Here is a 144,179-nt window from a genome sequence, read left to right as displayed (position 1 = left end):
GGCTGACCAGCAGATGTCCAGTTGGTGATCGCTGTTGCAGTCCCCCCTCTGGTGTGGTCGACCCGGGAAAGGGTGTCTGCAAATTAAGAAGTCCGCTTCATGGCTCGGCAGCGGATGTCCAGATTGGGAGCGCCGTTGCGGTACCCCCCTCTGGTGTGGTCGACCCGGGTAGGGTGTCTGCAAAAGAAGAAGTCCGCTCCATGGCTGGGCAGCGGATGTCCGGATTGGGATCGCCATTCCGGACCCGTCATCTGGTCGTCCAGACTGGAAGATCTGGGTAGTAACTTAGGCAGATGTTAACAACGCACACACACTCATGAAATATATCATTACATTTACTCCCAAATGAGCGGCGTTGTGGCACTAACTGATGGTTGTATGGGGAAGTTGTTTATGGCTGTATCACTTTAAACGTGCCGAAGAAAACAAAACCAAATATAGTTATGCCCCCTTTATCATCTAATTGGACTGTATTATATCTACGTCCATGGTCTTGGCAAAATGACCCTATCATGGCATTGTCTATGTCATATCTAGGGCTTTCCTAATTTGCGGGGTGTTGCTTAGGGTACTATCCTAAATTGATAACTATATGATAAGTCAACAGCTGTAAGGCACTAGTTTTGGGCAGTCTACAGGGATGACCTACGGACTTCTGAGAAGAAAACTGGTGAGTGCTGTAGCTGTAGAGTTAAAGGCCTCAAAATAAATGTTCAACTTTACTAAGGCTGGTAATTTTGCTCGGACCCTTCAGTGATCCTAGCATAAATCCTAATTGGATGTTCCATTTTGCATGTGAGTTTATGCTTACGCAAGCACACATGTCAAGGGAAGGAAACCAAGCATCCTGGCAGATTACAACTTGTTCAGAATGAGTCTGACGTAGTCAGGTAATTTTCAGGTCAATGCCTGGAGGTCAGTCAAAATTGGTGTCGAGAGAGCCTGTAGTGGTTTTACTAACAGCCACTGTCTTCCACTATTGTAGTGGCGGTAGGTATGAAGAAGTGTACTTCATAGCTATGTTATCCACGGAGGCGCTAAACTCATGACGGAACTACTCTTTAAGTATTAGACCAGTCGTACGTGGTGTGATCGTGGTTCATGACTCTTCTCCTGAACGAAGGGTTCTATTTATTAGTGTGTAACCATTGGAAGAGTGCAATGGAGATTCCCTTCCCAGTGTTAAACTCTGAATGACTCCTATGTTGCTATTATCAATAGCAATTTAACTTGTGAGGTTACTAATCCTCTTACTGAGTGTTGCTGGACTGACTGTGGTATTGGTACTGGTCCTCAAGGGGTCCAGTTGTTCTACCAATTTATTCGGAAATGTTATCCTACAGGAATACTTGATTAGAGCATTTTACTAGTTGCCTTGTAGTGACTACTACACATGGCAAGGAATGATTATTGTTGCCATTTGTTTTGGAGGTGGACAAGTCCACTGGACCTCCTTTACGACCAGTGTGGTCCACCTCAGTACTATCTTAGATGTGTTCTAAGATAATCCCCGTCTAGGAGCCTGTCTGCTCCTCACTGTTCTCAAAGGGGAGTTTACAACAAGATTTGATTTATGCTCTGGCGGCCTTGTACGGTGTTGTCCATAGTCTCGACCCCCCCCCCCCCCACTGGCCTCGATAAGGCTCATCATGGGTCTGGGCTACTATTCCCTCCCTTTGTCTCTCGGAACACCCCCACCAGCAGGTGGTGTTGGTTTCCGAGGCGCAAACGAAAAGTTTGGACCCTATGTACAAGTTGTCAGTGGTCGCGTTATTATGAGAGTGGCTGTAACTTTTCAACCAAAGCTCCTGGTGTTTGTGCTTCAACACCCTCAGTGGCTGTCGAGGTCTGTCAGTCACCACCGTGTCCGCGTGTGGCAACCTCTTCAGTACCTGCAAACTGTGACGAGGATATCGGTCTGCGATATCGCAAAGTGTTTCACCAGTGGGAATCATCGGGTCAGTTGCTGGACTGACGCCATTAGTGTCATTGTACGGGTTGACTGTCCCCCATAAAGTGGATGGTGTATCATCGGAAGCAGAGTATACTCTAAGCATCAATGTTTTTCTTGCTGAGACGGCCGCAGTGCTTGCGGAAGTGTCCGAAGGGCAAGAGAAGTTCATCTCAACTACAGTATTGCATGACTGCAAGGAGTGACATACACAGGGTGGACGAGCGATACGTCCTTGAAGTGTAGTTTCAGCATCACTCTCAATGTGAGAGGCGAGGTAGTCTGAGTGACCCCTCGGAGTGTAGTTTCGCATCGTTCCACATTTAACCAACGTTTAGTTGGCTTTTTTAGTCCTCCAGGACTGTTTCCAGGTATGGTTGTTTCTATTTGTGTTTAGTGGACATATTCCCCACAAAGTGGAGTGGTCATTCGCAACGACGTGATGTGTCAATTCTGTTCAAGGTGGAAGCAGATTGACTTTTCAGATTTTGAGTGGGCTTGGCTTAAATGAAGTGTTTCACCTTTTTCTTCGCAACCTTTGTATCAGAGTCTATAGACAAAGCCCGTGGGCTTGTTTCTTGATCAAGCGGGCCCTGGATAGGGTCTCGAGTGAGAGCGGGAGAGATTTGAATTTTAACGTCCTTGCTATGGGTGTTAATTCCTGCGGACCTGGTGTCCGGTAATTCCCCGTCCAGTCCTTGTGACTTATCTTTTACCCTTTTCTCAAATGTTTCTCGCTTTAGTTCTTCACGTAGTGAAACTTCTGGAGAACATTGGTATACGTTTTGATCATTCTTCAATCCTTTGTTACCCTTGTGCTCTGACACTTTGTGTGGGTTGGGTGCAGGAGCGTATTGAACAGGTCGATTGTAGCGGTAGTCGTATTGATGGCGACGCACTTTACAGTGTTTTCGACCGCTGAGGTTATTGGAATCATGGTTTCATGGTAGAAACTGTTGTTGTGTGTCATCTCTTAATGCTCCAATACCTGATAATGCACCCTCTAATTGGAGTGAGTGCTGCTGATCAAACTTCAAAACCGAGTGGTCAGGGCTCTTAGCTTTGCGAGGTTGATGCCTCAAGAGCTGTGCTTGCGATGCCTCAAAAGCTGTGCTTGCAAGCTCTCTGAGTTGTAAGATTTTTTTTATTTGTAATTTTTTAATTTCACCTTTATTTAACCAGGTAGGCAAGTTGAGAACAAGTTCTCATTTACAAAAGATAAAGCAAAACAGTTCGACACATACAACGACACAGAGTTAAACATGGAGTAAAACAAACATACAGTCAATAATACAGTATAGGCCTCCCGGGTGGCGCAGTGGTTAAGGGCGCTGTACTGCAGCGCCAGCTGTGCCATCAGAGTCCCTGGGTTCGCGCCCAAGCTCTGGGGCGACGCACAATTGGCCTAGCGTCGTCCGGGTTAGGGAGGGCTTGGTTGGTAGGGATCTCCTTGTCTCATCGCGCACCAGCGACTCCTGTGGCGGGCCAGGCGCAGTGCGCGCTAACCAAGGGTGCACGGTGTAGCCTCCGACACATTGGTGCGGCTAGCTTCCGGGTTGGATGCGCGCTGTGTTAAGAAGCAGTGCGGCTGGTTGGGTTGTGTATCGGAGGACACATGTCTTTCAACCTTCGTCTCTCCCGAGCCCGTACGGGAGTTGTAGCGATGAGACAAGATAGTAGATACTACAACAATTGGATACCACAAAATTGGGGAGAAAAAGGGGTAAAAAAATATATAAATAAAAAAAATACAGTATAAACAAGTCTATATACAATGTGAGCAAATGAGGTGAGATAAGGGAGGTAAAGGCCATGGTGGCAAAGTAGAAATACAAATAATGGGGTGCAAAGAAGCAAAATAAATAAATAAATAAAATAAATACAGTAGGGAAAGAGGTAGTTGTTTGATAGGCAAGATAGGCTAGCCAGCGTGGGCGGCAGGGCCCAAGTAGATAATGAGGGTAAGATACATGTTCGACAGGAACATTTGTTTAAATGGTAACTCACTCACTGAAACATGCCTGTTTCAGTGAGTAGGCCAAAGGAAGCTGAAGCCTATGAAAGTGAGCTTGTTTGACAGTGTTAGCCAGTGAGCTATTGTGTTTGCGAGTCGCAGAATCGCTGAATTCTAATTTCCAAGCTGTGGCAAGTTTAGCGTAGTCATTTGGCACGTGTTTCTGAACCTTGTCACGTGTCTATTCGACGGTCGCTTCAACAGGTGAACCCTGTCAGAACCCGTAGCGTTCGGGTAGCCATCCAACGCGCCCCCTATGTCAGAGGACTCGGTTTGGCAATGGGCGTGACTAAATGGGCGTGTTCAAGCAGATCACTTTTGTCAAGTCAGTGACCATCATTGGTTTGTTGCGTTCTGGAGACAACATTTGTCGGCTACATGCCTGCATGAACTGCAGTTGACTACAAGTTTTGACTGCAGTCAACTACAAGTTTCTACAGTTGATCTTCCACCTGCAGCCATCCCCTACATTGTGGGAGGCTCTATTGTCAACCAATCATTAGGGTGATTTTTTTGACCCACTCAAACGTAACCAAAGACATGACTGAAACAGGAAGCAATTTGCGTGATTTATGTGTTCATTGGATATACTCTGTGTACAAAACATTATGAACACCTGATTTTTCCATGACATAGGCTGCATTCCAAACACTTAAAAGACACACACGATCCCCTCAAATTAAGTGGACACTTCTAATAACGTCTGAAGAGTATACACTTGCAGGAGGAAGGAAGGATTTCTAAATGGACCACCCTTGCCTGGAAATTCCTCACTCGTTCATCAGCCACCGGTAGCTTGTGGATGCTTTATATGCGCTACAGTCAATTATGATTGCATGTCTACTTATATTAGCTATATAATTATTAATATATGCCTACTCCATGATAGCTAACAAATTAATTAGCTAACTAACGTAGCCTGCCTAGCTACTTCTGAAGAAGGAAAATGTTTTATTTCTACAATTTCCAAAAGCTAACCAAACAAAAACATCATTACTTTTATGAGACGTGTTTGTGCATTAGTAGCACCATTTCTAACTTATTTACATTTGTTTTTACTTACACTTGTATGTTGACTCCATATTGACGTTGAGGTTTTAAGTTTTGGCAGATTTTTCTCAGCAGATGTACAATCATTGCGAATTGAATTATGGGGCATTTCAGGCCCCGAAGTGAACATAATTGTACACTAGCAAACTGAGGGGCTTACATTGCAAACTTCCCTTGCTTGGCTAATCATTTGGACCGACGACAAATATAACCACGGGGATTTCCCCAAGGGCTGAGGGTTTAGGGCCGAGGGCTGAGGGCTGTCTACTTTGAGTTAGAAACACAGCCATTGACTAACCAGGTGAACCCAGGTGAAAGCTGTGATCCCTAATTGATGTCACTTGTTACATTCACTTTAATCAGTGTAGATTAATCAAATCAAATCATCAAATCAAATTTTATTTGTCACATACACATGGTTAGCAGATGTTAATGCGAGTGTAGCGAAATGCTTGTGCTTCTAGTTCCGACAATGCAGTAATAACCAACAAGTAATCTAGCTAACAATTCCAAAACGACTACCTTATAGACACAAGTGTAAGGGGATAAAGAATATGTACATAAAGATATATGAATGAGTGATGGTACAGAGCGGCATAGGCAAGATACAGTAGATGGTATTGAGTGCAGTATATACATATGAGATGAGTATGTAAACAAAGTGGCATAGTTAAAGTGGCTAGTGATACATGTATTACATAAAGATGCAGTAGATGATATAGAGTACAGTATATACATATACATATGAGATGAATAATGTAGGGTATGTAAACATTATATTAGGTAGCATTGTTTAAAGTGGCTAGTGATATATTTTACATCATTTCCCATCAATTCCCATTATTAAAGTGGCTGGAGTTAAGTCAGTGTGTTGGCAGCAGCCACTCAATGTTAGTGGTGGCTGTTTAACAGTCTGATGGCCTTGAGATAGAAGCTGTTTTTCAGTCTCTCGGTCCCAGCTTTGATGCACCTGTACTGACCTCGCCTTCAGGATGATAGCGGGGTGAACAGGCAGTGGCTCGGGTGGTTGTTGTCCTTGATGATCTTTATGGCCTTCCTGTGACATCGGGTGGTGTAGGTGTCCTGGAGGGCAGGTAGTTTGCCCCCGGTGATGCGTTGTGCAGACCTCACTACCCTCTGGAGAGCCTTACGGTTGTGGGCGGAGCAGTTGCCGTACCAGGCGGTGATACAGCCCGACAGGATGCTCTCAATTGTGCATCTGTAGAAGTTTGTGAGTGCTTTTGGTGACAAGCCGAATTTCTTCAGCCTCCTGAGGTTGAAGAGGCGCTGCTGCGCCTTCTTCACGATGCTGTCTGTGTGGGTGGACCAATTCAGTTTGTCTGTGATGTGTACGCCGAGGAACTTAAAACTTACTACCCTCTCCACTACTGTTCCATCGATGTGGATAGGGGGGTGTTCCCTCTGCTGTCCACAATCATCTCCTTAGTTTTGTTGACGTTGAGTGTGAGGTTATTTTCCTGACACCACACTCCGAGGGCCCTCACCTCCTCCCTGTAGGCCGTCTCGTCGTTGTTGGTAATCAAGCCTACCACTGTTGTGTCGTCCGCAAACTTGATGATTGAGTTGGAGGCGTGCGTGGCCACGCAGTCGTGGGTGAACAGGGAGTACAGGAGAGGGCTCAGAACGCACCCTTGTGGGGCCCCAGTGTTGAGGATCAGCGGGGTGGAGATGCTGTTGCCTACCCTCACCACCTGGGGGCGGCCCGTCAGGAAGTCCAGTACCCAGTTGCACAGGTCGGGGTCGAGACCCAGGGTCTCGAGCTTGATGACGAGCTTGGAGGGCACTATGGTGTTAAATGCCGAGCTGTAGTCGATGAACAGCATTCTCACATAGGTATTCCTCTTGTCCAGATGGGTTAGGGCAGTGTGCAGTGTTGTTGAGATTGCATCGTCTGTGGACCTATTTGGGCGGTAAGCAAATTGGAGTGGGTCTAGGGTGTCAGGTAGGGTGGAGGCGATATGGTCCTTGACTAGTCTCTCAAAGCACTTCATGATGACGGAAGTGAGTGCTACGGGGCGGTAGTCGTTTAGCTCAGTTACCTTAGCTTTCTGGGGAAGGGGAATAGACAGGGTAAAAAAGGATTTTTAAGCATTAAGACAATTGAGACATGGATTGTGTATGTGTGCCATTCAGAGGGTGAGTGGGCAAGACAAAATATTTAAGTGTCTTTGAATGGGGTATGCTAGTAGGTGCCAGGCGCACCGGTTTGTGTCAAGAACTGCAACTCTACTGGGTTTTTCCACGCTCAACAGTTTCCCGTGTGTATCAACAATAGTCCACCACCCATGCAACTGTAACGTCTGCTTCCAACTCGCACTCTCAAACACCTAGATCCCCTGAACGCAGCTCACTTTCTATATCCCAATCACCTGAATTCTAATCATCTGTTTACACACCTGTATGTCATTATCACACACTATTCAGTTCAGTTCTTTGCACCCCATCTGTATAGGTATTCTTTGTTTTGTGACACATGTCTTTCGGGCCACTGGGTTTCCCGTGAATGATAGTTTTTGCCTGCCTCACTAACAACACCTTTTGCCTATTCCCTGCCTGTACTTAACTCTATCATGTTTCCTGTTATCTACCTATTGCCTGACCTCCCGGGCTATGTTACTAGCCTTTTCCCTGCCTGTACTGTTGCCCTTTTGGACCCCCTGTGTATGACCTTCTGCCTGCCCGTGGACCCAGCTACCTGCCTCCTCCTGTGGTCCATTACAATAAACACCTGCTGCGCCCTGCACTTGAAACCAGCTCTTTTTCTCCCCTCGTGTTCATTACAGCAACTCAATATTAAGATGTGGTCCCGTAGCTACCACATTGTAGCAGCGTGAAGTTTTGCACATTTAGTGTATACAAATAAATTTGATATTTGAGGCTTTCTCTCACCAATTGATTGTATAATGTGTACACAAATAATATTATATTGGGATTTTAATTTGTGAGTGTGTGATATGTGGGTAAGATACATGTTTATTTCAACATTATAAAGAAAACATTTAATAGACAATGATAACCCTGTCATGTTGATCTGAGCCTTTAGTGTCCTTTTTTCGGCTGTCGAAGATGCACCTCGCCCGACTTCACTCCTCGACTTTTGTCTACAGTCGGTTGCTTTAGCCTTACCTCTCAAATGTGCCTAATATCTGCAGTGCTGCTCATGGTAATGTCATGAGTCTACCTTTAAATTATAAAGTTAATCTCAATGGGAGCCACCAGATTCAGAAACTTGAAAGCCCCAGTAGAAAAAAGCTTGAAAAACCCATTGAAAACCCCATTGAATTTTTGCTGTCATCCCCCCAAAACTAAAACTGAACATAATTCATGATGGTTTTATTTTACTTCGTTTTGGAGTCAAAGATGGTTCCAGCACAGTTTTTTTTTCCAAACAGATTTGTTAATAATTTTATTTCAGTTTACTAAAACATTTTTTCATTATTAGTTTTGTTTCAGTTTTTGTTTACTATAATAACCTTGCCAACTTCATAATATTTTCAGTTTAACAGACTGACAGCTTTTTACCACTGATTGTGTGTCTGCCCAAGCTCATGTTAAATGTGGTCTACCCTTGAACCACCAGTGTAGATTTGATACGTTTTAAAGCTAGAATCCCGCTACATCCATTTTTGGATTTACAGTATAAATTCATGATATGTACCAATTGATTCTTGAAGAATATTAGGGGAGTTCATTTGTCTCATGTGCCGAATACAATAGGTGTAGACCTTACCATCAAATTGGGGCCCCCGAGTGGCACAGCGGTCTAAGACACTGTGCTTGAGGTGTCACTACAGTCACTCTGGTTCGAATCCAGTCTGTGTCACAACCGGCCGTAATTGATAGCCCCATAGGGCGGCGCACAATTGGCCCAGTGTATTCCAGGTTTGGCTGGTGTAGGCTGTCATTGTAATAAGAGTTTATTCTTAACTGACTTACCTAGTTAAGTAAAATATATATATATATTAAACATTCATGAACATACAAGTGTCTAACATAATTTAAAAGCTTAACTTCTTGTTAATCCGACCGCGTTGTCAGATTTCAAAAAGGCTTTACGGCAATTATCTGAGCACAGCGCCCCACATCAAAATAATTTTTCAACCAGCACCGGCTTGGCTTCACAAAAATCACAAATTGCGATAAAATAAATCACTTCCCTTTGAACATCTCCCTCTGTTTGCAATACCAAGGGTCCCAGCTACACAATGAAAGTGTGTTTTGTCCTTCTTTATATCCAAAAAGTCTGTTTAGTTGGTGCCATTGATTTCAGTAAGCCACTCCTTCAACATGCATACAAAGGAATCCAAAAAGCTACCAGTAAACTTCATCCAAACAAGTCAAACAATGTTTCTAATCAATCCTCAGGTACCCTAATATGGAAATAAATTATACTATTTCAGACGGAAAGAACAGTGTTCAATAGAAAAGGAAAATAACAAAGAGCTCGCCCTGGTTCACGTGACAAAAGTCTGCCTGTCCTGATGAGAACACCTTGGATAAACTACAACTACTTGTTTGTTTTTCAAGAAACAAACCGAAAACCCTGTCTAAAGACTGTTGACGTCGAGTGGAAGCCATTGGAACTGCAATCTGGGAGCTATTTTTGGCCTGTGATCTGAAAAAAAGATTGGGTTTTCGCCTGCCATATCAGTTCTGTTATACTCACAGTCATTAGTTTAACAGTGGTAGACACTGAGTGTTTTCTATCCAATGTTACCAGCATCTTCACAAGGTCCTTTGCTGTTGTTCTGTGATTGATTTGCACTTTTCGCACCAAAGTATGTTCATCTCTAGGAGACAGAACGCATCACCTTTCTTAGCGGTATGATGGCTGCGTGGTCCCATGGTGTTTATACTTGCCTACTATTGTTTGTACAGATGAAAGTGGTACCTTCAGAACGTTTGGAAATTGCTCTCAAGGATGAACCAGACTTGTGGAGGTCTACAATTTTTTTTCTGAGGTCTTGGCTGATTTCTTTTGATTTTCCCATGATGTCAAGCCTAGCGGCACTGAGTTTGAAGGTAGACCTTTGAATACATCCACAGGTACAACTCCAATTGACTCAAATGATGTCAATTAGCCTATCGGAAGCTTCTAAAGCCATGACATCATTTTCTGGAATTTTCCAAGCTGTTTAAAGGCACAGTCAACTTAATGTATGTAAACTTCTGACCCTTGCGCTCGCGCCTTGTGCCTTTAGAATAGTGAACTAAACGTGCGAACAAAACGGAGGTATTTCGACATAAATATGGACGTAATCGAACAAAACTAACATTTGGAATTGTGATACAGTGAATTATAAGTGCAATAATCTGTCTGTAAACAATTGTTGGAAAAATTACTTGTGTCATGCACAAACTAGATGTCCTAACCGACTTGCCAAAACTATAGTTTGTTAACAAGAAATTTGTGGAGTGGTTGAAAAACTAGTTTTAATGACTCCAACCTAAGTGTATGTAAACTTCCAACTTCAATTGTAGGTCGTGGATGTCAGTGATGTATTGGCCCGTATGCACTACCCTCATTAGTGCCTTACGGTCAGATTCTGAGCAGTTGCCATACCATCCGGTGATGCAACCAGTCAGGTTGCTCTCGATGGTGCAGCTGTAAACCTTTTTGAGGAACTGGAGACAGAAGCCACATCTTTTCAGTCTCCTGAGGGAGAAAAGGTGTTGTCGTGCCCGCTTTACAACTTGTCTTGGTGTGTTTGGACCATGATAGTTTGTTGGTGATGTGGATACCAAGAAACTTGAAACTCTTGACCTGCTCCACTTCAGCCCCGTTGATGTTAATGGGGTCCTGTTCGGTCCTGCTTTTCCTATAGTCCACAATCAGCTTCTTTGTCTTGCTCACATTGAGGGAGAGGTTGTTGTCCTGGCACCACACCGCCAGGTCTCTGAACTCCTCCCTATAGGCTGTCTCATCATTGTTGGTGATCAGGCCTACTGTTGTGTCGTCAGCAGTCGTGGGTAAACAAGGAGTACAGGAGGGGACTAAGCATGCACCCCTGAGGGGCCCCTGTGTTGAGGATCAGCGTGGCAAATGTGTTGTTGCCTACCCTTACCACCTGTGGGCGGCCCGTCAGGATGTCCAGGATCCAGTTGCAGAGGGAGGTGTTTAGTCCCAGGGTCCTTAGCTTAGTGGTGAGCTTTGTGGGCACTATGGTGATGAACACTAAGCTGTAGTCAATGAACAGTATTCTCACATAGGTGTTCCTTTTATCCAGGTGTGAAAGGGCAGTGTGGAGTGCGTTTGAGATTGCATCATCTGTGGGTCTTTTGGGGTGGTATGCAAATTGGAGTGGGTCAAGGGTTTCTGGCATGATGGTGTTGATGTGAGCCATAACCAGACTTTCAAAGCACTTCAAGGCTACCGACATGAGTGTTACGGGGCGGTAATCACTTGGGCAGGTTGCCTTCGCTTTCTTGGGCACAGGGACAATAGTGAATGAGAGATTTTTAAAGCAGTTTTTAAAGCACTTCTGATTCTCTTAAAAAAAGATGACATCAATTACAAAAGACAAAACATTTTTAAAACACTTCTGATTCTTTCCAATTGTCCCGGTCCCCCCGTTTCTCTTTTTCTTGCATTCTCTCTCTCTCTTCCTACCTCTCTCATTCTCTTTTTTTCACACACACAGACACAGCAAACAAATAAAATGTTTGGTCAGGCTAACAAAAAGAAAATGGAAACAGTTTGCAATGCCCCCTCCTACTCAAATCTTACACCTAATGTCATGTGCTCATAATCCACATTGTTTGAGGCTTTGTCTATACAAAAGTGTATTGAAAATAAACAACCATATTTTTTTTGTGCATTCATACAGCATAATAAATTACACCATGGCTCTTGAATAATCTGTGGATGAGACGGTTGGGTGTAGTTGCTAGATTGCCACTCTTACCCTTGTCAGGATATGATGATCATCTGTGCTGCAGGGTACTAACACAGAGATAATGGCAGAGCAGCTTTAAATAACCACCCCTATTGTAAGTTGTTGTATGCAGAGGGATGGGGGTGGGATTTTTATTTTCCAATGCAAGAATGACAATGGCAGTTAAAACACTTTATCTAAGAAAGAACATAAAAAAATTGGACTGCAAATAATTTTCTTTAATTCCATGGTTCCATTCTATTGCAAGGGTACTAATGGATATGTAAGTGGCCAAATAGCACCGTTATGTAAGAGGTAAGAGGTCCTCTGGCAAAGACCATTACAACAATTACCCAATTGGCCTCAATTTACAAGTCATTTTAATTCAAATAAAACCTTAAACTGTTCTATAATAGGAAAGACTGTGATTTCTTTCCATTCCAGTTTGAAATGAGAGTTTATTTGCATGAAATAGAAAAAACAAAACACCATGAGAACTGTTGGACACATGTAAAGAACAGGAAGGCCTGTTGATGCTCCTAATTCACCTCTTTATTGACTACTTTTCGATCCAAAATGGATGTTCATCAGGTCAAACAGACTGTGTGCTCACATCCCAAAATGTACACATTTCACCTCATTTGACCATTACGCCCATGACACATGGTGTGTGTGTAAACAATTCAATTAACTTTTGCGCATAGCCAATCAGAATTAATTACAGAGGTACGGTCATAAAGGATTATACACATACAAATGGGTCCAAGTTAAAACCTAGGCAACAGTAAAAAAAATGTTAGAATACCTGCCCATATGACCATTACGCGCCAGACACGGTGGCCGTAGATGGCCGTAGATTTAATTACAGTGACCTATATCAAAAACAACTTTTGTACTTCTAATGATTTGATATCAATGAGATGGGCACATGTAGTAGTTACAAAAAATCTAATATATGTGCAAAATGACCAAGTTGGACACAACCATGGAAACAGTGTGAAACGTGATGGTGATCCTCAATATCAGTCAAATTGTGTAAACACATTTGAATATATATATATCTATATATCCTCATAAATACTCTTTATATACTGTACATATAAAATGTATTTCTGCCAATGTGTTGCAATCTTCGGAAGCTATGATTGGGCCAAGAAGAGTCTATTGATACAGCATGTACACATTTGGTACCACTTTACTTGACACCCAGCATCATAACACATTATTATACAGTCCTAATGATGTCATAATATGTCATAACAGCTGACATAACTTGTCATAACCTGTTATAATATGGTCATAACACTATCATGACACATATTTAGAGCTGTTGTGACATGCAGTACCAGTCAAAGTTTTGGACACACCTACTCAAGGTTTTTCTTTAGTTTGACTATTATCAGTTTCACCAAGAATGCTTCTCCAACAATCTTGAAGGAGTTCGCACAAATGCTGAGCACTTTTTGGCTGCTTTTACTTCACTCTGCGGTCCATCTCATCCCAAACCATCTCAACTGGGTTGAGGTCGGCGGATTGTGGAGGCCAGGTCATCTGTTGCAGCACTCCATCACTCTCCTTCTTGCTAAAATAGCCCTTACACAGCCTGGAGGTGTGTTGTGGGTCATTGTCAAATTGAAAAACAAATGATAATGGACTAGGAAAATCAAGAATTAGCTGGAAGTGGTGTTCAGGGGTCAGCAGAGGAGAACCCATAGTCTTGGGTTGGTGTCTTTGAGAAAGAAGTCAAATCGATAAAGCAACATTCCCTTGAAATAATTAACAAATGTGCTTTATCTGAAAAAATAATCTCTCTCTTATTTTTCTCTTCATAAGTCCATCTCCCTCTCAGACCCACCCGCTCTCTCTTAATTAAACACAGATAAACACTTGTAATATGTTCTTAGAATCAACTGGGAAGCTCTTATCCTATGGTACAGTACTCTGTCTTTTGACACCCATTGCCAGCCAATTTCCTAACAGTGTATTTATATTACACAAAGGGTCACAATACATTAGTAAGGAATTAGGAACTAGCATTCCACATGTGGACAGCTTGGAATAAATATTGTCTAATTTTTGTGTAAATTAATAAGTTCCTAGCCTGGTTTGAAATATCATGAAAAGGAATAACGCAAGGAGGTTGAGATTAATTTATTCCATGCTCGAAAGAATCCAAAAAGTGAAAGTGCAAGATGCTATATATTTAAAATGAAAGGAACGTCTTCATCAGTTCTGTACAAACAAATTGAGAAAACTGCTGTGCGTAACAGGCGCAACAATATCCAGAATGTATGTACAGCACTTAACTTTTTAGTGTATTTAGTGTCTGAACTGTCTATTCACTGTCATTTCATTCAAGTACTGATCTCAGTAGAAACATACGAATGCATATTCAAATCAAATTTTATTTGTCACGTGTCAAATACTACAGGTACCTTACAGTGAAACGCTTTCTTATGAGCCCTTGACCAACAATGCAGTTTTAAGAAAATAAAATAAAAAATAATAATAAGTAAAAGTAACAAATAATAAAAGAGCAGCAGTAAATAACAATAGCGAGGCCATATACAGGGGGGTACCGGTAAAGAGTTCATGTGTGGGGGCACCGGTTAGTCGAGGTAATTGAGGTAATATGTACATGTAGGTAGAGTTATTGAAGTGACTATGCATACACAATAACAGAGTAGCAGCAGCATAAAAGAGGGAGGCGGGGTAATGCAAATAGTCTGGGTAGCCATATGATTAGATTTTCAGGAGTCTTATGGCTTGGGGGTAGAAGCTGTTTAGAAGCCTTTTGGACCTAGACTTGACACTCAGGTACCGCTACCGTGTGGTAGCAGAGAGAACAGTCTATGACTAGGGTGGCTGGAGTCCTTGACAACCTTTAGGGCCTTCCTCTGACACCGCCTGGTAGGCCACAATCATCTCCTTTGTCTTGATCACGTTGAGGTAGAGGTTGTTGCCCTTGCACCACACGGTCAGGTCAGTGACCTCCTCCTTATAGGCTGTCTCATTGTTGTGGGTGATCAGGCCTACCACTGTTGTGTCATAAGCGAACTTAATGATGCTATTGGAGTTGTGCCTGGCAGTGCAGTCATGAGTGAACCGGGAGTACAGGAGGGGACTGAGCATACACCCCTGAGGGGCCCCTGTGTTGAGGATCAGAGTGGCGGATGTGTTGTTACCCTTACCACCAGGGGGCGGTCCGTCAGGAAGACCAGGATCCAGTTGCAGAGGGAGGTGTTTAGTCCCAGGGTCCTTAGCTTAGTGATGAGCTTTGATGGCACTATGGTGTTGAACGCTGAGCTGTAGTCAATGAACAGCATTCTCACATACAGTAGGTGTTTGTTTTGGCCAGGTGTGAAAGGGAAATGTGGAGTGCAATAGAGATTGCATCACCTGTGGATCTGTTGGGGCGGTATGCAAATTGGAGTGGGTCTAGGGTTTCCGGGATAATGCTGTTGATGTGAGCCATGACCAGCCTTTCAAAGCACTTCATGGCTACAGACTACGGGTCGGTAGTCATTTTACCTTAGTGTTCTTGGGCACAGGGACTATGGTGGTCTGCTTGAAACATGTTGGTATTACAGACTCAGTGAAGACACTTGCCAGTTGGTCAGTGCATGCTCAGACTACACGTTGTGGTAATCTGTCTGGCCCTGCGGCCTTGTGAATGTTGACCTGTTTAACTTTTTATGGCTGCAGGGGCAGTATTGAGTAGCTTTGATGAAAAGGTGCCCATTGTAAATGGCCAGCTCCTCAGTCTCAGTTGCTAATATATGCATATTATTATTATTAGTATTGGATAGAAAACACTCTAAAGTTTCCAAAACTGTCAAAATATTGTCTGTGAGTATAACAGAACTGATATTGCAGGCGAGGTGAGGAAAATCAAAACAGGAAGTGGCTTCTATTTTGAAAACTCCATGTTCCATAGCCTCCCTTTGCTGTATTTAAAGGGATATGAACAAGATTCCTTTTCGCTTCCTCAAGGTGTCAACAGTCTTCAGACATCGTTTCAGGCTTTTATTTTGAAAAATGAGCCAGAACGATAACATCGCGTCAAGTGGTCACATGAGTTTTTCTCGCACAACAGTTTGGATAGGTATTGCTTTTCCCTCTCCTACTGTGAAAGACATTTGCGGTTGATATATTATCGATTATATATTTTAAAAACAACCTGAGGATTGATTATAAAAAACGTTTGACATGTTTCTGTGGACATTATGGAAACTATTTGGAATTTTCATCTGCGTTGTCGTGACCGCTCTTTCCTGTGGATTTCTGAACATAACGCGACAAACAAACTGAGGTATTTTGGATATAAAAATAGCATTATAGAACAAAAGGAACATTTGTTGTGTAACTGGGAGTCTTGTGAGTGAAAACATCCGAAGATCATCAAAGGTAAACGATTAATTTGATTGCTTTTCTGATTTTCGTGACCAAAATTCCTGATGCTAAGTGTACTTAATGTTTCTTTGTGCGATCGATAAACTTACACAAACGCTTGGATTGCTTTCGCTGTAAAGCATAATTTCAAAATCTGACACGACAGGTGGATTAACAAAAGGCTAAGCTGTGTTTTCCTATATTGCACTTGTGATTTCATGAATATAAATACTTGTAGTAATATTTATTGAATGTAGCGCAATTCTATTCAGTGGTTGTTGATGACACTTATCCCGTTAGTGGGATTGCAGCCATAACAAGTTAAAGGTCTTACACATATCGGCTGCGGAGAGCATGATTACACAGTTGTCCGGATCAGCTGATGCTCTCATGCATGTTTCAGTGTTACTTGCCTCGAAGCGAGTATAGAAGTAATTTATCTCGTTTGGTAGGCTTGTGTCACTTGGCAGCTCTTGACTGTGCTTCCCTTTGTAGTTTGTAATAGTTTGCAAGCTCTGCCACATCCGACAAGCGACGAGTGTGATTCGATCTTACTCCTGTATTGACGCTTTGCCTGTTTGATGCTTCGGAGGGCATAGCGGGATTTGTTATAAGCTTCCGGGTTCGAATCTCATTCCTCGAAAGCGGCAGCTCTACCCTTTAACTCAGGGCGTATGTTGCCTGTAATCCATGATTCCTGGTTGGGGTATGTATGTACAGTCACTGTGGGGACGACATCATTGATGCACTTACTGATGAAGCCAGTGACTGATGTGGTATATTCTTCAATGCCATCGGAAGAATCACGGAGCATATTCCAATCTGTGCTAGCAAAACCGTCCTATAGCTTAGCATCTGCCTCATCTGACCACTTTTTTACTGACCGTGTCTGCTTTAATTTTTGCTTGTAAGCAGGAATCAGGAGGATAGAATTATGGTCACATTTGCCAAATGGAGGGTGAGGGAGAGCTTTGTACATGTCTCTGTGTGTGGAGTAAAAGTAGTATTGAGTTTTTTTCCCCTGGATGCACATTTAACATGCTGGCAGACATTAGGTAAAGCGGATTTAAGATTCCATGGTCCCTGGCGACTAGGAGCTGCCGATACAGTGTATAACCCGCCAGCTGTATATTATTCATGTCGTGGTTCAGCCACGACTCGGTAAAACATAAGATATTACAGTTTTTAATGTCCCGTTGGTAGTGTCATGACGTTGGCCTGAGGGTAGGTTGGAGATCGTCATCAATACCTCTTCCCCCCTTTTTCCTCTCTCTACCCTACTGATGTTACATTTGCAAACCCCTTGGTTAACATAGAGATTCTGTGAACATCAGAAGGTGGGGGGAAATGAACTATATTCTGGTAATCCGTCCAATTGAACATACTGTATCCGGTGGTACTTAATGAATATGATGTCAGTTCGGTTGTCATCTGAGACATTCTCATCAACGATAAGAAGACATAAACTCTACAGTGGAAAGTCTACACATCAGAGTTATCGGATTCACATGGAATTGTTGTTCAATTTAAATGTTTGAATATGAAATTATTCTCAATGGGATGAAATGTGATTTTAGCTTTTGAAATGTGAGAATTGGGTTTTCATAAGGTTAGGGCTCTGCTCAGTCAGTGGCCCACCCCTATGAAGGGTCATGGGTTATAAAACTTTTCAGACACACCCTTCTCGCTCCACTATATAAAGCCTTGACGAAAATGTAACCTCCTGTTCCGAGGATGTGAGGACGACGGTCCGATGTCAGAATGGTTCAGCTAATAACTACAGAACAAAGCCAACATCAGCGTGAGCTTTGGTGGCGAATTGTATGAACTTTGAACTCTTATTCACTACAGAAGTGATACCTCGTAGCCATTGAGTTAGCAACAGCAGCTGCAAATGAGGGTTAGGAAGGCACAGATAGAGTATCCCGTCTATCACACAACGACGTTACTACAACGTATCCAATTGACCACCAGAGACATTCTTCAAAGGACTCGGATTGGCAACACGGCCTTCCATCTACCACCAACCTACTGAACCGCAGCTCAGAGTAAATATTTATTGCATTTTCCTTTTCCAAATGGGCGGTAATTTAGAATGCATAAGATACTGTATTTACGATAGCACAGCTTCTTCCTTTGTTACTCAGTCTTCCTGCTCTTTCACTCAAACCCAGCCCCTTTTCTTTTGTGTCACAAGCTGTCATATCTGTTCCGCCCGCTAGGGAAAGTTTTCCTTTATGACGTAATTTGTCATCAAATTATGATTAATTATGTGTATGTGTAATTCTGTGTGATTAGTTAGGTATTTAGTAAATAATTAAACCCAATTTTTCATTGCTGATTCAACTTGTTAACCAGGGTTTATAAAGATAACCAAGAATTTACAACTTTCAGATGAGACTGAATTAAGGTGACGATTAATATTGACTGCTATTGATGTAAAATATTACTAGGTCTTTAAGAGTTTATTCGGAAGATAACAGCTCTATAAATATTATTTTGTGGTGCCCAGACTCTAGTTAATTACATTTACATGATTAGCTCAATCAGGTAATATTAATTACGGAGAGATTATTTTATAGAATAGCATGCCATATCACTTAATCCGGCATAGCCAAAGACACGACAGTAGGATATATCCAAGCATGTCTAAAATATACACTGAGTGTACAAAACATTAGCAATACCTTTCTACACTCAACAACAATCTAAACACAACATGTCAAGTGTTGGTTTCATTAGCTGAAATAAAATATCCCTGAAATGTTCCATACACACAAAATGCTTATGTTTCTCAAATGTTGTGCACAAATTTGTTTACATCCCTGTTAGTGAGCATTTTTCATTTGCCAAGATAATCCAGCCACCTGACAGGTGTGGCATATCAAGAAGCCACAATTCGTCGGCGCACGGACTAAAAGGTAATAAAAACGTTCCAAAGAGACAATAGCCCATGTTGACTTCAATGCTTCCCACCACTGTGTCAAGTTGGCTAGATGTGATGGACCATTCTGGATACACACAGGAAACTGTTGAGCGTGAAAAACCCAGTTGCTTGATTACTCAACCCGATGCGACTGCCACCTCAATCAAAAGCACTTCAATCGTTTGGCTTGCCCATTCATCCTCTGAATGGCTCACAAACACAATCCAAGTCTCAATTGTCTCAAGATGTAAAAATCCTTCTTTAACCTTCTTCTTCTTCTTCTGTGGGTTTTATGGTGGACTACAACTGTGAACGCTGTATTGCTGCCACCAATTGGATGGGTTGAAAAAACAAAAACAAGGTCAAAAGAAAGTCCATACGTAATAGGGAATGGCTTGATACGGCTTGTGATAATATTCCATATAACTTCTCCGCCGAGAATTTCTTTCAGTCCCAGGAACCGCTGCACCGCATCCACAATGATATCTTCCGGGACCTTCTCTCCACCTTGGTAGTGCCATTAATCACCATAGCTATAAAGGCCACAAAGTCCATATTCTTAACCTTTAAATTGTCAGGATCTTGCTGTTGAAAGACAACCCCTGCAGTGAAGGCATATCCACCACCATGGACTCTTCAGGTGCACCATTCAAACTCTCAACCCTTTTAACAGCTGCTGCATATGAAATGCTCTGGACAGCCCTGACTTTGGCCACCTCATTCTCTTTCACCCTGATGGGGCATTCCAAAAAATTGGCTTCATGGTTCCCACCACAATTGCAACATGTCACATTTTCATCACTTTTAAAACACATCACATGATCTTTTCCACAACTAGGACATCTCGGCTTCTCCCTTCTGCAAACACTTGAAACATTACCAAAAGCTTTACAGTGATCTCACTGCATTGGTCTTGGTATAAATGCTCTGACTCTGTAGTTGATATACCCCAACTGCACATGAGTAGGGAGAGACTCCATATCCAAAAACTAAATAGCAGATAGACTCTTCACTTTCTCTAAATTCACAACACGATTCATCCGATGTGCATCACTCCAGGAATCTTTTTAAATCTCTTCAACATCGACTTCCCATGAGACGCCAGATATAAACACCTTGAGGGGTGCCCTGTTCCCGAAGAGAGACACATGACACTTCAAACTTATCAAATCGGGTGAGACGCAACACACATTCCTTCTGATCCACAGAAGCACAAAAAATCAAAACAAAGCCCATCTCTCGTGATCCTCACAGCCTTCACTTTACCCAGCACTCTCTCCACCAGTTTGGATATCTCAAATTGATTCTTCAAGATTGGTAATAACGATCAGCTACTCTTCATTACCAAACTGTACTCCTACAAGATACGAAGGGACATTCTCATCACTGTACACTACTTTTCTCAGTTTTCCAATCTTTTGGACAATATTTCAATTCTCTTTGATTCTACCTGCATTAGATTCAGAATCGACTTCATCGTTCACTTCCACCATCTTTCCTCGAATGGCAAACACGCCGACACTCACCTCGGGCCTTGGTTGCCACTGTGTACTTCCCGTCTTTAACCTGTCTCCACCCCTTCATCTACACTGATTGATGTGGATTTAACAGGTGACATCAATAAGGGATCAGAGCTTTTACCTAGATTCACCTGGTCAGTCTATGTCATGGAAAGAGTATGTGTTCCTAATTGTTTGAACACTCAGTGTATATTACTTTTGGGGTTACTGATACCCAGATCACCATATCTATTCATAATGTATACTGCATTTTTTATTATGTATGCCTTGGGCTTTTCACTGTGTAATACGACGGTCAACTGTGGTTATTTTACCCAATCCTGTTGGTCTTTGCTCTAAGAAATGTGTTAAAGATCAATATGCAATATATGTTCAATAAATAAAAACTGCAGATCTGTAGCACTTGAAGACACTATAAGGTGTTGTGTACAGGCATGTCATGTCTGTATGTCTTGTGCATGTGTGTGTACACGTGAAATTGATGTTGAAGCCTTCATGGATAGATGCATGTGTAAATAAGGCATGCAGTTGAAATGATTGCAGACCTGAAGAGGGCTTGGAAATATAAGTGGATAGGCGCCTGTTAGCCCCTGCTGCTTCGCTGTTTGAGGTTTCAGCAGGAGAGACACCAAAGTGAGGTGATCCACATTAATGTGAACATGCTGCAGGGGTGGCAGTGGGGAGTCTGCCCGAGGAAAGACTCATGTGTCAGCTTCATTATTAAACTATGAAAGAATGAGTCTATTAATAGATGGGTGAATTAAGCGATTTTCAGATTAGCTCTTTTTTTTGTAACAGTAACAACTATTTTGTAAAGTTTGGCTGTTTAAACCAATCTATCATAATTAATGTGGAATGTGAACAAATTTAATTATTCCCAGTTTTGGTACATAGATGTGTGCAAGAAGACAGAGAAGATTAGTAAAAATATGCAGGAGTTTCACTTCAGGCTTTTCATTGTGATAATGAATCAGGCTAGCTGACACACACTAATCCATCCATTATTCTACTAACTATGACTGAGTGTGAGACATGTTGTGCCTAATGTACGTATCATATATATACATTTGAACAAAGAACACCATCACAAATAGTGTTTCACCATTTATTAAGTACGGAAACAGCAAAGGTGTCTCAGGTATTATTTTCCGTATTTAAATATGGTGTAACCTACCAATCAATGTACAGTATTTCAAGGGTCGTGGAGGGCACAATCTTACAATGTTGCAGCCCAGAATTGTGAGCTTTACCATCTATGCCAAAAGCTTGGGCCTCTGATGGAGACTGTAGAACTGTCATTAACGCATGCTTCAGTATCCCCCCTTCTTTCTAGGCGCATTTGTGCGCCCAGGTCCCATAGGCGCATAGAAAAGGATCCCACCCTGGTCACCGGTGTAGCTGACCAAAGTAGGGAGAGAGACAAGTGCCTTTGCAGAATGCAGTCTAAAGCGTGTGTGGTCCAGAGATGAGAACTCTACCATCTATGGCAAAAGGCTGGGCTCCTGACAGGCACAATACAATTCTCCCCACTGCATGTTACAATAGCACAATTATCTGTTTGTCAGCTGTTAACACACTTTTGACTGCTAATTAATTTTATGTATTTATTACTCTGCCATTTTTTAAGTAATGCCGCCGATAATTGCCTCGAAACTGAACCTAAGCTATACCGAAACTAATTTCACACATATGACAACAGAATAAATAAATAAAGTTAAGAATGATGAGGAGAAAGGGGGAGAATGGGTGAGTTGATGAGGTAGAAGAAGCAAATTATGCATAATTATGTAATTACCAATTGTGAATGTTGAACAGGGTGGGCCATTATATTGTATTGATCCATTCTAATTAAAATTTTACAATGGTATGTACCCTATATCAGTCTACTGAATCAAAACAGTCTTTTCACTCTACTCTGGCCGTCTTGGACCAGGCTACACATTGAGAGCGTCCATAATTGTACATGCTGAACGACATTCAATATCTGGAAAAATATCCACATCGGGCAGCAGGTGAGCGAGTGTCGGAGATCTTCCTTTTGCAAGGGGAGAAATGTCACCATGGACAATTTCTTAACTTCACTGTCATTGGCGAACAATTTGCTTGCAAAGAAAACAAGTCTGGCCGGCACCATGAACAAAGTGAAACAGGAGGTCCCTCCTTCTGAGCAAAATAAGGCATCTGCACAGCTGTTGTACTCCACAAACCAAACAAAGGTATGTCAAAGTGTGTCAAGCAAGTGAAAGTTATGTAAATTGTGTCAACTGTAAGGACAAGACATAGCAGCTAAATAAAATCCAACTGATGCCATTGCGTGAATATTCACACAATATAAGCAATAGCTGGCAATAATTGACTATTTTTGATTCATGTCATATCGACACATATTCATTATAATGCCATTATTGCTTTTGTGCCGAGTTTCACTATTTATCAAGGCCATTTGGTGCTTATAATGAAGGCTACTGATCTCATAATTTGACCGTGCATCTTTTGACTGTACTTATTGGTGGTTAGGGTATTTTTATTACGTCAATATAAAAATACGTTGTGATCGTGTTCCAACAAATATGCTTTCTGTGGCACTCCAAAAAGAGAATTTATTGTACACCTTAATTTATGCATATTTTGTGTTTTTTTTGTTTTAACACACAGCCTGCAATAAATAACATAAGCTAATGAAAATGCAATTGTGTTATTTGAAATAAACAAAACATCATATTCTAATGTCACCCCAGGCCTTCATAAACACAACCAAATGGTTATTTTTGCAATAGCATATATTAAATATATTAAGTACACTGTTAGAATGTTGCAGTCAGAATGACTGCTCATTAGCTTGAAGGGGGATCCATCGAGGCCCAGCTGTTCTAGTATTAAACTGATTCTACATTTAATTTAGTCTTTGAGATGCTCAAACAAGCACGTGTATCTGAAGTTGGTGTTCTTCATCTCTAAAATGCACTAGACTTTGTAAGATAAAACTCACAAAGAAAAGACAACAGGCAAATCAATATGTGGTCCCAATGTCTAAATAGTGATGGCAGGGCTAGTTCAAACTGATGGTTCTCCTCACAAGTGACTGAATCAGCCAATGCTTGGTGAATTGCACTTGGTTGATCTTTGGGAACAGAACACAGGAGACCTGAATAGATCATGTGAGACAAAAGTGAGAGAAAATAATTGATAAAATAAATAATCACAGCAAATGAATGTAATTTGTGAGCTAGAAAAGGAATGAAGTCTAAGGCCCGGAGCTCTGCAATCATCCTACTACAACTATTTAATGGGATAATGTGGCATTTCTTATTTGTCAGTGTGAATGTAATTAGTGGGTCCTGCCTTGATGACTATTAGATTTACACTACTTTTCCACTACATGAGAGTGCCTTGAGTACTTCTGGAAGTTTGTTTGCATAAAAGCTTTTCTGGTGTTGTTTACTATCCAGCATCAACTTGTTTTTGTTCTATAGAATTTAATCTAATGATCATAGAGCACCTCATTGATTAACTATAAAGCAGAGAAGCGCTCCTCTCATATGTCGCTACTAAGGTTGCTGTGTTCTAAGTTGGGAATGATTCTACAGCTTGCATTGATCGTATCACGCTTCTATAACTAAATAGTTAGAATACTAATAAAAAATGTATACTTTACCTGTGTCGTGTCTTTACGATCATTAACTGAAGACTGATAGTTTTTTAACAAAGATTCTCTGTAATTAGTTATTACGCGATTAGACTGATTTGTCATGTAACTACTAGGTCAGGGCACCAAGGAAAAATATTCAGATTACAAAGCTATATTTCCTAAAATAACATTTCAGATATTTTATCTGATCAATTAGTCTTTGAATTAATTAATTATTTACTTTACCTCACGTTAGTCTCATTCCAAACGTCGTAAATTGTTGGTTATCTGCACAAACCCAGTCTTCACTATGAGTCATCCAAGTTTGTTTATTTTGTAGAATTGTCCGTCTCTCTCCCTCTCTCTCTCGGTTGTGGTTGGAGGGGATAGTTCAGAGTGACATTCTTATAGAATGTTTGTTTCGGCGGTTGCCATTCGTCGCGTTCAATGATACCGAATTCCTAGCTGCAGACTAGTAATTAATATCAAAGACTTGTTCTTAATCTGACGGTATTAATAGCCTAAGAGTTTAACCACGTAGTATGGTTAAAAGATTCAGCAATGGTCTGCAACCTTTAGCCATCCCCTTAATTGACGTAAGCTCGGTCTGCTGATCGAAAACCCAAGTGGGGGTTTTATTCGGGATGGCAGAAAAGTGCTGTCCCAGGATGTCTGACCCTAACTGGGCTCAGGGGCGGTCCTCTGATTTAGTTGAAATCCAATTCCCTTTTTGAGTTATCCTTCATTAACAGTCCAAAATCACAATGTAAAATTGTGTAAACAGTATCATACTCATTCATCTTATACAACAATTAGATGTCAACCTCATATCTGAGGCTATTATATAAACAGCGTTATGGTAATGTGGCCACACAATCTCCCACGAGCTTCCCCAAGTTGTGACAAACGGACCAGTTCGTAGCTGGATTCTTCACCGATCTTTTACACTGTCTCCGGAACATGAAATTTGTTTGTACCTCAAGTTCTGTGAGGTGGAAGGATTTCCTTTGTTCCTCATGAAAATCTACTCTCTTTATACTGTGTGGCCATGTGGCAGGGTCTTCTCAGGAATTTACGACCTCTCTGACCACAGCAACCTAGTTGAAGGGGTTAAGGGGGAGGCAGGGAGAGGGGGATGGGGCTTGCTATAGGATGGGCCATGGGTGTCCGGATTTGGGGTCGTCGTTCCGGACCAGTAGTCTGGTCGTCGTCCAGACTGGAAGACCTGGGCAGTAACTTAGGCAGATGTTAGCAACGCACGCACGCACGCACACACACTCATGAAATATATATAATTACATTCATTCCCCAATGAGCGGCGCTGTGGCACTAAGTGATGGTTGTATGGGGACTTTGTTTATGGCTCTATCACTTCCTAAGTGTCAAAGGAACTGAACCGAAAAAGGAATGAAAGCATAAACAAAAGATAGTTCTCACACAAAAATCTAATTGGACTGTATTCTATGTACTGTTCGTCCAATGTTCTGGCAAAAGGACTATCATGGCATTGTCTCTAATGCCATATCTGGAGTTTTTCTACTTTGTGTGTTGCTTAGGCACTATCCTAAGTTGATAACTATATGATAGGTTTACAGCTGTAAGGCACTAGTTTTGGGCAGTCTACAGGGATGATCTATGGACTTCTGGGAAGAAAACTGGTGAGTGCTGTAGAGTCAAAGGCCTAGTAGTAAATGTTCAACTTTACTAAGGCTGGTATTTTTCTTGGACCCTTAAGTGATCCTAGCATAAATCCTAATTGCATGTTCCGTTGTGCATGTGCGTTTATGCTTACACAAGCGTGCATGTCAAGGGAAGAAAACCAAGTCTCCTGGCAGATTACAACTTGTTCAAAATGAGTCAGGTATGTCAGGTAATATGAGTCAGAATGAGTCAGGTAATTTTCAGGTCAATGCCTGGAGGTCAGTCAGAATTGGTGTCAAGGGAGTCTGTAGTAGTTTTTACTACAAGTCACTGTGTCTTCCACTATTGTAGTGGTGATAGGTATGAAGTCTATTTCATAGCTATGTTATCCACGGAGGAGCTAACCTCACGAGGGAAGTACTCTAAGTATTAGACCAGTCGTACTTGGTGTGACCGTGGTTAATGATTCTAATAATTTTCCTCCTGAATGGAGGATTATATTTATTAGTGACATGTGTGTTAACCTTTGGCAGAGTGCACTGGAGATTCCCTTCCACGTGTTGCACTCTGCGTGACTCCTATGTCGCTATTGTCAAGGATAATTTGATTGGTTAGGTCTCTAACCTTCTTACTGATTGTAGCTAGACTGACTGTCGCTGGTATTGGTACTGGTGCTCGAAGGGACCAGTTATCCTACCTATTTATTCTGAAATATTATACTACCGGAACACATGATTGGAGCATTTTACTAGTTGTATTGTAGTGACTACTACACATGGCAAGGAATGATTATGGTTGCAATTTGTTTTGGAGGTGGACAACTGGACTTCCTTTACGACCAGTGTGGTACACCTCAGTACTATCTTAGATGTGTTCTAAGATCATCCCCGTCTAGGGGCCTGTCTGCTCCTTACTGTTCTCAAAGGGGAGTTTACAACTAGATTTGGTTTATGCTCTGGCGGCCTCGTACGGTGTTGTCCGTAGTCTCGACACCACCACCGGCCTCGATGAGGTTCCTCATGGGTCTGGGCTACTATTCCCCCCCTTTGTGTCTCCGGACCACCCCACCAGCAGGTGGTGTTGGTGTCCGAGGCGCAAACGAAAAGGTCGGACCCTATGTACAAGTTGTCAGTGGCCGCTTTGTTTTTGAGAATGGCTGTATCCTTTCAACCAAATCTCCTAGTATTTGTGCTTCAACACCCTCAGTGGCTATCGAGGTCTGTCAGTCACCACTGTGTCCGCGTGTGGCATCCTCTTCAGTACCTGCGAACTGAGACGAGGATATCGGTCTGTGATATCGCAAAGTGTTTCACCAGTGGGAGTCATCGGGTCAGTTGCTGGACTGACACCATTAGTGTCATTGTAAGGGGTGACAGTCCCCAACAAGCGGAAGGTGTATCATCGGAAGCGGAGTGTACTCTGCGAATCGATTTTTTGCTTGCGGAAGAGTCTGAAGGGCAAGAGAAGTTCATATCAACTACCGTATTGCACGACTGCAAGGAGGAGGGAAGTTGCGTATTCACAGAGATAGCTGTCTCAAAATCATGAAAAGAATGGTCAATCAAGTTGGCTGATGGAATGTGTTGAGATATCGTAATATCTCCTTGGATCGGATTCTGCCCCAAGAGGTTTTTAAACATATTTTTCCCAAGTGGTGCTTTTGACAGATACCCCTCGTGAATGACTGCGTTGCAGCTAGCATTAGGGGAAGACAGTGTGGTCAGTGGAGAAGGCACGGTGGCCTGTGACCATACCTGGTTGGTTTTCCAATCCATCAATGGGAGTAACCGATTCATCAAGTCTGTGCCAAGTAGCAGGGTTACAGTTTCGAGGCTGGTAACATACATAGGGTGAACGAGCGATACGTCCTTGAAGTGTAGTTTCAGCATGACTCTCAATGTGAGAGGCGAGGTAGTCTGAGTGACCCCTGGAAGTGTAGTGTCGCATTGTTCCACTTTTAACCTCTAGCGACGAGCAATCCCGTATCCGGGATCGTAATTATAGCCTCAAGCTCATTAGCATAACGCAACGTTAACTATTCATGAAAATCGCAAATGAAATGAAATAAATATATTGGCTCTCAAGCTTAGCCTTTTGATAATAACACTGTCACAAGCATTTGTGTAAGAGTATTGATAGCTAGCATAGCATTAAGCCTAGCATTCAGCAGGCAACATTTTCACAAAAACAAGAAAAGCATTCAAATAAAATCATTTACCTTTGAAGAACTTCGGATGTTTTCAATGAGGAGACTCTCAGATAGCAAATGTTCAGTTTTTCCAAAAATATTATTTGTGTAGGAGAAATCGCTCCTTTTTGTTCATCACGTTTGGCTAAGAAAAAATAACGAAAATTCAGTCATTATAACGCCAAACTTTTTTCCAAATTAACTCCATAATATCGACAGAAACATGGCAAACGTTGTTTAGAATCAATCCTCAAGGTGTTTTTCACATATCTATTTGATGATATATCATTTGTGGAAGTTTGGTTTCTCCTCTGAACCACATGGAAAAACACATGCAGCTGGAGATTACGCAATAATTTTGACGGGGGACACCAAGCGGACACCTGGTAAATGTAGTCTCTTATGGTCAATCTTCCAATGATATGCCTACAAATACGTCACAATGCTGCAGACACCTTGGGGAAACGACAGAAAGTGTAGGCTCATTCCTTGCGTATTCACAGACATATAAGGAGACATTGGAACAAAGCGCATTCAAAATCTGGGGCATTTCCTGTTTGAAATGTCATCTTGGTTTCGCCTGTAGCATCAGTTCTGTGGCACTCACAGATAATATCTTTGCAGATTTGGAAACGTCAGTGTTTTCTTTCCAAAGCTGTTATATGCATAGTCGAGCATCTTTTCGTGACAAAGTATCTTGTTTAAAACGGGAACGTTTTTCATCCAAACATTTTAATAGCGCCCCCTAATGCATAACTGGTTAACCAAAAAGCCATTTTGAGATCATCAAACAATGTTTGAGAGATGAGTAATATTGTCGCATCCGAATCAATTATCAATCAATTAAGCAGTCCTCCAGGACTGTTTCCAGGTATGGCCGTTTAGATTCGTGGTTAGTGGACATATTCCCCACAAAGTGGAGTGGTCGTTCGCAACGATGTGATGTGCCATTTCTGTTCAAGGTGGAAGCAGATTGACTTTTCCGATTTTGAGTTGGCTTGGCTTTATTAACGAAGCGTATGACCTTTTTCTTCGCAACATTTGTATCAGAGTCTATAGACAAAGCCTGTGGGCTTGTTTCTTGACCAAGCGGGCCCTGGATAGGGTCTTGAATGAGAGCGGGAGAAATTCGAACTTTAAGGACCTTGCTATGGGTGTTCATTCCTGCGGACCTGGTGTCCGGTAATTCCTCGTCTAGTCCTTGTGACTTATCTTTTACCCTTTTCTCGAATTGTTCTCGCTTTAGTTCTTCCCATAGTCGAACTTCTGGAGAACATTTGTCTACGTTTTGATCGTCCTTCAACCCTTTGTTACCCATGTGCTCTGACACTTTGTGTGGGTTGGGTGCAGGAACATAGCGAACAGGTCGATTGTAGCGGTAGTCATGTTGATGGCGACGTACTTTACAGTTATTTCGACCGCGGAGGTTATTGGAATCATGGTTTCGTGGTAGAAACTGTTGTTGTGCGTCATCTCTCAACAGTCCAATACCTGATAATGCACCCTCTAACTGGAGTGAGTGCTCCTGGTCAAACTTCAAAACCGAGTGGTCAGGGCTCTTAGCGTTGTGAACTTTTGATGCCTCAAAAGTTGGTCTTGCAAGCTCTCTGAGTTGTAAGATAGACAAGCCAATGTGGGCGGCAGGGCCCAAGTAGATAATGAAGGTAGAATACATGTTCGACAGGAACATTTGTTTAAAAGGTAACAGGTCTTCCATGCCTGTTTCAGTGAGTAGGCCAAAGTAAGCTGAACGAAGCCTATGATAGTAAGCTTGTGGGTGTTCGTTCCAAACTTGTTTGACAGTGTTAGCCAGTGAGCTATCGTGTTTGCGAGTCGCAGAACCACTGAATTCTAATTTCCAAGCTGTGGCAAGTTTAGCGTAGTCATTTAGCACGTGTTGCTGTTGTAGGCAAATGAACCTTGTCACATGTCTATTCGATATTCGTTTCAACAGGTAAACCCTGTCATAACCCATAGCGTTCGGGTAGCCATCCAACGCGTCCTCTGTGTCAGCTAGGAACATCTCAGGATCGTTTGGCTGACGTGGAAGGCGGTCAAAGGTGGGGAAATTCTTGATGAGTTTGTCAAGGTATTCCGCGCTAAGCGGGCGGAGAGGGTTGGCTTCATCCTGTGGAGAGATTGGGGCCGAAAGGCCAAGAAGAGAAGCCAAGCCTTGTTGTTGTTGGCCAAGAGGCGCAATATTACTCAGTGCCGAATGGCCAAGAGGAGAAGACTGAGGGACACATGAGGGAGGCAAGGTCTGAAACCTATCGTCTTTACTCCTGTGAGTACAGGGCTCCAGTTGCTTGGATTGGTAGTCACGCTGTGGACTTCCTCCAGATGGTACCTTAGGGTGGTATTCTGCTGCATTGCAGAGTCCACATTTTGGACATGTGAGTGTCATACTTGCTCCTTTCAGTCTCAAACTTATCTGTCATGGTTTGCAGATAGAGGTCTCGAGTACGGAGTGAGAGATTTAGTGATAAGATTTCCTCCGCTTGCTTAGAAATCAAAATGTCCATCTTCATCACCTGAGTTCTCTCATCATTCATTTGGTCAGCAACTTCAATGAGTTCTGCTGATTTGTCATCTAACTTTGTCATTGTGTTCATTGACTGATCATCTTTGGTCTGCAGCGTTTTGAGTAGAGCCGTGTAACTTTGAGTAACGTTCAACAAAACTGCATGCATGTTATCAAGTTGACGCTCCTGTATGTAGATAGCTCTTCAGATTTATCTAGTTTGGCGTGAACATCATCGTATTTAGTTTTGGATAAATCGAGTTGTTCCTATAGCATATGATTTTGTTCCTGTAGAAGACGATTTTGTTGAAGAGCTTGTGCTTGTTCATCGTCATGTGTTTTGGCAATTACATTTAATTGTTTCAGTTTTCAAGCGCAGTTCAATAGCTAGCAGAATTTTTCCATGTTCTGCATTTGTCATTGGTTTCCCAGTTCTCTCCACCTGTCCCTTTATGTCTACCCTTACCTGCTCCTGCTTCAGCTGTGCACTGCGGTATTGGACAGATGCCAATCTCGGGTGGCAAAACATCAGGGCTAGACTGGAGAGAATCTTTAAGAGGCCTGCGCTCGATGGTTGATTTTGGAAAGCGTTGTTGTCTGCTTTTCCACTAATGGCATAATTAGGGTTGGTATCGCTGCTGAGGTCAGAGATCAATCCATTTGCTGGTGGAGCTTCACTAATTAGCGGGCGAGTGGGGACTACCCCCTCTAATATTTTGCACATTATAAAAACATTTTGAAAGGAAAAAAATATTTTTCCTAATTTTCCAAAGTTTGGTTTTGGAATATATTGGGAGCTGAAAAGACGATTTTAATCTATTTTTAGATGTTAATGAACCATCAGTACCGGACAGTACTGTGGAAGTTGAACTTGAATTTATTTGCAAAAGCAAATTGAATTAATCAATGATAATGATTAATCAAACCTGGATAGGCTATCTGGGAATTAAACTTCAAATTCACCTGGGAAGTCGGTTAATCTTGGTCACTATTGAAAACCGTAATTACTAGGAAGTCGGGGCACCAAGGAAAAATATTCAGATTACAAAGTAATCATTTCCTAAAATAACTTTTCAGATATTTTATCTGATCAATTAGTCTTCGAATTAATTCATTATTTACTTTACCTCATGTTAGTCTCATTCCAAACGTCGTAAATTGTTGGTTATCTGCACGAACCCATTCTTCACTATGAGTCATCCATACATCAATTGTCTTAAATAATTTATTTATTACTAACTAAGGAATTCACAGAAATGCATAAACAAACAAGGTAAATGTGGTTACATGAAATGATAGAATGTTCCCTAGTGGGCTAAACCGGCATGGCAGCTTGTTAGACAAAAGGGGAAGTGGGGCTTGACTAAGAAGTCACTACAGAGTGATAATTATAACAATTGAAATGCTAATCCTTTGCACATGAAGTCATTCGGGAACAATTGTCACGGGCGTCCTCCTCTTCATCCTTCATCTGAAGAGGAGAGGCGAGTAGGATCGGAGGACAAAAATGCGGTGTGGTATGTGTTCATGATGAATATTTAATTAAAGAAAACAATGAATATAAACTATACAAAAACAACAAACAAATAACGACCGTGCCGCTAATGAGAACTGTGCTGACACAAGCAATCAACATAGACAATCACCCACAAAACTAAACACAAAACAGGCTACCTAAATATGGTTCCCAATCAGAGACAATGACTAACACCTGCCTCTGATTGAGAACCATATCAGGCCCAAACACAGAAACAGACAAACTAGACATCAACATAGAATGCCCACTCAGATCACACCCTGACCAAACAAAACATAGAAACATACAAAGCAAACTATGGTCAGGGTGTGACAACAATTAATTAATTATTTACTTTACCTCATGTTAGTCTCGTCTTGATCGCTGGTGGAAAGTTTGTTTATTTTGTAGAATTGTCCGTCTCTCCCCCTCTCTCTCTCGGTTGTGGTTAGAGGGTATAGTTCAGAGTGACATTCGTTATAGAATGGATGTTTCGGGGGTTGTCGTTCTTCGCATTCAATGATACCGAATTCCTAGCTGCAGACTAGTAATTAATATCAAAAACTTGTTCTTATTCTGTCGGTATCGATAGTCTTTGAGTTTAACCACGTGGTATGGTTAAAAGATTCAGCAATGGTCTACAACCTTTGTACTCCCGTGATTGAGAGAAACATGGCCTGCAACCTTTAGCCATCTCGTAATTGAGGTAAGCTCGGTCTGCTGATTTTTTTACCTTTATTTAACTAGGCAAGTAGGTTAAGAACAAATTATTGTTTTCAATGACGGCCTAGGAACAGTGGGTTAACTGCCTGTTTAGGGGCAGAACGACAGATTTGTACCTTGTCAGCTCGGGGGGTTTGAACTTGCAACCTTCCGGTTACTAGTCCAAAGCTCTAACCCTACACTGATCGAAAACCAGAGTGGGGTTTTTATTCAGAATGGGAGAAAAGGGCTGTCCCAGGATGTCTGACCCTAACTGGGCTCAGGGGCGGTGCACTGATTTAGTTCAAATCCAATTCCCTTTGAGTTTTCCTTCGTTAAACAGTCCAAAATCACATTGTAAAATTGTGTATCATACTGAACAGTATCATACTCACTCATTCATCTTATACAACAATTAGATGTCAACCTCGTATCTGAGGCTATTATATAAACAGCGTTATGGTAATGTAGCCACACCGTCTCCCATGAGCTTCCCCAAATTGTGACAAACGGACCAGTTCGGAGCTGGATTCTTCACCGATCTTTTATACTTTCTCCGGAACATGAAATTTGTTCATACCTCAAGTTCTGTGAGGGTGAAGGATTTCCTTTGTTCTCCATGAAAATCTACTCTCTCTATACTGTGTGGCCATGTGGCAGGGTCTTCACAGGAATTTACGACCTCTCTGACCACAGCAACCTAGTTGAAGGAGGCAAGGGGGAGGCAGGGAGAGGGGGAAGGGGCTTGCTATACCCAAAGAGGCCAACGTCATGACACCTGATAGCAGTTTGACAGATGGAAATCTCTCTCAAAACGTCACCAGCTGTCTACTACCTTAGATACAGATAACGTGATTGGCAGAAGTGATTAGCAGAGATAGTACACAAGTTTTGATTGGTTTACAGCCACGTTCTTCAAGTTTTTACTAGTGAAACGTCCAAACCGCATCTGCATGTTTATCTTTTGATCTCCATCCTTTCATGTGAATATGCATTTAGAGCTTCTTCAATTACTTTTTCATTACCAAATTAGAGAAGATGGTGTAAACTTCTTGATGCAACCGATCCCGTTAGCCGGTTCATTTTTATCAACAACCGCTGAATTGCAGAACGCCACATTCAAAAGAAATTACTAAAAATATGTGCAATATAGCAAATCACAGCTTAGCTTTTTGTTAATCCACCTGTCGTGTCAGATTTATATGCTTTACAGCGAAAGCAATCAAAGCTTTGTGTAAGTTTATCGATCACTAGACAAAATATTATGAACACCTAGCATCAAAGTAGCTTGGTCACTAAAATCAGAAAAGCAATAAAATGAATCGCTTACCTTTGATTATCTTCGGATGTTTTCACTCACGAGACTCCCAGTTACACAATAAATGTTCCTTTTGTTCCATAAAGATTATTTTTATTTCCAAAATACCTCTGTTTGTTTGGCTCGTTATGTTCAGAAATCCACAGGCTCGAGCGGTCACGACAATGCAGACGAAAATTCCAAATAGTATCCGTAATGTCCACAGTAACATGTCAAACGTTTTTTATAGTCAATCCCCAGGTTGTTTTTACAATATATAATCGATAATATATCAACCGCGACGGTCTCTTTTTCAATAGGAGAGGGAGAGACAATGGCTGCCCCACTCTGTTGCACAAGCAAACCTCATGCGAACACCCAGCTATCCACTGACGCGATGTTATCTTTCTCGCTCATTTTTCAAAATAAAAGCCTGAAACTATGTCTAAAGACTGTTGACACCTTGAGGAAGCGATAGGAAAAGGAATCTGGTTGATATCCCTTTAAATGGAGCGAAGGCAGGCTATGGAACATGGATATTTCAAAATATAAGCCACTTTCTGGTTTGATTTTCCTCAGGTTTTCGCCTGCAATAACAGTTCTGTTATACTCACAGACAATATTTGGACAGTTTTGGAAACTATCCTGTGTTTTCTATCATAATCTGTCAATTATATGCATATTATAGCATCTGGGCCTGAGAAATAGGCCGTTTACTTTGGGAAAGTTATTTTTCCAAACAATAAAATAGTGCCCCCTAGCTGAAAGAGGTTAACAAACTAAATAGCCTTCCTGTATTTAGTTTCAATCCAAACACATTCTGCCTAGTGGCGAAGGGAGACTTTTAAAGTCCAGGTAGCAGATAATGGACCCTAACATATATGTATGTAGTTGGTGCTGTATATTAAATAATAAATCAAATCAAATTTTATTTGTCACATACACATGGTTAGCAGATGTTAATGCGAGTGTAGCGAAATGCTTGTGCTTCTAGTTCCGACAATGCAGTAATAACAAGTAATCTAACTAACAATTCCAAAACTACTGTCTTGTACACAGTGTAAGGGGATAAAGAATATGTACATAAGGATATATGAATGAGTGATGGTACAGAGCAGCATAGGCAAGATACAGTAGATGGTATCGAGTACAGTATGTACAAATGAGATGAGTGTGTAAACAAAGTGGCATAGTTTAAAGTGGCTAGTGATACATGTATTACATAAGGATACAATCGATGATATAGAGTACAGTATATACGTATGCATATGAGATGAATAATGTAGGGTAAGTAACATTATATAAGGTAGCATTGTTTAAAGTGGCTAGTGATATATTTACATCATTTCCCATCAATTCCCATTATTAAAGTGGCTGGAGTTGAGTCAGTGTCAGTGTGTTGGCAGCAGCCACTCAGTGTTAGTGGTGGCTGTTTAACAGTCTGATGGCCTTGAGATAGAAGCTGTTTTTCAGTCTCTCGGTCCCAGCTTTGATGCACCTGTACTGACCTCGCCTTCTGGATGATAGCGGGGTGAACAGGCAGTGGCTCGGGTGGTTGATGTCCTTGATGATCTTTATGGCCTTCCTGTGACATCGGGTGGTGTAGGTGTCCTGGAGGGCAGGTAGTTTGCCCCCGGTGATGCGTTGTGCAGACCTCACTACCCTCTGGAGAGCCTTACGGTTGAGGGCGGTGCAGTTGCCATACCAGGCGGTGATACAGCCCGCCAGGATGCTCTCGATTGTGCATCTGTAGAAGTTTGTGAGTGCTTTTGGTGACAAGCCGAATTTCTTCAGCCTCCTGAGGTTGAAGAGGCGCTGCTGCGCCTTCTTCACGATGCTGTCTGTGTGAGTGGACCAATTCAGTTTGTCTGTGATGTGTATGCCGAGGAACTTAAAACTTGCTACCCTCTCCACTACTGTTCCATCAATGTGGATAGGGGGGTGTTCCCTCTGCTGTTTCCTGAAGTCCACAATCATCTCCTTAGTTTTGTTGACGTTGAGTGTGAGGTTATTTTCCTGACACCACACTCCGAGGGCCCTCACCTCCTCCCTGTAGGCCGTCTCGTCGTTGTTGGTAATCAAGCCTACCACTGTTGTGTCGTCCGCAAACTTGATGATTGAGTTGGAGACGTGCGTGGCCACGCAGTCGTGGGTGAACAGGGAGTACAGGAGAGGGCTCAGAACGCACCCTTGTGGGGCCCCAGTGTTGAGGATCAGCGGGGAGGAGATGTTGTTGCCTACCCTCACCACCTGGGGGCGGCCCGTCAGGAAGTCCAGTACCCAGTTGCACAGGGCGGGGTCGAGACCCAGGGTCTCGAGCTTGATGACGAGCTTGGAGGGTACTATGGTGTTGAATGCCGAGCTGTAGTCGATGAACAGCATTCTCACATAGGTATTCCTCTTGTCCAGATGGGTTAGGGCAGTGTGCAGTGTGGTTGAGATTGCATCGTCTGTGGACCTATTTGGGCGGTAAGCAAATTGGAGTGGGTCTAGGGTGTCAGGTAGGGTGGAGGTGATATGGTCCTTGACTAGTCTCTCAAAGCACTTCATGATGACGGATGTGAGTGCTACGGGGCGGTAGTCGTTTAGCTCAGTTACCTTAGCTTTCTTGGGAACAGGAACAATGGTGGCCCTCTTGAAGCATGTGGGAACAGCAGACTGGTATAGGGATTGATTGAATATGTCCGTAAACACACCGGCCAGCTGGTCTGCGCATGCTCTGAGGGCGCGGCTGGGGATGCCGTCTGGGCCTGCAGCCTTGCGAGGGTTAACACGTTTAAATGTCTTACTCACCTCGGCTGCAGTGAAGGAGAGACCGCATGTTTTCGTTGCAGGCCGTGTCAGTGGCACTGTATTGTCCTCAAAGCGGGCAAAAAAGTTATTTAGTCTGCCTGGGAGCAAGACATCCTGGTCCGTGACTGGGCTGGATTTCTTCCTGTAGTCCGTGATTGACTGTAGACCCTGCCACATGCCTCTTGTGTCTGAGCCGTTGAATTGAGATTCTACTTTGTCTCTGTACTGGCGCTTAGCTTGTTTGATAGCCTTGCGGAGGGAATAGCTGCACTGTTTGTATTCGGTCATGTTACCAGACACCTTGCCCTGATTAAAAGCAGTGGTTCGCGCTTTCAGTTTCACAGGAATGCTGCCATCAATCCACGGTTTCTGGTTAGGGAATGTTTTAATCGTTGCTATGGGAACGACATCTTCAACGCACGTTCTAATGAACTCGCACACCGAATCAGCGTATTCGTCAATGTTGTTATCTGACGCAATACGAAACATCTCCCAGTCCACGTGATGGAAGCAGTCTTGGAGTGTGGAGTCAGCTTGGTCGGACCAGCGTTGGACAGACCTCAGCGTGGGAGCCTCTTGTTTTAGTTTCTGTCTGTAGGCAGGGATCAACAAAATGGAGTCGTGGTCAGCTTTTCCGAAAGGGGGGCGGGGCAGGGCCTTATATGCGTTGCGGAAGTTAGAGTAACAATGATCCAAGGTCTTTCCTCCCCTGGTTGCGCAATCAATATGCTGATAAAATTTGGGGAGTCTTGTTTTCAGATTAGCCTTGTTAAAATCCCCAGCTACAATGAATGCAGCCTCCGGATAAATCGTTTCCAGTTTGCAGAGAGTTAAATAAAGTTTGTTCAGAGCCATCGATGTGTCTGCTTGGGGGGGGATATATACGGCTGTGATTATAATCGAAGAGAATTCTCTTGGTAGATAATGCGGTCTACATTTGATTGTGAGGAATTCTAAATCAGGTGAACAGAAGGATTTGAGTTCCTGTATGTTTCTTTCATCACACCATGTCACGTTGGCCATGAGGCATACGCCCCCGCCCCTCTTCTTACCAGAAAGATGTTTGTTTCTGTCAGCGCGATGAATGGAGAAACCCGTTGGCTGCACCGCTTCGGATAGAGTCTCTCCAGTGAGCCATGTTTCAGTGAAGCAAAGGACGTTACAGTCTCTGATGTCCCTCTGGAATGCTACCCTTGCTCGGATTTCATCAACCTTGTTGTCAAGAGACTGGACATTGGCAAGAAGAATGCTAGGGAGTGGTGCGCGCTGTGCCCGTCTCCGGAGTCTGACCAGAAGACCGCCTCGTTTCCCTCTCTTTCGGAGTCGTTTTTTTGGGTCGCTGCATAGGATCCACTCCGTTGTCCTGTTTGTAAGGCAGAACACAGGGTCCGCGTCGCGAAAAACATATTCTTGGTCGTACTGATGGTGAGTTGACGCTGATCTTATATTCAGTAGTTCTTCTCGACTGTATGTAATGAAACCTAAGATGACCTGGGGTACTAATGTAAGAAATAACGTAAAAAAACAAAAAACTGCATAGTTTCCTAGGAACGCGAAGCGAGGCGGCCATCTCTGTCGGCGCCGGAAGAACATATACATGGGTTCTAACTGAATATATACAGTTGAAGTCAGAAGTTTACATACACTTAGGTTGGAGTCATTAAAACTCATTTTCAACCACTCCACAAATTTCTTGTTAACCTACTATAGTTTTGGCAAGTCGGTTAGGACATCTACTTTGTGCATGACACAAGTATCTTTTCCTAAAATTGTTTACAGACAGACTATTTCACTTATAATTCAATGTTTTACAATTCCAGTGGGTCAGAAGTTTACATGCACTAAGTTGACTGTGCCTTTAAACAGCTTGGAAAATTCCAGAAAATGATATCATGGCTTTAGAAGCTTATGATAGGATAATTTACATAATGTGAGTCAATTGGAGGTGTACCTGTGGATGTATTTCAAGGCCTACCTTCAAACTCAGTGCCTCTTCGCTTGACATCATGGGAAAATCAAATCAGCCAATACCTCAGAAAAAAATTATAGACCTCCACAAGTCTGGTTCATCCTTGGGAGCAATTTCCAAATGCCTGAAGGTACCACGTTCATCTGTACAAACAATAGTGCGCAAGTATAAACACCATGGGACCACGCAACCGTAAAACAGCTCAGGAAGGAGACGCGTTCTGTCGCTACTTTGGTGCGAAAAGTGCAAATCAATCCGAGAACAACAGCAAAGGACCTTGTGAAGATGCTGGAGAAAACAGGTACAAAAGTACAGTGGCTTGCAAAAGTATTCGGCCCCCTTGAACTTTGCGACCTTTTGCCACATTTCAGGCTTCAAACAGAAAGATATAAAACTGTATTTTTTTGTGAAGAATCAACAACAAGTGGGACACAAATCATGAAGTGGAACGACATTTATTGGATATTTCAAACTTTTTTAACAAATCAAAAACTGAAAAATTGGGCGTGCAAAATTATTCAGCCCCTTTACTTTCAGTGCAGCAAACTTTCTCTAGAAGTTCAGTGAGGATCTCTGAATGATCCAATGTTGACCTAAATGACTAATCATGATAAATACAATCCACCTGTGTGTAATCAAGTCTCCGTATAAATTCACCTGCACTGTGATAGTCTCAGAGGTTCGTTAAAAGCGCAGAGAGCATCATGAAGAACAAGGAACACACCAGGCAGGTCCGAGATACTGTTGTGAAGAAGTTTAAAGCCGGATTTGGATACAAAAATATTTCCCAAGCTTTAAACATCCCAAGGAGCACTGTGCAAGCGATAATATTGAAATGGAAGGAGTATCAGACCACTGCAAATCTACCAAGACCTGGCCGTCCCTCTAAACTTTCAGCTCATACAAGGAGAAGACTGATCAGAGATGCAGCCAAGAGGCCCATGATCACTCTGGATGAACTGCAGAGATCTACAGCTGAGGTGGGAGACTCTGTCCATAGGACAACAATCAGTCATATATTGCACAAATCTGGCCTTTATGGAAGAGTGGCAAGAAGAAAGACATTTCTTAAAGATATCCATAAAAAGTGTCGTTTAAAGTTTGCCACAAGCCACCTGGGAGACACACCAAACATGTGGAAGAAGGTGCTCTGGTCAGATGAAACCAAAATTGAACTTTTTGGCAACAATGCAAAACGTTATGTTTGGCGTAAAAGCAACACAGCTGAACACACCATCCCCACTGTCAAACATGGTGGTGGCAGCATCATGGTTTGGGCCTGCTTTTCTTCAGCAGGGACAGGGAAGATTGTTAAAATTGATGGGAAGATGGATGGAGCCAAATACAGGACCATTCTGGAAGAAAATCTGATGGAGTCTGCAAAAGACCTGAGACTGGGACGGAGATTTGTCTTCCAACAAGACAATGATCCAAAACATAAAGCAAAATCTACAATGGAATGGTTCAAAAATAAACATACCCAGGTGTTAGAATGGCCAAGTCAAAGTCTAGACCTGAATCCAATCGAGAATCTGTGGAAAGAACTGAAAACTGCTGTTCACAAATAAAACCTCACTGAGCTCGAGCTGTTTTGCAAGGAGGAATGGGAAAAAATTTCAGTCTCTCGGTGTGCAAAACTGATAGAGACATACCCCAAGCGACTTACAGCTGTAATCGCAGCAAAAGGTGGCGCTACAAAGTATTAACTTAAGGGGGCTGAATAATCTTGCACGCCCAATTTTTCAGTTTTTGATTTGTTAAAAAAGTTTGAAATATCCAATAAATGTCGTTCCACTTCATGATTGTGTCCCACTTGTTGTTGATTCTTCACAAAAAAAATACAGTTTTATATCTTTATGTTTGAAGCCTGAAATGTGGCAAAAGGTCGGAAAGTTCAAGGGGGCCGGATACTTTCGCAAGGCACTGTATCTGTTATCCACAGTAAAATGAGTCCTATATCGACATAACCTGAAAGGCCGCTCAGCAAGAAAGAAGCCACTGCTCCAAAACCGCCACAAAAAAATTCAGACTACGGTTTGCAACTGCACATGGGGACAAAGATCGTACTTTTAGGAGAAATGTCTTCTGGTCTGATGAATTTAAAAAAATAACTGTTTGGCCATAATAACCATCATTTAGTTTGGAGGAAAAAGGGGGATGCTTGCAGACTGAAGAACACCATCCCAGCCGTGAAGCACGGGGGTGGCAGCATCATGTTATGGGGGTGCTTTGTTGCAGGAGGGACTAGTGCACTTCACAAAATAGATGGCATCATGAGGTAGGAAAATTGTATGAATATATTGAAGCAACATCTCAAGACATCAGTCAGGAAGTTAAAGCTTGGTCGCAAATGGGTTTTCCAAATGGACAATGACCCCAAGCATACTTCCAAAGTTTTGTCAAAATGGCTTAAGGACAACAAAGTCAAGGCATTGGAACGGCCGTCACAAAGCTGACCTCAATCCCATAGAACCTCTGTGGACAGAACTGAAAAAGTGTGTGCGGGCAAGGATCCTACAAACCTGTCTCAGTTAAACCAGCTCTGTCAGGAGGAATGGGCCAAAATTCACCCAACTTATTGTGGGAAGCTTGTAGAAGGCTACCCAAAACATTTGACCCAAGTTAAAAAATGTTAAGGCAATGCTACCAAATACTAATTGAGTCTTCTGACCCAATGGGAATGTGATGAAAGAAATTAAAGCTGAAATAAATCACTCTCTACTATTATTCTGACATTTCACATTCTTAAAATGTGATCCTAACTGACCTAAGACAGGGAATATTTATTAGGATTAAATGTCAGGAATTGTGAAAAACTGAGTTTAAATGTATTTGGCTAAGGTGTATGTACACTTCCGACTTCAACTCTATATATTTTTTGTTTACAATTGTCGAATGTATACCCCCCTATATATAAAATCCACAAAGACTACCTCAAGATTGTAATTTCTATGACTCACACGGTGGACCAATATATCGCCTGTAGACACTTTTTAGCATGGACAATGGTTGTGAAGATTTTTCAAAATATTCACAACAGACACAATTACAATTTTTATAGAATACAAATTGAATTTCATAAATGAATGTGGAACATAAATGTGGAAATACATATTTGAGTGAACAGTACCAAGCCAGTAACAAAAAGTGAATTCTCTCCTCCCTCTCTCCCTGGTTGTAGCTTGCCATCTAGTTGGCTAGGTTTAGGATATTTACTAGCCCATACCAGTGAAGAAAGTAGCTATGTTATCGACATATGGCAGTAGACAAACCAAATCTAGCTCACAAATGTTGCTAGCTAGAAAGAAATAGCCACAAATGTATTCAGAAACAGAGGAAGATGATATCTATCTAGAGCAAGCTAACATTAGCAGCTGCACCAACATTGACAAAAATAAACTTTCTCCATGGAGCAAAATCTACAAACCAATCCAATCTCTGATATTCCAACCAGTACCATGATCGGATCCATGGCCGAAGCATCGCATTTCAGTTAAGCCAGCACTCGGCAGGCTGTATAGAAAACTCCCCCAAAAACACAGAACAGGCAAATTACCGCAACACACAGCCCCACCAATGCCTTGAAAACTTTCTCTATATGGTAAGTGACCTCCTTCACGGCCAAAATGACTCTTTCCCGTAGGCTACTTTTAAACTCAGACAAAGCAGAGATGCTATTTCTAGGTCCCAAGAAACAAAGAGGTCCGCTGTTTAATTTGACAATAAATCTTGATGGTTGTACAGTCGTCTCAAATAAAACTGTGAAGGACCTCAACGTTACTCTGGACCCTGATCTCTTTTGATGAACATATCAAGAATATTTCAAGGGAAGCTTTTTTCCATCTTCATAACATTGCAAAAATATGATACTTTTTGTCCAGAAATACAGAAATGCTAATCCATGCTTTTGTCACTTATAGATTTGACTACTGCAATGCTCTACCCTCTGGCTAACTGGATAAAATGCTAAATAAACTTGAGTTTGTGCTAAATACGTCTGCTAGAATCTTGACTAAAACTAGCCTGTCTATGCTGGCTTCATGTTACGGCTATGGCTGATTTCAATGTTTACTGCTAATCTATAAAGCATGACATGGACTTGCTCCTACCTATCTCTCCAATTTGGTCCTGTCGTACGTGTCTACACATACGGTCACAAGACGCAGGCCTCATTATTGTCCCTAGAATTTCTAAGCATCCAGCTGAAGCCAGTGGATTTTCTCCTATCCATGTGAGAGTTGCAGACTCCATTTCGATCTTTAGGTCTTTACTGAAGACTCATCTCTTCAGTGGGTCCTATGATTGAGTGTAGTCAGGTTCAAGGGTGTGAAGGTGAACAGCAAGTCACTAGAATGACGAACCCCCTTGCTGTCTCTGCCTGGCCAGCTCCCCTCTTCTCTCCCCTGGGATTCTCTTCCTCTGACCATATTACGGGGGCTGAGTCACTGGCTTACTAGTGCTCTTCCATGCCATCCCTAGCAATGCCGGTCAGTGTCATTTAAGATGATAAAAAAATGATCATGAGCATGGCCTTATTTCTATTACAGCATATCAAATCAAATCAAAATGTACAGTGCCTTGCGAAAGTATTCGGCCCCCTTGAACTTTGCGACCTTTTGCCACATTTCAGGCTTCAAACATAAAGATATAAAACTGTATTTTTTTTTGTGAAGAATCAACAACAAGTGGGACACAATCATGAAGTGGAACGACATTTATTGGATATTTCAAACTTTTTTAACAAATCAAAAACGGAAAAATTGGGCGTGCAAAATTATTCAGCCCCCTTAAGTTAATACTTTGTAGCGCCACCTTTTGCTGCGATTACAGCTGTAAGTCGCTTGGGGTATGTCTCTATCAGTTTTGCACATCGAGAGACTTTTTTCCCATTCCTCCTTGCAAAACAGCTCGAGCTCAGTGAGGTTGGATGGAGAGCATTTGAACAGCAGTTTTCAGTTCTTTCCACAGATTCTCGATTGGATTCAGGTCTAGACTTTGACTTGGCCATTCTAACACCTGGATATGTTTATTTTTGAACCATTCCATTGTAGATTTTGCTTTATGTTTTGGATCATTGTCTTGTTGGAAGACAAATCTCCGTCCAAGTCTCAGGTCTTTTGCAGACTCCATCAGGTTCTCTTCCAGAATGGTCCTGTATTTGGCTCCATCCATCTTCCCATCAATTTTAACCATCTTCCCTGTCCCTGCTGAAGAAAAGCAGGCCCAAACCATGATGCTGCCACCACCATGTTTGACAGTGGGGATGGTGTGTTCAGCTGTGTTGCTTTTACGCCAAACATAACGTTTTGCATTGTTGCCAAAAAGTTCAATTTTGGTTTCATCTGACCAGAGCACCTTCTTCCACATGTTTGGTGTCTCCCCCAGGTGGCTTGTGGCAAACTTTAAGCAACACTTTTTATGGATATCTTTAAGAAATGGCTTTCTTCTTGCCACTCTTCCATAAAGGACAGATTTGTGCAATATACGACTGATTGTTGTCCTATGGACAGAGTCTCCCACCTCAGCTGTAGATCTTGGGCCTCTTGGCTGCATCTCTGATCAGTCTTCTCCTTGTATGAGCTGAAAGTTTAGAGGGACGGCCAGGTCTTGGTAGATTTGCAGTGGTCTGATACTCCTTCCATTTCAATATTATCGCTTGCACAGTGCTCCTTGGGATGTTTAAAGCTTGGGAAATATTTTTGTATCCAAATCCGGCTTTAAACTTCTTCACAACAGTATCTCGGACCTGCCTGGTGTGTTCCTTGCTCTTCATGATGCTCTCTGCGCTTTTAACGGACCTCTGAGACTATCACAGTGCAGGTGCATTTATACGGAGACTTGATTACACACAGGTGGATTGTATTTATCATCATTAGTCATTTAGGTCAACATTGGATCATTCAGAGATCCTCACTGAACTTCTGGAGAGAGTTTGCTGCACTGAAAGTAAAGGGGCTGAATAATTTTGCACGCCCAATTTTTCAGTTTTTGATTTGTTAAAAAAGTTTGAAATATCCAATATCGTTCCACTTCATGATTGTGTCCCACTTGTTGTTGATTCTCCACAAAAAAATACAGTTTTATATCTTTATGTTTGAAGCCTGAAATGTAGCAAAAGGTCGCAAAGTTCAAGGGGGCCGAATACTTTCGCAAGGCACTGTATTTGTCACTTGCCGAATACAACAGGTGTGCTTACTTACAGGCTCTAACCAACAGTGCAATTCTTAAGTAAAAAATAGGTATTAGGTGAACAATAGATGAGTAAATAAAAAAAATAACAGTAAAAATACTGTTAAAAATTACAGTAGGGAGGCTATTTATTCTACATGATACTTAAATTTTCCCTATACCCATCATGAGGTTGCTTCAACCTAGCCTATGAATGAAAGTTTACAATATTGGTGCACACAAGTTGAAAGACACATTTGAGGTGACAGACAGTGACACACGAACAGACAGTGACATTTAATATCACCTTGCACTCTCTTGCCTGCATCTATCTGATATAGGGTTTAATCATTAGTCCAGTTGCAAACAAGGTTTTTTCAACAGAATTGGAAAAATTAGTACACCCCTAATCATGGGTAAAACACTGTTCACTTTCATAGCAGCCACGCTGTATTCCTTCTCGCATCTATGTGCTCTCCTCCTCTCACCTCTTCACCTCGCTTGTGACTTCAATGCAAACACATCAGCTGTAAGTGACCAGACCCCAAAAAAATCCAAGCCAAACCGCTGCACACAGCCTACATCATTGTCATCATATTAGCTAAAATAACGTCATAGTCAGTATAGCTAATAGAACTAAAGAGTGGGTAAACTTGCTACAATCATGCAGTAACGTTAGTGTATAGTCAGTAAGCAGTTACACCGGTGGGCCCCGGTGGCAAGACATATGTAATACCAAAAGCTTACCTTGACTTGGAAGAGTTCCAGTGTTGTGTTGGAAAGTCATAGCTAGCTAACATAGGTATGCTATGTTTGAGCAGGGTTTCAGTAGGCTAAACTAGTAAGTGAAACTGAAACTGAAAAAAATGAAGAATTCTCTTTCTCTCTTGCTTCTCCTTCATTTTGGAAGAAATGTATTTGTTCAATACTGTTCACCCATAGTCTTTCTCTCTCTTTGAGTCAACTACTCATCCTTTTTTTACACTGCAGTGCTAGCTAGCTGCAGCTTATGCTTTCAGTACTAGATTTATTCTCTGACCCTTTAATTGGGTGGACAACATGTCAGTTCATGCTGCAAGAGCTCTGATAGGCTGGAGGACATCCTCCGGAAGTTGTCATAATTACTGTGTAAGTCTATGGAAGGGGTGAGAACCATGAGCCACCTAGGTTTTGTATTGAACTCGGTACACTATCTAAGGGGTTTATCCTAGACACCGTGCTTCCACATCTGCATTGCTTGCTGCTTGCTGTTTGGGGTTTTAGGCTGGGTTTCTGTATAAGCACTTTGTGACATCTGCTGATAGAAAAATGGCTCTATGAATACATTTGTTTGATTGCTTGTACTATCTATAGTATGACAGCATCAGCAGTTAGCTACAAACAGCTGGTAGACAAGTTTACATTTGGTTCGTTTTATCGGTGTTATTTAGATGGAAGACTTGAGCTAAATGCATAATAGCAAGCTAGCTCTTTCACTTACCCAGTTGATCTCCATGCTCACTGAAGCCCATGAAAATGCTCAGTCTGCTGGTGGTGCTGGCTGTTTGAGATGCTTTACAAGCCACATTGATGGTAGGGACAGTATTCACTTTGAGAAGCAACTTCTTGCTGAAGACTCCTTCCATTGTTGATAGCCATAGAAGTTCTCAGGGATGAAATGTGACTTTCAGATTGACTAATAGACACCCAATTTGCCAGATTTCAAGTAATTACCACAGCCAAAGTCAGAATTGTCTGTATCGTAAAAATTCATGAAGAGAAAAATTTGCTTAATTTAAGGTTATGGTTAGGCCAAAGGTAAGCAGTGTGGTTAAGGGATCCATTTTTCTGCCTCATTCTCAAAACTTCGTAAAAGTTGAATGAATTTTTCATTCACCATGTGACACTGACTGCAGGGCGTTGTGGGATTTTGTCTGAAGTTAGAGCTGATTTGGAGAAAACCTCAAAACCAACTTTGAGAACAACATTATAATATATCAATGGATTTATGAGTTTGTAATTTGGGAATGTTCTCTTGGGGTGCTCTAAGTTACGATTTTATGCGTTTCTGGGCATTGGAGAAAAAGAAGTGCTACACTCCCTTTAAAACGGGATTGAGCGAAGTATCAGCAAATATATTCAATAAGCAACTAACGAGTGTCACGCCCTGACCTTAGTTATCTTTGTTTTCTTTACTATTTTGGTTAGATCAGGGTGTGACGAGGGTGGATTGTTTAGTTTTTGTATTGTCTAGGGGTTTTGTATGTCTAGGGGTTTTTGTAAGTCTAGGTGTTTATATGTCTATGGTTGCCTAGATTGATTCTCAATCAGAGGCAGCTGTTTATCGTTGTCTCTGATTGGGGACCATATTTAGGTAGCCATATTCCTTGGATATTTTGTGGGTTCTTATTCTATGTTTAGTTGCCTGTTTGCATATTAACGTCACGGTTCGTTTTGAAAGTTAGTTCTTTAATTAAAGAAAGAACACTGAACAATGTACGCTTACAACGCTGCACCTTGGTCTCCTCTTTATGACAACAATGAGCATGGAGAGCCTCACAAGTTTGACAAAATTAACTTGTATCTTTTAGTATAATATGGCTATTTACTTACTTTAGTAGCTCTTCGTTGGAAGCACGCTTTTTGTAAGTAGTTAGGCCTCTCCAGGTTTACAGACCTTTCCAAGTTTAGCTGGAATTGAACCTGAAACGATTTAAAAAATGCGATTGCCTGACGATAGCTGTATGCCATGGGAGGGCATAGGCCCACTCTTCAGTTTCATCAGCTGTTTTGGGAGCCAGGCCTAGCCAATCAGAATTAGTTTTTCCCCACAAAAGGGCTTTATTACAGACAGAAATACTCTTCAGTTTCATCAGCTGTCCGGGTGGCTGGTCTCAGACGATCCCGCAGGTGAAGAAGCCGGATGTGGAGGTCCTCGGCTGGCATGGTTACATGTGGTTTGCAGTTGTGAGGCACACTGACAAATTCTCTAAAACGACATTGTATGTGGCTTATGGTAGAGAAATTAACATTACATTTATCTGGCAACAGCTCTGGTGGACATTCCTGCAGTCAGGAAGCAACTTGAGACATTATTTGAATAGCAGAACACTGTAAAGTCCATTATCCCTCAGAGTATGAATTGGGCTGTTTTAAAAGGTTTGAATCCTAAGCAACCTGCCTACACATAGCTTGAAGTACAACACCAACATAGCTACTGTAGTTGGTCAAAGCTGTGTGCTGAAAAACCTTGATAGAGCATGGATGGAATAGGCATTGTGGTACTCGTGATTTTTCTTAATTCTTCAGCTTCAGACCATTGCCTATTCTCACTTAAAACATATTTTTTGTTTTTAATTTCCATGGTTTTTACACCGGAAGGTGATTATGCAAAATTATTATACAACATTATACCCTGGGGGGGGGGGTATATGGCCGATAAACCATGGCTAAGGGCTGTTCAATGTCCTGAACTTGTTTAGCATTATCTAGTCCAAATATGGCATGATTCCACTATTTGTATCAGTTTGAATCACTTTCAATATGGGACTTTTATTTTGAAGGTGAACCAAAGAAATTCCACTATTGTGGCTATCTTCACACAGGTATCCAACACATGGCAGAGTTGTTAGTTTAGTGGCACTGTTGATCAGCCCGCATGTGCATTAAAATGTCAAGGAGATTGAAGGAGATAACTGGAATGTATTATGGATGTTAAACTGATTCGTTTTCTGATGCTAGCAGGCATGTATTTCAAATCAAAATCAAATCAAATGTTCTGTCACATACACATGGTTAGCTGATGTTAATGCGAGTGTAGCAAAATGTTTGTGCTTCTAGTTCAGACAGTGCAGTAATATCTAACAAGTAATCTAACAAATTCACAACAACTGCCTTATACACACAAATGTAAAGGGATGAATAAGAATATGTACATACAAATATATGGATGAGCGATGGCCATGCGGCATAGGCAAGATGCAGTAAATGGTACGAAGTACAGTATATACATATGTAGGATACGTAAACATGACTAAAGTGGCGTTATTTAAAGTGACTAGTGATACCTTTATTAAATCAATTTATTAAAGTGGCCAGTGATTTGGGTATGTATGTTGGCAGCAGCCTCTATGTTAGTTATGGCTGTTTAACAGTCTGATGGCCTTGCGATAGAAGCTGTTTTTTAGACTCTCAGTGCAAGCTTTGATGCACGTTAACTGACCTCGCCTTCTGGATGATAGCGGGGTGAACAGGCAGTGGCTCGGGTGGTTGTTGTCCTTGATGATCCTTTTGGCCTTCCTGTGACATCGGGTGGCTTTATGAGTAAATGAGACTGGCTTTATGAGTCTGCCAACTCTGGACCTAGTTACAGCGGGGCCAGGGGTATTAGACTCTTCTTCGTCAACAGGTCCCATCTCTGACCTTGCTTTGTTCTGTTTCTGGACTGGTTCTTGTCCATCATCTGACATTTCAACAAGTTCCGATATTCTTCATATTCGGGCAGTACGGTTTCCTGTTCTTCACTTGATATTCCTTCTATTTCTATATGGTCTCTGAGCGAGCTTGTCTCCAGGTCATCCAATCCATTCTGAGAGAGTTCCTCATCCTGGCGATCACCATCCGGGGAACATACATCAGCTTCAGAGTCCTCCTTGTCAGAACTTGCTGCATCCTCAGAATAATATTTGGAATCATCAGCATCTTCCCCAGACATCACTCTCAGGGCTTCACCGTCATCTTCTGACTCACAGGACAGGGGCAGGAAGTTGACACAGTGCAGGAGATTGCGATGAACTACTTTCAACTGTCCAGTCTCAGGGTTCCCGTTCTTGTAGATGTGAGTCTGTGATTTGCAGTCCACCACAATGTAGACACTCTCCATTTGTCTGCAACCTTCCGATAACTACGCTCTCCCTTCTTAGCCATGAGCACCTTGTCACCGGTCTTGATCCTGGATCCTTTTGCTCTCTTATTATTCACATCTGCCTGATGTTTCTGCTCTCTAATGGTGTGAGCTTCAGTGAAGGCGATCACTTTCCTCAGGTCCTTCTGGAGAGATTCTATGTGCTTTGGGTAAGTCACTTCTCCTATTTCCATCAGGACACTCTTGAAAACCACATCAACAGGAATGCAGGGCAGGGAACTTTGCCAAACATAAAGTAGAATGGTGGAAAGCCGGTTGTTTCGTGGGCAGTGCAGTTATACATGAAGATAAGCATGTGAAGCATCTGGGATCAGTTCTGTTTTGGGCTGGGTGGGAGGGCTTTAATCATGTTGTCCAACGTCTGATTAAAGTGCCCAGTGCAGCCGTCCCATAGGATGAAATGGTGTCATATGGGACTTATTCAAGCCTGACATATCGAGCATATGGCTGATAAGGCCAACATTTTTATTTCTGTTTTTAGAGGGAGAGAAACCAAAAGCCCACCATGCCTATTTTTTTGGACAAGGACATCCTGGATGGCCAAACCATCCCCTAACCCAAACGACGCTGGGCCAATGTGCACCACCCTATGGGACGCCCAATCACGGTCAGATGTGATACAGCCTGGATTAAAACCAGGGACTGTAGTGATGCCTCTTGCATTGAGCTGCAGTGCCTTAGACCACTGCGCCACATGGGAGCCATGACCAATATGACCAATATATATTGTCCTGCTACAGTGGTTCTTCCTTTAAAAGTTGAGCTTATGCCACGACCGTTTGTGGTAGATGGTGGCAGATTATGGTAAATTGTGTAATTCTGGGAACAATGGCTGACACTTAAACAACGTGCCATAGAATTCTGTAGTCCCCCGCAAGCTGTGCTGCAGAACGCCACAACTTTTAAAGGAAGAACTACTGTAATAGCCCATTTTTTGTTTAGATAAACAGCTCGTTTTGAATGGTAACTGTGTTAAGGGTGGAGTTTGGGGCGGGATGAGGAGTACTGGAAAGGTGTGACTTTCAGGTTACAATAGGCCATAAGTATACAGCAGATCGCCGATTGTCCTCACTTTGAATATGCTGAAACAACATACTGTAGCACCATGACCAGGATCTCCATTCATTTAAGTGAGGAGATTAGTGCTTTCAGGAGGAATGGAAAATCTACTGGAGACATTTCAAAAATACTGGTGGACTTAGGGATCTTGGTCACGGGACAGTGCTATTTGAAAACACAATCATCAGATTCCTGTGTTACGCCGAAAGTGAAACCTCGGGAAAATTAACAGGTACAGTAGGCTACAACAATACTGTAAAGTAGGCCTAAAAATGCTAAACATATTGCTTAAATAAATTGACTGCTGGTATTTACTGCTGCACAGTTTTACATTGTATTCCGTTTCCAGTGAACGACTCACTAATGGATGAAGATGACGAGCGCTCGGCAAAGGCCATCTGTAATCTACGGGGCATCACGGCACAACATCTACATCGCTCTAATCACAGTCAGAAGACAGTTGAAGAAAGTTGTGTGGACTTATTTAAAGGCTCGGTAAGACATGATATATTATATATATATATATATATATATATATATATATATATATATATATATACACACACACACATACATACACTACCGGTCAAAGGTTTTAGAACACCTACTCATTCAAGGATTTTTAATTTTTTATAATTTTTTACATTTAGAATAATAGTGAAGACATCAAAACTATGAAAGAACACATGGAATCATGTAGTAACCAAAAAAAGTGTTAAACAAATCAAAATATATTTCAAATATCCACCCTTTGCCTTGATGACAGCTTTCCACACTCTTGGCATTCTCTCAACCAGCTTCATGACATAGTCATCTGGAATGCATTTAAATTACCAGGTGTGCCTTTTTAAAAGTTAAGTTGTGGAATTTCTTTCCTTCTAAATGCGTTTGAGCAAATCAGTTGTGTTGTGAAAAGGGAGTCGGGTATACAGAAGATAGCCCTATTTGGTAAAAGACCAAGTCCATATTATGGCAAGAACAGCTCAAATAAGCAAAGAGAAATGACAGTCCATCATTACTTTAAGACATGAAGGTCAGTCAAGAAATTTGAAAGTTTCTTCAAGTGCAGTTGCAAACCATTGCAAACCATCAAGAGCTATGATGAAACTGGCTCTCATTAGGGCTACCACAGGAATGGAAGACCCAAAGTTACCTCTGCTGCAGAGGATAAGTTCATTAGAGTTACCAGCCTCATAAATCGCAGCCCAAATAAATACTTCAGAGTTCAAGTAACAGACACATCTCAACATCAACTGTTCAGAGGAGACTGTGTAAATCAGGCCTTCGTGGTCAAATTGCTGCAAAGAAACCACTGCTAAAGGACACCAATAAGAAGAGACTTTCCTGGGCCAAAGAAACATGAGCAATGGACATTAGACAGGTAGAAATTTGTCCTTTGGTCTGATGAGTCCAAATTGGAAATTTTTGGTTCTAACGGCTGTGTCTTTGTGAGAAGCGGTGTGGGTGAATGAATGATCTCCGCATGTGTATTTCCCACCGTAAAGCATGGAGGTAGTGTGATGGTGTGCTTTGCTGGTGACACTGTCTGTGATTTATTTAGAATTCAAGGTGCACTTAACCAGCATGGCTACCACAGCATTCTGTATCAATACGCTACACCATCCCATCTGTTTTGGGCTTAGTGGGACTATAATTTGTTTTTCAACAGGACAGTGACCCAACACACCTCCAGGCTGTGTAAGGACTATTTTACCAAGTGGGAGAGTGATGGAGTGCTGCATCAGATGACCTGGCTTGCACAATCCCCCGACCTCAACCCAATTGAGATGTTTAGGGATGAGTCGGACCACAAAGTGAAGGAAAAGCAGCCAACAAGTGCTCAGCATATGTGAGAACTCCTTCAAGACTTTGGAAAAGCATTCCAGGTGAAGCTGGGTGACATAATGTCAAGAGTGTGCAAAGCTGTCATCAAGGCAAAGGGTGGCTATTTGAAGAATCTCAAATAAAATATATTTTTATTTGTTTAACACCTTTTTGGTTACTATATGATTACTATCCATGTGTTATTTCATAGTTTTGATGTCTCCACTATTATTCTACAATGTAGAAAATAGTAAAATAAAGAAAAACCCTTGAATGAGTAGGTATTCTAACTTTTTTTACTTGTACAGCATATACAGTATATATATTTATTTTATCAGAACAATAACCATGTGTGTTCTCTCGTTTTGTACTGTTCTGTAGTTTTGACCCAATGATTTGTCTGACAAACAAAGAACTTCATGTTATGCAGGCCCACGCATGGATCAAAGCTAGCGAGACATTCAATGACACCATCTTCACATACGAATCAACCTTGCCCCTTGAGCAATTTGCTCAAAATTGCTACAGAAAAAAGGAAGTAGATCAAGCAAGCCGAGTCCCTAGCATCCGCTCAAACTCCATGTGTGGGTGACAATTTCTCTCCAGGGACCAGGCCCATATTTGATTTTTGATGGTATGTTTAGCTATTTACAAAGCAAAAGGTACATAAAATATTGTAGCCTACACCTCACAGACTGCTATGTGTTCAACACTAATTCACTGTTGCCTCCTTTTTCAGGTATCATGGCTCGAGATTTCTTTGAGGAAGAAATCATCAAGAGACATTCCGGACCCTATGTCAGAGAGGTGTTTCTGGGACCACATCGTAGGTAGGATTATAGCAATATTTTGTTATGTTTAGGCCTATTTCCATGTACATTTCTAGTTTTTGATTTTGATTAGATTTATTGAACCTAATGTTAGCTTTTAGGCTAAATGTATTTTTTTCTTCTCCAAATGCAGACAATGACCCAAACCAAATTGGGGGATTTTCATAGCCCGGCTACTGTAGGTGTGAAGAGTCTATTGTCCTGCTAATAGGAACTGTTGTTTTCATGATGGGCTACACCTGCTACAGTACACTTGTGAAAACCTGTTTTCAAAATGCCTCCAGCTGTCCATCACTACTGTAAATAAAAACAGAGCACAGCAATGACCAAAACAGTCGTGAAGAAGGCACGACAAAGCCCATTTCCCCACAGGAAACAAAAACGATTTGGCATGGGTCCTCAGATCCTCAGAAGGTTCTACAGCTGCAACATCAAGAGTATGGCTGCATCACTGCCTGGTACTGCAACTGCTCAGCCTCCAACCGCAAGGCACTACAGAGGGTAGTGCGTACAGCCCAGTACATCACTGGGGCAAAGCTGCCTGCCATCCAGGACCTCTACACCAGGTGGTGTCAGAGGAAGGCCCTAAAAATTGTCAAAGACCCCAACCACCCCCAGTCATAGACTTCTCTCTACTATCGCATGGTAAGCGGTACCGGAGTGCCTAGGACAAGTCTAGGACAAAAAGGCTTCCCAACAGTTTTTACCCCCAAAGCCATAAAATCAAATCAAATTCATTTATATAGCCCTTCGTACATTAGCTGATATCTCAAAGTGCTGTACAGAAACCCAGCCTAAAACCCCAAACAGCAAGTAATGCCCCTATTTTTACGCTACTGATACTCTCTGTTCATCATATAGGCATAGTCACTTTAACCATACCTACATGTACATACTACCTCGATAAGCCTGACTAACCGGTGTCTGTATATAGCCTTGCTATTGTTATTTTCAAATGTATTTTTACTGTTGTTTTATTTCTTTACTTACCTACGCACACACACACACACACACACCTTTTTTCCGCACTATTGGTGTCACGATCGTCGTATGGAGTAGACCAAAGTGCAGCGTGGTTAGAATACATTCTTCTTTATTAATAAAGGAAGAACACAAAGAACACTTAAACAAAACGATAAGACGAACGTGACTGCTAATGAAACAATGTGCTAACGTATAACATAGACAATAACACACAAAATACCCAAAGAAGATGGCTGCCTAAATATGGTTCCCAATCAGAGACAACGACACCTGCCTCTAATTGAGAACCAATCTAGGCAACCATAGACCTACATAAACACCTAGATGGAAACAACCCCATAAATCTACAAAACCCCTAGACAGTACAAAAACCTAGATGAGAAAAAATACACACATACCACCCTCGTCACACCCTGACCTAACCAACATATATTTAAAAAACAAAGAATACTCAGGTCAGGGCGTGACAATTGGTTAGAGCCTGTAAGTAAGCATTTCACTGTAAGGTTGTATTCGGCGCATGTGACAAATACACTTTGATTTGATTTGATTTGAAGATGCTGGAGGAAACAGGTACAAAAGTATCTATATCCACAGTAAATTGAGTCCTATATTGACATACCTGAAAGGCCCCTCAGCAAGGAAGAAGCCATTGCTCCAAAACCGCCATAAAAAAAAGCCAGACTACGGTTTGCAACTGTACATGTGGACAAAGTTGGAGAAATGTCCTCTGGTCTGATGAAACAAAAATAGAACTGTTTGGCCATAATGACCATAGTTATGTTTGGAGGAAAAAGGGGGACGCTTGCAAGCCAAAGAACACCATCCCAACTGTGAAGCACGAGGGTGGCAGCATCATGCTGTGGGTGTGCTTTGCTGCAGGAAGGACTGGTGCACTTCACAAAATAGATGGCATCATGAGGTAGGAAAATTATGTGGATATATTGAAGCAACATCTCAGGACATCAGTCAGGAAGTTAAAGCTTGGTCGCAAATGGGTCTTCCAAATGGACAACGACCCCATGTGTACTTCCAACGTTTTGGCAAAATGGCTTAAGGACAACAAAGTCAAGGTATTGGAGTGGCCATCATAAAGCCCTGACCTCAATCCTATAGAAGATTTGTGGGCAGAACTGAAAAGCGTGTTCGAGTAAGGAGGCCTACAAACCTGACTCAGTTACACCAGCTCTGTCATGAGGAATGGGTCAAAATTCACCCAACTTATTGTGGGAAGCTTGTGGAAGGCTACCTGAAACGTTTGACCCAAGTTAAACAATTTAAAGGCAATGCTACCAAATACTAATTAAGTGCATGTCAACTTCTGACCCAATGGGAATGTGATGAAAGAAATACAAGCTGAAATAAATAATTATCTCTACTATTATTCTGACATTTCACATTCTTAAAATAAAGTGGTGATCCTAACTGACATAAGAAAGGGAATTTTTCCTAGGATTATATGTCAGGAATTGCGAAAAACTGAGTTGAAATGTATTTGGCTAAGGTGTATGTAAGCTTCCGACTTCAACTGTACTTCTGAGCATTCTCTGAAGCAACACATTACTCGCACTAACATAAATTGATATCAATGACATCCAAGAAACACCTCAAGTTATACAGTATATTGTTTAGTAGACAAAGAAGCTTGTCTTAGTTTATACCAATTGAAACGTTGTTCTGGATGGGATGACTGCCTCCCAAACAAGTGGCATAAGATTTTTACTCTACATAGTTGAGGTTGTAATGCTTTAAATTAAGCATTCTCAATTCATTTCAGAATCTGTGGAGGGGTGTTTTGCATCACGTAGTCAGTTAACACAAATGGGCCTTTTGCTCCTCCAGCATGACAATCTGGAGGAGAACCGCAACAAAGATTGGATGCAGCAGGGATCTTCGGCGTATCAGGCACTGACCCAAATTGTCTTGAATGCATGTTGGCTGAAAATTATCAGTGCCTCAACTTTAGGTGATAAAGAGTTATTAATTCTGCCGAATATCTTCCTTTTCCAATGATCCAAAGAAGACTTACTAAACTGAATATATTTGCCCTGGAAATCAAAGACTAATGGTCATTAAAGGCAAGTCTGTCACAACCATCACAACCATCGGCCGTCCATGGAGAATGTGGAGGGCAAGAAGATGTATGTCTTTGTTATTGTCTCACTTGTGAAAAATATTTGCATGATGTAGAAAACAAAAATATGTCCATTATAAGAACTCAATACAATACAATATATTTTGATAGATAATATTCACTGATATTAATGATATTCTATAGACAAAATATTAACCACATATTAATCTATCTTTCAGCTACAGGAAACTCTACACTAGTAGAGTGCCAAGGTCAGTCATTGTAAATCAGCATTCTAGAAAGTCTGGAGATAGTCCGTCCCTGCCATCTGGAGATAGTTCATTCATTTGTACAAAGGAACAGACCGTCATTGTTACTAAACTCCTGACTATATTATATACAATTGGGAATGGGGGCAAGAGAGAAAATGTATATATGTACAGTACATAATGGCATTTGGACTAGTCAGTCCTGATTGAAATGTATACATAATTAGTCATCATTGATAACAAATTCCCTTAACAATGTCCCGGGCAGGCACCCACACCCGCTTCTCAGCGCTGTAGCCCTCCCAGTCCACCAGGTACTGCAGGGTGCCTCAGACCCGACGAGCCTCCAACAGACACCGGACAGTGTAGGCCAGGCAACCAACAACAAGTCGAGGGGCAGGTGTGGGGGGAGAGAAGGGACTGGTCCTCACCAGATTGAGACGGTAGACATGGAAGGATGGATAGACCCTCATAGACCTGGGAAGCTGGAGACGATAGGTGACCGGGTTGATGCGATTCAGGATCTTGAATGGTCCTATGTAGCGTGGAGCGAGCTTCCACGAGTCCACCTTTAAGGGAAGATCACGGGTGGACAGCCACACTCGTTGACCCGGCCGGAGGAGCAGAAGAGGCCTTCAGTGCCGGTTTGTCTGGTGTTGGTGTCAGGCAGATGAGCGGAGCAAGGAGGATTTGCGCTCTGATCCAGTTAGTGCGATATCGACGAATGAACGCCTCGGCTGATGGCACCCCCGAACAGGCCGAATCCGAACTGACACTTGAACGGCGACAGAGTTTGGCAGTGTGTTGTGAGCATACTCCACCCAGACGAGGAACTTGCTCCAGTTGCTGGCCTGGTTGGAGACGAATAGCAGAGGAACTTCTCCAGCTCCTGGTTGGCCTGCTCCATTTTCCCATTTTTCTGTGGTTGGAACCCAGAGCAGAGACTGACCATTGCCCCCAACAGGGAGCAGAAGGCTTTCCAATACCGTGCGGCGAACTGGGGCCCACGATCGATGACAATGTCCTGGGGAAGTCTGTGTAGTTGAAAGACATGGGTAATCATGAGATCAGCAGTCTCCTTCGCTGAGGGAAACCTGGGTAAGGCAATGAAATGGACTGCCTTGGAGAATCGATCAACGACCACCAGGATAGTGGTAAACCCTTGGGATGTAGGTAACCCTGTGATAAAGACTAATGGTCTTCTCCCAGTTCCTGAGAGGCCAGTTCATCCTTGACAGAGTTAAACAACCCCTGGTGGAAAGCGTTGACCAGTGGAAAAGCTTTGACCAGTGCCTGTGTATTCCACCCACTCTCGGCGGCGAGGGAGTGCGGAACTCAATGGCAAAGTCAGTCACTGGTCTGGCCCCTTGGCAGATGTTGAACAGTCGGCTGGCCGCTTCTCTTCCGCCAACTAGGTAGTTGTATCGTCGCAGTGAAGGCTAATATGGAGCTGCAGGATGGTGGCTGCTGTTCCCACACTGCTGTTGCCCATGCCATGGCCTTGCCTGAGAGTAGAGAGATTATGTAGGCGATCTTGGCCTGATCGGTGTGGAAGGAGGAGGACTGTAGCTCGAACATTAGAGAGCACTGAGTGAGGAACCCCTTGCATCCTCCCGGGGGCCTGTCATACCGCTCAGGGGGCTGGGATGATTCCCTGTGCAGGTTCCCTTGAGGATCTACGGTGACGCCTGTAGCACTGGGTGATGAGACTTGGGCATTGGCTCCTCCTGGGTTGGGGTTGGACTGTGGTTAGAGGGAGTCGGTAAGTGCCCAGAGTGTTTCTGATATCTGGAAGAGTTGTTCTTGCTGCCGTGAGCAGTGCTCCTTGGTGGGTTACAACATTCTTGATCTGGGTGATCTCTGCTGGGTCCATGTTGATGGGCTGAAGCTTGCTGTGACATGGTGAGGTTGGGACCCAGGTGCAGAGAAGAGACCAGACGAGGAATCAGCGTTTAAGGATAAACATAAACATTTATTGAGACACAGTAAAGGAAGGATCACAGTAACACTGGGAAAACAACAAACACTAAGTCTCGAAAACTCCCTCAGAAGACAAACACACACAGCACATAATTCAAGTTGGTTTCAGCAAAGGACAACATAAACACACCTCTTTGAACAGGCAAAACATAATGAGTACATACAGTGCCTTGCGAAAGTATTCGGCCCCCTTGAACTTTGCGACCTTTTGCCACATTTCAGGCTTCAAACATAAAGATATAAAACTGTATTTTTTTGTGAAGAATCAACAACAAGTAGGACACAATCATGAAGTGGAACGACATTTATTGGATATTTCAAACTTTTTTAACAAATCAAAAACTGAAAAATTGGGCGTGCAACTGAGTGTCATTAATGTCTTTAGGACGGTATCTGCCACTCTCTGGAGACAGGTGGAACCATGGCAAAAGGAGGATTTGTGGCAGGGTAAAAAAAAACGTCCCATCTGGGCTGGCACCAAGGTAAGGAGCATCTGGGTGTATCACAAAGCCGCAAGATGACACACTGACATTATAACCTCTGGCTCTACATCCCCTTTTCAGTTGACTGGTTTGCCGTACCCCCTTAATCTCATTTACCCAGAAGTGTGCAGGCCATTGAGTTGGTATCCAACATGGCATTGACTGTGATCTGACTGTTAATTTTGACTGGCGTGTAAAAGAGGCTATATGAGCTATCAACACGCTGTGTGTTCTGGAGACTACTTTGGGAGACTCTTGGGAAATTTCATTAAGTGATGAATAAACTGACTCGTAATCAGGTACTTCACTGAGGGATTTTTAACTGTTACCTTCACTTCTCTCCGAATGCAGGCAACCTAGTTTCCTGAGCTGGTGGATTCTGGCTGGCTCGTCACTCGGGCAGCCAGGGTCTTAGATGCGGCTATATGGCAGTCTCTCTAACATGACCTATGGAATGACATCTGAAACATAGTCGACTAGACTGACAGTGGGAGAATGTGGTGTGTGCTGTATCTTTACACACATGGCATGCCTGTTCAGGGGCACTGTCGTTGTTTACACAAAAATATTTTTGCCATTTAGCAGATACTGTTATCCAGAGCAAGGGTTAAGTGCCTTGCTCAAGGACACCAACAGATTTTTCACATAGTCAACTCAGGGATTTGATCCAGCAACCTTTCAGTTACTGGCCCAATGCTCTTAACTACTAGGCTACCTGCTGGTATAGTGCTGCTTCAGAATGCCTTAGCCTACTCATCTTCTTCTCTGACTGGCTGGTTAATGGGACACTCCTTCTCTTCACGTCAATCCCCATCACATCAACCCATTCCAGAAAGTCACACTTGTCTGACCCATCCCCCTGAAGACTGGTGTATCCTTGGCATTAGATTTCAGGATTACATTCAACTGAGATAGATCTAGGTTTGTACCCTGTGGGCTGGAGTTGGCTGAGCCACTGTGACATCTGGAGGGCTGCGTTGTTTTCCCACATTCACCCTCAAATAGTAGTCTGGCTGTCACTGAGTCTCCTATGTGCTCGCCTAACTTCTCCATCAACACACCTAACTCTGTAGCTGGGTCACTAGAGGGCCTGGTGTTGAAGTGTACGGTGTCATATTCACAGTAGTTTCCAAGATCTGGTAAATCAAGGACTGAGCTAGGGTCAGCAAAGTGCACTAAGACTTTGGGCCTAGTGCCACCATAACCTTTACCTGGTCTGGTTCTATCAATACCTTCTGCCATGGTATTAATAGTAAAATATCCCAAAAGTCAAATAAAATGTGTAAAATAATTGTTTTATTCAATGCTGGGTGAGAGACTGTTTAAAAATACGACTCAAATGACTGAGAAATGTACTCTGAAAATAACAAATAGAGAAATTCAGAGAATTCAGAGAGAACTCCCTATAATACGAAAGGTACCAAAATGAAATGAAATCCACTTGTGATGCACTGGATACACGGCACTGCTGAAGATGTCCCTAGGCAATCGGCTGATCCGATTGTAACCAATTGTAACCTTTTGGTTCTGACTCCATTCCAAGGCAACTAATCAGCATGCACGGACACGATGGTACTGGAGCCTATAAAATTATTTTATTCTGGGACAGACAACACGCAGTGTTAGTTGAATTATTGCTTCTTTCACACTCCATACACTCCAACAGCACTTAACAGTCCGTTATGGTATTCTTGTTTTGATCAAATAGTATATTTCATTTTTCTTTCATAATGCCTGTGCTCCATGTAAAAAAATACAATAAAAATAGCCAACAATAATTACATAGAACAATTACAAATTCTCCATAGACAACACATTCAACAGCTGAAAAAAGGGGTCACGTGATTTGTGACATTGCTGGATGCAGGCCTCACTCTGCTCTGTTGTCAGCGAATGCATGATTCACAAATCTGCAAATACATTGTTTTATTGAAATGAGCTGTTTTTGTCTAAAAATACTTTTTTGAGTCACAAAATGTTGACTTTTCCTCATTAAATATTTGCGATAATTACATGTTTTATTTTAGGTAGCTGACTGACACTGAAGTGGAGATGGGTAAAATCTGTGCATGAGCGCCCTCATGGGGGAAACCCTTCTATTTAGAAATGTCACGATATGTCACGATATGCCCTTATATGGAGCTTGATTTCCAGCTTGATTTGGGGGGGTTGGAAGTAGTGAGGATACTGAAGACAGCTCCATATATTGGCATATAATGAGTAGGGTTTTCCCTATGAGGGCTACATAAAATAATGATAGAAAATAATCACAAATCTGGTTGAAAAGTACCAAATGTACTTTTGACAAAAATAGCAAATTTGGCCGTACGAATTCAATAAAACAATGATTTTGCCAACAGTTTGCAGATTTGTAAATCATGCATTCACTGACAACGGAGAGGAGCGAGGACTGCATCCAGGAATGTCACGAGTCACATGACCTGTTTTTGCAGCTGTCTCAGTTCTGCAATCCAGGGAGAGAGAGGGGAACTCCACTGAAATAGTTTCAAGGTTTGGAACCACTTGGGAGATTCTGGATTTTGGGTAGACTTCTCCTTTAAGTGGGCGTGATGAGCAGGATTTTTCCCCAGGTTGTGTCTGTATAGTTATTCTGTTCCTCACCAAATTAAATGTGCCACGGTCTTCAGCGGGACTCAACACTAGACGGTTAGTTTCTATTCATATTACATTTGATTTAAAAAAAATTGCTGGTTTACTTCTGTAGTAGTAGCCTAATAATATATTCAATATAAAATGTTTCTACAAGTCAATATGCTGGTAGTAGTTCCAAACTTGCTTCAGGTGCAACAATGATTCATCATTATGTCATTCACATAGGCCTAGTTGATCAGTCATAATGGCTCCAGAGAAAACAGCATCCACCAAAGCCCAGGAAAAGGTAAGGTTTCCAAACAGTTTACATGTTCATGCACTGATAACATAATTCCACTACAGTACAATATCCTAACCCTCATCTGTAAATCTCTGACAGACTATAATAACAGTTATGTATATATGTAGCCTACTACAGTATGTATGCACATTGACAGAGTTGAGCATTTCTGTCTCAGCTTGAGGAGTGAATTGTTGTTCCATGTCTCTCAGGACAATGTGTTTGTCAGACTCCTAAGCCTACCTGCAGTGAGCTCTACCTATGAGGTTATTGAGAGGACCTACACTAGCACCAAGCAGACCCACCCGCTCCTCTGCTCTGTGTGTGGGGTGTATGAGAGGGGGGCCAGGACTGCCAGCAGTCTGGCAGTGTGGAGCATCCAGCCTGCCATCGACCGACTGGAGACCCAGCGTGAGCACACTGATTCCCTGCCTTAGTGCTAACTGTCATCAATTGCTGCACTGCAAAAATTGTTAAGTCACCCTGCCACCAGTCCAGACAAATAGATAGGCTATGTAATCAGTTCATTAACCGTATGTTCAGCTACTACAGTACAGTAGTCTATACTGCTTCACACTGCAGTACCATTACCTGATTGTGATGTCCATCTACTACAGTAACCTGAACATGCAGTACCTCAAAAGTAATCCTTCAATACATGTTGATGCTGTGAAGTGCAATACATGAAAAGGAGTAAATGAGCTCATTCTCACTGAGAGTGTTTGCTGTTTGTTTGATTATCTGTAGTGACAACAAATCCGTTGTGCTGTTGAGTCTGGGAACTTGTGTGTAATGTTCAGTGGAAGTACTGAAATGTGTCCTGCCGTACGCCTGGGCTAGGGCCAGCTCTTAGTAGAGCCAGGTTTAGTAGACTGAGCCAGGTCTACAAGACTTGGTTTGACTGTTTCTATGTTCTACTTGTTGATGGGGAGAACACACAGTTGTCATGAAACTCTCTCTGGGGATGTTACATTTCCTGGTTGTGAAATGTAATTTATATTGGATGAACTCTGTGTCCTGAACTCACATTCACAAATTGCAAAACTGTTCTCTGGTGATAAGTAGACTTTGAGATTTCATGATAAATTGGGCAATTTAAATATTTCATTGTCTCACGTTCTAGCTTACTTCACAGACATTTTAATGAAGGAAAGTTTTGAATCTGGAAATGCACTACAGCTTTGCTCACAACCCATTGGCAAGTGAGGAAAAAGGATCTGTTGTAATGAGTGCAATATAATGAAAGTACCAAGGCAGATTGCAGCTTGCATGTCACTAAGGTGTGCCACAGATATTCTGTCTCAGAGAGCAATGCCAAAATGACTGATCTCATCTGCATTTTTGCTATCTAGCTCCTGGAGATGTTTAATAACGTATTATTTGTGATTAAATAATTTCACAGAGTAGAGAACATCTTTCAATGTCTTCAATACTCAGAGGTTATCGGCAGTGTAAAACACATAATGACCTTCTCTAAACTCAATATATTGTCTCTAGTTGTTGCTGCCAACAATCTGGCCTGTAAAGGGCTGGATCATCTGGAGGAAAAGATCCCAGCTCTGCAGTATCCCCCTGAGAAGGCAAGGAAGCTATTTTCTGAGTCAATTTAAAATGCTTGTTACACAGCATGACTTTTGCCCCTAAAACCTGTCTTTTTCCTCTGTTTCACACAGCTGGCGTCTGGCATAGTGGATGCAGTCACATCTACAGTGCAGACAGCTAAGGAGGGCATCGCCAGCCCCATCGCTGGCACCTCAGACAAGGTGCTCAGCATGGCATCCAGTTGGCTCCAGTTGACCAGGAGTGCCTTCAGTGATGGATTTAGCTACGTCCTGAACAGCAAGCCTGTCCACCTTGCAGGGGAGGGAGCAGACACTGCACTGACCCTGGCTGAGAGTCTGGTCAACTATGTTCTGCCTGGATCCTCTGAGGAGAATGGTATACTTCAAACGTAATCTTTTTTCTTCTTAATGTGTTGAGTTAGTTCAGATAAGGATATGGCATGGGAGTATGACAGCTAAACATTTACAAGGGTCGTTGCTATCCGTTGAGGGACGTCCCAAAGATCCCGGATCGCACTGACCCATTTTAAACAGTATACTGTAGCCATTTCAACTTTCACCACAAGGTGGCAACCTACAATTGAGAAACAAAACAGTGGAGCGCTATAGTTTCATGGTTACAGCAGGCCAGCTGTAGTAGATGACTGGTGATGGGAGATGTTTTGTTTTAGGACACAGAAAGAACATAACAGCATGATTTAGACAAGTGAGATAAAGTGATAACATCTCTAAGCAATGCCTGAATATGAGATGTTCTCTAGCACTTGCACTAGACACAACCTCTTCACCCTCCACATGATGACTCATACATGAGTCAGTCTGTTACAATCTAAGGGAAATATATTATATTCAACTAAATTAGCCAAATACATACTTGGCTTGCCAAATGGAACCCTATCTGGATGTTAGAGAAGGTGCCAGACCATAAGGAAATCTATAAAGAATCCCCATACCATACCTGTAGAACCGGGGTGTCAAACTAATTTCTCCTGCGGGTAGCATTCTGTCTTCCCCGAGGTCTGGAGGGAAGCAATTAAAATGTATTATATTTCTTTCGCAGTCAATGTGTCGAAAATTGTCCCATATCCATCGCTTTTGGAATTTGATCAGTGTTAGCATTTTACATTATTTGTCAGACACTCTTATCCAGTGACACTTACAGTACATAAACATATTAGTTTTTTATACTGGTCTCCCATAGGAATTGAACTCACAACACTGCCATTGCAAGGGTCATGCTCTACCAACTGAGCCAAACGGAACCTTCAGCAAGCTGGACAGAGTGAAGAGACTATAAATGTAGAACCATTATCATTTCTACAGTTTCAATTTGGTTTTAGTCATTTCAATGTCAATTGAGATTATTCTAATAATATTTTACTCAAACCCCCTGCCTGCCAGATTGAATAGGCTCTTGAGTTTGACTCGGGCTGTTGAACAATCTATTATTTGCTTTTATACTGTGCGAGGGGGCACAATGTATAGGCACTTCTGCCGGTCCGCAAGTGTCATTATTTAGTCAATGAACCCCATTTTATATAAGTGGTATTATCGGTTCCACCTGTGGCCCTGTCTGGCCAGACAAGTCACTCGGGTGTTCTCCAGACTAATCCTCCTGCTCTGGGAGTACAGGTGATCCCGTCCTCAGATAGTCAGGCAGAATAAGCAGTTGGCCCTGTCTGACCTAAGTTAATCAACCCTCACTACATCCATCCCACGCCCACCACTCACACAGTGTGTGGTATATAGGCTCTCTGAGCTGAGCCATCTCTTAGATGCTCTGTACAGAGAACATGCTGTGCTGCTCTGATGATTAGAAGGCTGGTGTTAAGAAACAATTCTTATTTGGGAATTTCAGTACTTCCACTGAACATTACACACAAGTTCCCACCTGGTTCTCTTAACCTCTTCCATGTAAATTTCCCTGTTTCGGGGACCTGCGAGCTTATTGTACTGGTTGCCCACTAAAATTTTTGCTTATAAATCGATCTTTGAACACCGTAGATCAAAATAGCTTGCATTGAGCAGTAGCCCTGTGTCATGCCCTGACCTTAGATTCTCTGTTTTTCTATATATTTTGGTCAGGTCACGGTGTGCCTCGGGTGGGTACTCTAGTTGTTTTATGTCTAGGGTTTTTGTATGTCTATGTTGGCCTGATATGGTTCCCAATCAGAGACAGCTGTTTATCGTTGTCTCTGATTGGGGATCATATTTAGGTAGCCATTTCCTCGTTGTGGGATCTTGTCTATGTTTAGTTGCCTGTCAGCACTAGTTTGTATAGCTTCACGTTTTGTTTGTTTGTTGTTTTTGTTCATTCAATAAAAAGAGAATGTACGCATACCACGCTGCGCCTTGGTCCGATACTTATGACGAATGTGACAGAAGATCCCACCACCAAAAATGGCCCAAACAGCGTGTTCAAGAGGAGCAGGGATCCTGGGCCCGGGAGAAAAGTGAGTGGAGGACATCCTGGACCTGGGAAGAGGTAATGGCAGGGGACAAGATCCTGCCATGGATGCAGGCGGAGGCAGAGAAAGAGGAACGGCGACGATAGGGGGACACGGCTAGCACGAAAGCCCAAGAGACAGCTCCCAAAAAGCAGTTGTTGGGGCACTCCTGGAGATTGGCAGAGGTAGGGTTTAGACCTGAGCCAACTCCCCGTGCATACCATGGGGAGCATGTGCCTGGTCAGGCACCGTGTTATGCAGTGACGCGCACAATCTCTCCAGTGCGCATTCATAGCCGTACACCTCTTCGGCCCAGGATACCCTGCGCCGGCTCTACGTACTGTATCGCCAGTACGTTTTCACAGCCCAGTGCGTCCTGTGCCAGCGCCCCGCACGTATTAAGCTAAAGTGAGCATCCAGCCAGGACGCATTGTGCCACTACGCTCCAGGTCTCCAGTGCACCTCCACAGTCCAGTATGTCCTGTGCCTCCTCCCCGCACTCGCCCTGATGTGCTTGTCATCAGTCCGGTTCCACCTATTCCTGTCCCACGCATCAGGTCTCCAGTGCACCTCCCCAGTCCGGCGACGGTCCCCAGTCCGGGGCCTCCGGCGTCGATCCACGGTCCGGTTCCACAAAAGCCGTGGGATCAGCGTAAGGAGGGGTGGCTGCGTCCAGAACCGGAGCCGCCACAGAGGGTAGATGCCCACCCGGACCCTCCCTATTGGTTCAGGTTTGCGGCCGGGAGTCTGCACCTTTCGAGAGGGTACTGTCACGCCCTGACCTTACATTCTCTGTTTTTCTATATATTTTGGTTAGGTCAGGGTGTGACTAAGGTGGGTACTTTAGTTGTTATATGTCTAGGGTTATATGTCTAGGGTTTTTGTATGTCTGTTGGCCTGATATGGTTCCCAATCAGAGAAGGCTGTTTATCGTTGTCTCTGATTGGGGGGTATCATATTTAGGTAGCCAGTTTCCCCATTGTTAGTTGTGGGATCTTGTCCATGTTGAGTTGCCTGTAAGCACTAGTTTGTATACTTCACGTTTTGTTTGGTTGTTTTTGTTCATTAATTAAAAAGAGAATGTATACATACCACGAATGCGCCTTGGTCCGATCCTTATGACGAGCATGACACCCTGACTCTCATGGGCACAGGAGTATGTCTCATCTGCCTTTTATAAAGGCACTAACAAAACATATGGCTGTAATCCTTACATTGTAACGCAGCAGGGGAGAGTGGTTTTTCTCACTGTAGCAAATTTTTTGAGAAATTTTATAGCTAATCTAAAATAATTTTAAACCTTTCTGTTTGTCATAGACGGACAAGATTGATATGAGATGAAAGGCGAGTTCCTATTGAGTTCTGGAAGACAAGCTAGTGCTCTAAGCCGTTCACAGCGGGGGGGGGGGGGGGGGGGGGGGGACACAAACGTTTTGATCAGGAAAGACCTTTAGGAAATATGTAAATTTTCTCTAACACTAAATGTACAGATATGCATTTTAGAGTTTTATAAGGAAGGTGAAATCTTATTGTATAAATTGACTATACAATATTTTGAAAAAAAAGTAATTTCAAGCCTAATTTACACAATTTTGTTGACTAGGAAATACATTATGATAAAAATGTAACATTTTATACATTTGTATTGTATACTTAAGCTTGTCCTCAAAAGAAAGTGACTACACCAGAAAGATTAGATGGTAACCTTTTCTTGGAGTGTGCAGCATTACTAGTTATTGTTTTTGTCCCCCTCATGACAAATAATTACTTTTGGGGATTACGAAGATTACATTTAGATACCTTTGAGTTCTAAAGCTTCTTCAGGCTAGGGTCTTTTTTTCTCCACTTCCTGTCTGACTGACGCGCCCAAAGTAAAGTGCCTGTTACTCAGGCACAGAAGCCATGATATGCATATAATTGGTACCATTGGATAGAAAACACTGAAGATTGTAGAAATGTTAAAATATTGTATGAGACTATAACACAATAGATATGGTCGGAGAAATTCTAAAGAAAAAACAAACGGAATTGGGGTTTTTTGAGAGCCCATGCTCTTCCAATGGAATGTATAGGGTCATATCCAAATCCAGCTCCCAGATTGCAATTCCTATGGCTTCCACTAGATGTCAACAGTCTTTGTTCAAGGTTTCAGTCTTGTTTCTTCCCAAACGAGGAAGAATTTTGAGTTTTAGTACTGGGAGTCAGAGTTGGAAATCAGTCTGTGTGCGTGCGATGAAGAGGACACGCATCTGCTAATTTTGCTTTCCTGTTGAACATATTTCTCTCCGCATGAGAAATGATAGTTTAATTACATTTTAGGGTACCTAAGCATTAAATAGAAACATATTTTTGACTTTTCAACACAAGTTTAGAGGTAGCCTTTTGGATTTCTTTCTCTGCATGTTGAACAAGTGGATAACTCAAATCGATGACGCCAACTAAATAGACTTTTGGGATATAAAGAAGGATTTTATCTAAAAAAACGGCCATGCATGTTGTAGCTGGGATCCTTTGGATTGCAAATCAGAAGATTTTCAAAAAGTGAATATTTTAATCACCATTTGTGATTTTTGTGAAATCTGTGCTGATTGAAATATATGTTGATGTGGGGCGCCATCCTCAAACAATCGCATGGCATGCTTTCGCTGTAAAGCCTATTATAAATGGGACAATGCAGTTAGATGAAAAAGACTTTAAGCTTTTAACCGACATATACGACACTTGTATGTACCTAAATGTTTAATATCCACAATTTGTATGATTATTTATTTGAAATGAGCGCCCTCCAATTTCACCGGAAGTTGACGACAGGTGTGCCCTATTAAGCAATGTTTTCAGAACGTTCAGAGACTGTATAATAACTATTTTGTCAGTTATTGGAAATATTCAGAATTTTTGTATTGTGCACAGTAACATCAATAAGCTCTAAATTCTCAAACTTTCCATAAAAAAACGCAGGAACTTTAGGAAAGCTCAGAGAACATTCTAAGAATGTAATTTTAAAATAAGGTGTTATTAAAAGTCTTATTGAAACATTCAGTAAAAGCTTTAATGAAGTTATTCACTAACCTCCAAATGACCTATAATTTATGTTCTCAGAGTGTTAATAAAACCTCTAGGGGAAACCTTATCAGAACCAGAATAAAACATTCTCAGAACCTCCCTGCAACCTAAAAAATAATTGTTTCCAAAACAGGCCAAATGTTCTCAGAACATTAATTAAAACCACTTCCAAGGACCCAAATGTGCTAGCTAGTGACCAACTACAGAATGATACATCCCCATTCCACACAGTAGGACCAGAAGTGTTTTCCCTACAACAAGACCACAGGTTTGGACCCCTACTCATTCCAGGGTTTTTCTTTTCTTTTGACTATTTTCTAAGAAACAAAACATATGGAATCATGTAGTAACCAAACAAGTGCTAAACAAATCAAAAACATATATTTGAGGTTCTTCAAAATATCCACCCTTTGCTTTGATGACAGCTTTGCACACTCTTGGCATTTGCACACTCGGTTATTGTATGTGTGGTGTACAGAAATGACATAGTCATTTAAAAAAATCATGTTAAACACCATTGCACACGGGAGTCCATGCAACTTATTATGTGACTTGTTAAGCACATTTTTCATCCTGAACTTATTTAGGCTTGCTGTAAAAAAAAGGGGTTGAATACATTTTGACTCGACCATTACAGACTTCCATTTTTTATTATTTTGTAAAAATGTCAAACAATTCCACAGGTCAGTGACAAATCTAAATGTAATTAATTTTAAATTCAGGTTGTAACACAACAAAATGTGGAAAAAGTCAAGATGTGTGACTACTTTCTGAACGCACGTACCTTCTTCGGAACTCATGGACATAAGACATAGTCACTCAAAGAGTGACCTTCTGCTCACAAGTAATGAACTGTAACATTGTCAGTAAATATGATACAGGATTTATGAAACAGCTATAGAAGTTTTGAATCTAGAAGTTCTTACAAGTTTGTTAGCTTTTTCTTAGTGAGGGTCCATCCTATTTGTCCTTCATCAGGAGTGGTCAGCTAATGATGATATGTGATGCTTTGAGTTAGGTTGTTGAGTAAAAAAGAGAAACATTTTGTATCCGTTTGTCCAGCCGTTGTGTGCTCTTTATCTGTCCCCCAGAGTCTGCTGCTTTGTGGGAGCAGGAGTCAGGTGTCAGTGCTCCTGGACTTCCGCCCAGCTACAGGAGGCTTGGGGCTCTGGCCAGCACAGTGTGTCGACGTGCCTACAATCAGACAGCCGCAACGCTCCAACACGCCAAGAGTCAAGGTCAGGACCTGGTCACACACATCTCCGGTGTGTCTCCACTGGTAAGAGCCAGCTGTCTGTTTAGTCTCGGCCCCAGACACTGTAAATAATTGTGGGGAAATTAAATTAAAACATGACATTTTCGCTGATGGGATTGGAACAGTGGAATTGGCCAATCAAAATCAAATTTGGCAGCCCAATTAGGTACTATGGTCAGTACAAATAAGGGAAAATGTGTGAATTTTGACCTCCTGTTAGCCTAACTTAGAGTTGTTGTTGAGGTCATCACGGAGAGGGAAGAGCATGCCTGTGGAAAGACTCATATTAAATATATTCCTATTACTTACAGCCAGCGTATCATTTATTTATGACCGAAAGACTGACACAATTCTATCCATCATTTTGACATGTGAATTACTTGATGTGTGTTCATTTATGAAATTAGGTATAATTATTTGGGTTATTACTAGAGTAAATGCGTACTCTCTCGGGGAGGTTATGTCACACACAGTCTAAAGCCATAATTCATTCCAAATCCCTCTCTGGGAATCACATCAATTACAGTAGTTCTCGATAACAGCAGGGGTTACTGGAGTATGGCAGTTGAAATCCCAGCTGAAATAAGCATCGAAGAGAGACCCAAGGAGAGATAGACAGCCAGAGGTACACTGAGTGTATAAAACATTAGGATCACCTTCCTAATATTGGGTTGCAATCCGTTTTTCCCTCAACAGTCTACATTTGTCAGGGCATGGACTCTACAAGTTGTCGATAGCGTTCCACAGGGATACTGTCCCATGTTGACTAATGCTTCCAAAAGTTGTCAAGTTAGTTGGATGTCCTTTGGGTGGTGGACCATTCTTGATATAAACAGGAAACCAAGCAGCGTTGCTATTCTTGACATACTCAAGCCGGTGTGCCTTGCACATCCTACCATACCCCGTTCAAAGGCACTTAAATCTTTTGTCTTGCCCATTCACCCTCTGAATGGCACACATACAGGATCCATGTTTCAATTGTCTCATGGCTTAAAGGTATTATTTAACCTGTCACTTCCCCTTAATCTACATTAAATATAGTGGCTTTAACAGTTGACATCAATAGGGGATCATAACATTCACCTGGTCAGTGTCGTGGAAATTTCCTGTATTACCAAATCGAGAGCAAACCACACACAAGTCAGAGTTATATCATAAAGTCCATATTTAATTATGAGATTTACCATAGCCCTGTGACTCTCCGATCAATTCAGTGTCTATAAATGAATTCTCTGAGAGTCCTTACAAAACAGTTCTTAGTATAATTTATAGCCAAGACACACCCATCTCAACTCACATGACGAAACACAGATCTCAGGAACATTACAAAGGAAGACTTTACTTGAGAGAGGAGTATCCCATAGCTAGATAGCATTCGCTATGAATTATCATTCAGTTTGCTCTCTTAGCTTCATATGGTATAGGGGACGCTTGCGTCCCACTTGGCCAAAAACCAGGGAAAATGCAGCGCGGCAAATTTATATAAAAATCAAACTTTCATTAAATCACACATGTAAGATACTCAATTAAAGCTACACTCGTTGTGAATCCAGCCAACATGTCAGATTTTAAAAAGGCTTTTCGGCGAAAGCATAAGAAGCTATTATCTGATGATAGCACAACATTAAACAAAGAGGGTAGCATATTTCAACCCTGCAGGCGCTACACAATTTTTTAAAATTATACCTTTATTTAACTAGGCAAGTCAGTTAAGAACAAATTCTTATTTTCAATGATAACCCACTGTTCCTAGGCTAAATGTCTGTTCAGGGGCAGAACAACAGATTTGTACCTTGTCAGCTCGGGGATATGAACTGGCAACCTTTTTGGTTATTAGTCCAACGCTCTAACCACTAGGCTACCCTGCTGCCCCAAAATGCAGAAATAAAATATAAAACATGCCTTACCTTTGACGAGCTTCTTTTGTTGGCACTCCAGTATGTCCCATAAACATCACAATTGGTCCTTTTGTTCGATTAATTCCGTCCATATATATCAAAAATGTGAATTTATTTTGCGCGTTTGATCCAGAAAAAAACAGCTTACAAAGTGTGCAATTGTCACTATAAAATATTTCAAAAGTTGCCTATAAACTTTGCCAAAATATTTCAAACTACTTTTGTAATACAACTTTAGGTATTTTTAAACGTTAATAATCGATCAAATTGAAGACGGGTCTATCTGTTTTTGAAGTCTTGCGCAACTCTCAACAGTATTATGCAGTTCCTAGTTGGCCCTACTTCTTCATTGCACAAATGAATAACCTCAACCAAATTCCAAAGACTGGTGACATCCAGTGTAAGCGGTAGGAACTGAAAACAAGTTCACAAGAAATATCGTTTATAAGAAATATCGACCTAAAAGAAAATCCTTGAGCTCATTGGTTACCGCGTAGAGTTTTGGTATCTACTGACACTGTAGATATTTTTGGTTGTAGGGACTGTACTCCCCAAGGTGTAGAAGTGACCTTTTTACACAGATTAATTCAATGTAGCAGATGGTCCTTCTTTTATGTATTTATTGCAGTTGTCTTAGTTAGATTGCTTTTTCACAGCATTCCTTTTGATTTAAACAAAACTCTCCTTACATTTCCCCGTGGAAGAAGTGGTCAAAGGGATTTTTGAGAGAGAGAGAGAGAGAGAGAGAGAGAGAGAGAGAGAGAGAGAGAGAGAGAGAGAGAGAGAGAGAGAGAGAGAGAGAGAGAGAGAGAGAGAGAGAGAGAGAGAGAGAGAGAGAGAGAGAGAGAGAGAGAGAGAGAGAGAGAGAGAGAGAGAGAGAGAGAGAGAGAGAGAGAGAGAGAGAGAGAGAGAGAGAGAGAGAGAGAGAGAGAGAGAGAGAGAGAGAGAGAGAGAGAGAGAGAGAGAGAGAGAGAGAGAGAGAGAGAGAGAGAGAGAGAGAACACCCATTTTGTATACCAACCATATTATGAAAGATTGATGCCGGTCCACCCACAGTTGAATGTCAACTTAAATGTTTATCTATTCTATATTTCTATGGTTTCAATAGGTTTCCTATAGAGGATTGACAGTATAATTTAAAACCGATATTCCCATTCAAGTCAACATTCTCTGTGTGGATCTCCAACCATCTCTGTGGTACCATTTGAAAGTTTAATAAAAAGAATGAGCTAAAGCACACAAAGAAGTTGCTAGAGGTGCTGACTAACGGCAAGTAAACTGTAGGCTATAACAAAAAAAAAATATATATGAAAAGCAATGTTCTGGAAATGATTTAAAAAAAATGGACAATCCTGTTTGTATGCTTTCAAATTGTATCAATCTCAACCGCTTATCTTTTCCAGTGACGAAGACATGGGTGTTTGATAGTATGGTGGGGTATGCAAATTGGTCAACTTTGAGCACCATTTATCTCTTGAATGTTTTGACATTCTACAATGGGTAAATATGTATGGAAAGTTTTGTTCAAATCAAAAGGGTTTCTGTCAAAGTGATTGAATTCAAATGGATTTACCCAGATGTGTTTGAGAATGGCTGTACATTAGATGATGGTCTGAGTCGATACAACTTAGTGGCCTTGTGTCTGACGTCAGCCAATAAATGCAAAAGCTTAGCTCTTTTGAAAGGATATTCTTACAGTTGTGGGTTTGATAAGGCTTACAGTAGTTCTAGATACTACTCAAACTATTATAAATAATTGACTGGAACAGTGTGCCAGGCAAGTTATTTTATTGAACCCTCTTTCATAATGATATAGAAGCTTCTAAAAAATTACTTGTAACTGAGTATCATTTTATTACTGTAACTTTTATTACTGTCACGTTCTGACCTTAATTCTTTTATTTATGTCTTTGTTTTAGTATGGTCAGGGCGTGAGTTGGGTGGGTTGTCTATGTTCATTTTTCTATGTTGTGTTTTGAGTTTGGCCTGGTATGGTTCTCAATCAGAGGCAGGTGTCGTTAGTTGTCTTTTTCCACCTGTGTTTCGTGGGTGTTTATTTTCTGTTCTGTGTTTTATGTATGCACCGTACAGGACTGTTTCGGTTTCATTTCATTCTCTTTGTTGTTTTATTATTTAGTGTTCTAAATAAATATAATGAACACTTACCACGCTGCGTATTGGTCCTCCGATCCTTCTTACTACTCCTCCTCAGAAGAGGAGGACGAGAATCGTTACAATTACTGTTTATTACCTTTTTGCAAATATGTTGTTATGGATGATTAAAATTGACTTTGAAAATGAACTGTTCCCTGCCAGACAGAATATGTCATGAAGAACCTTGAGGATGTGGAAACAGTGGGCCTGTTCTTTCAGAGCTCATTGATGGGATTCTTCAGTTGGGAGGAGCAGCGAGACAAAGCGACAGAAGCAGAGTTTCAGAAGGTTATCAAATCAAATCAAATCAAATCAAATCAAATTTTATTTGTCACATACACATGGTTAGCAGATGTTAATGCGAGTGTAGCGAAATGCTTGTGCTTCTAGTTCCGACAATGCAGTAATAACAAGTAATCTAACTAACAATTCCAAACTACTGTCTTGTACACAGTGTAAGGGGATAAAGAATATGTACATAAGGATATATGAATGAGTGATGGTACAGAGCAGCATAGGCAAGATACAGTAGATGGTATCGGGTACAGTATGTACAAATGAGATGAGTATGTAAACAAAGTGGCATAGTATAGTATAAAGTGGCTAGTGATACATGTATTACATAAGGATACCGTCGATGATATAGAGTACAGTATATACGTATGCGTATGAGATGAATAATGTAGGGTAAGTAACATTTATATAAGGTAGCATTGTTTAAAGTGGCTAGTGATATATTTACATCATTTCCCATCAATTCCCATTATTAAAGTGGCTGGAGTTGAGTCAGTGTCAGTGTGTTGGCAGCAGCCACTCAGTGTTAGTGGTGGCTGTTTAACAGTCTGATGGCCTTGAGATAGAAGCTGTTTTTCAGTCTCTCGGTCCCAGCTTTGATGCACCTGTACTGACCTCGCCTTCTGGATGATAGCGGGGTGAACAGGCAGTGGCTCGGGTGGTTGATGTCCTTGATGATCTTTATGGCCTTCCTGTGACATCGGGTGGTGTAGGTGTCCTGGAGGGCAGGTAGTTTGCCCCCGGTGATGCGTTGTGCAGACCTCACTACCCTCTGGAGAGCCTTACGGTTGAGGGCGGTGCAGTTGCCATACCAGGCGGTGATACAGCCCGCCAGGATGCTCTCGATTGTGCATCTGTAGAAGTTTGTGAGTGCTTTTGGTGACAAGCCGAATTTCTTCAGCCTCCTGAGGTTGAAGAGGCGCTGCTGCGCCTTCTTCACGATGCTGTCTGTGTGAGTGGACCAATTCAGTTTGTCTGTGATGTGTATGCCGAGGAACTTAAAACTTGCTACCCTCTCCACTACTGTTCCATCGATGTGGATAGGGGGGTGTTCCCTCTGCTGTTTCCTGAAGTCCACAATCATCTCCTTAGTTTTGTTGACGTTGAGTGTGAGGTTGTTTTCCTGACACCACACTCCGAGGGCCCTCACCTCCTCCCTGTAGGCCGTCTCATCGTTGTTGGTAATCAAGCCTACCACTGTTGTGTCGTCCGCAAACTTGATGATTGAGTTGGAGGCGTGCGTGGCCACGCAGTCGTGGGTGAACAGGGAGTACAGGAGAGGGCTCAGAACGCAACCTTGTGGGGCCCCAGTGTTGAGGATCAGCGGGGAGGAGATGTTGTTGCCTACCCTCACCACCTGGGGGCGGCCCGTCAGGAAGTCCAGTACCCAGTTGCACAGGGCGGGGTCGAGACCCAGGGTCTCGAGCTTGATGACGAGCTTGGAGGGTACTATGGTGTTGAATGCCGAGCTGTAGTCGATGAACAGCATTCTCACATAGGTATTCCTCTTGTCCAGATGGGTTAGGGCAGTGTGCAGTGTGGTTGAGATTGCATCGTCTGTGGACCTATTTGGGCGGTAAGCAAATTGGAGTGGGTCTAGGGTGTCAGGTAGGGTGGAGGTGATATGGTCCTTGACTAGTCTCTCAAAGCACTTCATGATGACGGATGTGAGTGCTACGGGGCGGTAGTCATTTAGCTCAGTTACCTTAGCTTTCTTGGGAACAGGAACAATGGTGGCCCTCTTGAAGCATGTGGGAACAGCAGACTGGTATAGGGATTGATTGAATATGTCCGTAAACACACCGGCCAGCTGGTCTGCGCATGCTCTGAGGGCGCGGCTGGGGATGCCATCTGGGCCTGCAGCCTTGCGAGGGTTAACACGTTTAAATGTCTTACTCACCTCGGCTGCAGTGAAGGAGAGACCGCATGTTTTCGTTGCAGGCCGTGTCAGTGGCACTGTATTGTCCTCAATAAACCCTTACATCATACCAGCCTTAGAGCAGGTCTCAAACATAATGCACATTACCATTTTTTAAATAGTAATTTAGGTAATTTCATTGTCATTTAGAGGATGTTTTACTGTGAAGTCTTTTCTCCCACTGTGCTACAGTATTTCTTTAGATTGATGTGGTCACGTCTGCCCCACTCAAATAGGCCTAAAATAGTCTCCCAATGCGACCCTTGATGTACCTCATGGTATTCTCAGAAAATGTAATCAAATGCTGTACATTCTTAACATTCAGCTCACATTCCCTGAGACTCCCCCTACTGAAGTATAATTTAGGGCGTGGATAAAGAAATCTGAAGTGCTGTTACAAAACCATACAGAATCTGGCCTCTAGGTTCACCCTAGAAGACAGCCAAGCCAATACCCATATGTACAATACATGTTGTACTGTTTATGTTGATTTGCTGCTCAGAAAAGGCTGCCTGGTTAGCAGAGTATAATGAGCCATACCATGTGCGTAGGTGGTGTTGTTGTATGGTAAAGAATTGTTCAGATACTCACCTTGTATTACATTCATGTCCCTGTGTTTCAGAGTGGTGGTGGGCTGCAGCACCTGGTGAGTGGCCTTGGTTATCAACTGCAGATTAACTACATGTCAGTTGTGTCCAGTGTGAAGAGTGCCCCTCAGACCACCTTTGGCTTGGCTAAGAACGGGCTGGGTGCCCTGTTGGAGACCGTGGGCAGCGCCCGGGATCGTGTGGTGAACAGCATCTCCTATTATGTTATGGTGAGTCACTCCGTCATCCCTGCCATCCCCTGATTTGATTTGGCCCTTACATGCATTGATTCTGTCTGGCTTACCCTTCACTTGAACCCCTCATGTGGGGAAAGGAGGGAGCTGCTCCATCCCCCAACCATGTGTGATCAGCTCAGCTCTTCAGAGAGGGCTGTATCACGTACTGTAGGACGTAATCAGATCAAGAAGTGGTTAGAATGCTCTATTTAGCATTGGGCTAAATCATTGTCACCAAAAATTATGAAATGTTTCTTTTAAACGTGTGTGTGTGGATTTTTTTATTTATTAGTGCCTTCAGAAAGTATTCACACACCTTTAGTTCTTTTGTAACTGGCCTACACACACTAACCCGTAATGTCAAAGTGGAATAATAAAATTAAACTCCTTTGTTATGGCAAGCCTAAATAAGTTCATGAGTAAACGTTTGCTTAACAAGTCACATGATAGGTTGTCTGGACTGGGCAACTATTGGTAGATTGGTAAATATATAAAAAACTGATATTGAACATTCCTTTTGAGCCTGTTGAAGTTAATTACACTTTGGAAGGTGCATCAATACACGTCCTTCCTAACTCAGTTGCCGGAGAAGAAGGAAACTGCTCAGGGATTTCAGGTTACTTTAAAATAGTTAATGGCTGTGATAAGAGAACTGAAGATGGATCGACAACATTGTAGTTACTCCACAATACTAACCTAATTGTTGACAGAGTGAAAAGAAGGGAGCCTGTACAGTATAAAATATATTCCAAAACATGCATCCTGTTTGCAACAAGGCACTAAAGTAGTACTGCAACATCTGTGGCAAAACATTTCACTTCTTGTCCAGAATACAAAGTGTTATGTTTGGGGCAAATTCAATGCAACACATTACTGAGTACCACTCTCCATATTCAAGAATAGTGGTGGCTGCATTATGTTTTGGGTATGCTTGCAAACGTTAAGGACTGGGGACACAATAAAAAAGAAGTGGAAATTGAGCTGGGCACAGGCAAAATCCTACAATACCTGGTTAAGTCAGCTTTCCACCAGACACTGGAAGCAGGACAATAATCTAAATATAGATAGATATATTTGGTATTTTTAAGTAGAAATGTCGACATGTCCAAAATATGTTTAAACTTAAACAACTAAAAACATATGTAAACTCAGCAAAAAAAGAAACGTCCCCTATTCAGGACCCTGTTTTTCAAAGATAATTCGCAAAAATCCAAATAACTTCCCAGATCGTCACTGTAAAGGGTTTAAACACTGTTTCCCATGCTTGTTCAATGAACCAGAAACTATTAATGAACATGCAACTGTGGAACGGTCGTTAAGACACTAACAGCTTACAGACAGTAGGCAATTAAGGTCACAGTTGTGAAAACAGGACACTAAAGAGGCCTTTCTACTGGCTCTGAAAAACACCAAAAGAAAGATGCCCAGGGTCCCTGCTCATCTGTGTGAATGTGCCTTAGGCATGCTGCAAGGAGGCATGAGGACTGCAGATGTGGGCAGGGCAATAAATTGCAATGTCTGTACTGTGAGACGCCTAAGACAGCGCTACAGGGAGACAGGACAGACAGCTGATCGTCCTCGCAGTGGAAGACCACGTGTAACAACACCTGCACAGGATTGGTACATCCGAACATCACACCTGCGGGAACAGGTACAGGATGGCAACAATAACTGCCCGAGTTACACCAGGAACGCACAATCCCTCCATTGGTGCTCAGGCTGTCCGCAATAGGCTGAGAGAGGCTGGACTGAGGGCTTGTAGGCCTGTTGTAAGCAGGTCCTCACCAGACATCACTGGCAACAACGTCTCCTATGGGCACAAACCCACCGTCGCTGGACCAGACAGGACTGGCAAAAAGTGCTCTTCACTGACGAGTTGCGGTTTTGTCTTACCAGGGGTGATGGTCGGCTTCGCGTTTATTGTTGAATGAATGAGCGTTATACAGAGGCCTGTACTCTGGAGCGGGATCGATTTGGAAATGGAGGATCCGTCATGGTCTGGGGCTGTGTGTCACAGCATCATCGGACTGAGCTTGTTGTCATTGCAGGCAATCTCAACGCTTACAGGGAAAATCTTACAGGGAAAACATCCTCCTCCCTCGTGGTACCCTTCCTGCAGGCTCATCCTGACATGACCCTCCAGCATGACAATGCCACCAGCCATACTGCTCGTTCTGTGCGTGATTTCCTGCAAGACAGGAATGTCAGTGTTCTGCCATGGCCAGCGAAGAGCCCAGATCTCAATCCCATTGAGCACGTCGGGGACCTGTTGGATCAGAGGGTGAGGGCTAGGGCCATTCCCCCCAGAAATGTCTGGGAATTTGAAGGTGCCTTGGTAGAAGAGTTTGATAACACCTCATAGCAAGAACTGGCAAATCTGGTGCAGTCCATGAGGAGGAGCCGAACTGCAGTACTTAATGCAGTTGGTGGCCACACCAGATACTGACTGTTACTTTTGATTTTGAACCCCCCCTTTGTTCAGAGACACATTATTCCATTTCTGTTTGTCACATGTCTGTGGAAATTGTTCAGTTTGTCTGTTGTTGACTCTTATTGTCACGATTGTCATATGGAGTAGACCAAAGCGCAGCGTGGTGTGAATGCATATTTTAATGATTAAACGGAAAACACGAAGTACACCAAACAAACAAACAAGATGAACATGACTGCTAACGAAACACTGTGCTAACGTGCAACATGACATAGACAATAACCCACAAACCACAATACAAAACAGGCTACCTAAATATGGTTCCCAATCAGAGACAACGACAAACCACAATACAAAACAGGCTACCTAAATATGGTTCCCAATCACTGATTGAGAACCATATCGGGCCAAAACACATAGAAACAGACTAACTAGACATGCAACATAGAATGCCCACTCATACCACACCCTGACCAAACAAAACAGAGAAACAAATAACTCAAATAATGGTCAGTGTGACACTTATGTCCACAGGAATATTTACACATGTAAAGTTTGCTGAAAATAAACGCAGTTGACAGTGCGAGGACATCTATTTTTTTGCTGAGTTTATAAAGTGCATTCGGAAAGTACTCAGACCCCTTGACTTTTTCCACATTTTGTTACATTACATCCTTTTTCTAAAATTGATTTTTTTAAATCCCGCATCAATCTAGACACACTATCCCATACTGGCAAAGCAAAAACAGGTTTTTAGATGGTTTTTTTTGTGCTATTTTTTTAAATAAAACGCCCCGGAAGTATCACAAGTATTCAGAGCCTTTACTCATTCCTTTGTTGAATCCCCTTGGGCCGCGATTACTGCCTTGAGTCTTCTTGGGTATGACACTACAAGCCTGTATTTGGGGAGTTACTCCGAATCTTCTCTGCAGATATCTATATCTAGGTTGTGTGTGTGTGTGTGCGTGACTGTTCATGCAAATGTGTGTGTAATCTCCTCAGATCTCTGTGCAGTACCACCAGGCAGATGCCTGACCCTGCTGTTTGCTCGGTTGCCTCTGTGAAAGCCCTCATTATCACCCTGTGCAGAGAGAGATGGCTTACAGAGCTGTCACAATACAGCAGTGTAGCGCTCACTGACAGACAGCTCCAGACCAGAGGCACCCATCTCCTGTCACCTGACTAAGAAAGAGCTTAGATTTATTTAACAAGAAACAGAATAACTGAAACACAAACGAGTGGAATCTTTTCTGTTTATCTTGATTGATCAAATCAAATGTTATTTGTCACATACACATGGTTAACAGAAGTTAATGCGAGTGTAGCGAAATGCTTGTGTTTCTAGTTCTGACAATGCTTTAATAACCAACAAGTAATCTAACCTAACAATTCCACAACTGCTACCTTATACACACAAGTGTAAAGGGATAAAGAATATGTGCATAAAGATAGTGGAGCAAAAAAGTATTTAGTCAGCCACCAATTGTGTAAGTTCTCCCACTTAAGATAAGAGGCCTGTAATTTTCATCATAGGTACACTTCAACGATGACAGACAATGAGGGGGAAAAAAATCCAGAAAATCACATTGTAGGATTTTTAATTAATTTATTTGCAAATTATGGTGGAAAATAAATATTTGGTCACCTACAAACAAGCAAGATTTCTGGCTCTCACAGACCTTTAACTTCTTCTTTAAGAGGCTCCTCTGTCCTCCACTCGTTACCTGTATTAATGGCACCTGTTTGAACTTGTTATCAGTACAAAATACACACCTGTCCACAACCTCAAACAGTCACACTCCAAACTCCACTATGGCCAAGACCAAAGATCTGTCAAAGGACACCAGAAACAAAATTGTAGACCTGCACCAGGCTGGGAAGACTGAATCTGCAATAGGTAAGCAGCTTGGTTTGAAGAAATCAACTGTGGGAGCAATTATTAGGAAATGGAAGACATACAAGACCACTGATAATCTCCCTCGATCTGGGGCTCCACGCAAGATCTCACTCTGTGGGGTCAAAATGATCACAAGAACGGTGAGCAAAAATCCCAGAACCACACGGGGGGACCTAGTGAATGACCTGCAGAGAGCTGGGACCAAAGTAACAAAGCCTACCATCAGTAACACACTACGCCGCCAGGGACTCAAATCCTACAGTGCCAGACGTGTCCCCCTGCTTAAGCCAGTACATGTCCAGGCCCGTCTGAAGTTTGCTAGAGAGCATTTGGATGATCCAGAAGAAGATTGGGAGAATGTCATATGGTCAGATGAAACCAAAATATAACTTTTTGGTAAAAACTCAACTCGTCGTGTTTGGAGGACAAAGAATGCTGAGTTGCATCCAAAGAACACCATACCTACTGTGAAGCATGGCGGTGGAAACATCATGCTTTGGGGCTGTTTTTCTTTAAAGGGACCAGAACGACTGATCTGTGTAAAGGAAAGAATGAATGGGGTCATGTATCGTGAGATTTTGAGTGAAAACCTCCTTCCATCAGCAAGGGCATTGAATATGAAACGTGGCTGGGTCTTTCAGCATGACAATGATCCCAAACACACTGCCCGGGCAACGAAGGAGTGGCTTCGGAAGAAGCATTTCAAGGTCCTGAAGTTGCCTAGCCAGTCTCCAAATCTCAACCCCATAGAAAATCTTTGGAGGGAGTTGAGAGTCCGTGTTGCCCAGCAACAGCCCCAAAACATCACTGCTCTAGAGGAGATCTGCATGGATGAATGGGCCAAAATACCAGCCACAGTGTGTGAAAACCTTGTGAAGACTTGCAGAAAACGTTTGACCTCTGTCATTGCCAACAAAGGGTATATAACAAAGTATTGAGAAACTTTTGTTATTGACCAAATACTTATTTTCCACCATAATTTGCAAATAAATTCATTAAAAATCCTACAATGTGATTTTCTGGATTTTTTTTCTCATTTTGTCTGTCATAGTTGAAGTGTACCTACAGGCCTTGTCTTTTTAAGTGGGAGAACTTGCAAAATTGGTGACTGACTAAATACTTTTGCCCCCCTGTATATGAATGAGTGATGATACAGAACGGCATAGGCGAGATGCAGTAGATGGTATCGAGTACAGTATATACATATGAGAAGAGTAAAGTGGCATAGTTTAAAGTGGCTAGTGATACATGATACATGTATTACATAAAGATGCGTTAGATGATATAGAGTACAGCATATGAGATGAGTAATGTAGGATATGTACATTATATTAAGTGGCATTGTTTAAAGTGGCTAGTGATACATTTTTTTACATACATTTCCATGATTAAAGTGGCTGGACTTGAGTCAGTATGTTGGCACAGCCACTCAATGTTAGTGGTGGCTGTTTAACAGTCTGATGGCCTTGAGATAGAAGCTGTTTTTCATTCTCTCGGTCCCTGCTTTGATGCACCTGTACTGACCTCGCCTTCTGAACGATAGCGGGGTGAACATGCAGTGGCTCGGGTGGTTGTTGTCCTTGACAATCTTTATGGACTTCCTGTGACATTGGGTGGTGTAGGTGTCCTGGAGGGTAGGTAGTTTGCGCCCGGTGATGCATTGTGCAGACCTCACTACCCTCTGGAGAGCCTTGCGGTTGTGGGCGGAGCAATTGCCGTACCAGGCGGTGATACAGCCCGACAGGTGGCTCTCGATTGTGCATCTGTAGAAGTTTGAGTGCTTTTGGTGACGAGCTGAATTTCTTCAGCCTCCTGAGGTTGAAGAGGCGCTGCTGTTCCTTCTTCACAACGCTGTCTGTGTGGGTGGACCAATTCAGTATTTCCGTGATGTGTACGCCGAGGAACTTAACTTACTACCCTCTCCACTACTGTCCCATCGATGTGGATAGGGGGTGCTCCCTCTGCTGTTTCCTGAAGTCCACAATCGTCTCCTTTGTTTTGTTGACATTGAGTGAGGACACCACACTCCAAGGGCCCTCACCTCCTTCCTGTAGGCCGTCTCGCCATTGTTGGTAATCAAGTCTATCACTGTAGTGTCGTCCGCAAACTTGATTATTGAGTTGGAGGCGTGCATGGCCACGCAGTCGTGGGTGAACAGGGAGTACAGGAGAAGGCTCAGAACTCATCCTTGTGGGGCCCCAGTGTTGAGGATCAGCGGGGTGGAGATGTTACCTACCCTCACCACCTGGGGGCGGCCCGTCAGGAAGTCCAGTACCCAGTTGCACAGGGCAGGGTCGAGACCCAGGGTCTCGAGCTTGATGACGAGTTTGGAGGGTACTATGGTGTTAAATGCTGAGCTGGGCAATTTATGCTAGACTAAAAGGACTGCCAGTGTAAAGATTGTAATTGTGCTTGCTTAGCGAGTACCGCTTCCTCCTAATTCGGCTCACCCTCAGGCTCACGCTGAGGCTCAAACCCAGGAACTCTGCTTTCTAACACGTAACCTCCCTCCTGAAGCTTCTTACCAGTTACGCAACGTGAAAAGCTAGCTATTCAGCGGTGCAAGTTGGAACACTTAATGAAATCATCCAGTGTTACCGAAGTAAATTGACTAGCAGTGAATTTACTCTGCACAGTGATTTTTCACCCATTAGATGCAGAAAGAGAGGGGGGCAGGATTATGGTTACCAGCTCCCTCAGTGTCAGTCTAACTGCCTGACCAGCATAGGAAGGTCATAGTGGGTGTGCAGCCACTGCACTTGAGGAACAACTCTGCAGGGGACCTTAATACTCTGCTGGGAAGTATTCAGGCAAAGGGATATTGGATAGATGGCATTTATTTTTATCAATTAACACATTTCTTCAGGTTTTTTCTGCAGCAAAAAGGCCCACTTAGCCTTAACCACACATTCCAGACCCCCTGCTAACCGTTTTAACTCCTTTTATTGGGAGATTGAAAGTCAATGTTAGGACAGGTTGGCATACAATGCCTTAACGTTGGAAAGCATTACAATTTTGGGGATTTTGATTGCAATCTGAGATTAGGCTTAATAAAATTCTGCCTAGTCGGTTATATTAAAGTAATATTCTTTGACAATATCATTTTTTGAATGCACTAACCTCGTAGCTGAGAGGTTCATCTAGCTAGTGGTTAGATGGTAGTTATTTTTTACATTGTATGGCTCCTGTACTGGAGTAAGGTGAGAACTCAATGTTGTCTCAATGGTACATGTATACACTCACTCATAAATTCCACCCTCATGATCTTTTTGGGGGGATCGCATTTTTTTTTGCCCTGGAAATGAATGTAAAGCACCTCAATCATTGGTCTTTAAAACGTTAATGCCTTAGGGTTCCCTTTTGCAACTTGTCAAACAGGACTTGGATGTTATTTGGAGCACCATGGTCCAGTAAGCAGTGAACATTCTTCCCACCCCACTAGTTTTCAATTCTATAGGTACAGACTCCTACAATAATATGATCTTGTTTATATAAAAAATCTTTATCATGCCTAAACATAACTTCCAACTTCAACTGTGTACAACATTAAAACTCGTTTTTCAACCACTCCTCAAATGTATTGTTAAACTATAGTTTTGGCAAGTCTGTTAAGACAACTACTTTGTGCATGACACAAGTAATTTATACATTTAATTGTTTACAGACAGGTTATTTCACATATAATTCACTGTATCGCAATTCCAGTGGGTCAGAAGTTAACATGCACTAAGTTGACTGTGTCTTTAAATGGCTAGGAAAAATCCAGAAAATGTCATGGCTTTAGAAGCTTATAATAGGTTACCTGACATCATTTGGGTCAATTGGAGGTGTACCTGTGTATATATTTCAAGGCCTACCTTCAAACTCAGTGCCTCTTTGCTTGACATCATGGGAAAATCAAAAGAAATCAGCCAAATCTGTAGACCTCCAAGTCCAGATCATCCTTGGGAGCAATTTACAAACGCCTGAAAGTACCACGTTCATCTGTACAAAGAATAGTACGCAAGTATGAACATCATGGGACCATGCAGCCGTCATACCGCTTAGGAAGGGGATGCATTCTGTCTCCTAGAGCTGAACGTACTTTGGTGCGAAAAGTGAAAATCAATCTCAGAATAACAGCAAAGGACCTTGTGAAAATGCTGGAGAAAACAGGTACAAAAGTATCTATATCCACAGTAAAACGAGTCCTATTTTGACATAACCTGAAAGGCCGCTCAGCAAGGAAAAAGCCACTGCTCCAAAACCGCCATAGAAAAGCCATACTACGGTTTGCAACTGCACATGTTGACGAAGATTGTACTTTTTGGAGAAATGTCCTCTGATCTGATGAAACAAAAATAGAACCGTTTGGCCATAATGACCATTGTTATGTTTGGAGGAAAAGGGGGGATGCTTGCAAACTGAAGAACACCATGCCAACCGTGAAGCACGGGGGTGGCAGCATCATGCTGTGGGGGTGCTTTGCTGCAGGAGGGACTGTGGTACTTCAAAAAATAGATGGCATCATGAGGCAGGAACATTATGTGGTTATATTGAAGCAACATCTCTAGACATCAGTCAGAATGTTAAAGCTTGGTCACAAATGGGTCTTCCAAATTGACAATGACCCCAAACATACTTCCAAAGTTGTGGCAAAATGGCTTAAGGACAAAAAGTAAAGGTATTGGAGTGGCATTCACAATGCCCTGACCTCAATCCCATAGAACATTTGTGGGCAGAACTGAAAAATCGTGTGCGAGCAGGGAGGCCTACAAACCTGACTCAGTTACACCAGCTCTGTCAGAAGGAATGGGCCAAAATTCACCCAACTTATTGTGGGAAGCTTGTGGAAGGCTACCCAAAACATTTGACACGAGTTGAACAATTTAAAGGAAATGCTACCAAATACTAATTGAGTTTGTAAACTTCTGACCCACTGGGAATGTGATGAATGAAATAAAAGCTTAAATAAATCATTCTCTCTCCTATTATTCTGACATTTCCCATTCTTAAAACAAATTGGTTATCCTAACTGACGTAAGACAGGGAATTTTTACTAGGATTAAATGTCAGGAATTGTGAAAAACTGAGTTTACATACAACTTAGCCAAATACATTTAAACTTCTGACTTTGTGTGTGTGTGTGTGTGTGTATACTGTACGCTGGATTCATTCAAACTACCAGCATTATTTATACAGTGCCTTGCGAAAGTATTCGGCCCCCTTGAACTTTGTGACCTTTTGCCACATTTCAGGCTTCAAACATAAAGATATAAAACTGTATTTTTTTGTGAAGAATCAACAACAAGTGGGACACAATCATGAAGTGGAACGACATTTATTGGATATTTCAAACTTTTTTAACAAATCAAAAACTGAAAAATTGGGCGTGCAAAATTATTCAGCCCCTTTACTTTCAGTGCAGCAAACTCTCTCCAGAAGTTCAGTGAGGATCTCTGAATGATCCAATGTTGACCTAAATGACTAATGATGATAAATACAATCCACCTGTGTGTAATCAAGTCTCCGTATAAATGCACCTGCACTGTGATTAGTCTCAGAGGTCCGTTAAAAGCGCAGAGAGCATCATGAAGAACAAGAAACACACCAGGCAGGTCCGAGATACTGTTGTGAAGAAGTTTAAAGCCGGATTTGGATACAAAAAGATTTCCCAAGCTTTAAACATCCCAAGGAGCACTGTGCAAGCGATAATATTGAAATGGAAGGAGTATCAGACCACTGCAAATCTACCAAGACCTGGCCGTCCCTCTAAACTTTCAGCTCATACAAGGAGAAGACTGATCAGAGATGCAGCCAAGAGGCCCATGATCACTCTGGATGAACTGCAGAGATCTACAGCTGAGGTGGGAGACTCTGTCCATAGGACAACAATCAGTCGTATATTGCACAAATCTGGCCTTTATGGAAGAGTGGCAAGAAGAAAGCCATTTCTTAAAGATATCCATAAAAAGTGTTGTTTAAAGTTTGCCACAAGCCACCTGGGAGACACACCGAACATGTGGAAGAAGGTGCTCTGGTCAGATGAAACCAAAATTGAACTTTTTGGCAACAATGCAAAACGTTATGTTTGGCGTAAACGCAACACAGCTCATCACCCTGAACACACCATCCCCACTGTCAAACATGGTGGTGGCAGCATCATGGTTTGGGCCTGCTTTTCTTCAGCAGGGACTGGGAAGATGGTTAAAATTGATGGGAAGATGGATGGAGCCAAATACAGGACCATTCTGGAAGAGAACCTGATGGAGTCTGCAAAAGACCTGAGACTGGGACGGAGATTTGTCTTCCAACAAGACAATGATCCAAAACATAAAGCAAAATCTACAATGGAATGGTTCAAAAATAAACATATCCAGGTGTTAGAATGGTCAAAGTCCAGACCTGAATCCAATCGAGAATCTGTGGAAAGAACTGAAAACTTCTGTTCACAAATGCTCTCCATCCAACCTCACTGAGCTCGAGCTGAGGAATGGGAAAAATGTTCAGTCTCTCGATGTGCAAAACTGATAGAACACCAAGCGACTTACAGCTGTAATCGCAGCAAAAGGTGGCGCTACAAAGTATTAACTTAAGGGGGCTGAATAATTTTGCACGCCCAGTTTTTCAGTTTTTTATTTGTTAAAAAAGTCTGAAATATCCAATAAATGTCATTCCACTTCATGATTGTGTCCCACTTGTTGTTGATTCTTCACAAAAAAATACAGTTGTATATCTTTATGTTTGAAGCCTGAAATGTGGCAAAAGGTCGCGAAGTTCAAGGGGGCCGCACTTTCGCAAGGCACTGTATTAAAGTGGAACTTCACCTGCTGATTTAGCCTTGTTTTTGGCTTGCTCCTCAAGAAATGCTGGCGGCCATGGCAGAAGTGAAATGTGAGCTGGCTTGGGGGTGTGGTTTGATTTGGGTGTGTCCTTTGCACCACCAAGACACATCCATCTGTCAACCATGCTCACAGTTGTTTTACCCCCACTTAATCACAACAAACAAACCTCCTACAGATTGAGTTCAAAAACTATTGGCAGATGTATGGTGAGATAAGAGGAAGGGAGCTGCCCAGTGACGCGAGCCTACCAGATGGGTAAATGCATTTTACGCTCGCTTCGAGGCAAGCAACACTGAAGCATGCATGAGAGCACCAGTTGTTCCAGATGACTGTGTTGTCTCACTCTCCGTAGCCAATGTGAGAAAGACCTTTTTAAAACAGGTCAACATTCACAAAGCCGCGGGACCAGATGGCTAACCAGGACTGTACTCAAAGCATGCGCTGCCCAACTGGCAAGTGTCTACACTGACATTTTCAACCTCTCCCTGACCTAGTCTGTAATACCTACATGTTTCAAACAGACTACTGTAGTTCCTGTGCCCAAGAAAGCGAAAGTAACCTGCCTAAATGATTATCGCCCAGTAGCACTCACGTCAGTAGCCATTAAGTGCTTTCGAAGGCTGGTCATGGCTCACATCAACACCATAATGCCGGAAACCCTAGAGCCTCTCCAATTTGCATAACGCCCCAACAGATCCACAGATGAAACATTCTCAATCGCACTCCAAACTGGCCTTTCCCACATGGACAAAAGGAACACCTATGTGAAAATGCTATTCATTAACTACAGGTCAGTGTTCAACACCATAGAGCCCACGGCTCAACACTAAGCTAAGGACCCTGGGACTAAACACCTCCCTCTGCAACTGGATACTGGACTTCCTGATGGGCTACCCCCAGGTGGTAAGGGTAGGCAACAACTCATCTGCCACGCTGATCCTCAACACTGAGGCCCCTCAGGGGTGCGTGCTTAGTCCCCTCCTGTACTCCCTGTTCACCCACGACTGCGTGGCCAGGCATGACTCCAATACCACCATTTAGTTTGCTGACGACACAACAGCGGTAGGCCTGATCACCAACAATGATGAGTCTATAGGGAGGAGGTCCGAGATCTGTCAGTGTGATGCCAGGACAACTACCTCTCCTTCAATGTGAGCAGGACAAATGAGCTGGTCGTGGACTATAGGAAAAGGATGGCTGAACAGTCAGGGAAGGTAATTAACATCGACAGGTGGAGAGTTTCAAGTTCCTTGGTGTCCACGTCACCAACAAACTATCATGGTCCAAACACACCAAGACAGTCATGAGGGCACGACAACACCTTTTCCCCCTCAGGAGACTAAAAAGATTTGGCTTAGGTCCCTAGATCCTCAAAGTTCTACAGCTGCACCATCAAGAGCATCCTGACCAGTTGCATCACCGCCTGGTATGGCAACTGCTTGTTATCTGACCGTAAGGCTCTACAGAGGGTAGTACATACGCCCCAGTTCATCACTGGGGCCAAGCTTCCTGCCATACCTGGCCTATATATTAGGCGGTGTCAGAGGAAGGTCCCAAAAATGGTCAGACTCCAGTCACCCAAGTCATAGACTGTTCTCTCTGCTACCGCACGGCAAGCGGTACTGGAGCATGTGACAAATAATATTTGAATAGGTCAGTAGCCTGTAAAGTAATATAAGAATAATGCAATTGCTGAATTTATGTAGTTAAGAATATCTAAGTGTTTTGATAACTTTCAAATTTTGTAACAGGTCCATGTAGAATAAACAACCCTTATCATAATACCATAGAAGTAGTGTTCTGCTAATATCACAGTGTGCACCTTTCACTTTTCATTGTCAGTCCCAGCCAATACACATACCGTGTCAATCAGCATTTTGTCTGGTGGTAATGGGACTACCTTGACAAACATGTCAGAGTGGTCATCCTGTGTGGTGTCCCGTATATAACAGGAGTTCTCTGATTATGCTGTAGAATATACAGGGTTATTCCCTCCCCATATGTACTGATATCATTCAATTTTTTAAAAAAAAGACAGTACAAGTAAAAGTTTTGTCTAGTAAAAATGTAATGCTGAGTGCCAGGTCTCTCTCCAAGCCAGTCTGGACTTCATCACATCTTGCAAATCTCCATGTGCTGGCTCCATACATGTTTCTGTGAACACATACACATAGTCACTGTTCTATTACCAATGGCAGTTAGGAGAGGTAATCTCTCATGCAAACAGGTATTATGTTGAAGTTTGAACAGATCAGATAACATCTGCCCAATTATGGTCACCCCATCAAACAACCGAGGCTGGTGTCTCGCAAAAACATCTACAATCCTCTCCATCTGTAGAAATAGCTAGTTAAGGCCGAGTTCATCAGTGACACATGGAATGAAAAGGGTGTTACAAATACTGGATTTTTTTTCTGTGCTGTATTATTAGTAATAGACTTCAGTCCCACATTGTGGATGTGTTGAGTGCCACATCTCTCTCCATTCAGAGATGTCAGTATCATGCCTGTCTGTTGGTCATGACTCCATCACATCATCTTGCAAGTGCTGACTCCATAGACACATCTGTGAACACATACAGTCACTCTCTTCTATTACCAGTGATGTCTGACAAACGAACATATACTATGTTGATGTTTGAACAGGTCCGACTAAACCTTCCTAATTCTAGTCTCCCCATCGACGACCGTTGGTAAGCAGTCGAGGTGGGGCTAGAGGTAAGGTATTTGCCAGCGCCCCATTGATGGGCATGGCTTCGTAGATCAGCTCCTGGCCCCTCCATCAAATATACTGGTCGTTCACACACACAAACAGACAGAGACCACAGATTACATGATCAATGGTGGTTATGATTAGCATGGTGAAACTAACCTGATCACTACATTCACCTTTCTATTTCACTTAAGATATCATGATATGTGAAGTGAAATAGAATGGTAAATGAAGAGGTCATGCCGGTTCCATCAGGCTAGGTTATGAAGGTGAACTGGAACAACTTGAAACTGTTTTAACTTTTGACCATGTCAAATGTTACCAACCTGATTTCAAGTGTCCTCCCTGTTCCATTTATAGGATTGCTCAAAGCAAGGGCATGTCTGCGTGATGCTGAGATATCATGATATGGGGAGGGAATACTCTGTTTCATGATCGGCTGTAAACTGGACATCTCTTGAACAACTGCAGCAGGAAATCTTCATAATCAATGTACTTCCTCATCTTATGAGTTGGTGCTGACTGGGGGTGCCTGTGACAGGTGATACAATAGATAGCCAAGTGGTAAATTGCATTACCATCAGTAACACACTACGCCGCCAGGGACTAGGGAAGGGATTGGGTAGCATGAAACAGGGGGTACTTAAACATAAATACCATTCCAGCTAGGTTGGGGGAGGAATGGATTGTGGTTTTAGGTTAACAATCCTTTCTGCTTACTTATGGTTGAAACGACTCAACTTAGCTCTGGGATGTTTAGATAAGGCAGTGAGTGTTTTCCTAGGTTTTCCATTATCTGGTGCTGTCTTCTGAATAGTGATAGATGAAGGTGAGATTTCAGAAGTTAATCTTGATAAGTGTGTGTCTGGAGTGAGCGAGCTAGGGGGTTGGAATAAACTTTTGAACCTGCTTTGTCCTGGTCGATAGGAGAAAGGACATTTTATAACCTGACGAAATATTTTGTATATAAACTGTTGTTCGTGGTTTCATGGCAGCGAGCTCCGAGAATAAATACTATCTAATTTTGATAAGACTGGTCTCTGTCTATTTAATGCAAATAGGAATCTTACAAATTCTTATAAAATGTGATTTAATGTGATTTAATTAATGCACACATATAGGAATTATGAAATTCCCATGACAGCCCTCTAAATCTGTGGAGCAAACAGGTGACTAAACGAAACATGAACTTAGAACTAGATGCTTTGTTAGAACTTGTTAGAACTACAGTTAGAACTAGATGCTTTGTGTCAGCTGAGGGACAAAAAAAGTACAACCAAGTTCATTTATTTTTTATTAAAGACCGCATTTATCCAATCCAAATAGGTACCATGTGCCAGACCAGTTTGTCAGTGACTGTCATATTTTATCATGCCTTTACTGGGTATACATAGGGTCATAATTCTTTAGAAATTTCAGATGAGGAAAGACTAGACCTTGATGTACAATGCCTTCAGAAAGTATTCAGACAAACAAAGCGGTGTAATGGGTTCACACTCAAAAATATATTGCATAAAGCTTACTTCATTATCCAATGCGTACACAGACGTTTTGGCTTTACAGCCACATTCAGTGTGTACAATTGTATTTAATTCAAAGCAGCATTTGTAAAGAACAACAGATGAGCAGCAGATGGTTCTAATCAGGGTTGCCACTCATCTGCCAATCAGGGACCCGGCCCCTCTGGTTTACCTGTATGCAAATTAGTCACAAAAAGATACAGAATTATAGGGTATGGGAGCAGGCACGAAAGGGCAACTCGCAAATACGTCACATCAATTCATGAGAGAGCCCACCACAAAAGACATCAGACAAAGCCATTCATAAATATGTGGGGCTAACTCATAAACAATGTGCAAAACCTGATGTGGAAAGTGTCCTTGTATAAATGTGGCTTAACTTCTCTAGGGTAGGGGGCAGCATTCGGAATTTTGGATGAAAAGCATGCCCAAATTAAACGACCTGCTACTCGGGCCCAGAAGATGTGATATGCATATAACTGGTAGATTGATAGAAAACACTCTAAAGTATCCAAAACTGTTAAAATAGTGTCTGTGAGTATAACAGAACTGATTTAGCAGGCAAGAACCTGAGAAAAATCCATTCAGGAAGTAGTTTTTTTGGGGGTTTTGTAGTTTTCTATTCAATGCCATTACCGTATCCATTGACTTAGGACTCCATTTGCGGTTCCTATGCCTTCCACTAGATGTCTCCAGTCTTTAGAAATCGTTTCAGGCTTGTATTCTTATAAATGAGGGAGTAAGACCAGTCTGAACGAGTGGACCCTAACGTGACGCAGAGTTTTTTTCAGGCGCATGTGCATTTCTTGTTTACCTTTTATATTGACAACGTTATTGTCCGGTTGAAATATTATAGATCATTTAGGTTAAAAAACAACCTGAGGATTGAATATACACATCGTTTGACATGTTTCTATTAACTTTACGGATACAATTTGGATGTTTTCACTGAGTTTGAGCCTGTGCATTACTGAAGAAAACGCGCTAACAAAACTGAGGTTTTTGGATATAAAGAGACTTCATCGAACAAAAGGAACATTTATTGAGTAAATTAATGTCTTCTGATTGCCACCATATGAAGATCATCAAAGGTAAGGGATTAATTTTATCTCTATTTCTGAGTTTTGTAACGCTTCTGCTTGGCTGGTTACTGTTTGTAATAATTTGTCAACTGGGCTATGTTCTGGGCTAGGTGTGTTCTGGGCTAGGTATTCTTTCGCCGAAAAGCATTTTATAAATATGACACTGGTTGGTTTAACAAGAAGTTAATCTTTAAACCTATATAAAATATGTTTTGTTTTCTGAATTTTTATAATGAGCATTTCTGTAATTGAATTTGGCGCTCTGCAACCTCACTGGATGTTGGCCAGATGGGACGCTAGCGTCCCACATACCCTAGAGAGGTTAAAGGAAGAATGCGAAATCTTATTCTTCGTTTAAAAGTGTGGAGATACAGAATTTAAGTTATATATCCACATCGCTTCTCTTTGGAGTAATTTGTTGTCATAGTCTGTGACACAGTCCCCTCTAGGTGGTGGATGAACCTTTTTAGATCCCGACGCAACACAATTCATTAATAGAAAGATTTTTATTTTCTATAAAGTGTCTCGCAACTGGCGAGGTGTTATCTTGATGTCTAATAGTGGATATACGTTCTCCACGACGTCCTTTCAAGGCATGGGATATACATCTTATTACAAGAACACTAATATATAAATAAATAACTCCTTTAGTAGTGCAATGTATATATTTACCTCATAGGTCCTAGAAGTCTGAAGGCATGCAAAGTTGGAACATTTCCTTATGGTGCCATGAGGTACAAGATCTACAGTGGAAGCATTCTTTTATGAATGCCTCTTCTCTCTCCACATCTGATTTAACTAATATGTTTGATAGATTTCTTGATCGTTTATAGGTGAATAAAGGTGGATTCTGGAAAACAGATTTTAAACACAAGGTCGAATATACAGTTGTGTTACTTAGCCTACAGAATGTACAGTTTTGACTTAAATCGTCTTGAAAATCTATGGCAAGATTTGACAATGGCTGTCTAGCAATGATCAACAACCAACTTGACAGAGCTTGAATAATTTTTTTAAAGAATTTGAAAATATTGTACAATCCAATCTACAAAGCTCTTAGACTTACTCAGAAAGACTCAGTTGTAATTGCTGCAAAAGGTGATTTTAACACATATTGACTCACTGTGAATACTTATGTAAATGAGATTTTACTGGTATTTCATTTTCAATACATTTATACAAATGTCTAAAAACGTGTTCACTTTGTCATTATGGGGTATTGTGTGTAGATGGGTGAGAACAAATATTTAATCAATTTTCGATTCAGGCTGTAGCACAACAAAATGTAGAATAAGTCAAGGGGTTTGAATACTTTCTGAAGGCACTTTAAATTCAAATTCAGATTTGCCTGAAGGTGGTGAGATGCATTCTGGGTAATGTCGGCACATGAAAAGGCCTGCATTGTTCCCTTCATAGATCATACCAGAGTCTGTTTGGCTTCATTAGCCTATTTGTTCAAATAGCCTCCTAATGAAATATAATTAATCCATCAGAATGTCATTCCATTTCTCCTTGGCATCACACAGCTCCTGATTCCCTGAACAAACAGCAAGCAGTTCTAACTGGAATTGTCCCACACAGAGGAAAAATCCTGGTTTTTCTGGGAAAACACTGTCTGATATTCTAATTAGCTGCAGGCCCAGATGACATGTCTCAAATAAGCAATAGCAGGTTATTTTTGAAGAAGCCATTGTAGGGGGGGGGGGGACACAGTCCTTGCCATGAATTCAACTAAGCCTGTGACACTCATTAAATCACCCCTGTAGTAGACAATAACCAAACAAGTAATGATTCAGATGAAAAGGATTAGAGCTAGTCCTAATTACTTGGATGAATTGCTATCATGGTATTGTTTTCTTTGGACACAGATTCCAGGGTTATACTCCTACAAGGATTCTGAGCCTGGCTGCAGTGCTGTGGATGAGGAGAACAGTGAGCCCAAGATCTCTGATGAAGCCCGGCTCCTCAAGCAAAGGGTCATGCTGCAGATCCCCCAACAGCAGAGGATGATACTGGGCCAGTCCTACACCTCTACCGTCACCCAGCGCATCCCACGGAGAGGAGAGATCGCCATGAGGTCCCGAAACTCCTCGTATACACACAATGTGCATTCCCACAGCTACAGCCCCACTGCTAAATACGTTGTCACTGTGGAGCCCATTCAGAAGGATACAACTGAAATGGATGACTAACAGTGTCAACTAGAAGCAATTTAATATAAGCTTGCAACAATGCTGTGATTCAACTATTGCAACAGTATTTGTAGAGCTTTATGCAGTAACAGCAAGTGCAATCATGTATGTCGAAGGTCTACGAATGTAATACTTGTGTGTTTCTTTGTGATATGGCCAAAGCTTTGCTTGAAAGAAGGCCTCCTATTCTGTTGACAAATGCATAGCTAATAGACAAAGCAATGTCTGAAACAATGATTTATATATGCAGTAGATGGCTATTAGGAGGAGGCGTGTTGAAGCCACCGCACCTCCATCTTGATATCTTGAAGATATTTTGGAAGTTATAGAAATGTATTTGTTAATGTCGACATAAATGTCTGCCACGTTCAGTCTATTTCAGACAGCTTAAAGCATACTTTAACAATATGTCAGCTAAACATTAAAATGGCAAAACATTTTCCATAAAGTATAATTTTGAGATTACGAATTTTATTGTCCCCACTACAACAGAAAATACTTAAATACATGTAATTCTGTCCTTTAAACATTTCATTGAAGTAGATTTAGAAATCCATTAATTCCTATGGAGGACTGACGGCTTCAAAGCATCACAATGGCAAATACATAGCATCAGCAATCCAGGGTTTAAATAAATCATTGGCCAGAAACAATGTAAATATGTCTGTGCTCAATAGCTTTGCCTATAACATAGCTGAATCATTAAGAACAGACAGATCAATGAAGTGACGCTGATCCTGTCCACATTGAGCTCTGTCTCTCTGTCATTAGAGGGATTCATAAATTGGATTTGAGAAGAAACTCTAGGTACCATATTTCCTTCTTACTGCCTGTCATGGGAAAATGTTGAACAAAAGACTGTCTTGAAGAAATAACCCACATTCTATCACGATGAGGGACATGCATGACGTTAAACCATTAAAAATATTCTTAAATGACACTTACATGACTGTTTCTTAATAGCAAAAAACGTATATACAGTGTTTTCAGAAAGTATTCAGACCCATACTTTTTTCCACATTTCCTTTTGTTGCAGCCTTCTAAAATGTATTATATACTTTTCCCCCATTCAATCTACACAAAATATTTGACACTGTCAAAGAGAAAAACATGTTTTTAGTAATTCTTGCACATTTATGAAAAATAAAAAACATGTTATTTACATAATTATTCAAGCTCTTTGCTGTGAGACTCGAAATTGAGTTCAAAAGCATCCTGTTTCCATTGTTCATCCTTGAGATGTTTCTAGAACTTGATTGGAGTCCATCTGTGGTAAATTCAATTGATTGAACATGACTTGGAAAGGCACACACCTGTCTATATAGGTTCCACAGTTGACAGTGCATGTCAGAGCAAAAACCAAGCCATGAGGTCGAAGGAATTGTCCGTAGAGCTCCGAGACAGGATTGTGTCGAGGTACAGATCTGGGGAAGGGTACCAAAACATGTCTGCAGCATTGAAGGTCCCCAAGAACACAGTGGCCTCCATCATTCTTAAATGGAAGAAGATTGGAATCAACAAGACACTACCTAGAGCTGGCCAAACTGAGCAATCGGGGGAAAGGGCCTTGGTTAGGGCAGTGACCAGGAACCAGTGGTGTAAAGTACTTAAGTACAAATACTTTAAAGTACTACTTATGTAGTTTTGGGGGGGGGTATCTGTACTTCACTATTCATATTTTTCACAACTTTTACTTTAACTTCACTCCATTACTCAAGAAAATAATGTACTTCTTACTGACACCCAAAAGTACTTGTTACATTTTGACAGGAAAATGGTCTAATTCAAACACTTATCAAGATAACTTCCCTGGTCATCCCTACTGCTTTTGCGTACTCACTAAACACAAATGCTTTGTTTATAAATTATGTCTGACTGTTGGAGTGTGCCCCTGCTATTCATCAATAAGAAAAATAAAATTGTGCCGTCTGGTTTGCTTAATATAAGGAGTTTTAAATGATTTATACTTTTACTTTTAATACTTAAGTACATTTTAACAATTCCATTTACTTTTGATACATACGTATATTTAAAACCAAATAGTTTGACTTTTACTCACGTAGTACTTTACAGGGTAACTCACTTTTACTTGAGTAATATCTATTACTGAATCTTTCATTTTAATCAAGTATGACAGTTGAGTATTTTTTACACCACTGCCTAGAACCCAATAGTTACTCTGACAGAGCTCCAGAGTTCCTCTGTGGAGATTGTTGTATTTCTGGAAGGTTCTCCCATCTCTACAGCACCAAGAACACCATCCCAGCCGTGACGCACGGGGGTGGCAGCATCATGCTGTGGGGGTGCTTTGCTGCAGGAGGGACTGGTGCACTTCACAAAATAGATGGCATCTTGAGGAGGACATTTATGTGGATATATTGAAGTCATATCTCAAGACATCAGTCAGGAAGTTAAAGCTTGGTCGCAAATTTGTCTTCCAAATTGACAATGACCCCAAGCAGACCTCCAAAGTTTTTGCAAAATGGCTTAAGGACAAAAAGTCAAGGTATTGGAGTGGCATTCACAATGCCCTGACCTCAATCCCATAGAAAATGTGTGGGCAGAACTGAAAAATCAGCAGGGAGGCCTACAAACCTGACTCAGTTACACCAGCTCTGTCAGAAGGAATGGGCCAAAATTCACCCAACTTATTGTGGGAAGCTTGTGGAAGGCTACCCAAAACATTTGACCCAAGTTAAGCAATTTAAAGGGAATGCTACCAAATACTAATTGAGTGTATGTAAACTTCTGACCCAAGGGAATGTGATGGAAGAAATTAAAGCTGAAATAAATCATTCTCTTTACTATCATTTTGACATTTCACATTCTTAAGATAGTAGTGATCCTAACTGACCTAAGACAGGGAATTGTTACTAGGATTAAATGCCAGGAATTGTGTAAAACTGAGTTTAAATGTATTTGGCTAAGGTATATGTAAACTTCTGACTTCAACTGTATGTATGGGGGATTGAAAATGATGCAGACAATTACATTGATTGAAATCACAATCTATCTGCAATATTGAAGCTGATAAATAAATAGGCCATACTTGGGATGATTCAACGGGCCTCCTAGTTTGGTACCCTCTGAGCCGGTTTGGGGCGTGATTGAATGCCCCCATACCATGTTATACTGAGTGACCGACTGAAAGAGAACGTACAGTTGTGAATATAACTACTGTTCCCTGAAGAATAAAAACGAGTGTTTAGTGAGTCCGCGGGGTCAAAAGGTATTTCTGTCTAAAAAAAGGCCTACATTTGTCAGTTACATTTGTTCCATCTGTCATGTTCTGCTCATTATTCTGTCTGGGTATGGCTGATATTTTCTAATTACCCTCAAACGTCCTCGGGACGCCTGGAACAATAGATCCAGATGACACAGAACCCTCACGGGTCCTCGTCCTAAAGGTGGATGATCTCCGGAAACTAGGGTTTTCTGGCCCAACAGGGAGCCACAAAAATCAACAACAGACCCTCCTAACAGACTCTCTCCACGGTGGTCTAAATCAGGTCCACCAGAGGAATGCATAGAGTAGGGTCTGTTCCCAATGGAGCGCCCACATCCCTTATTGAGAAGAACAGACGACAACACGCGTTTTCTCTTGATGCATAAGATCTATGTCAGCCATGCTGAACCGGTGGCATGTCTGGGCCAGCACCAAGAGGTGCAGTCACCACTAGAGACAGAACCCTCCTGGAAAGTTGATCCGCACCCACGTTGAGAGATCTGCATAGATACGTCGCCTTGAGCGACAGGAAATGTGCACCACTTTGAATAGATAATGGGCCAGGTCTAGGGAGAGAGAAACCGCGTTCCTCCCTGCCTGTTGATGTACGCCACCATCGTCCTGTTGTCAGACCTTACCAACACATGCTGGCCATTCAACATAGGAAGGAAATGCCTCAGAGCTAGCAAAACAGTCAGTAGCTCTAGGTGATTGATATGCAGCACCCTTTGCACTATTGACCAAATCCCTCTTTCTGAGTAGCCCACTCACAGTGCTCCCCATCCCAGTAAAGATGTGTCTGTCGTAATCACCCCTACTCGGACCATGAGAACCCTTGGCAAAAGCAGTCACGGGTCTCTCCAAGGAGCCAACACCCTTATCAACGAAGGGGATACCTTGAGCAGCCGATCACAGGTGCGAGATTCATCCAGACGAGTAGCAATCATCCAGCACTGAAAAGGATGCATCAACTGAAGTACCAGAGGCACCACAAGTATCATAAAACCACAGGCAAAAATGAGTGCCCCAGCTGAAACTGTGCCAGACAGCAACCCCCCTCTGTTGGGACAAAAATGCATCATTTGAATTGTGAACAACATGCCATAGGGCATGGTTGGAGATTCAAACTTGTCTGGTTAGCCGTTTTGAACTCATTCTTACCACTGGCAATCCTTCTCAAGCAAGAAAGCAGTGACTACACAAGCAGAGCAAAAAGTAGTTATCTTGTAGCAAACATAAAAAACGATACCAAGACACAGAACTTGCAACTCTAGGGGGATGAGTACTTTCTCCTCAGTAACAGACACCTAAGTCTAGCCGAACCTCGTAGCCTTTGTGTGCTTGAAAAGTTTGTAAATTATGTGACATGTTCTTCATGTAGGCGAGCTGAAAAGCGAAGAACTGAGGAAATGGATGCAACCCCTGGTATTATAGAAAGGAAGGTGGGGCTTCCGAAGGCGGGCTCGGCATCCATTGACCCATAGGTGTGATTTCAGTTCATTTCAGGTGAATAGGATTGGTTGTTGACTACCCATAGTTTGTTATACCAATTGACCGACTGAAAGGGAACCGGAAATTAGTTAGTATTTTTTTATTGCTCTGCTTTGTTCAGCCACTCCTATGGGAGAAATTGGCGGGGAAATAATGGGTTCTTGGACACATGCCGAAAATAAAGTCTGAGGTTAGCATAGGCTTATATCTTACATAATCTTATATGTTTTGTTTTATGAGATAATATAATCAGGTAACATTACCTTTATAAATCTGAAGCCTTTATGTACTTTACGTACATTATGTGCTTGTTTTGATTACATAAATGATTTTTAAAAATCACAAAAAGTGACATTAGCTGATGAATGTATAATATCTCCTAAGCCTGTGTTTACCACAGACCTTATATTTCAAAAACCCTACTTAACAAAAACTCCATTAATTTCCCTTTTGTCTAAAATTGCTACTGTACTGGTTGCTGTTGTTACAAGAAGAGTAATTCACATACTATACTGCACAATATTGATTCCAGTACTCCTGTCATACATAAATTCAATAAGATGAAGGTGAAAGGTTTTTATTCAGCTCATAACAATAAAAAATGAATTGTCATGAGTATCTCATTTCAGTATAGTAATATACATTATACTGAAATACATGTATACATATACTTATCTTAAGTGTTTTGTACTGTATGATGACTGAGCTTCATTACAATTGTATTAATTTCTACCTTGGTCACAAACAATATGGACATGAAATGTGCTCACATTGGTTTAAAAAAAGGTGATGTTTGTGTATGAAGTTGTTAAGTGCTTGTCCTGTAAAAATTGATTGAGGGTTGAGGATAATAGTAATTTGATTTTAAAAAATAACAGCGGAGAAGAAAAGCATAAGCTTTAAAGTACATTTTCAGCAATTCTACAAGTTTTGCCATGAGACAGAGAGAAGATTTTACAATTGTATAACTACATTCATGCAATTCCTCTCATTTTGCTATATGGCGGAGAGAAAAATAAGCAGTTTTACAGCTAATTTCCTGCAATTCTACACATATTTCCAAAGGAGAGAAATATTTGATATCTGAGTGAGAGTGACTAACAAAATCAATGGGGGCCCCTGGTTGGTAATTCAACCATGATTACTACAAGTTTAGATAAATGGCTGACTTACTTACCAATAAAACAAATGTTTGCTGAGATGGGGTAATTGAGTGACTGTCAGTGACTGACATTACAAGAGAAGAACTGCTGATGTAACATTTAGAAGTTGCTACTATTCTAACTCTCAACAGTAAGTCAATAGTAAGTTAAAACCCAAACTGAATTCCCCCCCCAAAAAACATCAATATATTTGTTTTTGTTTTTGGAAATTGATCCGCTGTTGCCCAACCCTGGTATACAATGCTTTCCTCCCTGTGACATAGACTCACAGCGAATCTGTCCGTCACCTGGAAAAATCTGCAGACATGCTTTTCACGATGCCCTTGATTCCAGCTGGCTTCTTTATGGCAGACATGGACTCAGGTATCCTGTCTATTACTCCGTGAAACATCATCGGGACACTCTGGTAGTTCTCAGCAGCTGAAACCTCATAGAAGTGGCAGTCTGTTGTGAGGGCAAGCGGTCTACCCTCCTTACTGAGGACTGTCTGTCTGTGAGGAGTCCCTCTTGTTGCCCACAATCACTATGGGAACCTTGTCCATGCCCGGGTAGTCTTTGGTGGCCCTGTCACAGATGTTTACCAGAACAAAAACTGTCCGCCCACTGAACTCCCTTCTCATATAGAGAGGTCTCCATGGACAAATCCTGGAAAAGGTGAAAAGATAAATACAGTTGATATAGGCTTGCTTGGATCAAAGAGTGATAGGTTTTGTATTGGGAAAGGACCAATCTTAGGATAAGTTAGTCAGTACGTATGCCCTATTTCTCTGGGCCGATTGTGTCCAGTCACTGTGGCCCTGCATGGTGCAAGTAAAATGGGACTCATTCATGCCAACGACAACCAAGCGCTTCTCTGCAGTAAAACTCACTCTACTACGGGAAAATGGCAGCATCATACACTGTATCTGTGTCTACCATAAAGGCACTTATAAAAAAGCCTATGAATAACTGAACTGCTCTGTTTAACTTCTTGCTCCTACTTGAGACGCAGATGTCTCAAGTAGACACCTGGAAATGCAAATGCACTACGCTAAATGCTAAATGTACTCGTTAAAACTCAAACCTTCATCAAAATTCACATGCAGGGTATTGAATTAAAGCTACACTCGTTGTGAACCTAGCCAACAAGTCAGATTTTTAAAATGCTTTTCGGCGAAAGCATGAGAAGCTATTATCTGATAGCATGCAACACCCCAAAATGCCTGAATGCGATGTAAACAAAGATATAGCTTAGCCGGCGCTACACAAAACGCAGAAATAAAATATAAAACATTCATTACCTTTGACGAGCTTCTTTCTTGGCACTCCTATATGCCCCATAAACATCACTATTGGGTCTTTGTTTCGTTTAAATCGGTCCATATATACCCAAAATAGCTTTCTATGGAAGCTGTGTCATTCAGAAAAAAACATTGTTTTTAAACGCTGCGTCATTTTTTTAAATTAAAAAAGTCGACGATAAACTTTCACAAAACACTTCGAAAGACTTTTGTAATCCAACTTTAGGTATTAGTAAACGTTTATAATCTATCAAAATGATTACAGGGCGATGTATATTCAATAGCTCCTCGTTTTCAAATCAATGGCTGCCAATGTGCACATTCAAAACATCCTGGTGGAGACCGGAAGAAATGGAATCCAGTTAGTTGGATTTACAAAGAAAAAAGTCCCTTGAAAATGACGACAATGGTGACATCGTGTGGAATCTGTAGGAATTGCATGCAGGTCGATAATTAATTTTGTGCCCTTTTAACATCACATGAAAGTGACGCATGGAAATAATTTTTAGCTTTCAGAGAGCAGTTTTTCTTGCGCTTTTCAATGAAACACACAATCTGTTATAGTCACAGCCGTGATTTAACCAGTTTTAGAAACTTCAGAGTGTTTTCTATCTACACATACTAATCATATGCATATACTATATTCCTGGCATGAGTAGCAGGACGCTGAAAAGTTGCGCGATTTTTAACAGAATGTTCGAAAAAGGAGGGGGTAGACTTAAGTTAAGATGCAAAATATTCTCAATGCTTGCAGTCATTTCAAAGGACTGAATACAGTAGCTTTGCCTATTTTCATGTAAAACAGAAAAATAGTCGGAAATCATCATCATTAAACAGCTTAACACACTGGATGTGTTTCTCATACTGACTTGGGTATATGACCATTGCAGAACTACATGTTGTTGACATAGTGTGAACTCCATGTGTTTGCTCAAATATGCAGTTTTGTACAGCTCCATGTCTCTGCATCCACAGTACCTGGAACAATAGCTGACTACATTGAAACACTGTGTTGTCTTCCAAAGGTAGTTTTGATAGGTAATGTGATCAGAGAGAAAGGATTTCATGATCAGAGCCAGGCCTCTTGTCATTTACTACTTACGCAATAGTTGTTTGTGTGCTTGTACGTGTGTGTGAGTGTGTGTGCGCGTGCGTGCGTGTGTGTGGGTGTGCTCGACGGCACGTGCGTACATACTGAAAGTGCATGACTGTGTGTTTGTGTAATCTCTTCAGATCTCTGTGCAGTGCCGCCAGGCAGAGGCATGACCCTGCCGTGTGTTCTGCTGCCTGTGTAAAAGCCCTCATTATCACCCTGTGCAGAGAGAGATGGCTTACAGAGCTGTCACAATACAGCAGTGTAGCGCTCACTGACAGACAGCTCCAGACCAGAGGCACCCGTCTCCTGTCACCTGACTAAGAGAGAGTTTAGATTATTTCACAAGCAACAGAATAACTGAAACCTAAAGGCTAATAAGTGCTGTTTATCTTGATTGATGCTAGACAAAAGGGACTTGCCAGTGTAAAGGATGTAATGTTGCTTTCTTAGCGAGTACCGCTTCCCCCTGATTTGGCTCACACCGAGTCTTAAAACCAGGACCTCTGCTTTTAATAGCAGGCGTGACTGTCCTCCCGAAGCGTCTCACCAGTCGCGCCAGGTGAGTAGTAAGTTTCACACATCCCCATGTGCTGCACCAGCATAGCAGTGCTTCAATATTCATTTTAGTTCATCAGCATGTTTTGAGTTGAATAGCTGAAGAGAAATCATGCACTGTTATTGAAGTAAATTGAGGGGTGGGAGCAGGATTATGGTTGCCAGCTCCCTCAGTGTCAGAATGACTTCCTGGCCAGCAAGGAAGACCATAGTAAGTGTGCAGCCAGTGCACTTGTGGAGAACAGGTCTGCAGGGGGCCTTAATAATCTGCTGGGAAGTTCAGAAATGGCAAAGGGATATTGGATAGCTGGGATCTTTGAACAATTACTGCATATCTTCAGGTTTTTTTCTGCAGCAAAAAGGTCAATTTAGCCTCAACAGTTGTACAGTTCACAAATTGGTTGAGGTTTTTCCTTTGTGTAATGAAGAAGTACGGCCATCCAGAACAAGGGTAACTTGAAGTGTACTGTTAGATAGAGGCGCCTGACCAGAAAGCTAGCTACAGTTTGTTTTCCTCCTGTATTGAACACAGATCATCTCGTCTTCAATTTTATTGATTATTTACGTTAAAAAATACCTAAAGTTGTATTACAAACGTAGTTTTAAATGTTTTGGCAAAGTTTACAGGTAACTTTTGAGATATTTTGTAGTCACGTTGTGTAAGTTGGAACCAGTGTTTTTCTGGATCAAACGCGCCAAATAAATTGACATTTTGGATATATATCGACGGAATTAATCGAACAAAAGGACCATTTGTGATGTTTATGGGACATACTGGAGTGCCAACAGAAGAAGCTCGTCAAAGGTAAGGCATGAATTATATTTTTATTTCTGCGTTTTGTCTGCTGAGTGTAGTCTGGCCCAGGAGTGGGAAGGTGAACGGAAAGGCTCTGGAGCAACGAACCGCCCTTGCTGTCTCTGCCTGGCCGGTTCCCCTCTTTCCACTGGGATTCTCTGCCTCTAACCCTATTACAGGGGCTGAGTCACTGGCTTACTGGGGCACTCTCATGCCGTCCCTGGAGGGGGTGTGTCACCTGAGTGGGTTGATTCACTGATGTGGTCATCCTGTCTGGGTCAGTTTGTTATATCTGGAGTACTTCTCCTGTCCTATTCGGTGTCCTGTGTGAATCTAAGTGTGCGTTCTCTAATTCTCTCCTTCTCTCTTTCTTTCTCTCTCTCGGAGGACCTGATCCCTAGGACCATGCCCCAGGACTACCTGACATGATGACTCCTTGCTGTCCCCAGTCCACCTGGCCGTGCTGCTGCTCCAGTTTCAACTGACCTGAGCCCTAGGACCATGCCCCAGGAATACCTGACATGATGACTCCTTGCTGTCCCCAGTCCACCTGACCGTGCTGCTGCTCCAGTTTCAACTGTTCTGTCTTATTATTATTCGACCATGCTGGTCATTTATGAACATTTGAACATCTTGGCCATGTTCTGTTATAATCTCCACCCGGCACAGCCAGAAGAGGACTGGCCACCCCACATAGCCTGGTTCCTCTCTAGGTTTCTTCCTAGGTTTTGGCCTTTCTAGGGAGTTTTTCCTAGCCACCGTGCTTCTACACCTGCATTGCTTGCTGTTTGGGGTTTTAGGCTGGGTTTCTGTACAGCACTTTGAGATATCAGCTGATGTACGAAGGGCTATATAAATACATTTTATTTTATTTTATTTAAGTTTGTGGGTGAGTCCCAGAAAGAGGGCCAATTATCTACAAATTCTATCTTTTGGGAGGGGCAGAAAACAGTTTTCAACCAGCGATTGAGCTGTGAGACTCTGCTGTAGAGCTCATCACTCCCCCTAACTGGGAGGGGGCCAGAGACAATTACTCGATGCCAACACATCTTTCTAGCTGATTTGCACACTGAAGCTATGTTGCGCTTGGTGAACTCTGACTGTTTCATCCTAACATCGTTGGTGCCGACATGGATAACAATATCCCTATACTCTCTACACTCGCCAGTTTTAGCTTTAGCCAGCACCATCTTCAGATTAGCCTTAACGTCAGTAGCTCTGCCCCCTGGTAAACAGTGTATGATCGCTGGATGATTCATTTTAAGTCTAATACTGCAGGTAATGGAGTCACCAATGACTAGGGTTATCAATTTGTCAGAGCTAATGGTGGGAGGTTTCGGCATCTCAGACACCGTAACGGGAGGAGTAGAGACCAGAGAAGGCTCGGCCTCTGACTCCGACTCGCTGCTTAATGGGGAGAACTGGTTGAAAGTTTCTGTCGGCTGAATGAGCGACACCGGTTGAGCATTCCTACAGCATTTCCCTCCAGAACCCATGAGAAAGTTGTCCGGCTGCGGGGACTGTGCCATGGGATTTATACTACTATCTGTGCTTACTGGTGGCACAGACGCTGTTTTATCCTTTCCTACACTGAAATTGCCCTTGCCTAATGATTGCGTCTGGAGCTGGGCTTGCAGTACAGCTATCCTCGCCGTAAGGCGATCGTTCTCCTGTATATTATGAGTACAGCGACTGTAATTAGAAGGCATCATGTTAATGTTACCACTTTGCTTTGGCTGGTGGAGGTCCTGATGAACCACGTCCAGATAAAGTGTCAGGAGTGAAAAAGTTGAATGAAAACAAAACGCTCAGCAGCACATAAACAAGTCTGCATGTTGTGACCGGAAATTACTGCATGTGAGTGAATCCATTAGTGTCATTCCATTTCTCCTTGCCATCATACAGCTCATGATTCCCAGAACAAACAGCAAACAGGTCTAGATGGAATAGCCCCACACAGAGGACAAATCCTGCTAGCTTTTCTGGGAAAAAAATGTGATATTCTAATTAGCTGTAGGCCCAGATGACATATGGGTTGTTCCACTTCAAAAAGCAAAAGAAATAGGATTTCGACATCAACCATCCCATATTGTTCTGAAGTCATTTCTGTAGTTACCCACTGGGACCACACTGGTTGAATCAACGTTGCTTCCACGTCATTTCAATGAAATTACATTGAATAAACGTGGAATAAATATTGAATTGACATCTGTGCCCAGCAGGTAGTAACAGATACAATTAGCATTCCTGAAATATTATTTTGTTGTAATCTAATTTGATCTATGAGAAATTAAGCTAATTGATTGCACCTAAATTGGCCATGTTAATTTAGAGTACTCAGATAATATTCAATAAATATAGTACCCAACAACTGATTTGGACCATACTTCTTCCTACTGTTGGATTCGACATTTTGAACATTGAGATATTAAATAAATGATAGAGAAGAAGCATGGAATATTAGGAGTGAAAGAGACTGGGTTTCATGTCAGAAGTGAATGGTTCTCTGTAGAAAGACAGGAAGTAGAAAGTGGTTAGAGCGTCAGACTAGTAACCAAAAGGTTGCAAGATCGAATCCCTGAGCTGACAAGGTACAAATCTGTTGTTCTTCCCCTGAACAAGGCAGTTAACCCACTGTTCCTAGGCTGTCATTGAAAATAAGAATTTGTTCTTAACTGACTTGCCTAGTTAAATAAAGGTAAAATTGTGTTCACAACCAGACATGTTAACACCAATAAAACAATGGTCTGGAGGTAGAGGCATTATTAGAATCATGTCAGTTACCCAGTAAATTAGCAGTGGTGAAATGTGAACCTCATACTAGTCGTACAGATAAAATTGCCATAGGTGATTGTTAAGCAGACAAAATGGCTAAGGCGGCTGCCTTGATGAGAGAAAGTGGTAGAGAACCACATGTAAATATTGCGGATTCCTTACGATGAGAAATTGGCAAAATTAGCCACAGGAAAACATATTTTGGGTTGAAGATTCTAGGTGAAATGCCAGGGGAATGGATTCTAAAGGTAACACATTTAAATTATATGGTCAAACACTCCTTCCTTTCTTTTTTTTAAATCATGAGACATTTTATGTGGTTTTATTTTGAAATAAATGTACGTTTGATGTCGTCTTATTCTGGAATAGGATTCTAGAATGGACGAAAGGGTGGAGGGGTCACGAGGAATTAGTATAGGGGTTACCAAACCTAAAATGGACTTTACATTTTTTATGTGGTGTGGTGGTTATGGAGAATCATGGGAAAAGGAGACCAGTCAATCGTTAGACTCAGTGGAGAGACACTGTCGCGGTGTTTATTGGATGGGATGGGGTCTTTTCAATTCAGTTAAATTGCGTATGCAGGAGGATGGAAATGTTTTGAAGAGGTATTTAAATGGTTTCCGAAGGACAGGGGGAAAAAGGAGAGGAAATATTTTAATGTCGAAAGTCCTGTATACTAAAAAATCCTAATGAGGAATGATCAGCCTCATTAGAAATTAATGGAACAGGGTGATTTCATTCTCTATCCAAATTGTACCATTACTTTAGGAGATTATTATTATTTCCGTAGGGAGTTATAGAGTTGTAATTCTAAATTGATTAGTTATTCAAATTTGTTTATTTTTGATTTAACATGGGGGTTTTTTAATCACATGTTTGAAAGTGGAAAATTAACAGTTCCCAGAGGTCCTGGTCTTTGGAATACTTATACAGTGGTACTGTATTCAGTCTATATATAGAAAGGAAAATATATGTTAATAAGGGATGACAGTTACTTCAAATGGATTGTGATATATGTATTGCTGATTTCATGTTGTGTTTTTGTTTTGATACAAATTCCACCAGGTTGGGATCCTGGAGTGGGAATTCTGTGAGAGGTTAGCGTGCTAACTTCATAATCTGGTTACTCTTCCAAGAGGTCGCCAGTAGAATAAGGGAGTATGGACTAATTTAGATAATGGTTTTAGCATTAACGGTATGTTGTGCTTTTTGACATTTGTTTTAGAGATGTTATTAAGAAAAGGTTAATGTCATAGTTCATCAAATAGACAATGTTTGTCTGGTTTCCAGAAACAAAAATGTAATGTTGTATAATCTGTGCTTTTTTGAGGTTATGATGGAAGGTAATGTCAGATCGTGTATTAATGCATGGTAGGTATAATTTGACCATAGACAGTGTGTGTAAACCTCAAAGCCCTCCCTACCCGGTTGAAGAAAGAGCGACAAAGGTGTGCAATGAGAGACAGCAACTTTTACCACTCCTATCTGAGTCGGAGCCATAAACCGAAGCCGGGGTGCTGAGAGCAAGTGTGGAGTGAGCGTGGAGAGACAACAAGCTCAGGTGAGAGACTCGTGTACGTGGGAGGAATGGAAATATCTACTTGGATATTAAAATCGGGACATTATTAAGGGCCATGAAATGTGACAGGCAAAAGTTACATGTGCCATTGTGAAAATGAACTGTAAACGATATCTGAAGAAGACACACTAGAATGATAAGTACTGGGTGAAGGAAAGGAGGGAGGTGGGGGGGTATACTCCCTGCTAACTATTTAGAATGCATTGAGATACTGATCTTTCTTTACCAGGCCACTCATGACAGGAAAACAGGGACAAAGGGGGGCTGTAATGAGAAGAGTTATGACAGGCAATAAAAAGTTGTTTATAAAATGTATGTTCTAACAGGGATGATGTGTGCTAAGTTGATAAACTGGAATTTGAGCCCTAGACTCAAAGTAAGCACTGAGGTCAGTCATTCTACATTTGGGTTGGATAATTTATAAAATGTTTTAGCTGTGATTGGGATACAGCGAGAGAGAATTGCTAAAGCACGATGAGGGGTGTCTGGAACCTAACACTATCAATGAGTAACAGATGAGGAATCCCCCAAAAATTGTCAAAAGCCACCCACGCCACAGCTTCACACTACTTTTTAAACATTTAAAAAACTGATACTGTATACTGGTGGTTGGGGTGGGATTGGATTGGCATGAGTTGTAGGGGGTTCGTGGCTGGCTTTTGACAATGTTTTTTATTCCTCATGTCTTACATATTGGTAGAAATGATTTTGGTCCACATCAGATATTGGGTACTATATTTAATGAATATTATCTGAATCCTATGAATTAAAATGGCCAATTTGGGTGAAATCAAATAGGTTACATAGTTAAATTTCTACAAAATAATGTTTCAGGAATGCCAATCTTACCTTTCTCTAACTACAGAAACAATTTCATAACAATCTGGGATGGTGGTGTCATGGCTTGCTGAAATGACTTGGATCGACTCACATGTCTCAAATGCTTAATAGCAAGTTATTTTGAGGAAGTCATTGTAGACAATTACCTAGCAGACTATGAGACTATGAGGAAGCCAGCGGGGGAAACACACAGTCACTTCTGCTCCTACCACACCCCCTAGTGGACATCCGGTGTCTCCTTGACCTGCAGCACTCCATCACTCTCCTTTGTGGTCAAATAGCCCTTACACCGCCTGGAGGTGTGTTGTGTCATCGTCCTGTTGAAAAATGAATGATAGTCCCACTAAGCACAAAGCAGATAGGATGGTGAATCGCTACAGAGTGCTGTGGTAGCCATGCTGGTTAAGTGTGCCTTGAAATGTAAATAAATCACAGATAGTGTCACCAGCAAAGCACACACACACCATCACAAATCCTCCTCCATGCTTCTCGGTGGGAACCACACATGTGGAGATCATCCGTTCACCTACTCTGTGTCTCACAAAGACATGGTGGTTCGAACCAAAAATCTCCAATTTAAACTCATCAGCCCAAAGGACAGATGACCTCCAGTCCATTCCCTTCCTCCATTGCCCATGTTTCTTGGCCCAAGCAAGTCTCTTTTTCTTATTGGTGTCCTTTAGTGGTGGTTTCTTTGCAGCAATTCGACCATGAAAGACTGATTCAAGCAGTCTCCTCTGGACAGTTGACGTTGAGATGTGTCTGTTAATTAAACTCTGTGCAGCATGTATTTGGGCTGCAATCTGAGGTGCAGTTAACTCTAATGAACTTATCCTCTGCAGCAGAGGCTACTTTGAATAGTCTCAAATATAAAATATATTTTATTTTGTTGAAATCTTTTTTGGTTACATGATTCCATATGTGTTATTTCATAGTTTGATGTCTTCATTATTATTCTACAATGTAGAAAATAGTTTTAAAAAATGTACAAAAACCCTTGAATGAGTTGGTGTGTCCCAACTTTTAACTGGTTGGCACTGTATAGAATGTGTGTGTCTTTGTGATATGGCAAGCATTATAAGACTAGGGCCAAGAATGCCTCCTATTCTGTTGTCAAATACCTAATAGAAGACATAAAAGCATGTCTGAAATAATGTGACAGTGCTCATTAACTTTGCCAATAACATAGCTGAACCATTAAGAACAGACAGATCAATGAAGCGACACGCCTTGATCCTGTCCACATTGAGCTCTGTGTCTTTACCACTGTCATTAGAGGGATTAATAAATTGGATTTGAGAAAAAATCTGACTCTGGGGATCCATCTTTCCTTCTTACTACCTACCATGGGAAAATGTTGAACAAAGACTGTCTTGAAGAAATAACCCACATTTGTCACGATGAGGGACATGCATGAAATGAAATATGACACTTTCATTACTGTTTCTTAATAGCATGTGTCTATGTTTACATATCCTCACTTCACATTAAATCCTTACTTGCCTTGAACTATTTGTTCCATCTTCCATGTTCTGCTCATTATTCTGTCTGGGGTAGACTGGAATTTTCTCATCAACAGGGTCAAATATTCCTACATGTCCTTATATTCAGAGGATGTTGTTTCTTGACAAGTGTTGACTGGTGATTTAGATTGTAGCTAAAGCTGCTACTGTATTGGTTGCTGTAGTTCCTTGAAGAGTAATTTACAAACTATACTGCACAGTCAATATTTATTCCAGTATTTCCATACATGAATTCCATAAGATGTCAATAAGATGAAGGTATAGGGGTTTTATTCAGCTCATAGCAATAAAACATGTTTTTATTTATTTCATTATATAAACATATATAAACATAAATGTATACATATCTCAAGTGTTTATCACTTGAGCTACATCACAATATTGTGTTAATTTCCAGGAGTCTAGTCACTCATCTTGGTGACAAACAATATTGATATGAAAAGTGCTCACTTTGGTTTAAAAAAGTTTTACTTTTACTTCACTACATTCCTAAAGAAAATAATGTAATTTTTACTCCACACATTTTCCCTGACACACAAAATTACTCATTACATTTTGAATGCTTATCAGGACAGGAGAATGGCCCAATTCACACACTTATCAAGAGAATATCCCTGGTCATCCCTACTGCCTCTGATCTGGCGGACTCCCTAAACACAAATGCCTCATTTGTAAATTATGTCTGAGTGTTGGAGTGTGCCCCTGGCTATCCACAGAAAAAATATATAAATATTGTGCCGTCTGGTTTGCTAAATATAAGGAATGTAAATTAATATATAAGGAATGTACATTTACTTTTGATACTTAAGTATATTTAAAAATAAATACTTTTATTTATAAATACCAGTATTTTACTGGGTTACTTTCACTTTTACTTCAGTCATTTTCTATTAAGGTATCTTCACTTTTACTCAAGTATGACAATTGGGCACTTTTTCCATCACTGCCATTTCCAGACCTACAATGCCATCTGCCCCTGTTTCTGCCCTTCATTGTCATGTCTTAGCCATAAGGCAGTCTCTGGATCCCTTTGTCACATACCAAGTCATGTCCTGATGCCAGAGCACAGACATCATACAACAACTCATGTCAGACCTATGCATACATTGATTACAGTATACAATGTATTCCTCCCTGTGCCATAGTCTCACAGCGAATCTGTTCGTCTCCTGGCTAAAACTGCAGACATGCTTTTCACAATGCCCTTAATTCCAGCTTGCTTCTTGATGGCAGACTTGGACTCCCATATCCTGTCTATTAGTCCGTGAAACACCATGAGGACACTGTGGTAGTTCTCAGCATCTGAAACCTCATAGAACTGGCAGTCTATTGTCAGGGTTAGCATTCTGTCCTCCTCACTGAGGACTGTTCACATGTGATTCAGGTCCCTCTTGTTGTCTACGATCACCATGGGCACTTTGACCATGCCCTGGAAGTCCTTAATGGACTTCATCAGCTTGGTGACAGAGTTGAAGCTGGCCCTGTCACAGATCCTGTAGACCAGGACAAAACCGTTTGCGACTCCTGTGGCGGGCCGGGCGCAGTGCGCGCTACCCAAGGTCGCCAGGTGCACGTGTGTTTCCTCTGACACATTGGTGTGGCTGGCTTCTGAGTTGGATGCACGCTGTGTTAAGAAGGGTTGTGTTTCGGAGGAAGCATGGCTTTCAACCTTCGTTTCTCCCGAGCCCGTACAGGAGTTGTAGCGATGAGACATGATAGTAATTACTAACAATTGGATACCACGAAATTGGGGAGAAAAGGGGGTAAAGTTTAAAAGAACAAAAAAAAAGATAAAAGATATACAATTTTTTTAGGCTTACTTGGATTTCTCTGGGCTGATTGTGTCCAGTCATTGTGGTCGCGCATGGTGCTAGTAAAAGTGGACTCATTCATGCCAAAGACAACCAGGCGCTTCTCTGCAGTAATACTCATAAAGGCACTTATAAAGAAGCCTATGATTAACTGAAGTGCTCTGTATAAGATGCCAAATATACTGAATTCTTGCAGTCATTTCAAAGGACTGAATACAGTTTCAGACATCATGATGATGGCATATTATAACAGCAGGTTGGCATGAGGCAGAACTGAGCGATTTTCCCTTAGATATGTCAACTGAAAAGTCAAATTTGTCTCTATTGTAAAAATGTATGAAAATAAGTTAGCTTTTTGACCTTCATTTAAGGTTAGGGTTAGGCATTAAGGTTAGTAGTGTGGTTAAGGTTAGGGTTAAATTCAGATTTGATGACTTTGTGGCAGTGCCCGCTATTGACCACTCTGCAGAGCTGCCTCTATAACAAGATTCATGATGAAAAACACTAACCTGCATTATAACAGATTGAATGTTAACATTTCGTAATACCTGACAACATGGTGAATCCCAGATGTTCAAAGTTATGTCCCTTCCATCCATGACAACATTGTGGCTGTAGATTGATTCTGAAAGCAATTACCAGACAAATATTAATTTAGTTGTACTGTATAGGCCTACAATAGTAAAATGTTAGCTTGATATTACAATATCTGGTGATGACAGACAAACAAAACTTACCAATGTTCCCATATTCTCCGATTAATCTTCTACTTAAAACGCGGACTGTCAGCGCTGTGAAACAATCATCATCATCATCCTACTAAGTATGTTGAGGAAAGGAATGGATCCAGTTAGAAATGGCAGAATGGTCCACTGACCATTGCACTGTGGACTTGAATACATTGCACAAACGATAAATAATGACAGATTTGGTCTCACCAGATTTCCCAACCCAACAAGAACTACTACATTTAGCATCCATTTTAAAAACGTTGAGGCCTGTCATTATTCTTTCTGCTGTTTATTGGCCCGACTGGCTCAAGACCATCTGAGATGTTGGGACGAGTTTTATGCCCCAAGGAGTGGTGCGCACAATTGTTGAGGGGGCGTGGAAATATACTATACCATTCCATTCTGGATTTTATTTAGCATAGGCTAAAGACTGAAGGAAACTATTGTCTTAGCGTAAAGAATATCTAAACCTAACCCGACTTTTGAATAACCAACACGTTTGCAGCACACGTATTTACAAAATATACCTCACATTATTTTTAAAGTTTGTGGATATAATCATTGTATCTTCCAAATGGCAATTACGCATACGCATGATGATGTGTGTTGAGGATTTGCTTACAGTATTGAGGAAACTGTTGTTATGCTTTACTATTGAGTAGTGTAAGATAAGGCCTGATTACTTTGCTACCGAAGATAATAATTCATTTTTTAAGGACAACGTAAAAACGTGTTTGCATGGAAAGGGGGAGTGGAAACTAATATTTTGTAAGTATGCGTAACTTATACAGTAGGCCTACAAGATTGCATTTTATGTATACTGTACACTTACTATCTGAATATGATTATCTAAATGTAAATAATTGTGAAACGATTTTTTTGCAACAACACAATGAAACTTTTGAGTCGTTTGTAAAAGCTGCAGTACTATGTAACAAAACGTGTGCTGTGATATTACAACCAACCACTAGATGGAAGCAGAACATTTGATCATTTTGGCATCAACAGGTGTGACTGTAGCCCACTAGATTTTGCCGCGACCTAACGAATGTTCTGGGAACTTTCACAGAACCAAGTTCGGTTTGCTGGAAACACACTTTTCAAAGATAACCTAAAGACATTACTGTGACTGAATTTTTTTCCCTTTTCTAAATGAAACGTTTTTTGAGTTGTGTTGCTGCTTTGTAATTGGAAGATATAGCTAATAGTGTGTTTTAATATACTTTAAAAGTATTTTGGTTTCACTTGAAAAGGGCATGATTTTTTTTCTTAGAATAACAACAGGGCTCCTCCTCACTGACTGCTTTATAACATAAGGAAAGAATGTTGAAATGTCAGGTTGTAAGAAAGTTTAGTTATTTAGATCTAGATTAGGTTTAGATCTTGTTAGCTCAAATCACAAGGCACACTGATTGTTTACTGCAGGCTGGCTGTAGATACAATAATTCCATTATCAGAAAGCTGGTTAATGTGATGTTAAGATAAACTACATTAACAAAAGTATGTGGACACCTTCTCGTCAAATATCTCATTCCAAAATCATGGGCATTAATATGGAGTTGGTCCTCACTTCGCTGCTATAACAGCCTCCACTCTTCTGGGAAGGCTTTCCACTAGATGTTGGAACATTGTTGCGGGGATTTGCTTCCATTCAGCCACAAGAGCATTAGTGAGGTCGGGCGATTAGGCCTGGCTCGCAGTCGGCGTTCCAATTCTGCCAATGGTGTTCGATGGGGTTGAGGTCAGGGCTCTGTGCAGTCAAGTTCTTCCACACCGATCTTGACAAATCATTTCTGTATGGACCTCGCTTTGTGCACGGAGGCATTGTCATGCTGAAACAGGAAAGGGCCTTCCCCAATGGAAGCACAGAATCGTCTACAATATCATTGTATTCTGTAGCGTTAAGGGACCAATCCGGAACAATGAAAACAGCTCCAGACCAATATTCCTCATCCACCAAACTTTATAGTTGGCACTATGCATTGTGGCAGGTGGTGTTCTCCTGGCGTCTGCCAACCCCAGATTCGTCAGTCTGATGGTGAAGTGTGATACATTACTCCAGAGAACTCGTTTCCACTGCTCCAGAATCTAATGGCGGTGAGCTTTACACCACTCCAGCCGACGCTTGGCATTGCACATGTTAATCTTAGGCTTGTGTGCGGCTGCTCGGCCATGGAAACCCATTTCATGAAGCTCCCGACGAACAGTTATTGAGCTGATGTTTCTTCCAGAGATAGTTTGGAACTCGGTAGTGAGTGTTGCAACCGAGGACAGACGATTTTTATGGGTTAGGCGCTTTAGCACTCGGCGGCCCCGTTCTGTGAGCCGTTGTTGTTGACGTTTCCACTTCACAATAACAGCATTTACAGTTGATCGGGGCAGCTCAAGCAGGGCAGAAGTTTGACGGACTGACTTGTTGAAAAGGTGGCATCCTATGACGGTGCCACGTTGAAAGTAACTGAGCTCTTCAGTATGGCCATTCTACTGCCAATGTTTGTCTATGGAGATTGCATGGTGCTGTGCTCTATTTTATACACCTGTCAGCAACGGGTGTCGCTGAAATAGCCGAATCCACTCATTTGAAGCGGTGTCCACATACTTTTGTGTATATAGTGTATTTGGCTAGCAGAGCAGTTATTTTTTCTCTGCAGGTAGAATTGTACCCGGGTGCATTTACTTCAAATCAAATGTATTTATATAGCCCTTCTTACATCAGTTGATATATCAAAGTGCTGTACAGAAATCCAGCCTAAACCCCAAACAGCAAACAATGCAGGTGTAGAGGCACGGTGGCTAGGAAAAACTCCCTAGAAAGGCCAAAACCTAGGAATAAACCTAGAGAGGAACCAGGCTGTGAGTCCTCAGTCCTCTTCTGGCTGTGCCGGGTGGAGATTATAACAGAACATGGCCAAGATGTTCAAATGTTCATAAATGACCAGCATGGTCAAATAATAATAATCACAGTAGTTGTCTAGGGTGCAACAAGTCAGCATCTCAGGAGTAAATGTCAGTTGGCTTTTCATAGCCGATCATTTAGAGTATCTCTACCGCACCTGCTGTCTCTAGAGAGTTGAAAACAGCAGGTCTGGGACAGGTAGCGTGTCCGGTAAACAGGTCAGGGCTCCATAGCCGCAGCCATAACAGTTGAAACTGGAGCAGCAGCACGGCCAGGTGGACTGGGGACAGCACGGAGTCATCATGCCAGGTAGTCCTGAGGCATGGTCCTAGGGCTCAGGTCCTCAGAGAGAAAGAAAGAAAGAAAGAAAGAAAGAAAGAAAGAGAGAGAAAGAGAGAGAGAATTGGAGAGAGCATACTAAAATTCACACAGGACACCGGATAAGACAGGAGAAATACTCCAGATATAACAGACTGACCCTAGTCCCCCGACACAAACTACTGCAGCATAAACACTGGAGGCTGAGACAGGAGGGGTCAGGAGACACTGTGGCCCCATCCGATGATACCCCCGGGCCAAACAGGCAGGATATAACCCCACCCACTTTGCCAAAGCACAGCCCCCACACCACTAGAGGGATATCTTCAATCATCAATTTACCATCCTGAGACAAGGCCGAGTATAGCCCACAAAGATCTCCGCCACAGCACAACCCAAGGGGGGGCGCCAATCCAGACAGAAAGACCACGTCAGTGACTCAACCCACTCAAGTGACGCACCCCTCCTAGGGACGGCATGGAAGAGCACCAGTAAGCAAGTGACTCAGCCCCTGTAATAGGGTTAGAGGCAGAGAATCCCAGTGGAGAGAGGGGAACCGGCCAGGCAAAGACAGCAAGGGCGGTTCGTTGCTCCAGAGCCTTTCCGTTCACCTTCACACTCCTGGGCCAGACTACACTCAATCATATCAAGACCTACTGAAGAGATGAGTCTTCAGTAAAGACTTAAAGGTTGAGACCGAGTCTGCGTCTCTCACATGGGTAGGCAGACCATTCCATAAAAATGGAGCTCTATAGGAGAAAGCCCTGCCTCCAGCTGTTTGCTTAGAAATTCTAGGGATAATTAGGAGACCTGCGTCTTGTGACCATAGCATATGTGTAGGTATGTACCGCAGGACCAAATCAGAGAGATAGGTAGGAGCAAGCCCATGTAATGCTTTGTTGGTTAGCAGTAAAACCATGAAATCAGCCCTTGCCTTAACAGGAAGCCAGTCTAGTATGGCTTATTATATTTCCCTTCCTTTTATTAGTGTAATGTAGAACGCAAATATTACAGATAAGATAGATGCTCTGACATAGTGAAAACGTCTGAATTCTACATGTACATTTAGAGAAAAGTGTTGTCTTTGATAATATGCCAACATTTTATAAAGCAGATAAACATATTCATATGATCCTTTCACCATGTTTGAAATAATCTCAATGAAAAATCTGATCGTACTCTCTGCACTTAAAAAGGCAACGAGTACAAATGGACACCAAAAATAGGATCCGAAAAAAATTGATTGTACATACACAACTCTCGGGCATTTTATGAACGAGTAACTTAGTTTATTGGACCTACAGTATATGCTGACGATTACCATTGAGAATTCAGTTGCCACTGTCTTCCCCCTGAAAACAATGATTTAATTTCCCATGCTGTCAGAAGCCATAACATAGTTATTATTATTGCACCTGTGTGTGAAATACAACATGGGTGTCAGAGGCACATTTGTTCCCCTGTCAGTGAAGTGATACATTCTTTCTCAGATGAAAAAGGGTCGTATTTAAGCGATAATGCCCAAGAAGCTAGTGTTTGGAGAATATATGCATCTCTTTAGGAGAAAGCCCTGCATCCAGCTGTTTGCTTAGAAATTCTAGGGACAATTAGGAGGCCTGCGTTAGGAGACCTGCGTTAGGAGACCTGCGTTAGGAGACCTGCGAAGGGAGACCTGCGTTAGGAGACCTGCGTTAGGAGGCCTGCGTTAGGAGACCTGCGTTAGGAGACCTGCGTTAGGAGACCTGCGTTAGGAGACCTGCGTTAGGAGGCCTGCGTTAGGAGACCTGCGTTAGGAGACCTGCGTTAGGAGGCCTGCGTTAGGAGACCTGCGTTAGGAGACCTGCGTTAGGAGACCTGCGTTAGGAGACCTGCGTTAGGAGGCCTGCGTTAGGAGACCTGCGTTTGGAGACCTGCGTTAGGAGACCTGCGTTAGGAGACCTGCGTTAGGAGACCTGCGTTAGGAGGCCTGCGTTAGGAGACCTGCGTTAGGAGACCTGCGTTAGGAGACCTGCGTTAGGAGACCTGCGTTAGGAGACCTGCGTTAGGAGGCCTGCGTTAGGAGACCTGCGTTAGGAGGCCTGCGTTAGGAGACCTGCGTTAGGAGGCCTGCGTTAGGAGACCTGCGTTAGGAGACCTGCGTTATGAGACCTGCGTTAGGAGGCCTGCGTTAGGAGACCTGCGTTAGGAGGCCTGCGTTAGGAGGCCTGCGTTAGGAGACCTGCGTTAGGAGACCTGCGTTAGGAGACCTGCGTTAGGAGACCTGCGTTAGGAGACCTGCGTTAGGAGGCCTGCGTTAGGAGACCTGCGTTAGGAGACCTGCGTTAGGAGACCTGCGTTAGGAGGCCTGCGTTAGGAGACCTGCGTTAGGAGACCTGCGTTAGGAGACCTGCGTCTTACTTTACATGTTACCTGTTGTTCAGACAGAGAAGCTAGCCAACAACACAGCTAACACAATCACTTAACTGAAGCTGGAAAGACTGCAAACTAGCTGCACTTTATTTCATTTGACCTTTTTCAATTTATATTTTTTTGTATTTATCCGTAACAAAATTATGTAGAAATGTTGCCTGCCTGTCTGTCTCGTCCCAACTCCCGACATGTTCATTACTATGGGATAGCTGGAGATCAAATTAGAATATTGAAACAATGTTGCAAATGTCGGAGAGACAGACAGCAAGGTTTATGCAAATCTCCACTGTTAAAAAGTAAAGGTTTGTCTAAAAGAAATGTGAGATAATGTTTAGATGCTTTTTATAGTGGAGATCAAGTTTAGAAATAGCCTGGCTGGGCTGATGAGACAGTGGGTAGTGCAGTCAGATGGAACAGAGTAAATAGGCATTTTAACGTCATAGATTTAGATTAGAGTCTGACAACATTATAGGCCTCTCATTGGCAATGCTGAATATTCTGTAGTCAGTGGACTTCTGTAGTCAGTGGGTATTGTGCAAATAAAAAATATAGAAAGTCACTATGATTGTGTAATGACTTTATAATAACAAACCCATTATTTAATGAATGTTTCCTGAAATAGATTTCCATAATTTTGCATGCCACAGTCCATTTAACTATGTATCCTGGGAGTATTAGTCTATTTTTATCAGATTTGTCTCTTGAAGTCAACTGAAGCACTTAAATGGCATAACGCTGATTATTCATTTGTGCAACAGTCATTAGGCACAGCCAAATGTGTTGGATGATGTGCAATGATTGGAATCTGTGTCGACAGCAAACTGAGGGCGAGGGAAAAGTGTAGAAGGAACTCGATTCATCTGCTGTATGGACAGTGGGTCTACAGTATATTCTCTGACCTGGGTGGCAGTGTTATTGTTGTATGAACTGACACTGTCTCTAAATGCTAAAGTAGGCCTACAGTCTGTGGTGCTAAAATTGTTAATAACAACTGCAGTTAACTGTAGATAACACAGGCCCAGAAATAACAAAGGAAAAACAGACCCTTGGTCATTAAATGTTGTATGACCCGTTTGAGAAAGCTATGTTGCAATAAAGACATGCAGTTAATTTCAGATGGTAAATCCACTCTCAAAATTCATCCCCTTACTTTAACAAAACATGAATACTGCTAAAAGGGGTTTCGACCATGCGTTTCTTACTATTGTATTCCTTTTAGACAGGCTTTATTTGGAATGTAACAGCAACATGGTAATTTGGCATAGGGAAACTACACGTTGTAAGCATGAGCTAATAATTCATTCATTGATGTAAGTGCTAATGGTCCCTTATAGTTAACAGTACTTTGGGCAGAGATTAAAACCTCTTAAGGAACGGACGCTTTTTTTCCATTTTTTGCCTAAAATGACCAGCCCAAATCTAACTGCCTGTAGCTCAGGACCTGAAGCAAGGATATGCATATTCTTGATACCATTTGAAAGGAAAGACTTTCAAGTTTGTGGAAATGTGAAATTAATGTAGGAGATAAAAAAAACATGCACATTGGTCTTTTATTTTTTAATCATCTTTGAAATGCAAGAGAAAGATAACCATGTATTATTCCAGGTTAGGCACAATTTCGAGTTTGGCCACTAGATGGCAGCAGTGAATGTGCAAGGTTTGAGACTGATCCAATAAACCATTGTATTTCTGTTCAAAATGTTGTATCAAGTCTGCCCAAATGTGTCTAATTGGTTTATTGATACATTTTCAAGTTCATAACTGTGCACTCTCCTCAAACAATAACATGTTATTCGTTCACTGTAATAGCTACTGTAAATTGGACAGTGCAGTTAGATTAACAAGAATTTAAGCTTTCTGCCCATATAATATATGTCTATGTCCTGGGAAATGTACTTGTTACTTACAACCTCATGCTAATCACATTAGCCTACGTTAGTTCAACCGTTCCACGGGGGGAGACCGATCCTGTAGAGGTTATTAAGGAAGTAGTACAGTATTTTTCTCTACTTCTCATTATTTCAGAGGTGACTGCTTTCAGCTAAAAGCTGAGAGAAGAGGTTGGTTGTCTCCTAAACAGAAGATTGGTTTCTTTAATGACATAGACATTAGACCTACTGATTGTGGTTGGCTCCCTGTCCATGGGAAACTGCTGCTGCTGCTACTTTAGATTTATGAACCAATGTACAGACGTACGGCTTAATAATACATTTATTCATATGGTATATTAAAATCAGTATGGTAATGTTTCTTTTTTCAGAGTTTTAAGAAATGTTGTCACATACAGTATGCAACTGTCAACAGTGAGCACATAGCCTACTTCCTACTCTCCATTGAAAATATGTTTTTATGTAAAGCCGGTTGACCGGAAGCTCCCTCCGCTGTGTTTGTTCTTATGCAAATAAATCTTCTTATGGACTTAGCTCACACTTACTTTACATGCTTGATAATTCCACTTACCCCTGATACAAGGGTGTGTTAAGAAACATAGAATGAAAAGGAAATGAAAGGCCTACAGTGGCCAGCAAGCCTGTATGAAATTTACATTGAATTTGTAATTTTCTCTGAAAAATCCTGCTGCAAAAAAAAGAGACTAAAAATGAGCCAACTGCAGTTGTGATATGATGCCATATTAATTTGTTATTGGTAAAGCCTTGGCTTCAACAAAACTATCTTACAGTCCTGATGTTCTTTTGAAACCAGGCAATGCTTATTCAGATATCCCACGTTTAACTGCCATTGTAGGCTACTCACCTGACTGGCTGTGTCCAACTCATCCTGTAAGGACACTAGTGCAGAGACACCTGCAGGACATCTTACATTTACACAGACATTTCATGAGAACCGTATTTTAGTGCTATAGTTATGTTCTGTCTTGCAAGTGATACTTTTGACGACAAAGGTTAGATATGCAAAAATCTGTAAAAATCTAGAATCTGTCAGAGTCCGGAACAGTGTGCTCTGTGGCTTTCTCTGTTGCCATAGATTAGATTGTATATTTTCATTGACGTTTTCAGCAGGGCTTCCTTGCCTCCCGAATTGCAGGAACCATTGATTTCTCTGAAATATCGCAATGCCTGTGCCTTTAAGATAAATATGCGGCTAGGGAAAGCAATGTGTTTGCCCGTCTTTACAAACTGATCAAACAGCTGCCATAATGGATGGTGCATTATGCTGAATTATTGGACATGTACTATTTCACGACTAGCCAGGACAACTGAGTGTAGCCCCCTGCTATACATCACACCACTGCTCGGTCCCTGACTGCACTGTACACAGGCAAAGCCATAAACTAGAGGGAGGGAGTTCTTTATCACTGCAGCCCTGGCTAGGGTCATTTGTCCTCCTGAGAGGTGGAGCTTCAGACAGGCTGAGTGAATGACAGCCCCACAGATCCTCCCAGGCCACTGAAGGAACCTTGGCTAAGAGATACTCTGCTGACTGGTCTTAATCCATTCATAAGTCACAAGCTTCCCTCTTGATTTATGTCTTTAGGATAATTTATTAGGCATTTGAATCTCATATACTGTAGGCTTACATCTGATTCCTTTCTGATTCTAGCTACAGGCTTCCTTCTCCGGCTGTACTGGAGTCTAGCCAACAGACTTGCTGTAAAACCTTCATGCAAAATGTCATTTTTTCTGTTTGTTTGGTGATGCAACAAAATCAGAGTGTGCATGAAGCCAAATATGTATCTTTGTAATTGTATTATTTCCTGATAAAGATGTTAAAATTGTTGGACTTAATTATGCAGTAAAGCATTATGTTGGAGTGCCTCTTCACAGACTTAAACCAAAGAACAGTTTTTCGGACCAGTTGCTACATTCATTTTTGGACTTATAAATTAATAATATTTACCCATTGACTATTGAAGAATATAACTTATAAATTCCTCATGAGCTTAGCTCACTTGTCATACCCCATCAGAACCCCAAACATAAGCTTGTTTTACTCCAAAGTGTGTAAATAATGTAAATGTAAACAAACACTTTATAGCCTCAAAACGTGGTTAAAACTATATTGTTGATCTCATGGATGGTCAGTTCTTGCATCCATAGTTCTGTCTATGAATTTGAGAATTGTTCCATTTCTCCAGGCCCATCTCTCAGATTTTTACCAAAACAAGGGTCAGGGAGAACTGTTTCTAATTGTTTCTACTGCTGATTGCAGCTTTAAAGACATAATTCATCAGAGGCAGCTGTTGCCTTCATTAGACAGCTGCAGTACATGCAGGGTTGGATGTAAGGGAGGGAAGAGGAGGCTATTTGCATGTCATTTCCCCATCAGGAAGGAAGCTCTCCCAACTGGCAACTTCAGGATTACAGGCTGAGCAGAAAGGACTGGACCACCCTGTCTTTTCATATGCAGCTGAAAATAAATTTCTGCTCCAAGAGGGGGGAGGAGACTCAGTATCTTCAGTGTGTAAATATGCTGTTCATGTGGCTATGAGTCTTTTATTATTTTCTGCAAAACTCACACAGATGAGTCCACATAATATAATAGCTGAGGGATTCTGGTTGTGGGTAGGGTATTGGGTATTGGGTGATCTCAGAACCATCTACTTAATATAATTAGAATGGTGATGGTAAAGCTATTGTAAAAATGGCGTATAACATACTTACGATTAGTCATTTCAGCAATGAATTATGATAATATGAAGTCAGAATGCATGAAGACTGTTGAACACTGCTTTGTTACTGATGTAGTATTAAATTGCCTCAGGGAAATCCCCGTTCCAGGCTGTCAACCTCTCCCTGGCTGACTTCACTTGTTGCTTTTAGTTCAGTTGCACTTGACTTCTGAAATTGTTGTTACTCAGGGAAAAGCAGCCAATGAATATTTGATGGCATAAATATGGTAAGTGTTTCATAATGGTCCCTAAACGGTCCCTAAAATTACCCATAATACCCTCCCCCACATTCCCTCTCAGGTTGCATTCCGTCAGATAGGCTGTGTGATTGATTTACTGCAACAACACCAGTTTTTATTTTCAGTCACTCTAAACTAGTACTGTTTGACATTCTGCCAGTGTTGGGGAGTAGTGAACTATATGTAGTTCAACTAGTAATTTAACTACATTTTGTAGTAGCTTGGTGGTAGTTGAACTAAATTCTAATTTAGGTAGTGTTTTCATTAGTTAATTATTTTTTTGCCATGTAGTAGTCAACTAACTAACTACTGGAACTACACAATTTTTTGTGCTACAAAAAAAACTGAAAATATGGGTGTAGTAGGCAAGAATTTCCTTTCTTTTTTTAAAGATTAGAACTGCCTAATTCACACTTGGAACATAGGTTTTGTGTGTAATAAGCTAAATTATACATTCTGTTAACAGCTAACTCCAGAGTGATCTGTTATTGCAATTTGTAGCCTATGACATTTCAAATTTAGATATGATAATTTTTCACAAAGTAGTTTGGATGTAGTGAACTTCTTTTTCCAAAGTAACTTTGGTTAAGTAAACTTAATTTTTGTTAAGGGTAGCTTTAGTGTAGCTTAAAACGTATTCTATTGTGAAGTAACTGGTAGTTTGTTCAACTATATTTTCAAAGTAGCGTCACCAACACCACATTCTCAGTAGTGAAACCTAAACGCTTTCACTGAAACATGCACAGATGTTTGAAAGGTAATCAGGAGGAGACTCAACACAGTCGAGAAACTAAAGCTGGCTAACACTGCCTTTTTCCCTAAGTGTGTTCCTTCCCTGTCCAGCATAGAGAGATTTCTGACATGGTGAATAAAAGGAAGAGTCTCAGTTAACTAGCACTCACTAGATTATCATAAGTCATGGTGGGAGTAATGAAATGTTCCATGTTGTCTTCCCAGTCAAGCATCACTGAGCCTGCTATTAAAACAGAGCAGAGGAGTGATTGTGGATGGAAGGCAGTCTGGCTCTTGTCACATTGTAAACAATGGAGGCTCTCTTGGAGGCTCTCTTACCATGCCTTCCCGTTTATCTAGACAATTTTACTTAAGTGGTTTGGAATGGATTGGGTTGACAATCGCAGTGGTGTAAAGTACTTAAGTAAAAATATGTTAAAGTACTACTTAAGTAGTTTTTTTGGGTCACTTTATTTTCACTGTTTATATTTTTGACAATGTTTACTTTTACTTCACCACATTCCGAAAGAAAATAAATGTAATTTTCTCTCCACACATTTTCCCTGACACCCAAAATTACTCGTTACATTTTGCTTGCTTATCAGGACAGGAAAATGGCCCAATTCACAGACTTATCAAGAGAATATCCCTGGTCATCCCTACTGCCTCTGATCTGGCGGACTCCCTAAACACAAATGCTTAGTTTGTAAATTATATCTGATTGTTGGAGTGTGCCCCTGGCTATTCATAAATAAAGAAATAACAAGAAAAGTTATTTATACTTTTTCTTTGACTTTTGTATATATTTAAGTATATTTTAGCAAGTATATTTAGCAATTACATTTACTTTTGATACTTAAGTATATTTAAAACGAAATACTTTTTTGTATTTTACTGGGTTACTTTTACTTGAGTCATTTTCTATTAAGGTATCTTTACTTTTACTGAAGTATGACAATTGGATACTTTATCCACCACTGGACAATCCTCCCTGCACCGTAGTCATGGAGATAGAGGCAAAGGGAGAACAGTCAGCAGCTTTGAAAACTCCTTGTAAATTTATAGCAGATTTTCTGGAGTGAGACCCCCCTGAATCATTAAGCATGTTTGCCTCCAGTTCCCTCTTTTAGTCTAGTCTCCATGTTGAATGCTAGCCGCAATCGTACCAACTGGAAGTTTAGTCTGTGGGAATTTATAATATTTCTTTGCTAAACAAAAGTTGATTATACACTTCATAATGCCCCATTACAAATCTACAATTACATGCTGATGCAAAGATTAGTCACTTTGTGTTAGAATGTAGGCCTATTGTACATTGAACTGAAACTCATCTTGTGTCCACATGGAGGGATCAAGGTCTATTTCCATACATTAAGTGAAAATATGTTACAGGCTTGCTGTTACTGTGGCAATGTATCTACAGTACAACTCTTATATAGCCAAGTTTGACATCATAGTAACGCAATGCAAAAATTCTTGACACAGTGAAGTCCAGGAAGAGCATAGCTAGTAGACATAAATCATACATTTCCAGTTATTCTAATGGACTGCAGCTGAGAAAAAGTAGTCAGTAAACCTCATTAAATATTAAGCAGCGCACGGGACAGCTTGCAGGGTTTTGTGTCTACTGTGACAGTGGGCTTTTTGGATCTGGTGTCCTCTTAAACGTCTTTTCGACATTAATTATCACCACTCATGTCACACGCCAAATGTATACTGCCTGTCAGTCGATGACCATACTCGGGACATGGAATCTTCTGTTACCAAGGAGATTATTAACCTTTCAAAACTCGACAACTTCACAATTTTTTTGTACCCTCTTATGATCTAACACTATATCGCACGTGGCAATGATAGTTTGACACTTCTTCCCAGAGAGACCTTGAAATTCCACCCACTTGGTGGGATAATGCCTTCGTTCTCACATAAAGCTTAGCTCTAAGTTCCCCTCTGAATCCCTTGGATGGCTGAGGAGACAGTTGATGTATAAGTCTGTTTCTCCTCATTTGCCAGTTCTAACTGTGCTCAGTGTGCCGGGTGGGGAGGGTTTAATTAAAGAGATTACTGGTCCATTGAAATTAAAATGTGGGAATATGTCCAAACTCCACGTTGCGGAAGTGTCGTTCCTGCAGTAAATGCCTAATATCCCTCTTAATCATTTTTATCCAGAGCTCAGATATACCATTCTGATGTCTCATTACTGCAGCCAAATGTACACAAAAGCAAAGAAGAGCAGCGTTGATAGGGACATCATTTCCCCCTCTCATTCTGCAGCAATTAGTGCACTTCAAAAGAGATGATCCACAGTAGTTAAGTCACAAAGCATGGGGGTTTTCTCCAAGGAACTCGTACCTTTTACCTCAATAAACAAACCCTAGATAGTAATTTACACACATTTGTTTCTTATTAATTGCCTCTAAATGTTAGAAGAAATACAACTGATTTATAGACTTCAGTCCAGTAATATGGATGTATTGCCACCTGAATCAAGTGGAACAGCCACATTAAGAGAGCTTTGAGGGCCTTGTTCATGCATCAGTCTTTTTTTTACCATCACTGGACCAGAGTAGTGTCTCTCTGTATAATTCTCAGTGAGACAGTAATATATGACAGATCTGCAACCGATGTCCCTATTTGTGAATGAGGTTACAGCTCTTCCAAAGCAGCCCTTTTTGCTATTGTTTTCACTGAGGCCCTCTGGTTATTTGAGGTACCATACCAACAGGTTTATAATCTAGGTCCTTTACTTTCCTCTTAGCTTAGCAGTTCACTTTGACTCCTTACATATGCAGTTCAACTTGTCCTTCTAGTCCAGTGGATTTGCATTTCCTCTTCTCATCTCCCTGCTTCATAATATCATGGTCATTTCTCTATGCCATGTCCATGGAACAGGCATGTGCTGAGCTAGAATGCCCACGAGCATTTGGCTATGAGCCAAAACAAACAAACACAAGCATTTTTTGACTATTTCTGCTGGGCTTATAGTACACCACAACCATTGTAGAGTAAGTACAAGAATGAGGTGTTTGTGAGTGTAGCCTGAGAGGACTTAGTCAGGGTACAGTAGCCCAGCCAGATCACTGGGAGATGGGATGAGTAAACAGCAGGCCGCCCCATCTCTGTGGAGCTGACCTGCATCTGGAAATAAGCACGGAATCCCATGGTTTAACCTACCCTGGGGAGGAAATCAGACCAGGTTGCTAGTTCATTTGAGCTACAGGGTATGTGCCATGTTTTAAACACTCACCTCAGCAGTGCAGGCGATAGAAGTTGAAAACCACACGCTGCCCCTTTTACTGATACTAGTCTAAAAATAGACAGAAAAGCCTCAGCGTGACATGGTTTGAACATAGAACAGACACTGACACACTATTTTAAGACAGGCCACAATCACTAAGCCTCCTAAAATGTGTTAAGTAACTCCTGAAGCTAAGCTGCAAATAGCATTTTTCTGTCTTTATAATAATTGAGTATTTATGTGCCTCGCAGAACTCTCTGATTTCTGAAAGAAAAAAGCTGAACTCCACATTTAATTACACTTTTGGTCAGTACTGTATATTATACAATTGGGTACAAAGGGAGGGCAGCACACTGTTGTACTATGAATCTGATATTATTGTCTGCGTTATACACTGTGTACAAACATTATGAACATCTGCACTTTCAAATCAAATCAAAGTTTATTTGTCACGTGCGCCAAATACAACAGGTGTTGTTTCACCTTACAGTTAAATGCTAACGTACAGGCTCTAACCAATGGTGAGGATAAAAAAATAAAAAAGATATGTGTGTGTGTGTGTGTGTGTGTGTGTGTGTGTGTGTGTGTGTGTGTGTGTGTGTGTGTGTGTGTGTGTGTGTGTGTGTGTGTGTGTGTGTGTGGAGGGGGGGGGGTAAGTAAAGAAATAAAACAACAGCAAAAAGACATTTGAAAAAAGAGTAGCAAGGCTATATACAGACACCTGTTAGTCAGGCTTATTGAGGTAATATGTACATGTAAGTATCATTAAAGTGACTATGCACATATGATGAACAGAGTAGCAGCAGCGTAAAAGAGGGGTTGGGGGGGCGGGGCAAACAATACAAATAGTCCGGGTAACCATTTGGGCACATGTTCAGGAGTCTTTTTATCCTACACTTGGCACTCCGGTATCGCTTGATATGCGGTAGTAGAGAGAACAGTCTATGACTGGGGTGGCTGGGGTCTTTGACATTTTTTAGGGCCTTCCTCTGACACCGCCTGGTGTAGAGGTCCTGGATGTCAGGCAGCTTTGCCCCAGTGATGTACTGGGCCGTACGCACTACCCTCTGAAGTGCCTTGCGGTCGGACGCCGAGCAATTGCCGTACCAGGCAGTGATGCAACCGGTCAGGATGCTCTCGATGTTGCAGCTGTAGAACCTTTTGAGGATCTCAGGACCCATGCCAAATCTTTTTAGTTTCCTGAGGGGGAATAGGCTTTGTCGTGCCCTCTTCACGACTGTCTTGGTGTGTTTGGACCAATCTAGTTTGTTGTTAATGTGGACACCAAGGAATTTGAAGCTCTCAAACCTGCTCCACTACAGCCCCGTCGATGAGAATGGGGACATGCTCGGTGCTCCTTTTCCTGTAGTCCACAATCATCTCCTTAGTTTTGGTTACGTTGAGGGATAGGTTGTTATTCTGGCACCACCCCTCCAGGTCTCTGACCTCCTCCCTATAGGCTGTCTCGTCACTGTTGTGTTGTCAGCAAACTTAATGATGGTGTTGGAGTCTTGCCTGGCCATGCAGTCGTGTGTGAACAGGGGGTACAGGAGGGGACTGAGCACGCACCACTGGGGAGCTCCAGTGTTGAGGATCAGCGTGGCAGATGTGTTGCTACCTACCCTTACCACCTGGGGGAGGCCTGTCAGGAAGTCCAGGATCCAGTTGCAGAGGGAGGTGTTTAGTCCAAGGATCCTTAGCTTTGTGATGAGCTTTGAGGGTACTATGGTGTTGAACGCTGAGCTGTAGTCAATGAACATCATTCTCACATAGGTGTTCCTTTTGTCCAGGTGGGAAAGGGCGGTGTGGAGTGCAATAGAGATTGCATCATCTGTGGATCTGTTTGGGCGGTATGCAAATTGGAGTGGGTCTAGGATTTCTGGGATAATGGTGTTGATGTGAGCAATTACCAGCCTTTCAAAGAACTTCATGGCTACGGACGAGAGTGCTACGGGTCTGTAGTAATTTAGGCAGGTTGCCTTTGTGTTCTTGGGCACAGGGACTATGGTGGTCTGCTTCATGCATGTTGTTATTACAGACTCAATCAGGGACATGTTGAAAATGTCAGTGAAGACACCTGCCAGTTGGTCAGCACATGCCCGAGCACACGTCCTGGTAATCCGTCTGGCCCTGCAGCCTTGTGTATGTTGACCTGTTTAAAGGTCTTACCCACGTCGGCTATGGAGAGCGTGATCACACAGTTGTCCGGAACAGTTGATGCTCTCATGCATGCCTCAATGTTTTTTTGCCCCCGAAGCGAGCATGGAAGTGATTTAGCTCGTCTGGTAGGCTCGTGTCACTGGGCAGCTCGCGGCTGTGCTTCACTTTGTAGTCTGTAATAGTTTGCAAGCCCTGCCACATCCGACGAGCGTCTGAGCCGGTGTAGTATGATTCAATCTTAGCCCTGTATTGACGCTTTGCCTGTTTGATGGTTCGTCGCAGGGCATAGCGGGATTTCTTATAAGCTTCCGGGTTAGAGTCCCGCACCTTGAAAGCGGCAGCTCTACCCTTTAGCTCAGTGCTAATGTTGCCTGTAATCCATGTCTTCTGGTTGGGTTATGTACGTACAGTCACTGTGGGGACGGCGTCCTCAATGCACTTGTTGATAAAGCCAGTGACTGATGTGGTGTATTTCTCAATGTCATCGGAAGAATCCTGGAACATGTTCCAGTCTGTGAAAGCAAAGCAGTCCTGTAGTTTAGCATCTGCTTCATCTGACCATTTTTTTATAGACCGAGTCACTGGTGCTTCCTGCTTTAATTTTTGCTTGTAAGCAGGAATCAGGAGGATAGAGTTGTGGTCGGATTTACCAAATGGAGGGCGAGGGAGAGCTTTGTACGCGTCTCTGTGTGTGGAGTACAGGTGATCTAGAATTGTTTTCCCTCTGGTTGCACATTTAACATGTTGATAGAGATTTGGTAGAACTGATTTAAGTTTCCCTGCATTAAAGTCTCTGGCCACTAGGAGCGCCGCCTCTGGGTGAGTGGTTTCTTTTTTGCTTATTTCCTTATACAGCTGACTGAGTGCGGTCTTAGTACCAGCATCTGTCTGTGGTGGTAAATAAACAACCACGAAAAGTATAGCTGAGAAATCTCTAGTCAAGTAGTGTGGCCAGCAGTTTATCACAGTATACTCTACTTCAGGCGAGCAAAATCTAGAGACTTCCTTAGATTTCGTGCACCAACTGTTGTTTACAGTTAGTCTGTCTTACCGGAGTGTGCTGTTCTATCCTGCCGGTGCAGCGTGTATCCCGCTAGCTGAATATCCATGTCGTCATTCAGCCACGATTCTGTGAAGCATAAGATATTACTATTTCTGATGTCCCGTTGGTAGGATATTCGTGATCTTACCTCGTCTAGTTTATTGTCCAATGATTGCACGTTGGCGAGTAATATTGACGGGAATGGCAGCTTTCCTAGTTGTCTTCTGCGGGTCCGGACGAGGCATCCGGCTCTTCGTCCTCTATGTCGCTTCCTTTTGCGAATAATTGGGATGTCTGCCCTGTGGGGTGTTTGGAGAATATCGTTTGAGTCCTTCTCACTGTTGTTGTTGTTGTTGTTGTTGAAGAAATCTTTGTCTAATCCGAGGTGGGTGATTGCTGTCCTGATATCCAGAAGCTCTTTTCTTCCGTAAGATACGGTTGCAGAAACATTATGTACAAAATAATTTACAAATATCGCGGAAAAAAAAACATATAATAGCACAATTGGTTAGGAGACCGTAAAACGGCGGCCATCTCCTCCGGCGCCATTTTCTCCACATTATGAACATCTGCACTTTCCATGGCAGACTGACCAGGTGAATCGAGGTGAAAGCTATGATTCCTTATTGATGTTAATTGTTCAATCCACTTCAATCAGTGTAGATGAAGGGGAAGAGACAGGTTAAAGAAGGATTTTCAAGCCTTGAGACAAATGAGACATGGATTCTGTATGTGTGCACTTCAGAGGGTGAATGGGTAAAGTAGTAGGTGCCAGGCACACCGGTTTGTGTCAAGAACTGCAACACTGCTGGGTTAACACTCAACAGCTTCCCATGTGTATCAAGAATGTTCCACCATTCAAAGGACATCCACCCAACTTGACCCAACTTTGGAGTCAACATGAGCCAGCATCCCGTTGGAACGCTTTCAACACCTTGTAGAGTCCATGCCCCACCAAATTGAAGTGTTCTCTCACTGTCATGAGTGTTGTGGCAAAGGGTGTGCACACTGTACACCATGCACTCAGTGATCTTTTAATTGTAAGCTGCAGTCCACCGCCACTAGAACTCATTCCAGTAGTTGAAATACTGCATTTCTGCCCTGACTTGCTACACAGCAGTCTTTATACTTACACAATACAGATGGTGCCTAAACTGTTTGGTTTTTAAAGAAATACAGCAGAGTGATGTTTATAAAAATCCTGAGTTTGTCTAAGCAACGATTTGCTGCAGGCAAAAACAGATCATAGATGAATGTGCCATAATATACCGTGGCCAATGCAAGTCAGGAACATTTATATGCATGGGTATGAGTGTAGTTAAATTATCTTTGGGAGAAGGAGTTGTGGGGAGTTAGAGGCAGGTAGGATTGATGCTGTGGGTGTCCTACTAAAAGCTTTGTGCTGGTTATCCATGGGAACAATGGGGGCCTGGGCCTGGCTCACTCCTCCCTCCAGGTGAAATTCCAGCTCTGCTGTGGAGCACTTGATTATGTAGTGCCTGAGGCCCTATTGGCCCAGTATCTCTTTGCAACGGCAGAGAGGGGAAGCTGTCATAGTCTGCGTATGAACATGCAATAGAGTCCATTTCAACGACAAAATAAAAACATTATAAAAAGCCACAGAATCTTAAACCTTAACGATCAATAAACAAACCTCAGGTATGTGACTAACTTATAATAAATATGAAATGCATCTTCTATTACTGCTCACGTTCTTTTTATGGAATGAAGAATTGTTTCAGGTTTTGTTATCAGTGACAGCGGATAGAAGCTTTGATGAAGTGTTTGTAGATTTCTGTTGACGAGGCGTTGTTGTACAGTGGCTTCATTTGGGTCTGAGAATATGATATGTAGCTGGTAATAGCATCCTTGTGTTTGCTACAGGGAACACGTTATTGTAATGGTAGAGTAGATCCAGATATCTGGATTGTCATTAGTGAAGCAAGTGCTTGTGAATGCCCAATGTTTACATTAAAGATCTCTGTTGACTGTCAGATGGGCTAATCCAAATGTATAGTAGGGTCAAGACCTTGAAGTTTCTCATTTGAGAAAAATAAATAAACACTTAATTTTGTACAGGTTTATCAGTGTTGTTCATAACACTACACTTCCTGTTTTATGATATTGTCAAACATTAGCAGGGTGTGATTACCTTTTCACATTCACACAGAGGTGAAGGGAACTTTACTGACCCTCCCAATTCTAAGACGTGAACACACAAGGTATGAGTCACTGCTTGTCTTCTTAGCTCTACAGTATGTGCTTTAACAGTCAGGCCATCAACACTGATGGAAAAAGCCCAGGAACCATTAGCACATAGAGAACCCACAGTGCCTTGCATCCTGCATGGTTCACTGCACTACAAAGTTCTCAGAGGGAGGCTGGGAGTTTGTAAGAGGCTGGGAGTTTGTAGCGGGAAAACTTCCGCTGAAACTGGAGAGCGCGCAATTAAAATAAATCATCATAAATATTATGGATTTTAAACATTTAGGTACAGTTGAAGTCGGAAGTTTACATACACTTTAGCCAAATACATTTAAACTCAGTTTTTCACAATTCCTTACATTTAATCCTAGTAAAAATTCCCTGTCTTAGGTCAGTTAGGATCACCACTTTATTTTAAGAATGTGAAATGTCAGAATAATAGTAGTGAGAATGATTTATTTCAGCTTTTATTTCTTTCATCACATTCCTAGTGGGTCAGACCTATACATACACTCAATTAGTATTTCGTAGCATTGCCTTTAAATAGTTTAACGTGGGTCAAACGTTTTGGGTAGCCTCCCACAAGCTTCCCACAATGAGTTGGGTGAATTTTAGCCCATTCCTCATGACAGTGCTGGTGGAACTGAGTCAGGTTTGTGGGCCTTGCTCGCAATAGATTTTTCAGTTCGGCCCACAATTGTTCTATAGGATTGAGGTCAGAGCTTTGTGATGGCCACTCCAATACCTTGACTTTGTTGTCCTTAACCTTTCTGGTGCAGGCGTTTTGCTAGCGACCCACCTCGACAACATCTGGTGAAATTGCAGAGCGCAAAATTCAAAATACAGAAATAGTCATAATAAACATTCATAGAAAAAACATGTGTTACACATCGGTTTAAAGATGAACTTCTTTGTCAAATTTCAAAAAGGCTTTACGGCAAAAGCATACCATGCGATTATCTGAGGACAGCGCCCCGCATACAAAAGCATGAAAAACATTTTCCAACCAAACAGATGCATCACGAAAGTCAGAAATAGTGATAAAATAAATTGCTTACCTTCGAAGATCTTCATCTTTTTGCAATCCCAAAGGACTCGGTTACACAATGAATGGTCGTTTTGTTCAATAGTCCTTCTTTATATCCCAAAAATGTCAGTTTATTTGGTGCGTTTGATTCAGATATACACCGGTTCCAACTCGCCCAACATGCCTACAAAGGATCTAATAAGTTACCTGTAAACTTGGTCCAAACATTTCAAACAACGTTTCTAATCCAACCTCAGGTACCCTAAAATGTAAATCATCGATAAAATTTAAGACGGAATAAACTGTTTCCAATACCGGAGAAAAACAACACGGAGCGCGCTCTCATTCACGCTCACCAAAAGACTAGAGTCCACCTGAGTGACACTTAGAAAGAATACAACTACTTCTTAATTTAAACAACAAAAAAAACATCAAACAATTTCTAAAGACTGTTGACATCTAGTTGAAGCCATAGGAACTGTAATCTGGGTCGTAATAATTCGGCTTCCCCCTAGAAAGGTATTGGAAAATCCAATGACCTCATCAACAAAAGATTCCCTGGATGGATTGTCCTCGGAGTTTCGCCTGCCAAATCAGTTCTGTTATACTCACAGACATTATTTTAACAGTTTTAGAAACGTTAGAGTGTTTTCATATGCATATGCATATCCTAGCTTCTGGGCCTGAGTAAGAGGCAGTTTACTTTGGGCACTTCAGTCATCCAGTCATTTTGTTAGATAAAATCCTTCTGTATGTCCAAAAAAGTGGGTTTAGTTGGCGCCATCGATTTGAGTAATCCACTCGCTCAACTTGCAGGGAAGAATCCGAAAATCGACCTCTAAGCTTTGTTTCAACAAGTGAAAAAATGTTTTTATTTACTCCTCAGATACCCTAAAATGTAATCAAACTATAATATTTCTTTCGGAAAGAAGTATGTTCAATAGGAAACCGATTTTAGCAGGTGCACAAGGTCTTCATGGCGCGCACAAACACACATTTCCAAGACTGTGTCCTTCTACTAAAACTCTTATTTCTTATTTGAACATAGACTGCTGACACCCACTAGAAGCCATAGGAATTGCATCCAGGGAGCTAATTTTCAATATGCTATTTTTTTGGATTTCTAAGAGGATGGTCTCTCCAAAAACAAAATGCTTGTTGTTTTTAGGGGGGATTTTCTCCTACCATATCTTTTGTGTTATATTCTCCTACATTATTTTAACATTTCCACAAACTTCAAAGTGTTTTCTTTCCAATGGTACCAATTATATGCATATCCTGGCTTCAGGGCCTGAGCTACAGGCAGTTTACTTTGGGCACGTCATTCAGGCAGGAAATTGAGAAAAAAGGGGCCTAGCCCTAAGAAGTTATTCATTTTATACAGGTTTATCAGTGTTGTTCATAACACTACACTTCCTGTTTTATGACATTGTCAAACAATAGCAGGGTGTGATTACCTTTTCACATTCACAAAGAGGCGAAGGGAACTTTACTGACCCTCCCAATTCTAAGATGTGAACACACAAGGTATGAGTCAATGCTTGTCATCTTATCTCTACAGTGTGTGCTTGAACAGTCAGGCCATCAACACTGATAGAAAAAGCCCAGGAACCATTTGCACATAGAGAACCCACAGTGCCTTAGGTCCTGCATGGTTCACTGCATTACAAAGTTCTCAGAGGGAGGCTGGGAGTTTGAAAGATGTCTCCTCCTAAAGAGCCTTGCGGGACAGAGCAGTCAGCCTCTCTACTCAGTTGTCAGCCCGGTGTTTGCCTCTGCCACCATGGTAACCTGGAAACACACAAGCAAAAAAAACAAAAATATGGCGGCATACACATGGAAAACACCTGGACTGCTGAGACTTTTACTGCCAACTTTATAGTGGACATTTTTTAGGAAAAAGGCACACCAGTAGCTGGTTTTTGGTTCATCTAGGTTCAGCAGTTGGATCTATTTGACATAGTCTGCTGTATGCCTAATGTCTGGCTGTGCAGCACTTGCATATACTTTATTATGCCAGTGTTGAGAAATCAGCATTTGAGAAATCAGCACTTCAGAGGACAAAAGTAACTTTGTTTGACATGTTTGCTTTTACATTTTCTTTGTTGCATATACATTTTTCATACACGGTACTGTTTTTGCACAGTATTTACCAAACAAATACTGTTTTTTATATACATTACATATGGATAGGGAGTACTCAAACATTTCCAGCATACATTATAAATAGTGTTTTCAGTCACACCGATTACACATCACTATCCTTTAATCCCACCCCTCAGCTCCTCTCATCCCATCCCACATACACGATATATACAAAAGTAAGTGGACACCCCTTAAAATTAGTGGATATGGCTATTTCAGCCACACCCGTTGCTGGCAGGTGTATAGAATCGAGCACACAGCCATGCAATCTCCAAAGACAAACATTGGCAGTAGACTGGCCTTACTGAAGAGCTCAGTGACTTTCAACGTGGCACCTTCATAGGATGCCACCTTTTCAACAAGTCAGTTCATCAAAATTATGCCCTTTTATAGCTGCCCCGGTCAACTGTAAGTGCTGTTATTGTGAAGCTGAAACGTTTAAGAGCAACAATGGCTCAGCCTAGAAGTGGTAGGCCACAGAATCTCACAGAACGGGACCGCAGAGTGCTGAACCCCGTAAAAATCGTCTGTCCTCGGTTGCAACACTCACTACCGAGTTCCAAACTACGTCTAGAAGCAACGTCAGAACAAAAACTGTTTATCGGGAGCTTCATGAAACGGGTTTCCATGGCCGAGCAGCTGCACACAAGCCTAAGATCACCATGCACAATTCCAAGCGTTGGCTGGAGTGGTGTAAAGCTCGCCGCCATTGGACTCTGGAGCAGTGGAAACATGTTCTCTGGAGTGATGAATCACGCTTCACCATCTGACAGTCCGATGGACGAATCTGGGTTTGACGGATGCCAGGTGAACTCTACCTGCCTGAATGCATAGTGCCAACTGTAAAGTTTGGTGGAGGAGGAATATTGGTCTGGGGCTACTTTTCACTGTTCAGGCCAGGCCCCTTAGTTCCTGTGAAGGGAAATCGTAACGCTACCGCATACAATGACATTCTAGACGAGTCTGTGCTTCCAACATTGTGGCAACGGTTTGGTGAAGGCCCTTTCCTGTTTCAGCATGACAATGCCCCTGTCCGTGCACTAAGCGAGGTCCATACAGAAATGGTTTATTGAGATCGGTGTAAGAAGAACTTGACTGGCCTGCAACGAGCCCTCACCTCAACTCTATCGAACACCTTTGGGATGAATTTGAACGCTGACTGCAAGCCAGGCCTAATCGCCCAACATCAGTGCCCGATGTCGCTAATGCTCTTGTGGCTGAATGGAAACAAGTCCCCACAGCAATGTTCCAAAATCTAGTGGAAAGCCTTCCCAGAAGAGTGGAGGCTTTTATAGCAGCAAAGGGGGGACCAACTCCATATTAATGCCCATGATTTTTTTATGAGATGTTCGACGAGCAGGTGCCAATTACTTTTGATCATCTATTGTATCTCCGTAGAACACCCTGATTTGATTTCCAATTGCCATAAACAAGCTACATGGTGGATAATACCAGAATAAACATACACGTATATACATATATTTTTTTATAGTTATTATTTTAACTTATACATATGAACAACAACTTACAGACACACACAAACAATGATTACATCCCATCTGCCCAGACCCACATGCTCACACCCTCATCCCTAGTGCCTGCATTATTGTTTGCCACTTGGCCTTAAATTGTACCAATTTGTTTTTCTCCGTGCTATTTCAATATTTAAATACTAAATCGTTAGATTTTTCCATTGTGTCTATCGAATAGTTTGACTTCCAAGTTTTTAGAATAAATTATCTAACGTTTGTCATTTGCAGCAAATGGTTGTATGCCAACATCCTGTTGGCAAGAATTTTGTAATCAGCATTAATACTCTTGTTGTATGCCCCTCCTATTTTGTCTCATCAAATATTTTAATGCACAGTAATTTGTCTCTAACTTTGGCAGCATTACACTCAGATGGTCAGTTAGGGGAATTTTACAGCGCAAGCTGTAATTTCCAAGCCATATTGCGGCCTGTGTGTATTTTTGCCTCTAAGATATTTAACAACCAAATGGATGCTCCATAATCCTCATCTCATCTGTCACAGGATCCCAGCATCCCCCTGAAAATCTTCAGCCCCGCTCTTTCTAATGCCACAGCAGTTGCCATGGAGATGGCTCTAGGAGGGGATGGGCAGTGGTATAGTATGCAGGGACTTTAGGCTTCTCTTGTGGACACTGCTGACATATTCAATTGGAAACAGAATGTTGAGGTTTATAGTAACACTGTATGAATTATGCCCTTTTTGCTTCATTGAAAGTGTTATGCATATTTGCGGAGACTGTACAATAAGCCAGGTCACCTATGATACAAGTCAGCATTCAATGTCCATCCATGTCTGAGGACGTCGAGAGATGACGTGGATACCGGCCACTAGGGGCAACCGTGAGTGCTGTTACCTTCAAGTAGGCTTTGGTGTTGTGGATGGAGACGGCGGACAGTCATAAGCAACTGCCTCTGATTTCAAATGTTGCATGTTCAAATCCAGCAAGATACATTTATTTTTGTTTTAAGCCCATCCCAAACCTTAACCCTTACCTTAACCATTCATAGTTAATGCCTAATCTTAAGAATTTGGTGTTAATGCCTTAACTTAACTTTACTTTGATGATTGGAACAACTTCAAACTTTGACGTTTGAGAAACATAGATGAACGTCTAATACTGTGAGAGCTAGTTGGTACAATTATACACTTTGTATTAGTATCTTACTCATCTGTGAATTCGAATGACAATCACATAAATAATGCCAATAGATTCCAGGTGATATTAATTGATGGAGCAATATGAATGCATATACATCATGAGTGGTGTCAGTCAAGCATAATGATATGTGAGTTGAGTCAATACTGTGTATGACACACCATCTCCATTGGAAATAAAAGGTAAAACATCTTGATGTGTGTGGACACAGGAGTGGAATACTTGAACCCCAGAGACAGAAAGCTATTTGCTATCTCTTTGACAACTCTTTGTCACGTCCTTTTCTAACTCACACTAAACATACGTGTGCCACATGGAGCATCATCAAAAGGTTTATGATGTCATTGTTAGAATGTCTCCTCTTTACTCTCTGACTCTTGTATTCTTATACAGAGTAGTGAATATTCTAAAGTGATATACTAAGATATTGTATGCATGCATAGACTAGACCCCACATTGGGTTCTCTCAGAATAATGGCTGTTACAGTTCATTCTGTAGCATGTCAAACCCTGACTTCCATCTATTGTTCATCTTGTGCAATTGAATATAAAGCATGTACTTTAATTGACTCTCTTTGTTATGTTGATTTGATTAGTAGTGTAAGGACATGTTATGCCTCATCTTGACCCCAACAACTGATGACATGAGCAGTGGATAAATGCTTTTCTTGGCACTATTACAGCCCCCAGGACTGTGTGTGAATAAGAAACACCTTGAGAAGCAGCGTATGTTTTGTGAACGCATTCACTTCTATGATGTCATATCTCCAGGGTCATACTGATCCTGTAAAATACCCCAAAAGGCACTGTGTTAAATTGCCTTCTCTTCAGCATCAGTCTGAGAGGTGCAGATAATGACGACAGTAATTCACCTGGCGCCACCTGAGGGCAGTTGGGGAATCATAATGCCTTACTTACCTACGTACTTTATGGCATAATTATTAAAATGTCCTTTTACCTTTCAATATTTAACACAAACTTCCATCAAAAAGAGATGAACACTAAAAACGAATGGTTCTATATTGTACCAAATAAGAGTTATTTGGCTTGTAACCATAGCGGAGACCTTTTTGGCACTTTAATTATTTATTTTTTAATGGAAGTTTCTATAAAGAACCATGCTCATAAGGTTCTAAATGAAGCCTGTATGGTGCTATAAAGAACCATTTCCTAAAGTTCTATAAATAATCACAAAAAAAAGGTTCTATATAGCACCAAAAAAGGGTTACGCTATGGTTACAACCCTTTTTGGGTCTATTTAGAATCATTTTTTCTGGTTCTTTATAGAACCTTTATGGAGAATGGTTCTATAAAGAAAATGTCTCAGTCTCAAAGGTTCTTTGTAGATCCTTTTGAAGAGCCATACAGTGTATTTTTTTCTGGTGATCCATATTATATTGTTAATATTCCATAAGTGTTATTATTGTTTTAATTGACAAGTTGAATCAGATGTTTTAGCTCTGGAACTGGGGGTTGCTGAGGAGAGAATAGAGAACCACTGACTTAGTCTAACGTTCTCAACTGACACAAGGCCATACGTGACTATTTCACAAGACACCTTCCATGGTCATAGTCATATATGAGAGGTAATAGCATAACACAACAGATTACGTGAACTGGAATGACACTCTCACTCACGGTTGCACAAAAAGAGCCATGAGCAAACCAAACAAGCAAATATTCTAATGAGCCACCATCCCTACATTTTAATTATCACAAAAAGAGCAAAGAACCCTTTTGTTAACAGTAAAGACCAATTGAAGGGCTCAAATATGTATTTAAGTCATTATGGTTCCTCATAGAACCATCACCCTTCCCAAATAACCCTTGAACCCTCTTTTCTTAGTGTGTAGCAATGATTTACATTACGTTTGAATGAAGCACATAATCTGTGTGGTACCTGTGATACAATAAAGAGCACCTTACCTTGTCCCATATTGTTATAGATCATGAAAGTAAAATTAAATTTCAGGGCTCTTTCCCCATTCTCACTCCAGCTGAAATATAGAGCCCATGGGGCACACTCACCACAGCCCTCATAGCAATAACATAAGAGCAGTGATTGTCATGCACAGAATCAATGTGCAACCTCTCTTGCTTTTTGGATTAATAACCTAGCTGCCAAACAACTCTACGCAAGGTAATAACATCTGTGTTTAGGAATTCTGGTTCTGTTTATTATGTTTTTTTAAATAACAAATAATGACAGAGGATGTATTAATTAGTGGATTAATTAATTCTACGCTTACAATTGGATGTAAAATCACTGTGTTTTCAGAGTACTTTGAGTATTTATTTAGTCATTGTTCCTCCTTTTCCTGCTTTTCCCTGATGGGACCGGACAGAAGGGCTGGGCTGTTCTTTGGCGGTCCGCCCTTTTCCATATCCTATAAATAACAGCTATTCCAAAGAGCAGCACCATTTTCCATTCATGCATTCCTGGCAGTACCAGTCAAGTCCACCCACTCACTTCTGCACCTCCAACCTGACTCATGTACTGAGAAGACTGTTGGGAAAGGGTGTGTGGCAGGATGCCTGAACACAACACACACAGGCAAATAGGCAGGCGTACCACACCCATATGCAAACAGACACAGACTTTCTATAAGCTTTTGCATACTCTCACTCATTCATGAATTCATTTATTATCTTATCTATTACATATATACATCTAACCACTAAAACAAGCAGCAAACAAGCTGAAAGTCTAACCCTCTAAAATTAGAGGTTGAATTACAAATGACAAATTGACTAAGTGACAAACAAAATCAGTGCACCGTAGATTGATTATTGACACACCAAATTATCTATTGGTGTCGTCTTATTGATTAACTGTAGTTGAATAATGTTGATCCTGACAAGTGAAATTACTGTCAGAAGCTAGTCATCGAACAGCACTTGTGAGGACTCTACATTAATGAAAAACTATATGCAGAATAGTTCTGTTGAATATTGATATATGTCCCACTTGATAAATGTCCCCAAACGTTGACCCAGAGTAAGTGATTTAAATACACAAGTAATTGGCAATGTGCCAAT

The 144,179-nt window shown here is 41.7% G+C and overlaps 1 protein-coding gene and 1 pseudogene across 1 annotated transcript; one reads left to right on the top strand and one right to left on the bottom strand.

Moving 5' to 3' along the window:
• The first annotated feature begins 62,041 nt into the window (after positions 1–62,041).
• On the top strand, positions 62,042–97,717 carry LOC139416017 (perilipin 1). Its single transcript, XM_071164255.1, has 9 exons — positions 62,042–62,244; positions 62,416–62,476; positions 62,683–62,881; positions 63,968–64,050; positions 64,144–64,408; positions 70,634–70,821; positions 75,012–75,137; positions 77,684–77,878; positions 96,219–97,717. The coding sequence occupies exons 2-9, from the start codon at positions 62,435–62,437 to the stop codon at positions 96,540–96,542; spliced, it is 1,422 nt and encodes a 473-aa protein (XP_071020356.1). The 5' UTR covers positions 62,042–62,244; positions 62,416–62,434; the 3' UTR covers positions 96,543–97,717.
• Positions 97,718–114,016: 16,299 nt separating this feature from the next.
• On the bottom strand, positions 114,017–132,100 carry LOC139375335 (ras-related and estrogen-regulated growth inhibitor-like protein; annotated as a pseudogene).
• Between the last annotated feature and the right edge of the window lie 12,079 nt (positions 132,101–144,179).

The sequence above is a fragment of the Oncorhynchus clarkii genome, chromosome 1 (genome assembly GCF_045791955.1).
Source record: "Oncorhynchus clarkii lewisi isolate Uvic-CL-2024 chromosome 1, UVic_Ocla_1.0, whole genome shotgun sequence".
In the NCBI taxonomy this organism is placed as follows: domain Eukaryota; kingdom Metazoa; phylum Chordata; class Actinopteri; order Salmoniformes; family Salmonidae; genus Oncorhynchus; species Oncorhynchus clarkii.
This window is presented reverse-complemented; position numbering and strand designations above follow the sequence as displayed.

Bases quoted from the DNA above. Each gene is read 5' to 3' on its own strand.
- LOC139416017 (XM_071164255.1), top strand. From the start codon at position 62,435: ATGGCTCCAGAGAAAACAGCATCCACCAAAGCCCAGGAAAAG. The intron at 62,882-63,967 runs GTGAGCACACTG...TATTGTCTCTAG, and splicing joins CGACCGACTGGAGACCCAGC to TTGTTGCTGCCAACAATCTG. The intron at 64,051-64,143 runs GCAAGGAAGCTA...TGTTTCACACAG, and splicing joins TGCAGTATCCCCCTGAGAAG to CTGGCGTCTGGCATAGTGGA.